General features: G+C 39.4%; 2 protein-coding genes across 2 annotated transcripts; both read left to right on the plus strand.

Moving 5' to 3' along the window:
• Positions 1 to 6119: 6119 nt before the first annotated feature.
• On the plus strand, positions 6120 to 43606 carry LOC309417138 (macrophage mannose receptor 1-like; the record flags this gene model as incomplete). Its single annotated transcript, XM_082014584.1, has 30 exons — positions 6120 to 6177; positions 8074 to 8475; positions 9664 to 9837; positions 11320 to 11486; positions 12389 to 12506; positions 12965 to 13093; positions 13935 to 14117; positions 15732 to 15889; positions 16551 to 16664; positions 16981 to 17096; positions 17405 to 17557; positions 19863 to 20058; positions 21467 to 21594; positions 22205 to 22292; positions 23505 to 23649; positions 24643 to 24678; positions 24798 to 24973; positions 25663 to 25730; positions 27345 to 27445; positions 29497 to 29633; positions 30686 to 30800; positions 31370 to 31566; positions 32830 to 32920; positions 34241 to 34473; positions 35303 to 35468; positions 37552 to 37704; positions 38152 to 38268; positions 40612 to 40773; positions 42753 to 42785; positions 43437 to 43606. 30 exons carry the CDS (start codon positions 6120 to 6122, stop codon positions 43604 to 43606), a joined length of 4284 nt encoding a protein of 1427 aa, XP_081870710.1.
• A 3711-nt stretch (positions 43607 to 47317) lies between these two features.
• On the plus strand, positions 47318 to 117871 carry LOC309402656 (uncharacterized protein; the record flags this gene model as incomplete). The annotated part of the gene is given in 62 exon segments (XM_081996517.1): positions 47318 to 47378; positions 48551 to 48724; positions 49779 to 49940; positions 50880 to 50993; positions 52100 to 52246; positions 53494 to 53676; positions 54574 to 54728; positions 55878 to 55928; positions 55930 to 55992; positions 57114 to 57229; positions 57923 to 58071; positions 58939 to 59138; positions 60434 to 60561; positions 61870 to 61957; positions 62544 to 62688; positions 65025 to 65060; positions 65161 to 65324; positions 65814 to 65881; positions 66786 to 66886; positions 67217 to 67356; positions 68536 to 68650; positions 69293 to 69474; positions 70134 to 70236; positions 71753 to 71982; positions 73956 to 74121; positions 75514 to 75660; positions 76815 to 76931; positions 78256 to 78368; positions 78372 to 78423; positions 80253 to 80282; positions 80871 to 81004; positions 81396 to 81530; positions 83687 to 83798; positions 86136 to 86534; positions 87452 to 87625; positions 88565 to 88723; positions 89430 to 89543; positions 91083 to 91229; positions 92124 to 92306; positions 92857 to 93014; positions 93404 to 93514; positions 94601 to 94716; positions 95129 to 95277; positions 96357 to 96556; positions 96861 to 96988; positions 97616 to 97703; positions 98278 to 98413; positions 100508 to 100546; positions 100653 to 100816; positions 101986 to 102053; positions 102489 to 102589; positions 103223 to 103365; positions 104527 to 104632; positions 105451 to 105647; positions 107791 to 107893; positions 108552 to 108784; positions 109963 to 110128; positions 113876 to 114028; positions 115523 to 115639; positions 115900 to 116067; positions 117241 to 117276; positions 117644 to 117871. Coding segments are annotated over 62 exon segments (8337 nt in total). The 3' UTR covers positions 117844 to 117871.
• Positions 117872 to 144179: the final 26308 nt, after the last annotated feature.

Genomic DNA, 144179 nt, shown 5'->3' on the forward strand with positions numbered 1-144179 from the left:
TAGGCAAGGCCTGAAGATATTTTAACCTCAGCTGCCCCTCCAAAATGTTTGTGAAATGAGGCTGGGCTGATGCTGAACACTTCAAGAAGTGAGGGTCTGATAATGATCCAGGGTCTTCCTGTGTCAAATGTATAAACGTACATTTCAGTCAACAGAATATGTTACTCAAAGCATATTTTGGGGTCTTTCACCTTACAGGGCTCAAAAGGGAATATATAAATTAGATGGTTCCATCAGATAAAGAAAATTTTTTAGTCTGAAACATGTTTCCTCAGCTCCTGCTCAAGATGAGATCACTGATGTTTGTTGATTGCACCTGCCAAATCTCAGAGTTATTTGAAAGATAAGAAGATCGTCAGGACTTTTCCTTTAGTAAAATGCTTTCTTGAATTGAGCAATAGTGTTACATTTACATCTGGTTCTTGCTGTGCAATCATACAATGTATAATGAGACTAATAATTTTCTGGTAACTGCTACAAAATAAGACCATCAGCAAAGCAGGTATTAAAGAAACATCTCTTCATATCAATCAAAATTCAATGCTATTTCTCATGATATTTTTATTGAATTATGTGATCCACAGTTTTCCCCTCTTAAACCAAATTAAATTTATTGCTAAATCTGATTCAAGTGTGTGTAACTCTCCTCTCCAATATTCTCAGTTATGTCTTGCATAATTTATAGATCACCATTAATGATTTAGCGTTGTTACATGAAATTTTTCTGTCCCTCAGCCTGAATATAAGCACATAAGACAAAGTTGATTTAATTTCAGTACACATCCTTTCCTTTCTCTATTTTCTGTTTTTTCTCAGTGCAGTTAACAGTGTTGACCGTTCTACCACAATTAAGTTATTTTGTGAAGATTAAAATAACAAAACTTGATGTATTTTTGTCTTTATGTTATCCTAGTACTTCATGGAGCTATACTTTCTTTGCATTTTGTTTTCCTTTTTGTTCTAGTATTTTTATAGAGTACATGACTTTTTCTTAATCATAGAATCATAGAACCAGAACCATAGAATCTTTGGGTTTAAAGGGACCTTTAAAGGTCACCTAGTCCAACCCCCCTGCAATGAGCAGGGACATCTTCAACTAGAGCAGGTTGTTCAGACCCCCGTCCAACCTGACCTGGAATGTTGCCAGGGATGGGGCATCTACCACCTCTCTGGGCAACCTGTGCCAGTGTTTCACCACCCTCATTGTCAAAAATTCCTTCCTTAGCTCTAGTCTCAATCCACTCTCTTTTAGTTTAAAACCATTACCCCTTGTCCTATCGCTGCAGGGTCTGCTAAAAGGTCTGTCCCCATCTTTCTTAGAAGGCCCCTGTAACTACTGGAAGGCTGCAATAAGGTCTCCCCGGAGCCTCCTCTTCTCCAGGATGAACACCACCAATTGTCTCAGACTGTCTTCATAGGAGAGGTAATATGTAATAAATTCTACACATGAAAACAATATTGCCATTTTTTATTACTAATTGCATTGTATTGCTGCTAGCATGATATAGGCTAGATCATATGGACCAAATCATTCATCCCACCACAAATATTCACACCATTTCTTGTAGAAAATGTAAGCCAATCTGATGACAATTGGCTTTTCATTACCCGCGATAAAGTTGCTGATATTTTAAAATTTTACTGTAGTTAATTTAACACTTCCTACTTTGGATAAACATGAGGTGCAGACTTTTCGTGCATTCCCTTGCTACCTAGTGAAGATTAATTTCATAGTTCCATATTAGAGAGATGTTTTTGCATTTAAAGTTTAATTTTACACTTGTTTGTCACTAAATGTGCTTTTAAAAAGCCTATTGTCTGTGTAGTTGTTATGGGTTGACCCTGAATAGAGGCCAGGTGCCCACCAGAGCCACTCTATCACTTCCCCTACTAAGCTGGACAGGGGAGAGAAAAATATAATAAGAAGCTTGTGGGTCAAGATAAGGACAGGGAGAGATCACTCACCCGTTACCATCATGGGCAAACCAGGCTCAACTCAGGGAAACTGTTTTAATTTACTGCCAATAAAATCAGAATAGGGTAATGAGAAATAAAAAACTGAATGTTAAAACACCTTCCCCCCACCCCTCCCTCCTTCATGGGCTCAACTTCACTCCTGATTTTTGTTACCTCCTCCCCCCAAGCGGTGCAGGGGGACGGGGAATGGGGGTTGTGGTCAGTTCATCACACGTTGTCTCTGCTGCTCCTTCCTCCTCAGGGGGAGGACTCCTCACACTCTGCCCCTGCTCCAGTTTGGGGTCGTCCCACAGGAAACTGTCCTCCATGAACTTCTCCAGCGTGAGTCCTTCCCCTGGGCTGCAGCTCTTCACAAACTGCTCCAGCCTGGGTCCCTTCCGTGGGTGCCGTCCTTCAGGAAGAGGCTGCTCCAGCCTGGGTCCCCCATGGGGTCACAAGTCCTGCCAGCAAACCTGCTCCCGCCGGGGCTCCTCTCTCCATGGATCCACAGGTCTTGCCAGGAGCCTGCTCCAGTGCGGGCTTCCCACAGGGTCACAGCCTCCTTCAGATGTATCTACCTGGTCCAGTGGAGCTCCATGGGCTGCAGGGGGACAGCCAGCCTCACCAGGGTCTTCATGGGCTGCAGGGAAATCTCTGTTCTGATTCTTGGAGCACCTCCTGCCTCTCCTTCTTCACTGACCTGGGTGTCTGCAGAGTTGTTGCACTCACATATTCTCACTCCTCTCTCTGGCTGCCATTGCTGCGTACCATTTTTTTTTCCCCTTCTTAGCTCTGTTCTCCCAGAGGTGCTACCACCACCCCTGATGTGCTTGGCCTTGGGAGCCAGCTGGCGTTGGCTCTATTGGACATGGGGGAAGCTTCTAGCACCTTCTCACAGAAGCCACCCCAGTAGCTCCCCCACTACCAAAACTTTGCCTTGCAAACCCAATGCAGGAGTACCCATACAGGTAGTCTCTGGCAGTGCGTAATGGACTTAAGATGTGAGGACCTCATAATTGTGCTCTTTGGTAACTATTATTTATGCAATACCATTTATTCACAAGGAATGCATATAAATCTTCGTTCTTTAGAAAATGTTAATAAAGAAGCAATATCCTTCCTCAAACTATGTTCCAAGTTGGTTTTCCTCAGGGAAATGTTTCTGTTCTCCCTTTCATGATGAAGTTGTCTTTCTGCTTAAGTACTCCATGCTTTGTGGTTGCTTTCACTAGGTATGTACAAAAGTCAAGCAAATCAATGCAATAGCCACGTTATTTTCAGTCCAAGGGTATGTTTCCTTAAGTTAGTTCTTATTTTGACCTGTGTGGATTTTATTGTCTGAACTTTTGATAAACAGATCAGCTTTAAACTTTATCAGCCTGAATGAGAAGTGTTACGAAGGATGGCAAAGAGTAACCTGTCCCCTTGCTAGAATCTGACCAGAAAAACAGCAGGCTCATCTCACCTCCGTATCAAAATATTCAACTAAATTTGTCACAGCAAGACCAATTAATGCTATAACCCATGAGAGCGATCCCCTTGCAATCAGCCCCCAACGGCTGGGGGCTGGCCTACAAGTGCAGGAGCGCATCAGTTGCTCTCAGCCACCGCAGCTGAGTGCGTGGGGAGACTTGCCCTGATGCCAACAGGTCTTCTAGCAGAGTAGATCCTGAAAGATCTTTGCTCTTGAAGGATCCCAAAGCACTTTACGGGTCTTTTTATGTTACTGGAGCTGTCTGTGAATAGCCGGCATCAGTAATTGGCGAATTATCACCTGCAAAACAACCGTCACATGTTACCTCCTACTTGTTATTCATCAGATAGGCTGAAGTATAGGGTGCTGTTGATAGTGTGCTGCTCTTTTTCCCTTAATCTTTGTGTAAGTAGGAGTTTAATGAACTTTATACGATTTCCAGGGAATCCCTAGGAAGTCAAGTTTTACGCTATCGGCAATCTCTTTATGGGATTAGTGTTTAGGATGTAGGTCTAAGCAATTGAATGTGAAGTAACAGACAGCTGACTAAATTCATGCCAGGGAGTACAACTTTGCTTTTAGCCCAGCTTCTGACCTTCCAGCCAACTGGAAGGGACTGGCCAACCTGCACTTCATGGCTGGATGCAGTTTGCACTGGAGCTACACCCATGAGCAGTGGTGAGAAGAAGGTGCCTGACGTTGCCAGGTTTCTGAAGCACAAAGGAGCAGGAAGGCAGGGCCACCTCCTGCCTGGAGCTCCCTGAGGTATGTGTCTGCTGCCTCACGGTGATCGGGAGGTGACATAGTGAGGTTTGCTCTTCCTTAGAGGCTGGCCTCAGGGCTTTCACCAGCAGCCACCCCTCTCCAGGAGCCAGCACAGCACCCCGTAATTCACTGCGCTGGCCATGAGGGAGGGAGCAAGCGCACAAGGTGTGTCTGGAGTACCAAGAACGCAGTACAAAATTTTCAGTTGTCTAGCCCTAAAGCTGGCTGAAGGCATTCCTGTCGAGTGTTTGTTTTTTCTCAACAAGCCAATGTTTGTTTTACTGCCAGGCTGCCGTTGGCTCTGGTGCGGCTTGAGGAGCAGAGGAGGGTCAAGAAAAGGGACCGTTCCCTTTTTGCTTCTGTGTTATTGCGCGATGTCTGACCAAGAAAAAAGTGAAATTCCTCTTGGCCTTGTGCCATACAAGCTCCAGAATAAAACAAGGCTGTTAAAACTCCTGACAAAATAAATGACAATGTATCTTTTATATAAATAGGCTACATGCTGTATGGAAATCCTGTTAGTCTAAGACAAATCAGTTCAGGCTAAAGAAAACTCGCTTTTTCTAGGCACGATCTTTGGCAGCTCATTGAGAGACTTATGTTTAAAATAAAAATGTTCTAGAAATGTCTTTTCCAGAAAAAGCTGCTGACTTTACCATTGTTGTTAGTATATTTTGTCATTGTTGGAAAAAGAAAATTCAGTTAACTTTGCCTGTAACTTGCTAACATCTGTACCTAGCATTTCCTTGTAATTTCTTATTTCACAATTCAGTTTCTCCTTTTTATTTTAATCCTGTAGACATTCTCAGGGAACTAACTCTCTTTCTTGCATCGTCTTTCTGCTGAGCAGCCAAGTAGGAACAAATTCTGTACTTAGGAAATGCACTCATCTTGGCAACAAACAGGAGATGATGCCAAATTTCCTTGCTATCACATTTTTGCTACAGGTGCTGAACAAATATGTTACTACACTTCAAACAGCATTTTCACACCACAGATTGTTTTTTTCCATTTAGCATTTTTTCAAAACAAACCAAAATATTTCCATGGTAAAAATCTGCTGTGATAAAGTCAGGCCTCTATGCAGTTATAGGGACAGTCTATAGCGATCGGGAGAGGAGTGGTGTTTCTTTCAGGTTTCCACTTATACCTTTGGAAACCAAACTCCTGAGTGCTTGCTCTGTGACTGGGTAAGAAGAGATACGTGGCATTTCCTGAAATTGTGGGTGCCTGTTGGTATGACTGTCTGACAAGACTGACCTAATTCACAAGAAAAACAGGGATTGCTTTTAAAATGAGCCATTTTTCAGGTAGCTTTGGGTGCTGGTCTCCTAGTTGCATTTATGCAGAAATGAAGGTCAGTGGGACAATAGCAATCTCATTTAGAAGGGAAGAAACTTTTATAATGTCCTGCAGAGGGAATTTCACTTAGATCCTCTAAAATTCAATCCTGTCTCGTCTCACACATGAAAATATGAGACTGACATGTTTTCCTGGTGGTATTTTTTCACCGTGTAATTAAGGTGTAAGACTTAAAAGCTGAGGCTGAATTTATGTCTTTGGTATTTCACTGTTGATTTGATCCCATGAGCTCCACAGGTATCTCTTCAGGAGATACAGCAGGAAAGTGTTGAGACAAAACCTTCTGTGTACAACCTGCTTTCCCAAGACAGCACGGTTTGCCCTCAGTGAGAAGTCATTCTTTTTTGAAGGCAAAATTTGTGCTGTGTGGTCTTGGTTTTTTTTGAAATGTGGCATGTGACAGAATATTTCCTTTTTTAGCACTCAGATTTCTACCCAACTATCCAGCCTTTGAAACTGAGGAGGACCGGTCACTGTCCTCTCTTCGGCAGGACTTTATTGCCAGCAACTCTCATCATCCAGCTTTTGGTGAAGGGAAGAAAAGAAAACTGCATTTACAGTTATGTTCTCCAGGTTCTTGCTTGTTCTTTCCCTTGTTCACAGTGCTTTGCAGCTGGCGGGTAAGTGCCTCCGGCTTGCCTCCTGTAAAGGTGTCTGTGAAAGCGCTTCCATGTCCTCTGGCATTTCTGGGTGACTTACGGTTCTGTGGCAGTACCTATATGTACATTATTAGTTTGGGACATATATATATATATGGGGACCCTTTTAATGGGAAGAGAGGGCAGGATCTAACAGAAAAGAAGAAATGGATGGAGAAGGAAGCAAAGACTGAATTCTTATTCTTAATGACTTTATTCATATATAGTTGCACTACCGTTTCAATAACCCCAGAAGATCAGACCTAAGAAAATCATGAGATATGTTTAAATGTCTTTTTTTTTTTTTTTTCCTTTTAAATAATCTTTACATCTGTGTTCTGATTTTTGAGCTGTTGGTGTCTGGGTAATGGTTAGCAAAAACAGGCAGGAAAAATGTCAGGAGTGGTGAAATGTGGAATTATTTGTAAGACATTAAGATGTTCACAGATGATGACTGTGCAATCCAGAGGGACTTAGTGTTTATAAAAAGGATCATTTTCACTCACTGTTTTGAGCAGACTCACTGAATTCACTGGCACTGATAAAGTGGATGAAGTAAAATTTTTGTGAAATAAAGTTGGATTAAATTTAAGAAAGTTATTGTAGAATTGCAGTGACAATATTACAGCCACCCCTTTAGCTGCACTTCTATTGTAGGTGTTAAATGGATGGCTTCTGGAGGCCTGAATGTTTAAGGTTAAATCATTTTAGCTCTGTAACTCCTGAGTAAAACTCTTACAGATTGCCTCAGAGTATGTGGCATTTTTTTAGTTGCCCAAGGTATCACTGCAGGCCAGAATAACTATTTTCAGTGTACTGTATATTACAATCTAAATATATTTCAATTTTTTGCAAGCTTTTTAATGAAACTTCTTTATCTTTTAAAGTATATTTTAATTAAATATGACACACAGTGATCAAAAGATATATCAGGGACCAACATTGGTTACGAATCAGACAAGCTTCGGAGGGAAATAGAACCAGGTGGGTCACAAAGTACACTGCAAAGCAGCAGAGCAAATTGATAGGCATGATTCACTACTGCTACTGATAAACTCACTGCAGGACTGAAATTAGCTCGGCTACTTCTACTTTATGTTGGAGTCAACACTGCAGACATGATCAGAGAACTACCTGGAGAGCTAGGGACCCAATTTCTGGTGCAGGTGGACCTTCTAACTTCCACCAGCCTTTCCACATTGCCAAATGGTGGTCAGTTGCCACTACTACCCAGTTCTTGCTACTTTCTCAGACTGTGATTGGTTTCCAGATGTCATTCCTGGTTTTACATTGCAAAGGCTCATAGTAGATACTGCAGGTGGTGTAGATCAGCAAGGCCAATGAGCCCAGAGTACGCCCTGTGAGGCCCAGAGCTGTTCACCTATGTTTATACAGTGAAAAGGAAAGGAAATGTGGATTCAGGAGTGGGGAGACGAAGGGCTCAGCAAAGACTGCTGTGACCTCACCAAGAGGCCTGTAAGATCTGGCAGGGTGAGGAAAGTTTGTAGAGGTCACAGGTCTACAAGGCCATGCATCTGAGGATAGACGGAAACAGGGTAATGGCAGTAGCAGCGTGGTTGAGGGAATTCACGTGCTTGATGTAAAATCAATCTAAGAAGCTGTGCTCTGCTCTGCTGCTGCTGACTGCCACTAAACCACGGTATGGCGACATATAATAGCGAAACACATATTCTGTTGTCTACCTTATTGCTTTTTAATCAGTAGAATTGATGTTGCACTGGACTCTGTTCAAAAACATCATGTCTTAATCTGATATGAATGCAATGACTCTTTGTTCATGTGAAAGGGAAGCAGAGCCATGTCACATATCCACTATCTATATATTAACCATTTACTATCTAATGCTTTGTTTTACAGACATTGAAACTTTTTTAATATATAATAAAGTCGACAAGCTCTGCCTTCAGGCGTCTATCGCGCCGTCGGTTAGAACTGCCACTTGCCATCAAGACCACGAGTTACAAAAATTCAGGTGGATCACTGATCATCAGCTTATGAGTGTGAGACTGAACCTATGCCTGGGGGTGCCATCGAGGGAGGATCAGGCTGTGATCACCCTCTATCCATGTAATCAAACGAGTGAGCTCCAGTGGTGGGAATGCAGAAATGAAAGCCTCCTCGCAATCCAGGGAGAAGATTTATTTTTCAGCCCTGGCAATGAAGAACATGATAATGTTTTGTTAAAAAAGGGGCTGAGTGCAAAAACTAAGTGGAAGATCTATGAGCCCATGGATGTTTTATGTTCCTGGGGATATGAAGGTACAGAAAATTGATTCTTTGATCCTTTGCACTAATTTCTTTGTATTAGAGTATTCTGGATCTTTGGCTCTGACTATTCTGATTCATTCAGTGACCACCAGAGTTTTAGAAAATCAGTGTACCGAGGCAGTTACACTTGAATTCAATGTCATATTTATGGCCAAGTATTATGGTATGTATTGTTTACATATAATATATATTTATATATTCCATAATGTACACATTTTAGTATATGTATTATAGCATGTTAGTACTTCAAGTATTATAAATACTACATATGCTCTCTCTCTAATCTCTAAATACATATTATATATTAGTATATACACACTTACTTATACTATATATAAATATTCTCTGAAGTCACTATTTTTCACCATACTGTGTCACTACATTGTTCATAGAGACTATAAACACTGATAAGTTTCTTATACAGGAGCATGGAAATGAAATTACATCCTCAAGAAAGATGCACAAGGTGGGTGAGCTGAGAAAGGGCTGGAAGTACCAGTGCAGGCAGAGGAAGTGTGGTTTTTGTGACTCAGCAGATGAGGATGCTTATGGAATAATTATAATTACCAGTGCAATTATGCCTTGGATTAGCTGAAGTCTGATTGTTCTGAATGGCTTTCCCACATCCACAACGAATGTTCTGAAAACCACCTCACAGGATATTTGAAGTACTAAACTCTGAGCTTTGCATGTGGGAGCTGCTCCGCTGTATGTGAAATACTTAAATGGTCACTGGAATAAAAACAGAGATGGATTGTCTAACCTGATGTTTACTTTTTCCAGGAAGTGGGACTTCTAAATATTAGTTCCTCCTCTTGCACATTTTATATAAATCTTAACATTGTTTAAAATAATAGTATCTTAGGGTAGAGCTCTGCAGTCTTATTAAGTTTGTAAAAGCATCTTGGTCAGAACAAAAATCTAGTTGTAGACTAGACTACTGTATTTCATAGACCTCATCTATGAAATATAACTTTATATCAGAATAGCACTGCTCTAAAACATATGCCAGCAGCTTAAGTGTGAAAAGGGTTGAAATGGATTTTGTCATGGTTACGGGAAAGGTAACATGGAAAGCACTTTGAGATGCAATTCAGCCATTAGCATAGGCTTCACATTTTTCACAGTTTACATTAGTTTATTATTTTCTATGCTATCTTTATCATTTTGTCTTCTCAGAGACCTTTACACTGCTAGGAAATGCTTTTGGGGCACCCTGTGTATTCCCTTTCATGTACAATAAGCAATGGTACGCCGAGTGCACCGACGCTGGCCGGCCAGACGGCTGGCTCTGGTGTGCAACTACTGCAGACTATGACACGGACCAGCGATATGGATTTTGCCCATCAAAAGGTAAGATACCTGTTCCTACACAGTTCCCCTGAGTGTGGTGGTGCTGGCAAACCAGCACTAGCAGAATACGAGTCTCTTAATAATAACTCATAGTTTACAATGATGTGTTTTAGTATATGATGTATCGCCACCTCCTGCAGCTCTCTATGCAAGGAAATAGCGTGTTGCATAAAGATGTGGAGAAAAGTGTGATTGAAGAGTAGAACAGCATGCAGTTCCCACTAATTGTGGGGTTGTTGCTGAACGGCACGATAATTTTGAGCTCCTCACCGTTTCCCAGCCAGGATGTGTGCTGTCACCGTTGTACAACCCTTCTCTGAGGACCCCCATTGCGATGGATGTGGGCACAAAAATGAGTGCTGTAGGAAGATTAGTGATGAAGTTAATGTGTCCTTTTATCCATGCTATTAAGCCCTATTCATATTGCCTGGGAAGCAGACTTCCCATCCCTTCTGACAACTATCTCCCATCCCTGGCATTTCTCTACAGCTTCAGTCTCTTTCTGAAAACTGTCTCCATTTCTGCGGTGGCTTCCCCCTCCCTCTCCCTTTATGGTCTTGTTCTTGACAGGGGAGCTTTGCGTTCAAGGCGTTGAAGACTCCTCCTGACACTTCTCAGGTTTCCCCTATATTCCTTCCCAGTTTTCCTGTTCAACATTATGTCTTTTATTATTAAAACACCCCTTTACTCCTGTTGAGTCAAAATGTGCTTTTGGTGTGGTTCAAATCCATAGTCAAATATGCTTTCCGGGTCCCTACAAAAATATCTAGGACACCAAGCCCAAAAGGCATGTGACATAGGGGCAATGAATAATTTGCAAAGCTTTTGAAAGCCAGTCCCAGCTCTCATTTCTTTTCTTTTTTTTTTTTTTTTAATTCAACTTCATACTGACTTCTGGGGATGATAAAATATCAGATTCAACGTTATATTGCGCTTGATTGAGCAGGTATAGGTCTTCAACAGACCAAAGACGCAAAGGAAATCGAAGAGGAGCACAATGCAGCTCCGCACCCTTGCAGTGCCCGGGCTTGGAAGCTGTGTGACAGGCTCATCCAGAAGTGCTTTGCAAGGGTGGGGACTTTGATAAGAGCTGTTTTAATGTTAAATCCAGGTCTAGAGTTGGTTCTCACAGCTGGAACTGCTGTCCAGAAAGAGAAGGAGATGCTGCATATCTTTTTATAGATTTCACCTAGGATTTCTGCCACCGCACTCCATGCAATAGGTTTTTCTGTGCAATCACTTCCCTTGTAGTAATTCCTGAATTATATATCTTCATGGAACAGGAAGTAATATTTGCCAGCTCTACCTGTCAGTTTAGAGGTCTTAACTTCATCCTTCCCCATCACGCTTGTAATATTTTCAGTGCTCTTGAAAGAAGAGCACAGGTGACATTTAATGAGAACGCCATGCATAACAAGAACCTGCAACTCATTTTTCTGGGGGTGAGGTGCTATCACCCCAAAATAACTATTTTCTCCGCAGATAAAGACACCACCTGGACTACAGATCTGTTAACAAATGTCCACTACCAAATAAACTCTGAATCGGCTCTCACGTGGCACCAAGCCAGGAAGAGCTGTCAGCAGCAAAATGCAGAATTACTGAGTATCACAGACATTCATGAACAAACATACCTTAAAGGTAAGGAAGTAAAGCAAACCCAGACTCACATTCAGGATCTGTTCAGTCCATCATCACAGTTAAGGACTATCTAGTATGGTTTTGGCTAACGTCCATGGATGTAAATATGCATGAGTAAGTAAACAATATCTTTCAGAATTTGCAAATTCATATCAAAATCACTGCCAAGCTTAAACAGAATTCAAAGTGTTCCAGCACCCTGCAAGTGTAACAGTTTGACTTTCTATTTTAAAACGTTATACTAAGACTTTGTTGATTTTTTTTTTTTTTGAGAGCAAAAAAAATTCTGCGAAGTAAATGAATGTTTCATGTTTGGTCAAAAGAAGCTTTCAAAACAAATTGAAAATAAGACAAAAGAGATATCTTTGTGCCAAAATAAAGACATGTTATATGTCAAATGCAATTTGACATCTGTTTTTTTAATTCATTTGACAAACTGAAAAAATATCAGTTATTCATAGACGCCAAATCGTGGATCTACCAGCCCAGATATTGCTGGAGGAAAGGTATGGAAGAAACTCTCTCTTGTTATTTTTAATGATGAATTTAACTACTAAGAGCTTTATTATTATTGTTTATACTTACACTGTACCAATATTTCTACTTAAATAAATCCAATGTTGTACAGAATTTAGCCTATTCTACAGAAATGCTTTCATTTTGGATATACTCTGTGTCATGTCATCTGTGCTTATTTTGCATCAGGTGGTAGAATGAGAGAGGGTTTACTTTGTTTGCTTTTTACAGTAAGCAAAGCTTTGGCATATTTCACTTTATCAAGTATCTCAATATCTAAAGATATTTGTAGTTAGATATTTAAGAATTCTAAGTTTTCATAGAGACACTCAGTGACTATTGCTAATAAAAAAGTGATTTATAAAATAATTTATGTTCTTTTGGTTACTTACAGTTAACAGAAGGTACAGATTCTGCACTGTGGATTGGACTCAACAGACTGGACTTGAGGAGTGGATGGGAGTGGATTGGAGGCAGCCCTTTCCAGTACTTAAACTGGGCTCCAGGTAGCTGTGACTTTCTTTGATTCTGTATTTCCAAAGAAAAAATATACATACCTCAAATACTGCTTTGAATTCTATTATCAGATAGATATGCCATGAGATATGTATTTTCTTGCTTTAGCTTTAGAAAAGTTTTTTCTATAGGAATGTAAGCCACAAGTGTCTATGTATTGCAAAAATATTTTAGCTCCAAAAGCAATACTGTTTTTCCCCAAAATATATGGTGTTCCGTTTCTTGTCTCTAGCAACAAAACTATGAGAGGGTTACACGTTCATATCTGCTTAAATGATACTACATTTCATACAGATGTTCCCAAAGACCTACTTCAAGACCTACCCTTGCCAAAGCTGGGAAAGACATGATCTTTGGGGCCTTCACTTCAGCCAGGAGTCATTGCTCATGTGCGTTTTAAAGCTTAGAGCTCTATTTGCCTTTCAGAAAAGTTCACATTTTTTCTCTGTACCTTTCTCAAAGGAACCTGGAAAACTCTGTGCGGTTTTGAATCCTGAAACAAAAGCTAAATGGCAAAATTGGGAATGTGATCGGAAACTTGGTTACGTTTGTAAGAAAAGGAACTTTACCTTGGTTCCCTCAGGTATGATGATATATGTTGATACTTAAAAGTAGAAGCTGTTATCTGATTTGCTTGGCATTCACATTGACAAAGATGAGCAAAAGTTTATTAGAAATAGAAACTATTTCTTGTTTATCTGGCTTGCTTTTTACAAACGTTGCACCCTTTCTAGACTGATACTCAGTCCCACAACATGCAGAATGAAACAGTTAAAAGTAAAGAACACCCAACTTGTCCTGTCTTGTCTGTGTTTGGGTAGTCAGGTCTTCCCTTTGAATACACACACTACTGAGCATGAAAAGGGAGAACAAACCAAAAATTATTTTTTCAGAAGAGGAACGTTAGTAAAAATAAGCAAAAGGAAGAAAGATGGACACATTGCAAAGATAAAAGATTTTAAGTGTATAAATATTTCCCTGTTGGTGTTTCCCTATCTATACATCTAGTTGTAAACCTGTCTAGATGACTTTTACTCTATCAATATACTTAATCTTCTAAAAATTCATAAGCATTCTATGTTAGGTGCAGATGATTTCTCTTATCTGAGAAATAAGTAATATAGAAACTGTTAAAATAATATATTGCTGGATTTGTTGCATTCATTTAACTATAGAAGAACCCTAGAATTTGTATTAAATCTTATTAGTACAAATATTATTTCCTTTTCCAAGCTAAAAAATGCCAGATTTAGAAACATATTTATGTTTACTATGTTTTGTGTCCATCATTTCCTTATAATGAGAATTTCCAAAGAAAGTTCTTTGTTTAGAGCATTTACATGCAATAAGTGAAAATATTTTTTTAGTGTCATGACCCTTGCATGGCATTTGAACTCCCCTAAAACACTGATATTTTTTCCTAGGTGACATTGGGCCTGTTATTTGCCCAGATGGATGGATACCGTATATGGATCACTGCTACAAGATCTTTAGGGAGACCAAAAGATGGGAAGAAGCTTTGACGTCTTGTCAGAAGGAAGGGAGTCACCTGGCTAGCATCCAAAGCCTCGAGGAGCACAGCTTTATGGTGTCTCGCCTTGGGTACAGTGAGTGTTTCCAGGGGGGCGTTTGCCTTCGCCTGCACGTAAGAAGCATCGTCTCGCTGAATTGAGATGTAGCAATTGTATTGACATGACACGTTGCAGACAAAGACATACAAGGAGCCAGAGGTCCAGTGGGGTTAGGCTAGCGCAGTGCTTTCCTTTCTCCTTCAAAATGGATGCTGCCTTCTGTGCTTACCCAACTCTCTTGACTTGTGCTTTGCATGAAGGTAAGGAGGACATTGGCCATCCTGGTGCAAAGCTTTCTTAGTGAAAGGGTTATGAAATATAACTTCCACTTTGAAAGAGTGCTTTTTATGGAAAAACAGCATGTTTGTACTGCTTTCTGTGTGTTTGGGGAACTTACAGTGTGGCTCTAAGTCATTCTCTGCAACTTGTGGTCAACCAGCACCCATATCAGCAAGTTCACAGGTCTCTCCAGAAGTGATGGAAGAAACTTACTAAAGGAAAGTTTAGCTTGCTACACTGCCAGATGGAAAAGATCAGCAGAGCTAACCAAGGTGGTTTCCAGGCAGCAAGCTGTGGAATTGCCTGGGCTGCCTAAAAAACGTCATTGGTTCAGTCAGGTCATAACATGTCAGCACAGTCTTGCCGTGGCCTTTTTAACATCCCTGGCAGAAATGTGAGGAGTCTGTAGAAGTGTTACTACTTTTTGACCCTGTTAACTATTTGTTGTGGTTTTTTTCATGCTTAGAAGTAGTAAAAGCCTTAATTAGATATTGAAAAAGTAAAAGGTGTTCAAGACAGAAAAAATCCTTTCTTCAGAAAGAGTAATTTGTCTGCTTAGTGTCCAGCCATGCAAGGAGACATTTTTGGTTTCTTATACTTTGATTCTGGTCTCATACTCCAGTTTAGTGAGTACCAAAGAAATTGTGAATATCCTTCAGTACCTCTTTCTTTCTCATTTTTGTTAATGCTGCCTACATTTACCTTTAATTTTCCTTGCTTTCCTTTCATTAATGCCTAAGACCATAGGATCATACACTGGTTTAGGCCAGAAGGAACCCCAGAGGTCATATGGTCCAGCCTTGGCTTAGAGCAGTGTCAGCCTCAAAATTTGATCTGGCTGCTGACAGCCTTCCCCTGCTGAGTTTTGGGTGTTGTCAAAACTCTGATTTTACTTATTGCCTAAACAATTCACCTAGGGCTGGGGGAGTGGTCTTAGGGGGTTTCTCTGCTTTTTTCGTTTTGTTGGAAGAAACTTAAAGCACTCACACTTCCAGTTACATAGAAACAGTATTTTAAAATCTGACCAATGCAGCAGAACCTAAAAAGTAACTATTCACACAGTTCTATCATACCACCGTAATGTATTAACATTAGGCTGGTAATTTATTCTCCCAATGCTATGAGGAAGAGAAGCAAAATTTTTTGATCCAGTGCAAGGATTTCATTACAGCCTAATTTTCCAAAGCGTACCGTCTTTATTCTAATATCCATCCAAAAATACTAACTTATAAAATGATCATGCAACACACTAAATAATTTTGAGGTCCATACATTTATGAAAGGGATTATATGTTCTAGAGCTTGAGGGTGCTGTGAAAAGGATGCAGTAGCATAAGAGGTCTTTTCTAGTTCTGTGTTTCCATGTTTCAGAGCCAACAGACGAGCTGTGGATTGGGCTGAATGATCATAAGGTTCAAATGTATTTTGAATGGAGTGATGGTACGCCCGTGACATACACAAAATGGCACCTGGGAGAGCCATCCACCACAAACAACAGGCCAGAAGATTGTGTACTGATCAAGGGCCAGGTAACATTATTCAACACATATTTTACTTTTATACTGAATCGAACTTCTTGGTAAGAGTAATGTGCCCTGTTATTTCAGCAACTGGTTAGGGCCAGAAAAAGGGATGTGGTGACAAAGGATGAGATTAAATATGACCTTTCATTAAAAAAAGAGGAAAAAATAAAATGAAAGCACTACTGCATCACTGATGAAATTTTCTCTTTAAGTTCATCTGAAAGTCACCAATGAAACTACATTAGGGCTGTAAAATAGGTCTCTGAATGTAGTTTGAGTACATTCTCCTGCTCCTTTTCCTCTGGTGGTAATGGTGGCGTGGGGGGGTCCCTGCTGCCTCCCTTGTGCCGGCTCATTTGCCCACCCCTGCGTGGCACAGCTGCCTGTGCAGAGCCCCAGGGACCAGGTCAGGGACCAGCTCCCGGCACCCTCATCCCTTCTTATCGCTACCAGCCGCAGCTGTACTACTATAGCCCAGTCTACTATTTCACTGAATGTGAGCAGATTTATTTTTGTTATCAACTAGTGGAATTGGATAAGGGAAAAAAAAAAAGTTTCAAAATGAGAAAGAAAATGAATAGTTTTCATTACAAAGACAGACATTATTCATTTTCTTTAGATTATTCATCTTAATCTCATTGTTATTTCATTCTTTTCCCTGCCACAGTATGGCTATTGGGCAGACTATGTCTGTGAGAAGAAAGCTGGCTATATTTGTAAAAGAAAACCTATATCACAAATAACCGGAGAAAAGGAAATTACTGATGCAGGTTGCAAAAAAGTAAGTACATAAGAATGGAACATCAGTCTCCCAGATCAAATAAGTACCTTGTCTGAGAATCATATCGAATTATTTATATTATTTATGTATAGATTTTTTTTCTTTATTATGAAGTTTCTCTCTCTCTCAGTTACTTCAAACTTTAGAAAGCCATTTACAGAAACCGCTTAGAAGGAATCTGTAATTTCACTGCAAAAGGTTTCTAATTCATAATATTAATGATTAATGTGTTTAATTTTGAAATGGTATAGCTCACTTAATACATGATATCACAATTATTTAAAAGTTATACAGAAATCCTAAAATCATGTTATAGGGCTGGAAAAGATATGGGATGTACTGCTATTTCATTGGACATGTTCCAGCGACATTTTCAGAAGCAAACAACACTTGTGAAGAAGAAGAAGGTTACTTAGCCACAGTTGAAAGTAGGTATGATCATGACTTTTTCTTGGCTTTTAAATAGGTAAAGGTTGTATGATCTAAAATATTTCTGGAACTACAATTCTAACACAACATCAAACAGCAAAGTATCTAACTTATAGATGAGGTTTCTAGTTGAACGACCAAAAGGTCTTGCTCTTTTTTGTTGATTTATAGAGAGTCTGAATCCAATCGTAAGGTCCTCTCCCTTAGCCTGAAGCAAGGAAAAGGAGAATAGGATTCGTCATCAGATTAGCGAAGTAGGAGTTGGATAAATGACTTTGTTTTCACTTGTGTCTTTATGATCCCCTTTACAGGTATGAACAAGCCTATCTGACTAGCCTTGTCGGGCTGAGGCCTGAGAAGTTTCTCTGGCTTGGTCTCTCTGACCTGGAGGACAAAGGCACTTTCAGGTGGGCCAATGGTGAAGCCATCTCCTTCACACACTGGAATGCAGCAATGCCTGGTAGGTGCTCTCTGAGGTCATGGTCCCTGTTTGGGTTTGCATTGGCAACATCCTCTGAATTTCATGTTTTAAGCTTTCAGTGTATTTTAAATGAACTGGCAGTTCTCAAACCCCACCTTTTAATTTTAAAGGGAACAATTTGAACTGCAGTTTTATAGTAGGACATCTGGTCTATTTACCCATAAGACTAACTTTTTAGTTCATCTTCACAAAGAGATAAACAGGAGTTACAGGCAGCTCCAGAGACAATTCCACATTCATCCTTTTAGTGGTAAAGTTAGCCTGGGAGAAAAACTTGAAACAGAGCAAGTGTAACAAGGATTTTAAGTTAGAATTATGAAATCACAGTATAAAAAATGATTATACCATTACTTTTTTTTTACTTGTGATGCTAAGAAAACTGCATCCATGGGATCATACTGTGCAGAAGCACAGAAAACAAGATTTCAAAATACCACGAGGGAATCGGCCCTCCCCAAGATCTACTACATCCCTTTTAGTGATCATTTGTCTGAAAAATTTTTTCAAAAACCATCAGTGAGGTTATAAAATGTAAAATAAAATAAAAACAATTAAAAAGTGCAAAAGACTAGATTAATAAAACTTCTGTAAATGCCACGAGAAGAAAGCTTGCCAGAGAGTCTATGGTGCCAGTAGATGATCAGAGTATAAAGGGAGCACTTGGACATCAGTCTAGAACAGTGAAGAAAAATTAGTTTCCTTGTATCTGTGTTCACTAAGGAAGAAAACAGGCTTTCTGTGGTGGAAAGTTTTTTTTATGAGGGTATGATTGAAGAGTCTATCTCTGAAGAGAAATACCAAGAGAATAGATTATGGAACAAATAGATAACCTGAAGAATAGCAAGTCAGGACTAAGCAAAGCTGCAAAAACATCCAAGAGCTGTAAAGGTGAACTCTTCGTTTTTATGTGTAACTACCTGCTCAAATTGCCTTGACAGCTAAGGGGTGAAAAAAGGCAAATTTGTTGCCAACATTTTGGCACATTCCAGGGAGATGTGGGGAAATACAGACCAATGAGTCACTGGTAAATTAGATGAGTCTGTAATAAAGAATAGAATAAAGAAGATATAGTGGGCAAGATATATGAAATCGCTTGTGTAAAGGGACGTCATGCTCACAGATATCCTGGAGTGCCCCAGAGGAGCCAAAAGCATACAAATAAGGGAAATCTAGTTAGTGTGGTCTATCTCAATTACCAAAAGCCTTTCTGCTAATCTGACCTGACACAGGAAAAGCTCTTACATGAATAAAAATTTTGTTCTGGGGGTTATTTTTTATTGTGGAAGAGTGTTCACCAACAGAGTCCCATAATGATCTGTGCCAAAGCCCATGATGTTCAACATATTTACAGACAATCTTGAAAAGGTGAATTGGTAAGGTGACGAGATTTGATGATGGTAGTGAATTATTTCTGATAGCGAAGATGTGCCTGTGAGAAAACGTGAGATGATCTCAGGAGAATAAGTGACTGAGCATGATCAGTAAGATGGCAGGTGAACTCTGATGCAGGCAAAGTGATGCTCATACGAACAAACATGGGTCTTGAATTGACATAAAATGATGGATTTATAGCTGACCATTTCATTTCTTGGCACCACAGCAGACAAGTCCATTAAAACATCAGGTGTCTGCTCAACAGGAATCAAAAAGCAAATAAAATATTAAGAATATTTAGGAAATGAAATAAGAACACATAGAAGCCATTGTATAAGCCCACTGTGTGCATTTGACTGCATCTTGCACAATGTATGCACCTCTGGCCCCTTCTGAGAGAATATATTAAAATTACAGCAAACGGGATAAGCTTTATCACGTCTCTGTTGAGGTTTGCAATGCCTGCCCTATGTATGCACTGAGGGTTTTGTTTCCATCTATTTGAAAATCACTAGTGACTGAGGTTATGCTACCTGGTATAAAACAGGCTTAATGTAAGTAGGAATGAGGTCCTCACTTGAAAACACAGTTTTTCACTGTAAAAAAAAAAAAAAAAAAACAAAAAACAAAAAACAAAAACCCCCTTACTTTCTACCTGTAACATTAATTATGCAGGACATTCAAAATAAAAAAAAGCAGGATACCAAACTGATCATAACCTCCTTGAACAGAAAGTACTACTCTTTGCCTGTGTGAAAAACACCTAAAATGTAAGTCTGTTGTTCAAGTGTTATTGTGTGGCAAGAAGTGAATGACTGCTGCTCAAAGATTTTAAGTATTAAACAATAAGTAAGAATTAAACAGTTTAGACCTTATAAAATATCCAATGCATTTTTTTTTTCTCGTAAAGGAAGTAATGCTGGATGTGTAGCCATGAGAACTGGGACTGCAGCTGGATTATGGGATGTTCTTGACTGTGAGACAAAGCAAAAATATATCTGTAAGCAGTGGGCAAGGACTGCAACAGCTTCACCTATTCCAACTACTGCTCTGGTTCCCACATGCCCTGAAGGTTGGGTATCAAACCACCATAGTAGTTCCTGTTTTAAAGTAAGTGCCTAAATAGTTAAAAGTCTTTGAACTGTTCAGTTGGGGCAGGGGGTGGGGGAGTGGGTAGAAAGAAAAAGGAAGTGACATCTTCATTTTGCAATATCCGAGATTGTAATATAGCAAAAAATCCCAACCCAAACATCTCAGAGAATTATCCATAAGAGGGGAGCAACTAAGGAAGAAAGACGAAGTTGAAGGGACTGGACACAAGGGGAGGGAGAAGGACACAGGAAAGAAAATGAGGACGTTTGTGCCCCAGAGGTTGAATGAATTGGAGCAGAAAATGGAATATAAATATCAACTCCCTAGAAATACATTAAAAAAAAAAAAGAGGAAAAAAGAAGAAAGTAGAAACAACAATATTTGCAAAATTATTGAGAGAATAATGTCCAAATGTTGTATTAAACAGCAGAAGCAGCAAAGCCTGGCTGTTAGTGTGGCCCTTATATCAGCTGTGGTCACTAGGTTGTGCAAAGATCCCACATTTATCTGAGGTGTGTGAGAGTTCAGGGAACAGAGTAGAGAAACAGTGAAGCGTACCCACAAGCAGCATAATGCCTAAGGCTGGACCTTGCTGAGATAAGCGCGTTAGCCCCCAAAATAAAGCATAAGAAGTCACATGAAAGGTTAATTAAACCAGTGTTTATGAAGGACACTTATTAGAGAGTTTCTGATGCAAAGCTACAGATAACTCGTAGTTGAAGGACACTCGGCTATGCCTGAGCAGGCACACAAAAGGACTTTGAACAAGAAATGAGGGTAATGTGCAAACACCGATTTGGGATCATGCAGAATAAAAATGTGCTGAATAAGTGTGAAATGTTAATATTTCTTACCACTTTATTGAATTAATAAGTCTTTCTCTTTTTATTATGTGGTGGTTTGGTTTTTTTTTCCCCCCATTACTTTCAAACTCAGATGGAATGCTATTTACTTGGGCTCCTTTATGCCTAAATTATCATTTTTAGCTTTGGTCCAACTTGTGCTTGTTCTCTGTTAAACTGCCACAATGTTAGACATCATATTGCAAACATACAGTGAGAGTTGTAAACCAGCATGAGGCCATTCTTTTGCCTGCATCTTCAGACTCCTCCCAGGCCACCTTGCCTCTCCACCCCAACCACTCCCCCTTCCCTTCATCTGGAAGGTGGCCTGGGCCCTCCTCCAGGTAAAACAAGTTAAAGGGAACTGTATTCCCTTCTAGCAATTCCTTCCCTTTGTTTGTCACCACTACGTTAACTACCTACACAACTCTAGTGCAAAAATTTTATGAACAGCGGTGATTAACGCTATTTCTCTTATGGACTTTTACTCAGCTTACATGAAACCTCATTTATCGGTGAGCAAGACTATGATATTTTATTTTATTACAAGATATATAATATGTTTTAAAGTAATTTCTCCATAGTGTTTCTACAGATCAAATATTAAAAAGAAATCATGGCTTGAAGCTCGAGAATTTTGTAGACAAATTGGAGGGGATCTGGTCACCATTAACAGTAAAGAAGAGATGCCATTACTAATAAGAGCAATGTAGTGAGTATCTGCTGTATGTTTATCTTCGCAGATTTAAGAGACCTATTACAAATGCTCTTAGATAATTTCTGACACACATGGATTCCTCAAAAGCCAAAAAACCTGTGATACTTTGAAATTTTTTAACTGTTTCATGAAACAAACTGTTGTTTATATCCAGGAAATGAAAAAAACAAAACAAAACAAAAAAACCCAACAGTATAATGATTACTAGATATAATTTAGAAATACATGAAATTGTGTGCTGGGGGGTATTTTTAGTAAGGTAGAAAACCTGAACAATATATTTACTTTTGACTCTTTAAGTAGACAATGCTGAGACAATTTTCTGAATCTGTGAAGGCCTTTCCTAAGAAAACAGAACATAGAGGAAATACAGGATCAATAGTACTAATAAGTCTGATAAATAAGCCATTGCCACTGAGACATAGAAATGTTAGATATTTCGATGAAGAACATAGGCATCTGTATGCCCTTCACCAAATGTAATAAGGTAATTATTACAACTTCACTGCACTTTGCAATGTGCTCTAGAAAGTTTAATGATGTGTTTCTGGATGTTTTTTGTGTTGATGTTTTACACACTGCTCTGCCTTGTGATTTCTGGCAGTGCCACTCGCTGTAGTTTTCAAAGAGTTTGGCTTGGTATATTCTCCTTGAATCCAGATGAAGGATTTGCCTGGAGCGATGGCTCTCCAGTGAGTATTTTAATTTTTCATCAAATTTGTTTAAGATTTTTGGGGGTTTGTACATGTAGTTTTTGGGTTTTTACTGTTATCCTTATCAAAGAAAACACTAATCCTGCAAACATTTACGTGGTTGTTAACCTTTATTATCATGAGTAAAATCATGGCCACACATTTGAATACATAGTAATCATTTGTATCTCATCGTTATCTGTAGCTTTCTGCACAGCATTCCAACATATTTTCTTTTCCAATAATATAATATGAACACATAATATCATGACATCCCAAATGCGTCATTCTGGATCTTGTATCCTGTCTCTGGCAGTGGCCAGGAGGTTCTGAAGAGCTAATCAAACAGCAAGCATATTTCCCAGTATACTCCTGCATCCCCCAGCAAGTGATGTCTCAGAGCTGAGATCTGTAGCCTTTTTTATTTCCGTGAATTTATCTAATCATCTCTTGAGCCCACATAAATATCCACAGATGTGTGAAATGTTCCTGCAGGCTTCCACAGCTTATTACTCTCCCTTTACTCCTACTCTCTATTGCCTGTTTTTAACCCAAGCAAGGACCTTTCCTCTTATTCAGTTACACATTAGTTTCCGTAAAAGTTTTGGGAAGTGATCTTATAAAGAACTTTTTGAAAATCCCAAGTGCGTTACATCAAATGGTTCTTCCTTCCCATCTGGATGTTAGTTTCTTCAGCAGTAACTCCCCTAGGTTTGCAGGACATGACTTCCCTCCCAAAAGCCACACTCCCATCCTCATTAACCACAGGGAAGGGAATGCTGAATGGATGCACGATGTGGTCACTGCCACTGGACAGCTGTTGCACGATGTAATTTTGAACCAGGTCACAGCTGATGAAGTGAAAACTACCTTGTCTGCACATGATTAGCATGAGTGGAATGGGGGTGAAGTTCATAGCTGGGTGAAGTTCATTGGAAACAGTCCATTTGCCTGTTTGTATTCTGGCTGTGTCTAGAGCTTGAGGCACAAAGAGGAAAAGCCCTCCATGGCAAGACAGCCTGATCTCGTCATCACTGACATCATTGCACCACTGTAAAAGTTCTTGTACCTATTGCTTTCCCTATATTTGCACCTCTTTTTAGTGAGAGACAGAATCTTTCAGATGAAACCAGTTTGTTTCTGTTTGCTAATGGAGAGTACAACATCTCTTTCAATAGATGGAACGAGTAACAGAGATGATTTCTTCTACAGGTTAGGTACACAAACTGGGATGATAGTCCAAGAAATTCAGGAGGACGCAAGTTCTGTGGTGTACTCAACGGTGGGACTTACTCTAATCGATGGTTTCTTTCGGTCTGTGAAGTACAGCTTGACTGGGTTTGTCAAATAGAAAAAGGTAGATTTATTCTTCTCTTTAAGCAAGCAGCTTAAATAACTTTATAAGTAGTTGCTTTCTAATATAAGTTGCTGGAGAAAGACACAAAATTTTGAAGAACTACTTTTCACAAATGGAGGTCAAGAACAGTAAGTAACATAATATAGGCCAGGATTTTTCAGTGATGGATGATGAGAATACATAAATTGATTTCTTCATGTCAATTAGGATGTATAAATAATCCATGTGTTTGCAATTCATAGATTGCAAACCTTTGGAATACTAAGAAGTTTTTGCTTGTATTTTTGTAATGTAGGAAGTAAGGAGTTACGTATTTCTTACATTGCTGTTTTTTACACTGACACAGATAACTTAAAAACCAAATACAGTGTGTTTGTACATTAAAGATTTAGTGGTGCTCCAAGTTCTCCCTTAACAATATTCAGGATTCAACTGCTTTTGGAAAAGCAATAGTTCAAAGCAGTGGCATTTCTTTTTCTATCAGAACCAGAAATAACTCACAATCGGTATATATAGTCATATTTCCTTTTGCTTATGAATATTTTGGACTATGAATTTTTGGATAGAGCTAAAGTAAATCTAGTGGAAATTTTTTTCCTCTTGATAAGAAGACCCCTCTGGAGGATTATGGAATGTATACTGATGGATCAGTAAAGGGGCTGTAGAACCAAAGTTTAAAGTGTTTCATATAAATCTACTGTGACTTACAGACTGGAAGAGTAACTTTCCCTTACGTCGCACAGAAATGTGATCTGGCCGAAGGTCTGACTTTGCTGATGTGAAGCACAGCTTATGATACAAAATTTTAGGTAGATGACCATGCGTATTGCATAATGTGTAGCTGAAATGTGTGGTTAAGCTGCTTTCTAGTCAATGGCAAAGGAATGCAGAATCCTCCTCTGTTCCTCACTCTGCTCCTTGCAGTCAGTCACAAGCTACAACATGAAACATGCTATGGAGATGTGTCATGCCTTCTATTCTCTCGTTTTGCAGGAGTACCATTAAAATCTGAACCAACCAACACGTATGGTAGGGTTTTGCATACATTTATTCATATTGTGCATTATTTGTTATCAAAATCTTTATTCTAAACTGAGCTTTTGTGTTCTACAGATACAGAATTTAAGGCTACCTTATTTATCTTCCAGCATATAAAACCACTGTGGATGGATGGGTTATATATGAAGACAAGCTATACTACATCAGCAAAGAACATTCCTCCATGGAAAAAGCCCAAGAGTTTTGCAGGATGAATTCTGCAGACCTTGCTGTTGTTAATAGTAATAGTGAGAGAAGGTTCCTACAGAGAGTGCTGAAAGAAAACGTAAGAATCGTTATAGACAGCTTAAAGTAGAAATGCTTTTGACAATCTGCTTGCAAAATTTTAATTGTCTCAGAAGTAGAGTCATCAGCATTTTCACTAATGAAATCCTCCTGAGATGAGATCTATGAAATTGCCCTCAGACATGCCCTTTGGTCCCATGGGATTTGGTCTCTCCTGCTCTGCACCAGCTGTGCTGAGGTGGTGAATCAGGCCAGTGGGAAGAGTGATGTGGGATGCTGCCAGCTGTGCCAGCTTGGGAAGTTGCTGGTGTGAGAGGGAGACTTGTCTGCATTAAGGTGTCCCTGCTCGCTGCGGGGCGGTTGGACTAGATGACCTTTAAAGGTCCCTTCCAATCCAAAGTATTCTGTGAGTCTATGGTTAGACAGTGCTACAGTCCTGAAGGGAGAATGAAAGTCATGTACCAGTTTCTGACTCAAGACCTGCTTCTCTCCTACCCCATCTTAAGGGTCCCCAGTGTTGCAGGACTCACCTCTGATGCTCCAGATACAAACCTGGCTTTTACACCTGAGTGTGTAAACGCATCACTGTGCTGAACTGTAAGCCCATGCTTTACTGCTGTCGACTCCAGTGATTGCTCTGTGAACCTAATCAATGGCACATCCATTTCTGCTTGTTTTACTTCAATTATATGTATTTTTTTAAATTAAAATAATATGTTTCTGTTTCAGGAGGAATCCTGGAGTCAGTCAAGAGGATACTTCATTGGTCTAAAAGTGAGCCTTGATAAAAAGTTTAGGTAAGACAAGATTATCAGTGCAACTCAACATGTAGAAATACAGTATTTTATGCAGCTGGAAGTACTCAATGTGTTGTTTTCAAGGACCGAAGGCAGTTCCATATAATGAGTACAAAGCAGAATGGAGTCGTCCTAGAATATTTTAAAATCCAATAGTTTTGCCCCCCAAAAAACAGGAAAAGAACATTTTTTCTGGAGTAAACACTTATCCAAAGAAAGGCTTGGCAGCTGTGCTCTCCATACACACTTTCTGAAGTTTCTTTCAAGATGTGCTCCATAAATTGGAGTGATACTTTCCTATGCTGGATTTTATACCTATAAACACACACACACTTAAAATATGCTTCATACCATAAAGATTAGCTTTCTTATGCTCTTTATCTATATATCATATCTTCAGAGATGTCCTTCAGAATTAGGAAGATGTGGACAATGAATACAAATGCTGTTTCTGACAGAGATTTTTAAGGTAGCCTCTGCAAACTCTGTTCCAATAGAAAAGTCAGCAGAAATTTACAGTGCAGTAAAATTAACAAGTATGGTAAAAAGACCACCACACAAACTCGGAAACTGAAGTAAAAGATACTGAAGAGCATGGTACTGACACTGCCTACCTTCCCATCTGCTAGTTAGTTCACATCTGGGAGGTGAAAGACCATGCTTCTAACCTTGACCTGCAACAGATTTAGAGGAGATTTGAATTTAATCTTTCTATTTTAATGCCACTGTTGAGTGTCTGTAAATCACTATCCTTGGAAAAGGCAGAAGAGGAGTGGGGAGAGATAAGTTAGTAGTGACTGAGTCAACGCATGATTCTAACTTCCTGATTTTAGGACACAAATTAGGGAGATAGGGCATTGCTTGGGTCCAGTGAGCACCTCCTTTGATTAGATCAAGTGTATCACATAAGCAAGAGAGAGATGAGGGAGTTGAACTTGTTTCCCACTTTAGGCTGAGTGACCTAAATTCTGAAATATTGATTAAAATGTTAAGGTGACAACCTCTTCTTCCTCCAATAATAATGTATTAAAGTAAAAAGCATGTAAGCATAAAGAAAAAAAGCCCATTCTGATACTTCAGAAAGGGTGGTTTTAAAGCTGACAGGATGTCCATTAGTTTCCAGAGACAAGACTTAATAAAAATAACCTATGGAGATATTTCTCTTCAGGGTAAAAATCCACAGAAAAGTATTTTTGTCCTTGTTTGCATCTATGAAAACATCAGGAATGCTCAGATTGAGAAGCATAGTATTAAATAGGTGACAAAATGAAATCAGTTAAGATAAATAAAACTTTTAATATTCTTCTCTGTATTACATGTTGTGGCTAACTGAAAATAGTTTTTGTTATTAAATAATGTCTGATCACTCCTGCCTGTCAATGGAAAATACACCTGGTGTTTCCTTTTTCTATTTTGCAACCAGTAATATATTACATAAATTTCTTCAAATTAGAATAATCAGGTAAGGAGAGGAAAATCTGTAGCAGTCCTTCCAGTTTTAGCCATTTCCCATTAATGCTCATGGAAGTTCTTAATTGTGAGATGTTGATTAGGATTCTGATCTCACAGCTGAAGTGTATTAATCAATAATTCTTTGTATATTTTTTCTTTAAGATGGGTAGATGGGACTCCAGTAACCTATGTGGCCTGGGCTCCTAATGAACCCAACTCTGCAAATAATGAGGAAAATTGTGTGGTAATGTTGTCAGAGCAAGGTATGTAACAAGGCTAAACTATTAGATTTTACTTGCCTCTGCTTGGATTATAACTGATGCTGTCAAACTTCTGCTGTCAGCTGTCACACAGTCCTTTTATGGCTGTTTTCTGCAGTTCCTTTCCAGTGACAAGCCAACAAGATGCAATAACTGGTGTAACCACCAGTCATGGAAGAGACTATGTCCTTAGAATGGGAAGATTTCAGTACCATGTGTAATTTAATGCACATCTCTCTGTCTGGATTTGTAATATTGATATAGCACGTTTTTACAGGGCTTTTCACTACTTCTCTGAGTTAAAAGTTGAGTGGGATCTGTCTTTGCTCCTGTGAACTCAAGAAAACATTTATGACAGCCACAGGAAATAGCAAGGTTGAAGGTACAAGCCAATGAGGAGAGGAGAGAGGCAAATACATCTAATGACCTAAGACTGTCTACATGCTTATAAGTAATCTTAAATGTAAATATCTCGCAAATCCTAGAGTTATTTTTTCCTCTTGGTTGTATTTCAGTCAGTTAGCTGAGGCTAATAGGAATTCAGTAATATATGTATAAGGAAATCAATCTCTCAATTTATGTTTTATAAAGAATTCACTCAGCAAACCCATCTGAAATTCTGCCTTTATATGAAGACACCAAGAACAAGATTCACTTTTCTAAACATAGGCATCTGGTCTGACTGAGATGCATCCCTCCTTCTTTATCTGTTGATCCAGAAAGGGGCAGCTATCCCACTGGTCCTTGCTGTATCTACTGGCTCTGCATAGATGGCTCAGCATTTCTGAGCTTATCTCAGATGATGCTAGAGGTTTACATGTGGGCAACTGAACTGGGACCATAAGGGAAGCATTACCCTTGAGTTGACAACAAAATGTAGTTAATGTGAGCTAGACCTCTGAAGTCTCATTGCGGTCAAACGGAGATCTCACCCACACAGCCAGTGCTGCCTGAAGAGCATCTCAGTTTACCCTAGCGCAGTATTCAGTTGCCTGCATTGTAGGCGACTGTAGCCACCTGAGATGTCCTGGAGTTAGCCCACCTGACTGCAAGTTTCCCACAGAAACAGTGCCATATCTGTCAGCTCCCTGCAGGTACCTTGCATAGCCTCTCAAACGGTGCCAAGCACCTCTGCTTCGACAAATGAATCCTGCCCTAGCTCTCTATTGACTATAACAGTAGCTTAGAAACCTAATATATATCTTGACAACTGAAATGAGGTATTTTAATCTGCAAACTGAATCTCTAGATAACATTATAGTAACTTGAGATGTCGGTGCCCAGGAGATGGTACGTATTTCTTAATGTATATTTGGCCACTATATCGTGCCCTTAGATTGATCCAGTATTTGCCATCTATCTCATCCATTTCTGATCCATTTTCTTTTCAAATTTGCATGCTGGTATATTTCCCCTGCTGCTTGCAGTGTGATGATGCCACAGCTTAAATAAATCATAAACAGGTATGCAGACTGTGGGGAGCCCTGGATGAAGAGCAGAATGGTCAGACAGTTCAAATTAAGCACAAGGGACTGGAGTTGTGCTACTATTAGAGCTTCAACTGGCTCATTCAAAACTGCCATGGTTACTTTGCCTTCAGATCAAGCTGCAGCCTGAAATATAAAATAGAGAACATTGTGTTCTGCTAAAAAAGAGAAAAAGTTAATTTTTTTTCTAGTGCTCTTTCTCCCGTAATTCTTCTACTAAGACTCTTTGCTGGAGAGGGGTGGGGAGGGCAGAGAAAATAGAATGAAATTAATTGATGACTAGAGCATTTCTTCCGAGTCACTGGACCTTTCTTCCCAGTCTTCCATTCTTTTTTTCAGTTGCTACACGGTAGCCCAGTAACTAACAGTGCTGAGTAGCTGAAGTCCATAAACATCTTCTATTTGTAAAAAATAATGGAGTGTATAAATATAGTGCATGGCTCTTCTATTCACTTTTAGTCTGAACAGTAGAGATTAGCCTCTTACTAACTCAAAATAAGAAGTGATAAATTGTTGTTACAAATATTATAACATCTTGACTTCCTTATTAAATCTAATTATTTTTAGGCTTGTGGAATGATGTAAACTGTGGCTCCTCCAATAAAATTGTATGTGAAAAACATAACAGTTCTATTAATTCAACGTTTGCTTCTCCATTGCATCCTGGAGGATGTCCAGAAAGTTGGCTTTTCTTTAACAACAAGGTATGTCAACAAGCGTCTTCAGTAAATTGTGTAGAGCAGTGGAATTGGAAAAAAAGAACTTAAAAAAATACATTTTTTATGATTATAAAGTAAATCTGGAGAGTAATTACCCAGTCAGAACACACTGGCTGGATGACGGTGCTTTTTTGGAGGTGACTGTAGACATTTATCTTTGCAGAGAAATACAGTAAACATAGATGTATGATGAATAAATTTCAGAGAACATAGTTTGCGTAGGCTTAAAATACACTGATTCTGTTTAAGAAAACCCCTCCTCTTCCTCCTCCTTTTCCTGACCTGTTTCACATATATATGTTAGAAACTGAAATTTGTAACGTTGAATCTTGAAAAAAAACAGCCTTCAGGTGGAATGATTTAGAGAGAATGTACCTGAGCAATCCCTTTGGCTTCTACATGGTCCCCAAAATGTGAGTTCAGAAATATGATGCCAAACCACAATTGTTTTGAGTATAGTTTTACGCTCAGACATGGTCTGAATGTCCTCATGGCTGTAACAGAAAAATTTGTACCAATCTGAGCTGAAGCTCCATTTGCCAAAGGTTGTTTTGTCTACTTTATATGCACTGCACTTGTATTGCATCCTCAGAATGTTAGGTCAATGTGTCAAAGGATACTTCATACACTTTGGTGGGATGAACAGTTGTAACCACAGTCCTTGGAAGCAGAGCAAGGCACAGTAGAGGTCATTCCCTGCAGCTGTGTCACCCAAAGCCACATTTTCTTGGCTTTAAATGATCCCTCTGTTATTGCAGGAAGCAGGCAGATGAAAATGTGAAGAGGGGTTATGTATTTGATATTATTACAATCAGTTCAGATGATACTAGACGCCTGTATTACACTTTGTGCAATGAGAGGGGCTAAGTATTTACATGGGTAGACATACATACTTGCCACTCTTGAGCTCTCTCACTTATTCTAGCCCCGATTTCTTTTTCTGGAAAAATGTACATCCTATATCTAATTGATATTAGTCATATACAACAGTACCCACCTTTGCTAGTTTCAATGAATTGCTTGCTTTTTTTTCCCAGTGTTTCAAAATACTTGCTTCCAACATAACAAGGAAGCTCACGTGGCACGCTGCACGAGATGCTTGTATTGGTTTGGGAGGAAACCTCGCTACCGTACCAAATGAACAAGTCCAAGGTACATATATAAGCTCTGTTGAAAGAAAAAACTATTATCTCTCACTAGAGAAACTGCTGTACTCTCCAAAGTAGATTATGGGATTATCTGATGAAAACTGCTTGTTAACCAGGTCAGTTTATGCTTCATTTTAACTCCAAAATGTGAAAAAAGTAGCTAAATTATTGCATATAAGAAATAAAGTATGTGTTTCTAGTTCTTTCAGTTTTCATGAAACTTCCAGCCTGTGTTGAGTGTGGTTGCACAGATCTCTCAAACTGACAGATATATGTATTTTCTGTCTCACTGGCAAAATTATTTGCTGGAACACTACATGTGCATAAACAGTGGGGAAGGGGATATTTCCTAATTTGCTCCAGAGCTTTCTTTCTGACTATTTTTTCAACCTTAATGCTTGTGTAACATATGTTTCTACAGGTGCTTATCTAAACAGCCAAAGGCAGATGTTCTCTCTGGGGGGAAATGTTATCCTTTTAATACGGCCCCAGTTCTGGGCTTTTGCACATTTTTCCTGTTTTGGGTAAGCCATGTTGATCTTTCCTTAACAAGAAACATTTTTTTCCCTCCAGCTTTCCTCTTCTATCAATTAAAGGATGCCACAACTCCTGTTTGGATTGGGATGAATGATATCAATGAAGAGTCCACATTTCTTTGGACAGATGGAAGCACTGTTTCCTACACCAACTGGGTTAATGGTGCGCCAGAACAGAAACAAAGCTACTTTGACTATTATGACTTTGAAAGGTTGACAGACATCACGGTGGAGGTACAGGAGATTTAAGTAACCTGTATATCTTAGGCAGCTAGATGATTTTCCTAAAAGGGAAGTTACAGCAGCAATAACAAGACGCTAAAACAAGCCCTTTTGTAAGCAGAATGGGGTTTAGCAAATCACCTGATAACGATTCCAAAATCACCAGAAATGTTTGGCAGAGGTTCTGAAGAAGAGGGACCTTGTGCTTTCCATCTGACCTGCTACAAAAAAACAGTTCTGTAAAACAAGCCCAGAGAGGCACATATTATATCAGCCCCTGCCCCCAACTGCATTACCATAAATATTAAAGTTGCAACACCAAACATAAAAAAGTTATGATAAACCAAAATTAAGGTTGTTGGTGCAACATTAATTTGTCCATCTGTATGTCCCATTCCTGGCTACTGTGTTCCCATACTGCTTTACTTGTTTCTAATGGAACAAAATGATATCTTCAATAAAAGGGCTATTTCTCTGCTGAAAACCTCCTTTCAAAAGCAGGTAAACATGTAGTTTTTGAGGACACGACAAGCAGCTAGGCACCAGAGATTTTTCACATCTACCATCAATCAACTTGCTTTTGACTAAAATGTGTTTGAATCAGCGTAAGAGAGAAACTCAGATGAAATGCTGAAAAGATGGTCATGACCAGTCTTGAAATCAGGGGAGCCATGAAGAAAATCTTGAAGCAATTAAACATAAGGAAGTAAAGGGAAAATTTGGTTGTTACTAAAGATATCTGATAGTGATAACATGAAAATGACCACAAACAACTGGTAAAGAGTACCTGCTTTCTGCAAGATAGTCTGCTTCAGTTAAGATAAATTCAGAGTAGTGCTTTTAATAATAGTTCTTGTGTTGTTTTTCTCATTGATGGAAATGTTTTGAAGCAGTTCTACATATTGTAAATCAGAACTGAGAAGACATATTATAGGTACCCTAGTCATTTCTGTAGTCACTAAAGGATTCTTAATTAAACTGGAAAGATTATTTTTTATAGACCTTTCTTTCAGACCTTGCCTGCCACCACTGGAAGCCCAGTTCAAATTTAGGGGGTCACTAATAAACAGTGCAGAAACCTAGGAAATTTGAACTAATTACACAGGTGCTCAATGAGCCCCTCTCCTCTCCCTCTCCTCTCCCTCTCCTCTCCCTCTCCTCTCCCTCTCCTCTCCCTCTCCTCTCCCTCAGACTTGCACTAGGAGTGTAGGAGCTTCAGCCCACCACCTCCTGATTGCCTTTTGTAATGGCTGCATATCTGCCCCTCTCCTACAGACAGATTGTGTCTTCATTGTGAAGTCAGATGGGAAATGGAGAGATGATAGCTGTGACAACGAGAGAGGCTATATATGCCAGATGAATTCACGTGAGTTCTGTTTAACACAGTGTCCTAAACAGAAGTATCTCAGATAAGCTGAATATATAAACTGATGTGATTTCTTTCAGCTTCGAGTCCCATTCAGAGTCCCTCAGGCTTTCAGAGCTCCACCAGTCTTAAGGCTGTACTATTTTTAAAGTACAATTTGTTCCACAGAAATTGCTGGAGAGGAACCACTACCTTAACTGGGGTTTTGTACCTAAATCATGAATAGTACTAGAGAATAAGAAGTGGAAATGGATTTCTTCTCAGTGAAATATAAGACTTTTAGGCATCCTCTTTAAGTGCAGTGTAAAACCACGCTCTTGCAGTGATCTCCCCATACTCCTGGCTGTCTCTGAGCAGAGCATTTAGTCCTCTCTTAACATTTCTACTGAATGCCATATAATGTCTATTAAAATGTACAGCCTCTTGGCTGTGTCCTTTTTGTAGAAGAATATTGATTTGTTTTACACCAAAATGAGTAATGAATGTCGACTCTTCTGCTGTAGAACTTGTAATTATGCAAATCCTTGCTGCCCAGCCATATAATGGGAGTAGAGAAGGCAAAGCACAGCTAACAAAACAGTTTTGCCTCACCTTTATTACAGCTTTAGTCAAAATTATTCCCCCTCCTTCAGTCAGCTCCTGCAGCCTGTTCACTCTCAGAAAGCCCTCTCCCTGCACAGCAAACAAACTGCTTAATCCCAGTTACAGCTTTTCTGGATATGTTTACAATCTCAAGGGTGGAAATATATGCTGCCTGACTCAAATGTGCAGGCAAGGTTCAGGCAGCCCTTACAGACAGGCTAATGACTTTGAGTCAACAGCAAGTGGTGATCAATTAACATCAAATATCAAAGTCTCAGGTTGTGACAACAGGGTACAACAGTAAATTCCTTAAATGTCTAGCCCTAAGTCCTCTCAATCAGTAATCTGAAATAGGTGTATACTCAGACATCCAGGTTTAGTCAGAATATCTTAAAGCACAGGAACTCAAATACCCAATTTATGAGTCTTAGTCTGCACTAGTCAGGCCTCTAGCAACAATACTCTCCAATTCAAGGCATCCAGGATTTCACTCTGCTTTGTGCATTAGCAGATTGGTTCATGTTTTACAAGAAGTTTGGGGTCTTTTTTTGGTTTTTTTTTTTGTTTGGGGTTTTGTTTTGTTGGGGTGTTTTTTCCATTAACAAATTGTTCATGAGCTTAAATAAAGACTTTGACTTACTGTTAATACTGGATTTTTTTGACCTATTTTTTAAATAACTTTCACGCTAGAGATGAGTGGTGTGTTGTAAATTCATGTGTTCAGTTTTTCCTCCATAGTTACCACACAGTCTGAAGTACCAACAACAAATCCATCCTCTGGCTTTGTCCGTTATGGTGACAGTAGCTATTCAATCATCTCATCTGAAATGCAATGGGAAGAGGCCAGAAAAAACTGTCAAGACAAATCTGCAGAACTTGCCAGCATTTCAGATGCCTACATTCATTCATTCCTGTGGATCCAGATGTTGAAATATGAAAAACCTGTGTGGGTTGGTCTTAACAGCAATATGGTAAGTGCTGGACAGATGGGAGCTGCAGGTGCTTGGGGAGCTTTCCTCCTCTTTATGGACCCGCTGGATGCCCAATTTATAACAGTGCCGAAACAACTGTACTCTGAATGGCTCTACTGTGTATATGCATAGATTTCTAGTGGTCCTGTTAGAGGTAGTCAAAGACTTTCGTGTACCAAATGGAGTTAAGAGTCACAGAAAAGTTTAAGTGGGAAGCAGTAGATGAGAGTAGGAAGCTCTAGAAATGGTAAAAGAAATAAAGGCGCGGACTGAGAGTCACAAGACAGGATGTGCAGCTATCATGAAGCAACCGATAGCTGTTCTGAAAGTCTGACTCCCGGCTACATAGACAGCTACCTATAACTATTATTATATTAATAAAAGTTATTATGAGTATTAGAGAGATGTTTTAAGATCACTTTGACTGTTTCATGTCAAGAAATCTGTACTTACCAAATAGCTCCCACTTTTAATTTAAATAAACCAGAGCAGGGGGAAATGAATTCTCTGTAATTGCTTCTCTTCACATGGGATTTACTAAATGACCCAAGATGAGCTCACCTGAGTTTCTTGCTGTGTTGTAGAAGTTTGTGTTACTTCAGAAAAACCCTTCTAAAAAAAATGCACTGTTGAACACTGTTCACATATAGTTCTTGTGTAACTCAGAGCACCCAGTGACATTGCTTAGAACAGTGAAGAGTGTTTAAAAAAACAGAGAAGCACGGGGATTTTTTTTTTTTTTTAAACCCAAATAGACACAGGACACTATATTTATGTGTCAGAGCTTTTTATGTAAAAATCTCTGTTACCAGAACTTCTATGTTTTCAGACTGGCAGCTATTACAAATGGACTGATAACTGGAAAACCAGGTTCACGAAATGGGCAGCAGGAGAACCAAAGGAGAAAAATGCTTGTGTCTACTTAGATCTTGACGGTACTTGGAAAACAGCATCCTGCAATGAAAGCTACTTTTCAGTTTGTAAGACATCAGATGGTAAGCAAATGAATGGAATAATTTTATAATAATAATTTTAAGACACACTGCTAATTCCATTAGTCTGCCTAATCCTAGAGACTTTGCTCTGGCTTGGGCTAACACCCTCAGAGGGGGAGGCTTCCGGATTCCATCTACCTCCCTGCAGAATTTGGAGGTTTGCTGTTGGAAGATATATGAATGTCCATGAAAGCCTCTCGTGCAAACAGATATGGCTGCTCTGCTTTCACGGTAGTCATAACTGTTTGCATAAGATGAAACTTTGTCTTCAAGGTGTTTCGCTCTTTCTGAGATGTGAGCATAAATCACACTTGAGATTGTGTGTAGCATAAGTAAGTGCTGGGAACGTGCACTGACAGCGTGGACTGCAGCAACTGGGTAAGTTCACACACAGGTGTCACTGAGACAAAATACAGGCAAGAGTTTCATTCCCATTTGCTATTGCCAGAGCTAAAGCAGTTCTGATGTAGATGTAAAAGCCTTGGGAATGTGAAGGACACTTTAACTCTTTGTAGAGGTATGCAGAAGCATGTCTGCTTGTGTATTTTGTAGAATTGCGTTGTTTTCCCTCCTTGAGCTTTTAATGCTACAATCACAGAATCGCAAAGGTTGGAAAGGACCTTCAAGATCATCAAGTCCAACCATTAACCCAACACCACCATGCCCCCTAAACCATGTCCTGAAGCACGACATTCACACGTTTTTTGAACACTTCCAGAGATGGTGACTCCACCACCTTCCTGGGCAGCCTGTTCCAATGCCTGACCACCCTCTTGGTGAAGAAATTTTTCCTAATATCCAATCTAAACCTCCCCTGGTGCAACTTGAGGCCATTTCCTCTCGTCCTATCACTAGTTACTTGGGAGGAGAGGCCAACACCCACCTCATCACAACCCCCTTTCAGGTAGTTGTAGAGAGCGATAAGGTCTCCCCTCAACATCCTCTTCTCCAGACTGAACAACCCCAGTTCCCTCAGCTGCTCCTCATAAGACTTGTGCTCCAGACCCCTCACCAGCTTTGCTTCCCTTCTCTGGACACACTCGAGCACCTCAAGGTCCTTCTTGTAGTGAGGGGCCCGAAACTGAACACAGTATTCAAGCTGCGGCCTCACCAGTGCCGAGTACAGGGGCACGATCACTTCCCTACTCCTGCTGGCCACACTATTCCTGATACAGGCCAGGACACTGTTGGCCTTCTTGGTCACCTGGGCACACTGCCAGCTCATGTTCAGCTGGCTGTCAACCAGCACCCCGAGGTCCTTTTCCACTGGGCAGCTCTCCAGCCACTCCCCGCCAAGCCTGTAGCGTTGCATGGGGTTGTTGTGGCCCAAGTGCAGGACCTGGAACTTGGCCTTACTAAACCTCGTACACTTGACCTCTGCCCATCGATCCAGCCTGTCCAGATCCCTCTGCAGAGCCCTCCTGCCCTCCAGCAGATCAACACTCCCACCCAGCTTGGTGTCATCTGCAAACTTATTGAGGGAGCACTTGATCACTATACAAAATATAGTCTGTTCTCGATGTGAGGTTCAAGATATATCTTGCCACTTGAAGGTGGCTCCGAGTTAAACCTTCCAGCTGAACATTTGGTCTGCATATGCAGTGCAAGAACCACAGGCCAATAGAAGTGAATTGAAGTTGCACATGCAACTAGTTTGGCAGAGCCATGTTGCATTGATGGCTCCTTTGTATAAGGTGACAGCATACAGCGGCCAAGCAGCCATACAATATGGGACCGTGGTATCAATGATTCATTAGCCTACAACAGCCTTCTGTGTTCTGAGAATGCAGATTGAAGATCTGTATCAACCCTCAGGGTTTGCTTTCCTCACAGTACTGCCAAGGCAGTTAGTTAGATGCTGCGGGATGTGATTTGTTTCCTTGTCCTAACAAATGTGATTGGAGAAATAAGATGTTTCACAGTCTTTACTGCCTGGCTCTCCCCCTTGTCTGGGCTGGGGGCCAGAATAGAAGTCCAGATAGTTAAAGCTGGGTGAGAGAAATGCCACACTATTTACACACATATCCTACCTCATAGGTTATTCATAATGCAATACCAATTTCATACCATATGGCTTCTTTAGGTATAGCTCCTACTGACCCAGCTCAGCTGCCTGGAGACTGCCCTGAAACAGCCGAACTCCGAGCTTGGATCCCTTACCACGGCCACTGCTACTACCTGGAAGCATCAGCTGGGACAAGCTGGGCACTGGCCTCCCTTGAGTGTGCTCAGTTAGGTGAGAGCCTTCACTATCAACTGATGAGATTTGTACAAAAGTTTATACAAAACTCACATAAAAATGTAAAAACGTTGATTTAAAAAAAAAAATCATTAGAAATTATTTACCCACAAAGCTATTTGAAATCTGGCACAATGAAAATAAACTGATGCAAGCGATTTTGGGCAGCCCCCTCTCCTCCCGGGGGCTGCAGCTGCCCAGGTGCAGAGCTCCCCAGCAGCTCCTGGCTTCTGGGGCACCATCCTGGGGGCAGGGGTGGGGGGTATGGCCACTAAACACCTCCAGGGCTCTGTCCTCCAGCAGGAGGGAGGGAAGCAATAGGGAAGCCAACAGAGTAGCGTGCATAATACTTCCAAAAGTTACTTTTGCACAGACTTGAAAGAGGAGGTCATTCCAGTAGCTGCTCACATAGGCTAGGGTTATTTTCTTGCTAATGCTTTTCAGGTGCTACCTTGGTTTCGGTAGAAAACATGGATGAATCTGACTTTCTGATCCATACAATACAACCACTTGGAAAGAAAGTAGGAGGCTTCTGGATAGGACTTTACCAAAATGTGGATGGTAATGTCTTACTTTCAATATTTAATTTTAAAATGCTTTGCTAATATGAGAAAATTGAGAATAACTGCATTTAAAAAAAAATTACAGCATCTATTTTTACCTTTTTAATGTATAACAGCAATATATATAAAGTTAATGGCAATAGGATGGCCTTTGTTATTCACTATGTCATCTAGGAAGTCACCTGAGCTGGCAGATAATTTACACTAATGAAATGAAGTGAACACTGTGGAGAAGCTGGCTCCAGCTGCACTGCATAGAATGCTTCAAGACAAAGTAACAACCTTATAATTCAGGTATGATCCAGGAGGAAAAGAAATTTTCTGCCTTTCTGATACAATCTTCAAATTTTAGTCAGCAGATTTGTTCTGAATTGTGCCTTGCCCAGGACGTCTCAGCCAGGTTGTTGACTTAAGTCCTCCCATTGTGATAAATGGGCTGAATTCTTTGGCTGACTTTCAGATCAAGTTGCTCACTACCACCCTGGAAATGCTAGAAAAATCTCAGACCCAGAATGTGAGTTAAAATCAACCCAATAGTGAAAAAGTGTAAAATTATCACAATAATTGTTGGAAGCTATCTATGTCTCCACAAAGCAAGCTGAGATGCTATTAGCATCATAACTGTTTCAGTATACTTTCCTGTAAAAACAATGTTGCTTGACATGGTGACTTGACCTGTCATTGACAAGGACCAACCTTTTTCCTAAATGAGATAACTGTAAAAATGAAATAGCTATCAAAATATGGATGATACAGGTGTGCTTTTGTAAATTTGGTTAATAACTGTATAATTATCTATCTAGATCTCCCTTCCTCCATCTCCCTCTTTCCGTGTCTCTCATTCCCTGCTGGCTCGCTCTATGTAACGTATGTTGTGTTGATCTATGATCTACTTCATGGTGGCCAGTGGCCAAGTGTCCATGGATGCATCCTGGATCCAGCAACAAACAGCACGACTGTGGATCCTCCCAAAGCACCAAACAGTGACTGCCTGTGTGTTCATAACTACCTATCGGAGGGTGCTACTGGAAAATTGCTCATTTTGTCCAGTATCACTCTAATACACAAAAGCTGGTGAAAAGCAGGAAGCAATGTCCTATGAGGAGCGACTAAGGATTTTGGGCTTGTCTAGTTTGGAGAAAAGGAGGCTGAGGGGCAACCTCATGGCTCTCTACAGCTTCCTGAGGTGGGGAAGTGGAGAGGGAGGTGCTGAGCTCTTCTCCCTGGTATCCAGTGATAGGACACATGGGAATGGTTCAAAGCTGCACCAGGGGAGGTTTAGACTGGACGTTAGGCAGCATTTCTTTACCGAGAGAGTGGTCAAACACTGGAACAGGCTTCCTAGAGAGGTGGTCGATGCCCCAAGCCTGGCAGTGTTTGAGGCATTTGGACAATGCCCTTAATATCATGCTTCAACTTTTGGTCAGCCCTGAATTGGTCAGGCAGTTGGACTAGATGATCATTGTAGGTCCTTTCCAACTGAAATATTCCATTCCATTCCAATCCATTCCAATCCAATCCAAGGTGCTCCATATACTTATGTCACAGGTCTTCCTCTATGTGTATGACCCCTTCATGGCATGTAGTAAAGACTTAAGGTATTCCTAAAGATCTAGTGATAGCCAGATGAACACTTTGAGTGGGGGAATTCCTGAAGTTAATTAATTTGGAAGTGATATTACCAACATGGATAACCTGACCAGTAGCAAACAAATATCCTTCAGCTAATTTTATCTGGAATACAATTGCCTAATAAATTTAAACCATTTTTAGAAGCATACAGAAACAAATGAATACTACTTTTGCTATTAGGCAGTTTTTTACTTAATAATTTAGCTGGGAAAATAATTACTGATTTTATTTCTCCTCCAACAATCCATAGTATTTTTATGAAGTCTTCACAAATGTGAACTCACAATGAATGCTGCTTGAATTCTAGCAGTCTCATTTCCGATATCCCATGCTGTGGCATTAGTTTTGCAATATGTGCAACTTCAGCAATTTCCAAAACTCAGACGCTTAAAAAAAACTTTTTCAGTTGTAACTTTAATGAAGGCTCTTGTACTCTGGTGTTTCTCATTCTGCCTACAGCTATTTTGGATGCTAGTTAATGAAATATAATTATCCCTAGTAACTGTCCAGCATTTCTAACTCTGTAGCATTTCCTGAGCCACCTTCCTATCACAAATCTTCTATCAAGAAAAACGACACGGTCTTCTACCAAAAAAATTGATTACTTTTACATTTTTAAAGCCATGTGCTGAGGTAAAAAGTTAAAATGTTAATGAGCTGGGGTTTTTTTTGTTTTGTTTTGTTTTTAACTTCTTTTGTTGCTCTTTAGGCCAGTGGTTGTGGCTAAACAATGTTGCACTGGACTTTGTCAACTGGGAGGAGAAAGAGTCCAGTGTGGACCATCACTGTGTTGAAATGACTGCACCATCTGGTTATTGGGACACCACTGACTGCTATGCTGAAAAAGGATTTATCTGCAAAAAACCCAAAGGTAAGTCCTTAGTGACTCTGTCTGTAGTGGCAGAGCAGATCTGCTGGTATTACTAGTAAGTGTTACAGCCCTCCACCACATGTCTGGAAGTAATTTCTGACAGTTTCATTTGGCACATCCCACTTTTCTAAATATTTGTAGGTGTCTGTTTTTGCAGGCTGTGAGCTCTTCCAGCACTGTCTGCGCTCACTTGGGAATATGGTAACGTGCTGTATGTACCCTAAGCTGGGTATGAGACTTTCAGAAAACTTTTAAAAACCTAACACAGGCATTGGTATGACATCTCTCAAACACTTGTGCAAACTTACGGCTTTTCCAGGAACTAAGTATTGTCACGGTTCTTATACCCTTGCAAGGAGGAATTCATGTGAATAATCAAGCTTCCTCTTCAAGCATGTTGTACTCAAAAAATATATTACTGCCCAACATCAAAAATTGGCTTCATATTGGGCCTGATTCAACAACATTTAAGTCAGTAATGCCTCAGGGATATTAAAAGGTCAGCTGTTTGTGTTGCAATAGTAATAAAAGGAGTACTTCCCTATTACATAAAAACTTCAAGAAAGTCACTACAGAAGCTGTCCTATCAGCACTTCTGGAAAGTTTTGTGCAATACTGTATATGCCAGACTAATGTTTCAGAGGTAAAAAATCACATGTAATGCCATATTTTTTTTCCTTGTATTCTCAAGTGGAGATACAAAAAACATAATTGCCTGAAAGAAAGCACTATCGTTACATTCTCCTAAGTTAGGTGCTAAAAATCAATCTCACCTAAAAAATGGTAGGTTATCGTCTTTAAACCTGTGTATTTTCTTTTGTAGTAGCTGTGAGATCAGGTTTAATTTTCCAGTTTTGCATTGTGCCTTGTCCCCATTAAATCATGGGGAACATCTCTGTTATATTCTTCCTCAGAAAGAAAGTGTAGTCTTTCATTAAAAGCCAAATTGAAATGTAACCAAGAACAGTCATCTCCCATGCACTGTTTCCATGCTTAAATCAGCACATGCCCATGGCAGTAAATCAGTTAATCCCCATTAAAGATTTACTAAGAACATTCCAACTATATTCAGTCCTATATAGTACTAAACCAATAAGGAAACACTAAAATCTGTCTATTGAATCTTAAGATGCTCAGATGTGAAACTGTTTCCTGCCTCAGTAGGGGCTACTGTTACTCAGTTCTCATCAATTTTAAATTCTGCTCTGCTTTAATTTCATTTTACATTTCTCCTTTATAACTTCTCCTCTGGGTAGAGAGTTTGTTTCCAAACTGTAATGTAAAAGAATGAAGAGGATAAATATTTTCTTGACAATTTAGGGAGTCTTGGTTCAGAATAATTTTTCTTACTTTATAAGAACATTTGGTATGTTTAATTCTTCCTCTTTTCTGAGTGTCAAATGTTTTTTGAACCTCTTCAACAGAAAAAGAGTTTATTAAGGTCTTTTCTTTTTCTCTGTCTCTCACGTATGCATAACCATATGGGAAGATTACAGCCTTGAGTCACAGGACATTTTCTAGGGAAGACATTTAAGAATCTTAAACTTAACTGTAGCAGCAGAATCCTCCTCCACAGGCAGAGCTTCCTAAAATGTGCTATGTGAAATTAATCTCCAGACTTGTACGTCACGTAAATTAAATTTAATTAGTAAATTAAAATTAATAGTTCAGGAAAAATGTGAAAAAGTATTTTTAAGTGAACATAGAAAATAGTTGGTATTTGAATGTTGGTAAATATAAAAACAATATAAAGTTTAAACTAATATTATAATTTGGTAATGTTAAGAAGGAAGGTAAAACCTTAGCAATGTACTTTTTACATTATATTTTACTTATATTGTCTTTCATAACAGACATATATGATATTAATTCAATGGTAATGCTTTAGGGTTTTTTTTTTTTTGCCCCTGTATAATTGTAGTAAAATAGTCAAACTTATGAATTCTAATGAAGTGTCGTATTATTACTTCTCATTGAAGTTCAGCCAAGTGGGAGTCCTTTACAGCAAAAAGGTAAGGCTTTCCTAAGAAAATTATCAAAACTAACAACTAAATACAAGAACTTAAAATTACTTTTCACAAATCACCCCCTTTCAGAGAAAAAGTGCTACTGACAGTTACTAGGATGCATGGTTATAATTGACTCAGGGTAATCCCACGCTGCCTTTTACATGTACATTAGCACTCACGTGTTCTTGGTCAACTGGACTGATGCAGGGTTAACCCTGAGGTGACAAGCTCAGCAGTGACCCAGCTTGTGACTAGCTTAGAGAACAAGCACAGAGCACTTTAACTTGTCTGTTAAAACCTATGTAGATGTATATGAAGATGCAAATTTCTTCCATAAGTATTATTGTAAATAATATGATATTACAATATTGCAAAACTAATTTCCAATAATTAGCATCCCATATCCATATCTAAAACATACATTATTCATTGAATTCTTATAAGCTGCATGCATTGGATTACAGTGACATACGGATCCACTAAAACCATGTTAGTTATAGCAAAAGGGACCTGATCAGCAACCATTCAGGGCTCAGATTTACACTGAACAGTCTTCAAGTTCAGGCAGGAGAGAACATCTCCTCCTTGTTTTGCATGTTGTACATGGAATACAAAATTACTAAGGTTTCTCACAGTTATATGCATTCATTTTAGCCAAGGACAAAAATGAAGAGACTCATCCACCGGTTCACGTCTCCATTTGGCCACTCATTTTCTTGGCTATCCTTGCTCTTCTTGGAGCTGTCATGTCAGTCTACTTCTACAGGAGAAAAAGAAAAAATCAACTACCAACAGATTCTGGCAATGAAACACTTCTAAAATGATGTGTCGGTGACTGAAGAATTGGTGAGAATGGGTCTTGTGGCACGTACCAATTCAGAGAAGGAAGTTACTTGCTGAAATTAAAGGATATATCTGTTAGAAGTGTCTAGTGAGGTCATCTGTAATCTTAAATTAAATCCCTTTTCTCTTTTTGCAATAGCAGCCTATTTTGTATCACACATATTTTACAAAATCAGAATTACAGGCTTATGTTATAGTTTTTTAACAATCAAGATCGAGAAGCAGGCCCATTCAACAAGGCCAGGTGCAGGGTCCTGGGTCAGGGCAACCCCCGGTATCAATACAGGCTGGGGGATGAAGGGGTTGAGAGCAGACCTGCTGAGAAGGGCTTGTGGGGACTGGTGGATGAAAAGCTGGACATGAGCCGGCCATGTGCGCTCGCAGCCCAGAAGCCCAACTGTATCCTGGGCTGCATCCAAAGAAGGGGTGGCCAGCAGGTCGAGGGAGGGGATTCTGCCTTTCTACTCTGCTCTGGTGAGACCCACCTGCAGTACTGCACCCAGCTCCGGAGCCCTCAGCACAGGAAAGACATGGACCTGTTGGAGCAGGTCCAGAGGAGGCCTCAGAAATAATCAGAGGGATGGAACACCTCTCCTATGAGGACAAGCTGAGGGAGTTGGGGTTGTTCAGCCTGGAGAAGAGAAGGCTCCAGGGAGACCTTCTTGCAGCCTTCCAGTACTTAAAGGGGACTTATAAGAAAGATGGGGACAGACTTTTTAGCAGGGCCTGTAGTGATAGGACAAGGGGTAACAGTTTTAAACTGAAAGAGGGTAGATTGAGACTAGATCTAAGGAATAAATTTTTTGACAATGAGGGTGGTGAACCACTGGCACAGGTTGCCCAGAGAGGTGGTAGATGCCCCATACCTGGAAGTATTCAAGGTCAGGTTGGATGTGGCTCTGAGCAACCTGCTCTAGTTGAAGATGCCCCTGCTCATTGCAGGGGGGTTGTACTAGATGACCTTTAAAGGACCCTTCCAACCCAAACTATTCTATGGTTCTGTGAAGACGTTCTCAAGTAGCTTTGCAAAAGATTAGTGTAAATAACTTGTCATGAACAAATAAACATACTGAAAAAGAATTATAAAAGTGAACTAGTGAGAATGAATGTTCAGTAAAGTGTGATTACTATTTAGAACTGTATTCCGATGTCTTTGTGGACACCACAAAGAACTCAAAAAATAAAATCTGCCCGATTTTTGCAATCTTGAACTTGTTTTGCCCCACAAACTTCACTCCATCAGACCAGCACTTCTATTGTTCCTTATAGGTATATCCTGTTATGCTTACTTATAAAATAGTGCTTCTTACACTTATCTGAGATAACTTTGGGATAGAAAACGTTGCCATTTTCATTTTCTGCTATGGAAAATACAGTTCACACTAGCAAAGGATATGGAAGCTGAGGTATAGGTTTTGGACTTTTATTAATCTGATAATTTGATTGTTAACTGTAGTATGTTCACTAACATGAAGTAAAATATTCTTACCCTTCCATTCTTCCTCCTTTTTGCAAATGCTTTGAACTAAATAAAGTTTTTATTAGTATAATTATCAGCTTCAGACTGTGAATCAAGTGAGAGAAAAGGGGAAGGGAGCTGCTCCTGTCTGTGCACCAACTCTTCTGTCAATAACATAGAGCGCTTCTCTCCCCACCACTTTGAATTCAGCTTGAACAAGCACCAACTTGCCATAAATAAATGCAAGAAAAAGGAACTGAAAACTAAGGAATGCAGCAGATGATACTGTACTAGGAATCTGCAAGAAAACTAAGTTCAAGATGTTAGAAAAACAGTGGAAAGCAGTACAAAATAGAATTTAAGTGAGCTGCAAATACAATTTAGACATGAGCCACTTTGTGGGGAATTGTACTTAGCAGATAGCCCCGGTAAGCAACCTGCCTTCCCCGGGCTGCACAGGGTCTACTGAGCAAGCTGAAAAGTTAAAAGAAATAATAATAAAAAGGAATTAAGTTTCTTTTCTTGGCACTGGGCTCCTGTTTTCTTGGTGGAAATAAATACAATCAAGAATTTGGTTGACAACAGGCTATTGCACAAGTGAAATGCAGGACGCTGACTCCAGAATGTTTGTAAGCGGCATCACACCGGTCAGTCATACGAAAGGGCGGTTCTGAAGTGCCCAGTTCTCTTTCAGCCTACCTCAGAGTCTGCACTAATCTTCCCCCATTGCCCTCCTGCCGTGGGAAGCTGAATCCTCACAAGCATCCAGCTACACAAGGTGGGGCTAAAGCCCAGTTGGGACTGGTGAGGCAGGGGAGGGAAATGGGCAGGAATTGTGACCTCCAGCTATTTTCCTGGAGGATCCCCTCTGTGATTTTGGATATATCTGAGAAACGGTTTCACTCAGTAAACTCAGTTTCTATTTCTCTCTCACCCCATCACTGTCTGTGGCACCACTCAGCTTTATGATTTTGAGTTGCTCTTGCAAGTCTTGCTCACACTAAGCTCTCCCTGAATGTGACCTGCAAATAGAATAGATATTACTCAATTCCTACTTTTACTGAAATCCAGCCATTTTTTCCAGAAAATCTTTTTCTCTCTTAGTATTTCCTAACAGTCAAGTCAACAAGTTTAGTCAGTTCTTGCAGTATTTTTTCCTAACACCTTATAAATAAAAGCAAAGATAGTTGTTCCTCATACAACATCTTCTGTTCAGCTTCTATATATATCTCAGTTCTGATTATTTCACTTCTCACTTTATTCAATTTCATTATCACAATTTCTTTTATTGTCACTGATGTAAATAAACAGAAGGAACAGTAGGACTTGTCTGCATGTGAATATTTGCCAGCGCAGCTTTGCAGCATAGTTGTACAAGTACTGCCGTGCTAATGTAAGTCTTCAGATGAGCACTCTGGTCACAGATTAAGAGGAGCTTTTACAATTTACCTTACTTTTGGCTTTGTCTTGGAACACCCTTTTTAGGAATTTCTCAAATAGATGAACACATGATTTTGCTTGACAAATCTATTCCAGGCAAAAGTTTCCCTCCTGTTACACGGAAGCTTATCACTAGCCTATGGCATTGAACATCTTCACTTCTTTCAGCTCTTCAACCAGTAGTTATAAACAGCCCAGCCCCAAAATGTGATCAAAGCAAGCAGTGTAATTGCACAAAAAAAAGCAATTTCAGCTCTCAAAGTGAGCAATAATGCTTAATGCACCAAATACTGCAGATCCTGTGAAATTTGCTCTCTCTCTTCTAGATATGTAGAGCTGTGACATTATAGCAATGTACTGAACCACTGGGATTTTGTCTTCTTTTGTAAGTGTTAAAGCAGAGATTGAGTTTTTAATTTATGCTATTTCACTGCAGGTTTCTTGTCACCAACGCTCAAGTTGTTTTTTCAGAGGTTTGCCCTGCATAGCACCCCAACAGCTGGCCCATATATAGAATACCAAAAAAGTGCCGGGAAAAGACAAATGTCATACCTAGACTTCAGTTTTGGAAGCGACTCGTTCTTCAAAGAGAACACTCTTTGCAACGCGCGCTCTATAGTTATTTCAAAATACCATGTGACAGGATATTTCCCTATTTAGAGTACAGTGCTTTATCCATCAACCCTTTGACACGCAGAAGGACCTGCCACTCTCCTCACTCAGAGGATTTTATACGCTGCAGATCTTATAGTCCAGCTTCTTGTAGAGGAATGAAAAGAAAGTTACATTCGCAATGAGTTGCTTCAGGTTCCTAGTTTTTCTTTCCTTCATGCATGATTCATTACAGTCACAGGGTAAGTTTTTTGTTGGTTTTGTGTTAAACTAGATATGAAAATGCTTTGCCTTGGGCAGCTTTACAGGTTTAATGCATAGACTGATTATTTTGTATTTTTATCAGATTTGATATATGATCTAAAGAGTATGTTGGGTATTATGCTGGCAGCTCTAGATTCACAGAATAGAAGAGGGGAGATGTAGGGATGTTGTGGGAAAAGGAGGTAATAAGAGAAGGATATTTAAACTGAAATTCTGTCTGTGGAAATAGTAAATCAGATGGCAATGAGAGATGAGAAAGAATGGACCCCTTTCTATTTACCCTCCCCGCACACCCATGGTGCAGTGATCTGTCACAGGGTTTGAGAGCCATGTTTTCATGATAACTGTGCAACTTTCTCTTTCTGCTCCAAGACATGAGGTATGAGAAGGAAGAACTGGCTCCTCCCCTCCACTATGACCAAATTAGAAGAATAGTTCCAGTCTGAAGATGTATATCACTTACTTGGTATAGCTATAGAGAGAAGTGGTAAAGCAATAACATATGTAGAACTGAGAAGATGAATGTGGTTGCATGAATGTGAAATCGAGAGCATATATCAGAAATTTCAGGATTAAAGAATGCTCCTGTAATATCGTGATAGTTTAAAAAGAAGCATTGCTAACCTTAAAGAGTCTGAGTAGAGGACGAATCTACAAGACCTCTCCAGGTGCAGAAATGCGCATCTGAAATCTAAAAGATTTACTGCGTAAGGATGCTTGTCACAACTTGATCTGTATTCTCTGTGGTCAGCCATCCTTTTTCTTTTAACAATTAATGAAAAGATGGAAAGACAAAGTCAACCTATTGCGAATACAACAATGCAATGAACTCATTTTCGTATGAGATCTGCTTGTGCTTTTCTGTCTTCAGGAACCACAACTTATCAGCAACAGCATCACAGAATTTGGCTTTCCTACAAGGTACATATATAGCAAACTAAATACAGCATTGAAACCCCAAATTTTGCTATTACAACATTTTATTTAAAACCTCTAGCTACACAAGGGGGAAAAATGATTAAAATGAATTAAAAAAGATGGTGTGACCTCTCAATTTAGATAGGTACACTGATAGATCCATTACTAGGAAGTCAGGTTTATGATTTTATGATTATTTTCTTATGTTCTCTTACCACTTTCTTCCCCCTAGATACCTTTACATTACAAGGAAATGCCAGTGGACAGCCATGTGTATTCCCTTTCAAATACGAAGGCAAACAGTACAACGAGTGCACAGATGCTGGCAGATCAGATGGCTGGCTCTGGTGTGCAACAACTGCAGACTTTGATGCTGATAAACTGTATGGATTTTGCCCACTAGTAAGTAAGTCCTGCGCTTTATTTATTAACTTGTCCTGAAACATTGTTGAGAAAACCATGTATTGAGCTACCAGGCTTGTTATCAGCTACCAGCTGCACACCTGCATGACAAATCTTGTCGGAGCGGCCCAGATGAAAATCATTGGATTGAGAATTAGCCCCAGTAGCCAGGTGCTCCCTCTATAGCAAGTGGAGAGGCCGAGGTGCCTCCAGAGCGTGGTTCAGCCCAGCCAGGTTCTGACTGACCTGCTGGAGGTGGCTGTTTCTCTTTGTGGACCAGAGAGGTGAGGAGGCTGCTCCACATCTAATTTATGGAATTTAATGGCATGGCATGGCCAGCATGAATTTAAACCGGTATCTTCCTTTCCAAAAATTCCCATTGCTCTTTATTCCTCAGACATCCCTTGTAGGTCAATTGTTACTTAAATTACTAGATACTGTTTTTTTCCCTTAACATCCATTTCCTATCTTCTTGTCATCTCCTATTGCCAGGCTACACAAAAATGTTGCTTCTAAAATTATCCTCCTCCCCCATCTTTGTACTATCTTCTGCACTGAACCTATGTTTGGATTCTGCCACCTCAGGACACAAACAGCTTTGCTTTCCTCACCAACTGTCTTCCCAATAACACAAGTTTCATAAGGTTTTGTGAGTTGCTCTTCAAAGATTGCAGCTGATCTGCACATTGGTGCTACACCATCTGTTTTTATAGCTCCTCAGGCTGTCAAAGACCAAGTTCTGCCACTTTTGAAAAAGCTACTTCTCTTGATTATGAGCTAAGAGGGAGTTCCTGCCCCTCAAGCAGGCATAGCCTCCAGGGTCACAGTTCACCTACATGCTTGCTTTCCTCCTCTGACTTCACCCCGAAATCTCTTTTTTCAATCAACAGACATGTCTGGTTTACCTAGCACTACATTTTCTGGTGCTTTAAAATTGATGATAGCATACAGTTAATACTGCGCATTTTTAGAGATTTTGCATCATTACATACTTTATTTGCTTTTAGTTGGTGCAATGTCAATCTTCTAACAGCAGCAGTCTATGTCACTTCTTCCAGATGACACAGAAAGATTTTGGACAGAAGATGTTTCAACTGGCTTTCACTATCAGATAAACTCAGAATCAGCTCTAACATGGCACCAAGCAAGGAAAAGCTGTCAGCAGCAAAATGCAGAACTATTAAGTATCACAGAGATTCATGAGCAAGCACATGTGGGAGGTAAAATGGTAGAGGACAAGACCTTAAAACATGCTGCCCCAGAGCTTTAGAGAATGAAGTTGACTGCCTTGTCTTCTGTCTCACTGAAGAAGACATAGTGTCAGGGGTGGTTCAGCAGCTGCCAAAAGGGACATGGTCTGAACTGCCTTTCCACTAGCTGGTGTTTTATATGAAGGATTAGTCCCAACCCCCTAAAAGGGGGGAAATGGCCCCACCCTCCCTTTGTGCTCCAGGTGGGAGCTACCGTATCTTTTGCAGCCTGTCCCAGGAGGAGGGTTTCCTCCGCTTGCCTTCATGCTGGTGCACTCATTCCTGAGCAGCACTATGATCTGGACCCCAAATTTACCTTTTTCCTCTGTGTTTCAAGGATTATTAATCTTTTTCCTAGAACATATGATGATGGTTAGGTCGGTCCCAATATGGGTACATTTACAGACATAAACTCTAAATAACTCCAGTGGATTTCAGATACAGGTATAATGGTATCAGTTGGGTTATAAACGGTGTGAAGGAGGCTTTGAAACCACTCACAGACATAGAAAAAAAATCTGGAAACAACTGACTGGCATACTGTCTTTGTAAACTTTTGGATGTGTTTACACCATGAAATCTGCTACAGGAACATTTTAGCACAACTGCCTAGTGAAAATAGGATATTTTTTATATATCTTATGTTGTAATGAAACAAAGTGAGAGAAGCAAACTCTTATTTAAGGAGTGAAATAAGATGTTCATTTGCCCTTTTATATACTGAGATTTTTGCTAAATCGATATTTGTTCAGTTACTATTTTACTTTTTTAATCTGTGCACCTCCGTAATGCTGAAAGTACTGCTTTTGGGCTGGTATTTATATTTCTTACTTTTGGTGTTATACGTTTTAGATTAACTTGCTAAGAATGAAGATAGGGAGATACAACTGACTTCTTTTTCTAATTTAGAGCTAACTAAAAAATTCAGTTTTGCATTCTGGATTGGATTGAACACTTTGAGTTTCAACAGTGGATGGCAATGGGCTGGGGGCAGCCCTTTCAGGTATTTAAACTGGGCTCCAGGTAAGAACTGTATTTATCTTGTAATCTCTTAATGGATTCTGATAAGACACCAACTAATAAAAACTGCTCTAGCTACTTTTATGTCAGGAAAGCCCATTCTGATTTAAAACAGCTGAAGATCTAGATCATTATTTTAAGAAGTACACTTCCAAATCACAAAGTTCACTGTGGATATCAGCTATAGCAAGTTCTTTTATTTTCTTATATAAGCAAAGATCTTGTTTATGAAAGCAGAATATCATCTGGAGTGATCTATTATCCTAGAGACTCGAGACCAGAATTTTTCCATAACATGTTGCCCAAGAGTATAAATATAAATCCGATCTTCAAAAAGTAACAAAATATTTAGAAAATAATGTCACCATGTTGTCTGGAGAAGTTCTAAATGTTATTGAGAGGCTTACAGGGCCAGCTCGTAATTCCTCAGCAGTTTATGCAAAATTGCACTTGGCCACCTCAAGGAAGCGAGAAAGGGTTGGGTTTGTGGTGCTCCTCGCACGTGGGGAGCTCTTCTGTTTGCTTGTTGGATTTTTAGTCCCATGTTTTCTTTGTGCCATGAGTATTTCCAGCTGTCTCCTGTTTTGGAAAAGTTACAGGGGGGTAAAGGAATAATTAAACTCTCTAAGTTTTCAGAAATTCTGTATCAGGCAATTTCTTTTGCTGCTTACATAGATTTTTACACACTACAACAGAGAAGAGAAAAGCAATTTTATAGGAAAGTAGAATTGTGAAATTCTTGAGATATACTGGAGGGATGGTATAATTTAAAGCTGAGTATTTTTACAGTTTGGAAGTATTTGACACAGGACAACAGTCTAGTTTCAGCTGAATTGTCTGTGAGCACCAGGCTATCAAGAAAAGAACCAGAAATTTCCCAGTACTATCCCGACACAAAGTCAATGGAGGGTCATTTCTTCATTCTCAAAGCATAGACTAAAAGCAGCATCCTATAAACTACAACACCAGTTATCCTATGGGAGAGGGCTTCTTCATATTAAGCATTGAAGAAACCAGAATAAGTTGATGTTTCTACTGATAATGTGATGGATTTATTGATATTTTTATTTATCTTTGCTGTGAGATTCTATTTTCTCTCTTACTCAAAGGAAATCCTTTCCTGTTCCCTGGGAAAATCTGTGGAGTGATGAACCCCAGAAAGAATTCCAAATGGGAAAACCAAGCATGTAACCAGAGGCTTGGCTACATTTGTAAAAAAAGAAACTTCAGTTCAAAGTCTGACATTATACCCAAAGGTAGGTTAGTCAAATAAGGTGAAAGATTTTTTTTTTTTACTTCTAGAAAGAGCAATCTGTAAAGACCTGCAAATGATAGAAGGTTATTTTTCAACCAGAAATTTAGAAATTTCTAATTAGAAACCTTTGAAAAACACAGCTATACATGCACACACAGACTTTTAGATGCTGCTTTTGTCCTCCCATTGTGTATTAACCATTCATATAAGAATATTATTATTCTGTTCTATCACTCTGTCATACATTCTTGCAAGACAGATAGAAGCACTCTGTCATGGTAACCAGTACCAGCATCAAATTTGCATAAATACACTAGGAATGCTAGGCTTCTCATTTGCTTCTCATTTGCTCCAAATGAGCAATTGCAGTTACTCTAACATTAATGCAAAAAATCTTCCTCTGATGACAACAGTACGTAACGCATCGGGTTCATTCGAGCAGAGCAGGAGGAGCAGCAGTGTTCACACGGGCTACATTTCATCCGTGGGCCACCCCAACCTGAGGCTTCAATGACACAACGTGGCTATGAACGTGCCACACGCAGGAGGGGTCTGCTGGAGGCTGTCATCTGGGAATGTTCTAAAAGATACTTTTAAAGAAGTAGTTATATTAAAGAAAGCAGAGAAATAATTTCAGAGAATCTTTATTCCCCTATTAACCTTAAAAAGAAATGCAGGAGTCTATTTTTAAAGCAAGCTTAAGGTAAGTTTTTAAAGATATTTAGGAATCTAAGTAATAAAAAAGCCACTGAGTTAATATGAAAAGTACCAACTCTGCACCAGTTTGCACTGTTTACTGACCTGCAGTTACAGAAGAATGACTTCACGCTTTTCCATATCCGAAAATTTTGTGTTTGCAAGAAGACATGGAACAGGAGGCAGGGCTTAATGTCAGCCCCTGCATGCAGCCCGGGGGACAGAACCGCTCTGGAGGGCAAAGCGGGGAGAGGCAGATGTCTACTTTGGTCTCCCTTTCTTACCAGACCATTATTTAAAATTGCATCTCTGACACAATGCAGGCATTTTGCAATGATTCTCTGCTTAAGGAGACATCATTCTATTTGCATATTTAGCATATTGTGCCTTAATGATGTTTGTTTTTCATTTGAATGTATTTGCATTTCTGTCTACAGCTTTATGTTTATTCATGTAGTCCCACTTTTGTAAAGAGTGCTCAAGAGACCTCATTCTAGTGTCCTTTATTTTCCTCTTACAAAATTGTTCTGAAAAATTGTGCTTTAATTTTAGAGGAATTGAGACCTATTAAGTGCATGGATGGTTGGTGGCCATACGCAGGCCACTGCTACAGCATTCAACGAGAACCCAAAACGTGGAAAGATGCTCTGGCTTCATGTAAGAAGCAAGATGGAGATTTGGCAAGTGTCCACAACATTGCTGAATACAGCTTTCTAGTGTCACAGCTTGGTTACAGTGAGTATGTATGTAGGCCTGCATTTCGTTTGCCACATCTGTAACATCAAAGCTGGGCTTCGTGTTAAATAATAAGGCTTTTTTCCTCAAAATGTCACGAGTGGAAGGCTGAATCCAACTTACGGTATTCTTTTCTACTGTTGCCGTTGCATAAACATAGAAGTATATTTATATTTATCAAGAAATAATCTACATTGTAAAACATTATAAAGCAGGAAAAGAAAAAAATAGAGACACAATAAAGGTCTCTAAAAATTGCACTTTTGGCAGCTTTGTTCTATGTTCAGTATGTTCAGAACTGAGCTCCAATCCTAGAGGAAATTTAACTTCTCGCTAAGTTTAAAACTCTTGCTGAGGCTAACCTCTTGCTATATATCCCTTTAAGAAAATATCTTGTAACTTCAGATTTTCCTTGGATCTGTAGTAACCAGTCCTGACACTTGCTGTACATGCTGTACTTGGTGAACACCCCCGATGGGCCATCACAAGCTCTCTAATGCTTCCTCATTAAGGAGATGTATTGGCAGCTGTCTTCATGGCTTGGGTCAGCATGGTCTCCTGACAGGTGGGACAGTCACTGTCCTACCCTCCATGCTAGGAGCCATCTTGTTCTGAATCACAGATACTCAGAAAGTTTGTAAAAATCTTCTGCCAGCCATAAAGAGCCTTGTGTTTATTAAACTCAGTGTTTCTGGATGGAATCTGAGGCCTTTTCAGTACAGGCCAACACATCTCTTACTGCAGATCTGAAAGGAAACCAGCGTTTTTGTTAAAGCACGAGACCACCTCTCACGTAACACATCCCAAACTTATCAGTCCTTGTTTGTTCCAGGTATGAAAATGTTCACTTTATTGCATAGCTAGCCATAAGGGACCCTATTTGTTTTCATACTTCAGAGCCAACAGAAGAGTTATGGCTTGGCCTGAACGACCTGAAGGTTCACTTCTATTTCGAGTGGAGTGATGGGACTCCTGTGACGTTCACCAAATGGCAGCGCAGGCATCCCACCTACACAAACGGTCTGGAGGACTGCGTTGTTATGAAGGGGCAGGTACAATCATGCAGTCATTTTACAGTAAAGCAAACTAATAACTACATCAGCCTGAAATCACTTGCCTTTATATATTTTTTTCAGGACTCAGCTTAAAATAGTTATCCCCATAAATTTGGTCTCAACTGGAAGAGAGGTTCAGAGGACAGGAGAGATCAGAAATAGAGAAGTAGCATTTTCCTAGTGCTACCTTTTAAAATTTCTTACGAAATTTTGATCCAGGAAATTTACAGTACATTCACTCTCTTGGCTGCAGCAATTAAAAAAGCTATAGCTCTTGGAGAGGACTGGGGATGAACTAATTAATACATTATGCGATTACCATAAATGCTATTTGCATACCTCATTTTCCAGTCCAACAGACCATTATGTCACTCAATGTCACTTCATTGAGACATGGCATTGAGGCTTGGAGACCTGGCACTAGGGCACGTTTCTTCAGCTGTGATGTAAAGAGAGCTCTAACACCTACCTGCCAAACACATAACCTAAAATCTTACGGTATTTCTGACTGCTTGACTCACACACTTTATTTTCTTCCAACACATGGTTGGTTGGGGTTTTAGGCACATTTACATGCATGTGCATGCACATACATACACGCACAAAAAAATGTCATGAATTTTAAAAGAAACAAGTTGAAAATGCTATTATGAAAGAAATGCTGTTATTGAAAGTAAATGTTATATCGTAGAACAATATTGATGTATTAGGCGTCAACAGAATTGATCCTAAACCAGATTTTATGGGTGGGAAAAGCTCCTATTTAAATTTTATTTTTTACATAATTCTGTTTTTAAAAAGAAATCAGTCATTTTCAGAGTCTTCTCCTTGATGGATAGAACAGTTAGATTTACCGCAACACGCTCAGATGTGCATTATTATCAGTTTCATTGATCTTTTTTACAGAAGTGTAGTGAAATTATGCTGCTCTAAATGCAGATCCAGTAGCCCCAGATGAGATGTATCTTTACAAATACTCTCATGAATTTTTTTTTTTTTTTTAAATAAATCTCCAGCAATGATCCTATAGCCTTCTTAGGTAACATATTTCAGTGGGCCTTGTAGTGAAGAAATAGGAAAACACCAGTTTTCTTCTGTTTCTGAATGCCCCTTTTTTACATTTGTTTCTTCTCCCTGCTATCCTAGGATGGATACTGGGCAACTGCTGTTTGTGATAAGCGGCTTGGTTACATGTGTAAAAAAGAAGCCTTCGTCACAATCCTCTGAAAAAGAGACAATCGAGGACCCAGGCTGCCAGAAAGTAAATGCTCTCTCATAAATTAATTTTGTTGGGAAAAATGAACAGCAGTTAATTTACTGGTTCTTGATTCTTTTGGAGTCTTTGTATTTGTATCTTCTAGGAAATCTACTCTTGAGGAAACCTAGTCTTTTCCTACTAACAATTTACTAATATTTGTGCATTTTTCATTTTTGCTCTGAAAATACTCAAGAAAGTCAAGATTCATTTACATGTACATGAACGCTGCCTTTCCCTCCATTCCCAGATGAGTCACCCTGTGACAAAATTACATATATTTGTAAAATCATAATTTCACTACTATTCTGTTTATGCTCTTAGCCTAACAATACATGTAAAATTACCAAAAGGCACTTTGTCTCTTCTCTTAGATCTGCTGTCTCTCTAAAGACTTCATAAAGTCCTTACAATATACGAGTGATAAAAGAAAGAAAATAACTTCAAAACAGAAAAGGATCAGCTTTTCTGTACCACGTTCCTACTGATGGGCTATTGACTTGGCCTTTGAGTGATATCAGCAGGTTATTTTTTTCCAAACAATAATTTTTCCAGAACTGAATCAGTAAATCATTACGTCTATATTGGTCAGCACAGACCTCTCTGAGAGCAGGAAGAAGCCGGGGTGTTTTACTGATATTCCTCCTTCTACCTTTCCCACAAACAAGCACCGACTGGACTCCCCTTGGCTCAGTCTCCTCACCCATTGCACTGAAGGATGGCAGAGGCAGCTCCGGGGAGCTCTGCTTGTATGTGAATTCATCTCCATATTGCAATATTTTTGTATTTCATTATGTCAGATCCCACAGCTCTTAAAAACCCCAGTTTTACAGAGCCCTAAAAGAGATAGCAAATAGCACGGTCACAATTTTCTTTGAAAAGTCATGTACATGTAAAAGAGATTAAAACTAAGATCTTAATGTCATCCTTTAAATAAAGAAAACCTTCTGTAGGAGCAATCAGCAACAAAAAAACAGCTGTTGTTTATCAGCATATTGGACCAGTCTCATCTTGGTTTGAAGCTTAACTGCAACAAATTTAACATCGACTATTTATACACAAAAGAGCAGAGCTAATTTCTATATTGAACACTCAATTTCACATTAAGAACCTTATGTTTGTCACAGGGTTGGAAAAGATATGGTCTTCACTGTTATTTGGTGGGCTCTGCACCGGTGACATTCTCAGAAGCAAATAAGACATGTGAACGGAGCAAAGCTTATCTAGCTACAGTGGAAAGCAGGTAGGAAAACGTCTTTTTTTTTATACCTCAAAATCAGTGCTTCTGATGGGGAAACTTTCAAAAATTATCAATTTTTTAACTCTTCCAAGTTTTATCAGTGCTTTTCATAAATGTGCTGTAGTATGCCAAATAAAATTATCCATGCAGGAAAAAAAAAAGACTTGATGTTTTAGGGCTTTCCACTTAACCTCTTACTACAGTTTTCAAACTGTGTCTGTTCTTGAGTTAAGCAGTTTTCTCTAATCTTTCAATTCCTAATTAAAGCAGCTGCTGTGTTATTTTGGGGCCTCTGAGGATGTTATTTCATGGCTTCTGAGGAACATGACTGCCTTCAGAGGTCATAGGTAGCAAAGCTGACAGTTTGGTCCTGACTTGGTTGTGTGAGGCACCACAAAGACTTGGAAAGATGAGGAAAATAGTTGAATACAACTAGAAGCCCATGTGAGCAATGATTTGTGACATTTCACAGAACGGGGTAGAAAGGAGAGAAGATGTCTTCAGCTAAAAGAGAAAGTTGTCCCTGACCAAATTCTTTTGACCACACTTAAAAGCTTATCTGAGGTTTTGCCCAGACTTCACTGAGGAGCTGTTTCCTTGTGGTCATGCTAGCATGATAGTGATACCTCTATTTGTACCACTTAGATTAGTATTGCAAGGTAATGGGTTGTGTTTGAACACTTTTTTCTACTTCAGATATGAGCAAGGCTTTCTGATTAGTCTTGCGGGGCCGAGGTCTGAAAAATATTTCTGGATTGGTCTCTCTAACACAGAAGAACGAGAGAGTTTCAGGTGGACCAGTGGTGAAACTCCTCTCTTCACACACTGGAACACAGCAATGCCAGGTAAGCTCTGCACGGGCCCAATCCTTGTGATCAGAGTGCAGCTGAAATTCATGCGGGTTTCTGCTGTCCACCCCCTGGTGTTTGAAATTACAGCAGGCACTTTCTTTTGTGCTTGTAGCCGTAGGTGGCCAACACCATCAGACCTGGTGTTTGGTGCCAGTGTAACACACACAGTCGAAGCTGAGCGCCAGGTCTTGTGTAAATCAACCTCCCGCAAAGTTTTATAGGAATAGATTTTTAATGGGCTAGACCAAAGGCAGTACTGTGCAGGAGTTAACAAAGTCCCCGGTCTCATTTTTTCAACTTTTTAACACCAGTTAACAACAACTCATCAGACTGAGAAAAATTATTATGGACAGTTTTTGACCCCCAAGGCGCACGTGTGAGAAGTGAGCAGTGAATGTCCAGCTGTTCTGCATTTCAGCAAGACAGATTAGCATCTTCGTGGGAACTCACACTAGCTAGCTATGCCTTAAAGCACGCCTCTTTTACTTGATGTCAGTCTTCTTGACATTGAATTACCTGGATATTGAGAACCCCAAAGTAGCTGTCAGGCCATCTGCTACATAGGTAAATAAAACCAAGTGCTATTTGCCCTGTGATTTCCCTGGAGTGGCAAGATAAGGAAGTTTTGTATTTCAAAGCTGCAAATCTCTGTTTTTGGCAAAGGTGTGTCTGTGAGACTCACTGGCCCATATCTGGGCTCTGTCAGGAGGTATTAACAATAATTTTATATCCAGGATGGTTTTAAATCTGCGTAATCTGCATCTTCCTTTTCATAATTTTCTATGAATAAAAGCAAATGTCTCATTTCTTAAGAGAGTAATTAGACTTTTATTTTATTACTTTCTTTTACATATCACAAAGGAAAAGAGCAAGGCTGTGTTGCCATGGGAACTGGAATTACAGCTGGGTTATGGGATGTTGTTAGCTGTGAGAAGACAGCAAATTATCTTTGCAAACAGCGGGCAGCAGGACTGCCACCCCCTGCTCCTTCTGTACAGGTCCCTGTGGCCGCCTGTGCTGAGGGCTGGGATGGAGCCTCCTGGGCAAACTCGTGCTTCAAAGTAAGTGTGTGTCTACCTTCCCTGTGAGCCTGAGCCTGGGTAGCCCAGGGGCCGGTGCCCCGGTCACTGTAGTCCTCAGGGACCCAGGAGCTGGTTCATTTTTGGGGAATGGTCTTCTCCACGGTATTCGAGTGCAAAAAACCACGAGACAAATCCATCGAACATAATGAAAGTCAACAATGGACAAGCTGAAACAAGGAAAACAGAGCACTAGAAACATGCTTTCTTTTATTTAAATGCCAGGTGAGAACCTAACCCAATTTACGTACTTCCAGGAATTTGGGACGTCAGAAAAACATAGTGTTGCATCTTAAGAGGGAGCAGTGTCACTTGCATAAGACAAGGTTTCTAAGAGAAAACTTATGGCAACCTGGCCCTCTGCCAACCTTTTCTCACACAGCGTGTGATGCTTTCAGATCTAGGTTTAGTTTGACATTGGTGACACTTCAGCAAGTAAAAGTTTTGGGCATTCTCTTGGTTTTGCTAAAAATGCTTTAAAAAGTCTCCTTTTTTGAAAAGAAAAGAAGTGAAGAAAAAGCAAAATAGATCAAGGAAAAGTAAATATGCAACACTGCTCTTCCAAGTCTTTACATAAGTATCCTCTCACTTTCTCCCTTGGGACACTCTGCCTGTTGGGAGGCCAGAGATGATTTTAGCCCTGTATTTGTAAGGGTCTCAACTTCTATGTCACACTTAATTATTGTTACTAACACTGTTGGTTCTGCCAGTTACCAAACTGTTGATTATCCTTTCCCCAAAATGTCAAGCATCCGATTCCTTACTTCAAGAGCTATTTGTACGCTTGCACCACCATACAAAATTCTCTTCCTCGGCCAGGGTCAGCACCTTGCCAAATGGCTTTCACCATCCATATTATCTTTTCTGTTCCATCCTGTTGATTTTTCTTCCACCTTCCATTTTTCAAAAATCTGCTGCTTTCTACTGCGAAATACCAAAACTGAACTATTCCATCTTTCATTGAGCCTTTCAGTGGTCAAAGTTCCAATTAAGTTATAAACTTTTTTTTCTCTCTGTACATTGTGATATTTTTTGTTGTCTTCAGATGCCTGTGCTACTCATAGCTTATTTTAAAATAGAAGATGCTGAGAAAAAAATACTTACACTTTACATTATTGATGTTTAATATTGTATGTCTTGACAGATGTTATGTTGTCTCACTCAAGAATAAAGGGATGCTAAAGTAATACTAATTTTAATTACATAGGCAATTATATATTTTCACATGCCAAAATTTGCTCATTTGGTAATTTATTTTTACTTTTTTTTCTCAATAGTTTTTTGTGAGAGAGGGAAACCAGAAAAAGTCATGGTTCGAGGCTGAAGAATTCTGTAGAGAAATAGGAGGAAATCTGGTCACAATCAATACAAGAGAAGATCAAATTTTATTGTGGCAATTAGCATCGTGAGTACTTGCACAAAGATTCTTTCTCATGTTCATGCTATGTTATATAAGGATTCCTTCAAAATATATCTGGAGCTGGGCAAGTGAGTGAATAAACAAAATAAAATTTTAGATTAGAATGGAAATTTTTCATTTGGAAATATCACCCTGAAACATTGCTTTTAAAAAAAAACTCAAACAAACTTGAATATTTCACAAACGTGTTGATATTTTTTAAATTTTCATTGCAGGTTTTTATCAAAGCTGTTCTCCAGATCTGATCAACTTTGTACATGTTAGTCGCTCTCCCAAAAGGGAGATAATAAAATGTTCAGCTCTAACTGTGCCTTCTTTTAACTGCATTCACATTTTAATCCATATATTCAAAAAAACCCTTGAGGTACTGCATAATGTAAACAAAAATGCAAGGACTTAATACGGAAATTTTCTGACTATAAACTGAAGACTGCTGAAATCAAACAGGAATTCTTTTTAATTAATTTTTGCTAGCACTATCGATGACATCTTGCCTGCAATGTAGAAATTATGCCATTATTTTCCCCACAAATTAGACCACTACATTCTGATTGTATTCTGTAATGTCAGTATGTCAGTTATGTGTCAATGGCATGGAGTATAGAGATATTTAATAAAAACTGTTTCACAGAGTGGTGAATCTATGTTTAATTTCTCAAATGGATTTTAAACAGTCATATAGAAAGTCTTCATTATCTCACCCTTCTTCATTTTATTATTTTATTATTTTTATTATTTTTCAGTATTGTGAGAAATTGTCTGTCTCTTTGCTTTAGACTATGAAATCTTTGTGAAGGGAAATCTTTGTGCTGTGTAGTGAATGAAATAGGACTCTCTTTTATCTGGACCATAGATACGATAAGATAAATAGCATGAACTATTAAATAAACTACATTGGAACTGCCAAGAAGCAAATCAAAGCAGTTGAAAAACCAGTATTTTCACTATGTTTCATTAGTTAAATTGTATTATAGCTCTCTGCTGACTTTTTACTTTAGCTAAAGCCTCTGTCCGTGAACTCTTGCTGCAGCCGCAAGGACGGGAGCCTGAGCGAGCTCTGTGCCTCATCACTCATCCCTTGACTTACACTCAAATGTGGCAAGTCTTGCTCCAGCACAGAGCACCAAGAAGCCCCTTGACAGAGCGCAGGCGCTGAGCCTGGCTGGGGGCTCCGTGCAGGAACAGCTCCCCATTCAGATGTGACAGAAAGCAGCACGTTTCCGTGCTTTCCAGCACTTATATCGTGGCCCCTCTTTCTACGCCCATGTATCTATATTGTATGATTTATTTTAGGGATAAAGGACTGCACACTCAGGCTTTCTGGATCGGTTTGTTTCTCTTAAATCCTGATGAAGGATTTGCCTGGATTGATGGTTCCCCTGTGAGTACTTATTTGCTGGATATAAATTGACTTTCGGGCCTTCGAAATATATAGATTTTCATCTTTTTATGCCTTTTTTCCAATCTCTTTAAACCTTTGGCACATGCATGGCAGCCCTTTATCCATCAGCTGAGTGTCTGCAATGCTCAGTGATGGCACTGTCTTAACACACTAATGGAAGTACCATGTCATATCCCATCTTCCACGGTCTGTGCTCTTAGGTCTTCACAGCAGCCCAGACCGGGCACTGCTGTGTGCCAGTACAAAGAGGTCAGGTTGCCATCTTTCACAAAGGGAGATAAACACAACTCTCTCTGCCCATCGGTTTTCCCTCGATCAGACACATGCTTTTCTGTACCATGTAAACTTTACACCTTCTCCAGAGAGCGATGGGGAAAGCGAGCTGATCAGCACGACTTCCACAGCCCTCTCAGACCTATCTGAACTCCTACTGATCCCTGTAGGGGATTTGATTTCCAAATTTCCTACTGAGATGACAAGACCCTGAACTGGTGTTACGATGGCAATCTCAATTACTTCCACTCAGCTCGAATCACATAGTAATTGAGATGTATTTCCAACACAGGTAATTTATGACAACTGGGATGAAGATGAACCGAACAACTATGAAGAACTTGAACACTGTGTTATGTTTAATAGATCACCCCAAATGCGCTGGAATGACCTGCGCTGTGAACGTTTACTTAATTGGATTTGTGAAACAAAGAAAGGTATGATTACTTCCCCATTTAACTGGAGCGATAAACTCAAGTTTAAAAACAAATTGTATGGATTTAAGCAAATTGAAAAGAAGAAAGATACTGGGAATTGTTAATTTTAAAACCGGTTGCAGTTAACACAACACAAAGCAAGAGGAATGAATCAAGACATTTCAGTTGTACTCAGATGCAGGAAGCTGAAGATGTCCCTATTATTTTATCTCTGGCTTTACCTCTTTCTGCCACGGGTTGAATAAATTTGCAAGGCAAAGGTACTTATCCCCTCTCCTTTTACGTCCTCCCTGTCTTTCTCTCTTCTTCAGGCATACCCAGGAGAGCCAAAGATGCAGGACACTAGGGTTCCCTGTGCAAAAGAGAAAAAAACCTTTGCTTCCCACTGTGAAATGAAAAATAGGAACCAGAGAGAGGGATCCATTGCTATAGGACCAGAGCTAGTGGTTCTGGCAAGAGGAGTTCCTGCTGTAGAACCAGGAACTCTGAAACAAAGAGATCAAAAGCCTTGAAGGACTCCTGCATCCACCAGCTTTGCCTGGGAAGCACGGCCCTAACGCAGCCGGTGCCAGGGCATGAAACGGGCCTGACGGCCATGCGTTGGGGTGCCTGCCAGTGGGAAACTGGGGCTTCGCGGGCTGAGGACCGCAAGTGACAGCCGATAATGCAAGAACTTGCTTTGCTTACTTGGTCTTACTTTTACACCCCTGCTTCCTGGTTGTAAACTGACATCTCCATGGAGCCGGAGCTTCTTAAACACTTCTTGAAATGAAAAGAAAGTTGGATGCACACAGGGAATTAGGAGGAGGCACAATAGGGAGGGGAAGGGAGAAGCAGTTATATCAAAAGCACTGAGTATGTCTAACATTTGATGACTCTGCCAACAAAACTGTTACCCTTAAACAGAGGCTAAGGCATCATGCTACCATTGAAAAATTGCTTAACCAAAAAGGAAGAATCACTGTTCCCTGGTGGGTAGATTAGTCATACGAAGGCACCGACAGAACACTGACTGCCGTATGCCAGCTCGAAGCCGTACAGCCTGTGCAACCCTTCCTGGCACGCTGAGCACACTGCTTGGTACAGACTTGGCTCTCTGCTCTTGAGATTACTCAGGAGGACTTCAGAAACCATGACATAAATCTGACCAGATTATCTTGATCCTAGATGATCTTTTCAAAGTAAAAAAAAAAAAAAATTAAAATAATTAGATCTTGTTACTGTGACTCTAGATTAGGTTATGATCACTGTGAGAGGAGAGATGGTCAGCTGTTAATTCCCTCATATTCACTTAAGACACTCCATTTTTCTGAAGTGCAAGGAATGTTATAGTTATGTTAGGATTTAAAAAAAAAATCAAAATGAGGTGAAGTATGCAAATTAATCATGAAGATATTTGAATATTTTTAGTTCTGTTCTGCATTAAGTGCTTAAGAAGAAAATATTTAAAAGCTCCCAACAGAAAAATTTAAATTGCTTTTTCACTTCCTTGCTTATCTCTCATCTAAACCGTTTCTGTAATTTCTTTAATAATGTGTTCCCCTCCATCAAACCACACAAGAAATGGCGAAAGCTAATAACAGCATTAGTAGTCCTTGTGAAGAACAAAATAACAGGCATCCAAATGAAAGCAGAGCTACCTTTGAGGAGCTATAGCTGGCTCAGGGAATAATGACAAGTTAATCGCTTCCTCCTGGTCCATCCTGTAATCAGAAACTGGGCTTTCGTATCTACCGGGTCTCCAGGTACTTCTTGGCTCTCTCGAGGGCTCTCTTAAAGACAGACTCTCCTAGCGGAAGCCCAGACATCAAGATAGGAGGAATGCATCTAGATACTGGAAACGATGTGTGGTGTTAACAAAACACCAGCATTAAGTTTTCAGTACTTGTGAATAGTTTACTATTATGCAGGTAAGCTTGAGAGCTGGATATATTGGCTGGATTATGTTGCTTGGCTCTAGTCCCATGAATGTAAAAAATAATTAATAATAGCATGCCAGGTAAAAATACTAAACAAATTTTTAAACTAATGTACGTTACATCTACAAAGTGTTTGCTGCACATTCTGGATTGTTTAATACAGTGCTTTTGGAGATATGTATTTTTACCAGATAAATGTTTCTAAATTATACCTATTTTTTAATTTAATCCAGTGGTATGTGCTCTAAAATCTTGAAAATGCATTAGATAGTACTTCCACTTTTTTTCTCTATTATACAAAGCATTTGCAACTACATAAAGCAAATATCTCTTGGTTTTTTTGGGTGGTGGGTTTTTTTTGGTTTTTTTGTTTTTTTGTATTTTGAATGTTGCTCATGATGATCTTTTATTCTACAGGTACATTGCTGAAACCTGAACCACACTACAAGCTTGGTAGGATTTTTTCCTCTTTCAAACAAATATTTACTGTAGAGCTTTCAGACTTTGTAGAGACCAGATATGAATATAATATATATGCTTCTTTATCTTTCAGAATATCAATCAACTGATGATGGATGGATTATATATGAAGATAAGCAGTACTATTTCAGCAAAGAACGTGTCCATATGGAAGAAGCACGGAGAATTTGTCAGAAGAACTTTGCAGATCTTGTTGTCATTGAGAATGAAAGCAAAAGACAATTTCTATGGAAATACGTAAGCACTGATTCTATTAATTATAACTGAATTCTGAAGCAGAGGGGTGATAAAGAAAACAGTCTAGATATTTAGCAAGGCTAGAGTTCTGAGCTATTGTCCTACATTACTTATATGACAATATATTTGTTCAGAACTTGTAAATAAATTACTATTGCTTTTATTAGGCAGAGGAAAAAAGTATGCAAATGTTAAAGGCTCAGCAAAGGATACTTCAGGCCCAGGTTGCTTATCTCTTCTAAGATAGGTAGTGTTCAACACAGTGATTATTGCTTTCCTGCCCAGTGGGTTCCTCACTCCAGTATGTTCCCCATATCCCTGTTGACTGCTTGAAACCCTGGTCTGAACCTACAAGGTTCTTGCCTGAGGCTCAAAAAAAAAAAAATAGCAAAAAAAAAAAAAAAATCACAGGCATGGTTAATGGGCTTCTAGATTTTTGCTTGGTGTTGAGGAACTGCAGTCCTCAAGTCTTAATCACTTTTGTTTTAGATTTACACAAAACTCAGAGTGGAATCATATTTCATTGCCTTAGTTGTCAGCTTTGATCAGAAACTCAGGTAAGTAAAGGAAAACTGGTAAAAAACAACAAATGATGGTAATTTCATCTCGCTCTGTGGGAGTATTTGTGTGTGCTTTCGTTTTACCAGTTTGTAACTGTTGTGCAGCTGACCTCTGAATATCTTTCAGGAGAAGTCTCAGGTCAGATCAGAAGTTCTGTATTTAAACAGAGCAATGTGTTTTCCTTCCAAATCCAGGAGAGCAAAACCAATGGAAGCTCATGGTGGCTAAGGTTCATTTCACTTAATGTCTTACACTGAGAGAACAGAGTTAAACACCCAAGCACCCCTTCATAGGTAGTGAAGAGAAGCAGCTGATTTTAGGATGTTATTCACCTGATCCATTTTAGACATCAGTCTTAGGATGAGATTAAGTCTGACCCAATCTCCAATGGCTACAGAGAAAGCCCAGGAGGTTTTGCTAAAATGTGGATGTAAATGTTTACTCAGACGAATCCCAGTGGTTCATTATGTGAGCTGGAAGCAAGAAACGTGAGCAACATCTGACCGAACAGCTTTCTGAAATTCGTGGTAGGGAACCTATTTTAGAAAGCTGTTTGTAGAAGGCTTCCAGGAGGACACCTTTCTTGGATGACAGGCAAGTCCATCCATTGGTAAGATTCTGGGGTTTCAGTCTTGTCCAGCTCCTAAGAAGCCTTCCCTTTGAGTGTGACGTTTATCCAATCTCTGGCAAAATGGGGCACTGATGGGACTTGAATGTCAGAGTACTAAAGAAATGAGAAGCAGCAGTAATGCTGCTGATATATCCTCTCCAGTATATATAGAGCCTTTGTCCTCTGGTCACTGTTAATATTTTGCTTAGCCCTTTATCTAAACAGACCTCATAACGAAACGACTGTTGGAGATGTCTGCTCAGCAGCCACTGTCCCCTTGCTTCCTTCAGCTGGCTGGATGAGACCCCAGTGAACTACGTTGCCTGGGCTCCAAATGAACCCAACTTTGCGAATAACGATGAAAACTGTGTGATAATGTCAAAAGATTTTGGTGAGTACAGTAGCAACAAGAAATATTTGGTTGAAAATTTAGCATCAAAAGCTAAAATGCTTGCTGCTACCCTATAAATAGGCAGTTGCACAATAATGACAGTTCTTCATAACAAGTATGCTGAGGTTTAAAACCACCCCATCACTTTTAGGAGACAAATATACCGCAGCAGAAGGAGGGGTGTATTAGGGCAAACAGTGTACGTGTCAACTGTTTCATCTGCCTCTGGAAGGTTTCACTGGTGCTTTATGAATACTGTCTGGAGATGCCTGCTGTAATGGTGGTACGAGAGTTTCAGACAGTGATTGTCTGTATTTCATTTATTTACAGGCTTTTGGAAAGATATAAACTGTGCTGTGAAAAATGGCTTCATCTGTGAAAGGCACAATTCAAATTACTCAGGATTTGCTCCTACTTTACTTCCACCTCTGGGAGGATGTCCTGAAACTTGGCTTTTGTTTAACAATAAGGTGCAGTAATAAATCTCAGCCATATTTAGCAGATATGCTATAGGTAGAGAAAACAACTATCCCTTTCGTCTCACTATATAAATTATCTCACTTTATACACCAGTTTATTAAGTGCTATTCTAATCAGCAGTGTAGTCAATGTTCACGTTGTCAAGTCGTATCTGAATCTTAAAATAAGATGAGTTTGAATGTTTTAAGTTATAATTTTTGTAAATCCCCACATGCCTCTAGTGATAGCTACTTTTTCAGTTTCCAGAATCTTCTGTTTATATTAGACATATTTAATGTATGGAAGTACTGTTCCATTACCCTTGTCTGTAAGTGTAAGCCCCTTTTTCTGAGTAACGCTGAGATGAAAAAATGAAAGGTTACACTTCTCTGTAATCAACTATCACAACAACTCATCTTAACACAAACAGCAATAAATGTCAAATCAAATGTAGAAAACAAGCAAGCATCGTTTTTTGTTAAATTAAGCAAAAATAAATCTGGCCATATGAATTTAAAAAAAAATGAACCAAATTAAAACCACAAATCAATCCCACAGTGCAATCAACAGGAAAATGTTTTATCCATTCAAAGGGCATAAAAAGGGAGAATCAGCATATGCCAGTTATAAACCACGTCTTCTGTCTCTCAGAACATACACAACCACAAAAGCAATTTTTTACATTGGTATTCAGGAAATATCCCCATGGGATACTAATACGCGGTACAAAAAGCACTTCTTCCTGTCGATGATCTGCTCATGCTGACTGCTCACACAGGTTCAGACTTCAGCACTAAGTTTGTGGTATATAATTGGAAGAACTTGACCTGAGAGTTGCCTGCCCCAAATTATGTTCCCAATCAGGAAATAGGAAAACAAAACAAAACAGTGACCCAAAATCTCTACCCGTGCACCTTGGATATCTACTTAATTCCACAACAGCTTTTGGAGGTTGCCTGCTATTGCCTATTGCCCAACACTAGCCTTCGATAGCCCTCAGTTTTGTAAGTGCTGCACATGCATCGCTGTGATTAGTTGGGTCTCCTTGCTGGCTGCAAGTATTTGCATTTCAGCAGATCCCCCATCTGCTGCTCTTTACATGCAGGGACTAGAATGGAGTTAATCAAAACCAACAGTTTTAATACTCTTTGACACCTGAAATTTTGTCTAATCCTTTACTCTCCCCACAGTGTTATAAAATACTTGGATCCAGAGGAGAAGAGAGACTGACTTGGCACTCTGCAAGAAGTGCTTGTATAGAATTAGGGGGAAATTTGGCCTCTATACACAATGAGCAAGTGCAAGGTATGACATCTGAACCTCTTGGCGCTAAGTACGCAGCCAGCACATCCAACTGTAGAGGCCGAACTAGCCTCCAGATCTAAACAGGATAACCTATGAAGGAAGACTTGGAGTTGCTTGATCCAGAGAGAAGACTGGAGTGAGATGCTATGATACTTCCCATCTCTTGGCCAAAGTTTCATGTGGAGGGAACAGAATAATCTGTTCTTCATGGCCTTGGAAGATGGGATAAATAGTAATAGTTCATAGTAATGAAATGCCCACAGATATTCAAGTCAGAAAGTAAACAAACATCCATCAGAAATGACATAAGTGTAGTTGATCTTGCCTTGGGGAAGACTGATTAACCCTTTTGAAGTCTATTCTAGCTCTAAAGTCTATAATGTTTCCATGAAGTCACTATCATTTTTATTTAAAAAAAGTTTTCTTTTTGTTTTTTTTCTTAATGAAATCAAACTGCTTCAGTTAAATAACATGTTGTATTTTTTCTCTTTTATCATTAACTCATAGTCTAACAATACTGTACATGACATTTGTAATATTTTTAAAAGCTGATTGGTTGTTTTATTTGGAAGTTGGTTTACACTGAATTTGAGGAAAACTCCTCAGCTACTCTCTTTCTCTGATCTTTTTTTTTTTTAATAGCCTTCTTCACCTTTCACCTAAAGGATGTTGCCAGTGAAACATGGATTGGACTGAATGACATTAACAGTGAGGGTACATATCTTTGGACAGATGGAAGCTTTTTTGACTATGCAAAGTGGGCAAGACAATTCCCAATTAGAGATAAATTCGTAAAAGTTGACTGGAAGTATATTACAATACAGGTAAATGGAAAAAAAAATCAGAAAATGCATAACTTAGATAACATACTCAAGGTTAGCCTAACCAGTTTGAGTTGTCTCTCAGCTAGGATCCTACATTTCAATGGTTTAAAGCAGAAGGCAACTGAATAATATTTCAGAGATCAAGTTTTTAAAGCTGTACCCAGAGATTAATAGGCCTGCTTAGAGTCTATACTTATTATCATTCCTTTGCAGAAGTACAGAGCTTCAGAAAAGTAGTGCTGTATTATAATTACTGCTAGAATTAATGAGAATTATCAGATTTTACTGAAAATATTCAGCATTACCAGATGGGATTTTTACTTTGTTTTATTGTTTCTCCTTGTACAGCATGAATCCAAATGAAAGCTCAACAAATTTGGTACAAATTTCCATAAACTACATAGTAAAAATAGCTTTGGTGCACTCCAAGAAATTTTAATAAACTGACAAAAGTTCTTACAGTAATCTGCCAAGGGAAATACTTTTGCTTAAGATATATAAAAGAATAAATATATTTTCCAAGAAACAATAAATGAAAATAAGAGCCAAAAAATCAGAAAAGAAAGCTATTAACTTTGTCTCCTCAAACCTATTTCTATTATTTTGCCAGACATTTTGCACTTCATCAGCTATAATTTTCTTTTTTAATTTTTCCCTAGACCGACTGTATTGCAATGACGACAAGATCTGCAGATGAAGCAGGGTACTGGGAAAACACTGACTGCCAGCATAACAAAAGCTATATTTGCCAGATGGACAGCACTAAGTTTTAATTTTCACCTTCTTTGTTGGAAGACATTTACTGAACAGTCCAACCATACGAGTGCTCCGTCGTAACTGCCCAGCTGTGCCTCGAGGCAGCCGGAGCGAGGGAAGCAGGGCTACTTTCCAGCTCGGGAATTCCAGGCACAAAACCCACTCTGGGATAAGGATTATTAAAAAGTTTTTGCTCTACAGCCTCTCCCCTGCCAGCATACCCACCCGCACTCACAGGGGCTGACTTCACCTACCCTGCGGACGTAAATCACTTAAATCAGTTCCCTGAACATGGCGAGGAGACACTTTGAAGGCAGAGTTCACCTGCCTCATCCTCAGGCAAATGCCCAAAACACGTTAGAAGAGCTGTGCCTTCAAAATGCTTTTTTTCCTCCATTGACAGAAAAGTTTAGCCATCTGTGCTTTATCCAGCTCGCACAGACATAGGTGTCTGAATCAGGTTATTTTGCAAATGCAGATACAAAGCATAAAGACAAATCCATCAGTAACCTCCACCATAGGTATCTTGGCTAGTTAGACAATGCACTAAAAGCTTCTTCCCCACACTCACCCCCAGATCTACCCCCCTCACCAAAAAATCCTCACACAGCCTCCACCGGGGGGTTAACTAAGGCCAGTTAAGTTGGTTATTTATTGTTTTATATCTCTAGCAATGCTTTTATATCACAAGACCAGCAATAATCAGAAGGGCAAAAGTTCTAGTTTTCTTCGTGTACCCTCAGGGTGGGAGACACATCCGGAGCACAGCTACCCCGCAGAGGCCGCGGGAACAGGAACAGGGAACTGCTGAGCAGCAAGTAAAAATACAGGAAGAAGCCACAGCTGGGCCAGATGTTTCAGGGCTCTGTCCCGTGCAAGTGCAGAAAGCTGCATGAAGGCGTCACTAGCAAAAACACTTGCCAGGGCGTTCTCAACACTGACCGAACATGAAGGCGGCTTTTGTCATTTTTTCCTGTCCCCGTCACTAGCTCTAGGTCTTTGTCTTCTACTTTTCATGTATCATTTAAGGTACAACTACAGTTTCCTTTTTCCCTTCATCCTACATGGGAAAGAAGTAGCAGCACAACCACAGACTTTGCTTAGAATGAAATTCACCCCTATTTTGAGACCGAAGGGATGCAGAGATCCTGCACCGTGCTTGTGCTTGGGAGGAATCTCACCTGTGCTATGGGAGGGGAACCTGGAGATCACTGAGGGGAGGATCATGGTGTGACCGGTATTCACATCATTTCATCTGGTGTAGTGGGTTCTACAGATACGCACAGCTCGTCCTCCGTCTCTCCCTACTCCCTGAACACACTATTTACGGTATAGTTACAAATAATTCCAAGTTACCATTAAAATATGTCTCCTGTGTTTTAAATAAGAAATGCTTTTGCTTGCTGCTTGTGCGGCCGCACTATATCAATCTGGTACTCAAAAGTAATGCTGCTATTCAGGTAGCTAGTAATTTTCACTGTTTTTCTCCCCTTCCTTTCCAATTTGTACCTTATTCCTACAGAGCCTGAACTGTTTCATTCCACAACTGCTCCAGATTCTGATTTCATCCATTACGGTAACAGCAGCTATTTAATAATTCCTTCTAAAATGAACTGGGAAGAAGCCAGAAAAGCCTGCAAGGAGAAATCTTCGGAGCTTGCCAGTATTTTTGATTATTACAGTAATATATTCCTGCTGCTGCAGGCAGCGCAATACGGAGAGCCCTTACGGATTGGGATCAACAGCAATGTGGTAAGATTAATAAATTGGTAGGTGGTGCAGTTAAATGCTATGACTGGATCACTATCCTGATTACTATCAGCAGGGAGAATTGTAGCATGAACAGATTTAGAAACCTAGGACTGGTGGTTCTGACTGAAGCACTCACTTCATTTAACTTCATCCTTCTTAAAATCATTAAACTCCATCTTCAGCAGTGGAGAAGCATGGGAACCTCTAACAGCTGGCCTCTCTTTACTAACTCTGTGGGATTCTTAGACACTTAGGTCAAGCTACCTGAGTAACTTTTAGATGGCCATTTTTAGGACAGGTGAACTCTACTGAAAGGGACCAACAGGGTCATTAAGGCTAGTGCCTCATGATTACTGGCAGCTGTAGCTTTTTCATTACTTTTTAATTCAGAAGGGTTCACAGGACATACCATGTGCCTCTGAACACCCCTCCTTGTTGCGCCTGCTAATTTCTAAAGATTAAAAGCAGTAAAAACTATACTGTACCAGAAGAAGTGAATACAGACGCAGGTCCACCACTGTGTAAGGGCACACTCGAGTGAGCATCAGTCTTATTAGCTCTGTGACTGAGTGCCAAAATGAACTTCAGCTTCTCTAGCAAATATGCAGTTGCTCAATGCACTTAACTATCATGTTTCTATTGCATTGTTCTTTGAGCTGACTAAACTACCTTGATAATAAAAAAGAGCTTTTTCATCAGTAATAATTTTCTTAACTCATGATTGTTTTTACTAATTGTGATTCCACACCCATATAAAACATAGCAAAACATGTCTGAATTTTAGTATCCCTAGGGAGCATTTACAATAAATGTTGTGTAAAAATAGCGGTTTTGATTATATGATGCATCAGCACTCTGATAAAGCTTCTTAGAAGGTTACATTGTCTGAGACAATTAACTTGTTGCACAATACGTATTTCCATGATTCTAACAGTGCTTCTCCCTACCAGACAAAATGCTTGGTCTGAGAATATATAAAAGATTGGTAGTCACCAACCTTGACATGAATCCTCCCACTTGCACAAGTCCATAGGACATCTCTATCCAAAACAAAATAATAGTGTTTAAACCCACTTGATATCAAAGTTGGTTGTTTTTGCAGTCATAGAAACACGGTTTAGAACTCAGTTAAAATTCCACTACAGCCAAGTTTGGATCACCAGACTTGTTCTCCTGGTCCTCATAAATGATCCAGCCCTGCTGTTGCAAAGCGAAGCTTTGTGGTTCCTCCTGTTCCCCAGGCAGCGATCTTGCCTGATGGTGCCAAGGTCAGGAGGAGCTTGCGTACCTGGCCTCTTGACACATGTAAACACTAGAGTGGGATCACATTTTACCCCTCAGTTCTTAATGTCAGCAATATACTGTCTGGGTCTGTTCCCTTTTCCTTGTCATTCTTCTGATTCTTCCTGGAAAAAAACAGAAAGGCGGGGAGGAAGACTAAACAAAGACTCAAGACTCCTGAGTATTTCTCTTCTGCTCCTAACAAACTCAAAATTTTCTCTGATTTTTCATAGTCATAGCTGCAGTTTACTTCTGAATGTTTCTCCTCAAAACTATACTTGAGCTTACAGTCCTTGTTTGACAGCCACCCCCTGAGACCTGCTTCCACCTGAGCTTTCCACGGGTTTCATGTTCCTGTGGTCACATTGCTCTTCATGGTGACCTGACTCCCCTGGGGCAGTGATTCCACCTCACAACATTGCCCGAGAAGGGACTGAGCACCAGCAGTGCCCGGGAAGAACCATTTAGCCTTTAAAACACCTTCAGGGGCTGTTACAGCATGGGAGGCATACCGTCGTGTCTTACTTTTACATTGCTGAGTCCTGATTCAATTAATGTTTTAACAGTACTAGCACAGATAGAGAAACTGAGCTCTATGTATCACTGAAAATGCGCATTTGTATAAATCCTCTTACCCGAAACAGTAGATGATAGTGTAGACAAATTATGTGAAATGTCTGATTCAATTTTAGAGTTATGGCTACTACAGATGTACCGATAAAAGGAAAATAAACTTTTCTAAGTGGTACTATGGAGAACCAAAACATAAAATAGCCTGTGTCTATCTAGAGCTCCGTGGGACCTGGAAAACAGCATCTTGTAATGAAGAACATTTTGCTGTCTGCAAAAAGTTTGAGGGTAAGCTATGATGATCACTTCTGCTTTTATGGCATAAACCTTGTTGGTTCTGCTTTGGCTGAATTACAAATTTCTAAGTATATATTAAGGCATAATGAGCCTGAGTATGTAATGTCAATACCTTTATTTTGCATGAACAATGTTTTAATTTGATGGAGTTGTCGTTCATCAGCCAGGATACTGCCGTTTTACCGGACTGGGGTGAGAAGTGCCGTAGGAGTTCTCCTACGTCCCAGGCAGACAGAACGCAGAGATTGCGGGATTACTAAACATTTCACTTTGAGTCTAGAATGTGAAACTTTTTGCTGACAGGGATTTTGTAGGAAGGCTTGTAATCAATAAAGTCCACTGAGTATAAAATAAATTTTGTTCCTTCACCGTAAGCAGCGCTCATCCAGCGGCTATAGCTTCACTGGTACTAGATTCTAACAAGCGGGGAAAGGAGGAAGGGTTGTATCTCGTTATTCATGCAGCATGGTGGCTGCCACTAATGTGTTATTGGGGAAAGAAAGAGTCTGTTATCGGCCCAAACAAAAGTTCATACTTCATAGAGATTCTATGGGTGTCACTACAAACTAAAAGCTGCAGGGAAACCTTAGGATGGAACTGAACTTTTTTGCGTTCTCATTTGTATTAGAGCAATCGCTGTTAGCTTTAGTGACACAGCGTTAATGGAAATTCTGAGTTTCTTTTTAGCTGTTTTTGTGTAGTTTTTCTTTAATTTCTTTTCCAGGCCATGCTGTGAACTTCAACTCCATTCATTTGCAACTTCCGTTTTAAAAATGTGTGTACAACTGACAATGTTACTGTTTCTTTGCATAATGTCATTGCTTACAGGAAAAGGGGCTACTACACAAATATTCAATGAGCTTCAGATTATTCCATGCACTGTCAGTTAAAACTGTTCAGAAATTTTATATAAGGATTGTTATCTTCAGCACAATATTAAACTGGAATTTTCCACAGTAAACTATGATTTAGATGATATTTCATTTAAAATCAAATTGTTACTTGAAATACATGAGGGTTTGGGAGTTTTCTGGCTTTTCATTTTCTGCTTTTTATGGTATCTCTTATTTATATAAATCTGTTGGTTATAACAAAATGAACTAGAATCAAAACACCCTGAACACTCAAATATCCTTGAGACAGTCCAAGTTTGATTTAGTTCATATCACAGAAGAGTTCAGGCTCACATTGAATCACTCAGCTGTGACTGAGCAGTTCTGCTCCTCTTTGTCACTCTTGACATTGTCACTGATACTTCTAGCACTGTGTGCCAAAGAATATTTTAAGTACTTCCGAGAAAGGTGATTTTTTAAAAACTTTATTTCATATCTGAAGAACTGCAATCCCTACTGAATGAACCCACTCATATCTCATTTCTTCTAGACGTACTTCCTTCTGATCCCCCACAGGATATTGGAAAATGTCCTGAATCTGATTACGTATCTTGGATTCCTTTTCGAAGCCACTGCTGTAACTTCAATGCCAATGAAATGAGCTGGGCTCGGTCTGTGACTCAGTGCGTTCAATCGGGTAATTATTATTTTTACCCAAAGACAGGATTTCAATCTTGACATTAAAAAAAGCCATTTTAAAAAAGTCTTGAAAAGTAATGCTGCAATTCTACACATATAAAAACAGGAAATGAATGTCTTGTTTATTTTTCACCATTGATGCTCTTTGCTTTTCAGTTATGTTGAAATTAAGGTGATCAATTTTCCTTGTTTTTTTTCCAGCTGTGCTTGTTTCTTGTTGTACTTCTTCATTCATAAAATTTCTCTTTTTAGTAAGATTTTAAAATGGGTTAACTTCTTTCTGGCTTTGTTCCTTCTTTTCCATACCTCTCCCTACACAAGAGCAGAAGTATATATCACTAAAAAAATCATTAATTTTTAACATCCGAAAGGGGTTGCATTTTCTGCCTGAAAGTCCTCGCTCCACTGGCAGAGCTCCCTGCAGCCTGCAGAGCAGGGGAGGGCAAACGCTCCCCTCCCTCATCTTGGAGGCGTCTGGTCCTGGCCAAGACCATGAGCTGCTCCTTGGCTCTCTTCCACTTATGCTGCTGAATTATCACCTACCTCATCCATGCTTCAGGAGGCTGTGAAAGTGAAGCACTATACTACACAAAAGAAATGAGTCCTTTTGCTTCATGTCTTTTTAGGTCCTCTTAGCCCTCTTCCTCCACCACCATTACCAGAAAAATTAATGCTTCGGTTTGAATTGCAAATTTGTTTGCTGCACAATATTACATGCTACATAATATCTTGTCAAACCATGAAGAATAAAAGAAACAAATGATCATTCGTAATACCTATGAAAAATATTATCCAATCCCTTGAAAATAATGTGGACCTTGCCTGATGATTAAAAATCATCTTCATGCTTTCATGTCTTTCAGTTCTGATGACATGACTCACAGTCTGTGCTGTTCTCCTACAGCTGAACACTACTTTCTGGTCTCTATTTAAATCCTCACTTACTCCATACCAGCAGGAGAGGTTTTAAAATCATAGAGTAGCTTGGGTTGTAAGGGACCTTTTAAGGCCATCTAGTCCAAACCCCTGCAATGAGCAGGGACATCTTCAACCAGATCAGGTTGTTTTATTATTAATCTCATCCTATACCAAAGGCTGTAACTACCACTGACTTCTATGGCATCTAATCATCTCCTGTTGGTTTTCTAATAGGTGGTATGTTGACTTCTGTAGAAGATCTGGCTGAATCAAACTTTTTAGTAGAGCATGCAGACTTATACACAAGCAAGACAAGTGGCTTTTGGATAGGAATGTACAGAAATGTAAATGGTAACTATTTTAACTTCTACAAATACTAATAATAGACTCAAATGGACAGAAATATGAATAAGCTACATTGTTGTTTTTAAGAAACTAATTGAAGTATGAGAGAAGCTAGTTAAAATAAAAAAAATAAATTGATAGCATATTATCTAAAAATTCTTGGAAGTTGATGGTTTTATCCAATAGGTGTGAAAGGCTGTAGAAAAGAAATTTGATTGGCTTTAATTATGGGTCTTGGATATTGCATGGGTCCACCAAAGGGATGCCAGCATGGGGACTGCCTCAATTCAAATATCTCGTCTATATCTGGTTCAGTAGCAAAGGTGTGGAGAGGTGACAGGACTATCTCCAGAAGCACAACACAGAAGATACCGTTCTTTCTTTATGAAAGTGAGATATAACATGTAATTTCAGCTGCCTTTACCTGAGGCAATGATGGCTCCTCATTTCTAAATTTGAATGATCCAGGAATTGCTGTAATCGATGATAATTTTGCACAGCTGCTTACAGTTGCAGTGTCAGCAAGGACCTTTACAGAGGACCACAGCCAATGACATGTATCTGTCCCCCTGACCTCAGCCCTCCCTGAGGACAGGTCTCCTGCTCCTGGTCTGTGGGGAAGCCTTTCCCACCCTGTTTGCTCTGTAGCCTGGTGGGGAACATGTCCCAGCTGGCTCTCAACTTCTCACGGCCGGGGAGCACCTGCGTGGGAGTTGTGGCTGTCTGGCTGGAGCCCACAGCGTCGAGCTCCTCTGTATGGAGGAAACTAGGCTGCTGGCTACCAGAAGAAGAGTGCAGTGGAAAACATGCACCTCAAAGAAAATAACACTAGTGTCAGTGCACAATCAGTCAGAAAGGATTTTTGGATTCATTTTAACTCATTGACACTTCAAATTTTTTGTTTCAGCGTTTATGCAGAAAAGAAATATTTTAACGAAACATACGATTAAGCTTTAGAGTAAAATTTGCTTGGTTTTTAATGAGTGCTGCTGATATAATAATTTAGAAATTAAAAAAAAGCCTAGCTTTACTTTTTTTTTTTTCAGTTTGAAACTTTATTATGCCAGATAAAAATACAGGGATATGTAAATTAAAACTAAATTACGATTGGCAAATCTGCAAATCATAATTTGGAAAAGCAATTACATTGTTTTTAAGAAGAGAATCAAAACAAATAAAATGCATTAGAAAATAACCACAGATGGAATTTTTGGAGAAAGTAGTATTGCTTTATTAGGCTGAATAAAATCATAATATTAGTATACACTATTACTAGTGAAGCCGTTCGATGTGGAACTATTAGTATTGCTACCAACTTTTGCAACATTAGGGCAGCTGCTTTGGCAAGACAACAGTGCCCTAGACTTTGTCAACTGGGGGGAAGGACAGCCCGCAGAGGACCAGCTTGATCACTGCGTGGAGTTGTCTGCGTTCTCCGGCTACTAGAGTATCCTTTCTTGCTCTTCCCAAAAGGGTTTTATTTGCAAGAAACCAAAGAGTAAGTGACTTCTTTAATATTTGCTCTTCATGCTTGTGGTTTTATTTCAGTAGTAATAGCACAATATGGTCATTACAAAAGACTGACATAAAACGCTGTATTTACAGTCTTCCTCCACCTGTTTCAGCATTCAGACAAAAATAATATGAATATATAGTTATCCTTTTTTTTGTCTGCCTTATTAATGTTTTATTGCTTCATAACTTCAGATTTTCTTGTTAATTAATATTCAATTAATAACTAAAGATGATCAATATTTTCTGAAAGATTTTTAAACTCCTTTGTCATTTTGCTCTCCTCCAACATATATACATATTTTCCTGCTAACATTTATATTCACTTTGTATGGAACAAGGGTTGCATCAATAATTTGCTTTTCTTCCTGTTCCTGTACATGATACATGCTGTTCCAGTAAGAGGTGGATGAAGCAATTCCATATAAATAATAACAGAATGGAAGCATGATCCAGAGCGCGTATAGTGACCTTTGAAAATAGTAGAAGTGTTTTGGTTAGCTTTTTGTTTTTTTTAATATTGTGTTTCTGTGTAACTGAGCACCATCTGCTTTGGTCAGGAAGTAGAAATATCAGAATATTGCGAGCCAAGCAGCCGTGTGCTATTTTGGAGTTTAACTGTTAATTCTGCAAAAAAAGTACAATTTCCTGCACTGTTTCGCAACCCCGAGGTTTGGGATGTTTCTGAGGTTCTGTCCTTTCCCTTCCCAGAGCAAAGCCACAGCTGGTGGGGAAAGCAGCCATACACATTCGTAGTGGTGTCAGAGCATTTTCTGAAAAGGAAAATTCTCCTTTTAGGGCAACTCCCAGTTTTCTTTGAGTAGTCAGAGCAATAGACACTACAGAAAGCTCATTCTTTGTTACCAGATATATCGGAAAGCAGAGACTCAGTGTCAACACATACTTCATTTGTTGGGTTTGACTGCGAGTGGCAGTATTATTGTGTCAACACATACTTCATTTGTTGGGTTTGACTGCGAGTGGCCCCTACGTACAACGCCAAAATACAGAGAATATTCCCAGACACCAGGTTCTCCAGCAGAATGGCGTTTCAGCATAAACAAGGGCAATTGTCCCCTTACAAGGAACAATTTAATAGTTGCATTTCTCTGGTGCTCACAAACACTCCGGAGCTTAACGCATTGCTGTGCTTCAGCCTGGCTCCTAGTGCTTCCCACGCTGGAACACACACTCCAACTCTCCCTGCGGCTCCTGCTGCCCATGGGGAAGATCTGCTCTTGCGTTGGCCATCGTCCAACTTGCACCCAGCGCACAGCGGAAAATCTGGCGGACGGCGCCCTCTTTGCACAGCCGGGAAAAACTGCATAAGCCTGAGTTTATAAATGTAATTCTAGATGAAGATGAACCACGGTAAATTAAAATCTGCTGAGTCTCAAAGGAACTGTGTGCAGTACAGGAGAACTGTCAAATACCTTCAGCTTTTGATCAAGTTGTTCCCAGTCTCCGCTGGCATGCAGACCCAGTGAAGAAGGCAAGATTTATTAACCAGGGGAGAAGGAAGAGTCCATCTAAAACAGTCAGAAACTACCTGTGCTTGGAGATTCTTTGGTTATGAAAAAATAAGCAAGAAGGAGGCTTGAATGTGCAAAATGCTGCAGTTTTATTACAGTGAATATCAGGTTAAAAATCAAACACATCTTTTCATCTCTGTTAATTTAGCAAATGTGCTTCCAGGAGAAGTGACAAGGTAACCATGATGCGCAGGTTACCAGACCTTTTGCTAACATTGAACTGTCAGGCTGAAAATGTGACCTTTTCAGATTTTGACTAAACATTTGTCTTCGTCTTTGACAGATATTCTTAAAGCAGCTGCAAACGTGGAAGGTAGGATTTATTTTTCATTCCCAGTAGTTTCGAAGAGACAGGAAAAGAAACATTTGGGTTTTTTTACAAATTTATATTTATTGTTTATTTGTTTTTGATGTATTTATTTACACGAGCTTAATTTACTTAGTTGACATTGAATTCATTCCCAGCATAATTTAGCAGTACCTATGAGACACTTAGGGCATCCCAGGATAAGTAAATCTTTGGTAAACTGATACTCCCTCTTTGCTCCTTCTTTTGCATGCTAAAATCTGTGAGGGGGACTGACACAGAGACATTATGATAGATTTTTAATAAATCTCTTAGACATTAAAGCCATACAATTATATCTACATCTTAATTATCATAGCTTCTTTTCCCACCCTCCTTTCCTTGCCCCAAGAGAACAGCAGAAGAAGGCCAGGAGATCTTAAGGTTATAATCTATTTCCTTCATAAACGTAGGTTGCTGATTAACAACCTGGTAATTAAAGGGAAAATTATACCAATAGTTTTCAGTATTATTATTTATTCATATTTAGTATGTATTCATACTTATTCATGGCTACAGTTCACCCACTTCTATTTGCTTTGTGTTTATTTACAGATGCCAAAAAGGACAAAGCATATGGTCACAATATGTGGATACTACTTACTCTGGTTCTCATCATTTTATTAGGGATGGGCTTCATGATTTATTTCTTATTCAAGATCAAAATTCAAAGTAAGACTGAGAGAGAGGTAAGGCAGCACAGCACACTGCTAGAACACAGCCATGTCCTAACTGGAAGGGATGATGAAAATGATTCTACCAATGACAAAGAAAAACATGAACACAGTGTCGTCTAATGGGATAACACAGTCTAACTATATGGTTAAGCTTAAAAAAAAATCTAGTTGGAACAAAGGAAATCTTAGTAAAAGTTACATGCACCTAATAGACACTATGAACTAAATTTGCCAGTTATTTCTTTGGTAATTCCATTGCTCTATGTTCTTCAAGAAATACTCTCGGGACTAAGACTCAGTACTGTATAAAATCACTAACTAAACAAGCAGGAAAAATAACAGAACTAGTGGGAATTGAGATTTAAAAGTTATGGATTAATACCCTAGTGTTCTCTCTTTTTAGAGGTTTGTGGCAGCATCACAGAGCCAAGTGCAGACGTATCGTGAGCACTCTCTCTGCAGAGCACGCAGCCCACAAGCCCGCACTTTGAGAATGTATCTCACCATAACACACGGAAGCGCGCATACTGTTACTCAAGTAATATGGTGTTTGGAATAAATAGAGATATACATTAATTGTTTTTCCCCGTTATTGCCCCTGTCTTAACACTCTTTACACAAGTATCTTTCTTGCTATGGTATTATAAGTGAAATGCAAATACTTGTCCTTCATTCATGGCTTTAACTTGGATTTTGCAAAGAAGTAAATACTTAAAACCAGTCATATTCTATGATTTTGAATGTTTTGTATCATTTATGACTATGAGACTATATCGATAAAGGATCTATACATTTAATAATATAATATATATAACATATATAGCATATATATAATATAATAACATAATAATACTTCAGTGTTTTTTAATTAACATGCAGAGATGTTACGCAGTTTGATGATGTAATGAGTCATTCACCTTAAGACAGTCTAACAGGAAGAAACACAGAAACATGAACGAGGCATATGACTAAAAAGAAACATAAATAAACAATAAAATAAAGTGGATGCCAACTAAAGCTGGAAAAGTCCATTCCTGGTTTTCTTTCACTTGATTGCTCATTTTAGGATGTCTCTTCTTGCTAACCCCCAACCCTGTGATAAATGGGCTGAGGACTGGGCACTGTATCCATGCTACAAGCCGTTAAGGCAGTAGGGCACACCACAGTGTCTTGGTAGTGAAATGCTTTAGAGGTTCACTGGCTGTTTAAGTATTCTATTAATTCTATGTTGTCTATGACAGACTGAAGGAAAAAAAAAAAAAGATCTCAAGGATCTCTGGGGAAAACAGACCCTTAGAAAGTGCATAAGAACTGTACAGAAGAGATTGTTGAGAAGGAGAGATTCACATGACATTGGATTGCTGGTCCGTAGACATTGCAGTCAAATAAAACATATTGGAAAGGATAAGGAATGAAGGGCATTCTGTACTCAAACTACTTTTACTGACAGTCTCCTTGATCTTATGCCTGTTTTGTTTTTTTCCTTCTTGTAATTTAGAACACATACCCGTATCTATCTTTTTTGTAAATACTGACACTGAATTGGATTCAGTGCTGTTTGATGGCTAATGACAAAGGCAAGGAAAATGAAAAGAGTAAACAGATGGAAAAAACCCCCCTCAATAAAACATTATTTATAATTTTGTTATTTTGATGGTTGATATTGGTAACACAGCTCTGAAGACCCTACACTCTGTAAATGGGTTTCTTCTCTCACATTAAGTGATCTTTTTCCCTTGCAGAATATATTGTGAGATTTGTCTTCATAATAGAGACATAAAAAATGAGAGAAAAAGTTCTAAGGGCAATCTCTGCTGAATATCTTTCTTCCTTTTCCTTCAAAATAAATAAGGAATTCCGCATCATAGATGAAGTTGATTTCCACTGAATAAAGGGCTGCAGCTCACTTGTAATGCTTGAGAATATTCCTCTCTGCTTGTCTCATTTATACAAATTAGGTACAAAGAAAGAATTATTAAATATTGAAAATCATTTGTACTTTATGGATTAAATAATTTTGAAGGGCAGTTTTGGTGTCAAAATCACTGGTTAACAGAAAATTTTGTAAAGATTTGGCTAATTTGTATCGGTTCTCCTGAGATAAATTCACATGAAATAACAGCACAGTAGTTTTACCAGCTGACAAATTCTAGAAGATAAAAGCCAGGTGCATACATATTGCCCAGTTTGTCAAGTTACTGAACAAAATTAAATTGTCCCATCTGGGTTAATTTTTCACACTGAAATAGTCAACATTGCTCAGTGCATCAAATTAAATTAATATATCTTTTGTAGCAGTGAAGACCTATCTGTCCAAGAAATTTGCATATATATTTTTCTGAGTTTCCCAGGTATGTATGTATGAGATTTAAAGTACATCCATTTAAAGTGCACTCGCTACTTCTTTGTCTTTGAGGGTCAGGACTTTTGAATCCCAAGGCAGAACCAAGAAAGTTAAAAATAATTCAGCAGAATGATGTTGAACTGTTCAAACCTTGCCACTTGCATTCAAATGGAAGGAAACTTCACTTTCAGATGCAAAGTTTGAGTTTTGTAATTATGTGTAGATTTCAAAATACCACATGTGACAGGATATTTCCTTATTTAGAGCCCAGAGTTTTCTCTTTCAACTAAAACTCTCCAAAAGTGAGAAGAGGCCAGTGCCAACTGGTTCCTTAAAGACTTCTACTGCAGCAATTAATTTCACCTCATCTCTTTGTGAATGAGAAGAAAGAAATGAAACACTTGACTTTTTCTACGGCCTTAGTTTTCCTCTCTGTCATTCATACTGCTTTTCAGACACTCGGTGAGTCCTTGTTTTTTATCCCCTGCAAAAGTGGCTGTGAAAGTGGGCATTTTTGTTGTCTTGTTTCTCAGGCTCTTTAAAATTTTCATGCAGCTTGACTATCCTGCATTTCATATTCATCCTAACTGGAGCGGTCTACAGAAGTTTAAAAAAGATGCAGATACAGAGATGTTGGTTCACTTTTAAAAAGAGGGGAAGAGTCAAGAAGGGGAAAAGATGGGAATCAGAAGTCAGGACAGTCATGTATGCAGATAAAGATTTCCTTTTGGATACAACTTAATTATTATGTCTGCTCTCTGAAGTAGATGGACTTCACAGTGTGCTCCATAGTCCTTGTCTGTATATGTTACTGAGTTACGAAAAATGAAAAAGAGAAAGGAATTAAATAGGATGCTGTATATGTATCTGCTAGCCTTAGGATGAGGTTGTGTGGGATGAGATGGAGCTTGTGGATTGATGTGAGATGTAATGCTGTGGCTGAGCAGATGCCAGTGAAAAAAATATTAAAAAGAACAGAGTCAAGAACAGCCCTGGAATAACCACTAAGGCTTTCAGGGTACGGACGAGAGGCATAGCTAAGGCTTTGAAGTTGACCAAGGACAGATCGCAGCTCCCTTTTGATGTAAGGATGGTGATACGGTTCAAGGACATTTTTCCTTTATCCTTCAATTCATTAGATTTGTGGAAGAGTAGGGTACAAATCACAGCTTCCAAAAGCAGACACTGTGCCATGTGAGCTGTGCCAGCAGCCAGTGTAAAAAGGGGGTCTCCCCTCTGCTCTGCAAGCTGGGACCCAAACCCACGTGATAACCCAAGCATAAACTTCACAGTTTCCAGTAAGAACTCCTATTATTAGACCCCAAAATACTACGAGGGGCAATAGCTGAAACTTAGGGCACTACACTAAGCACTTATTTCGTTAGCAGTAAGAAATAAAAGATTTAAGAACATTTAAAACTTTCTGTCTAAATGGACAAGGAAAGAAGAAACTAGATCTTGGCTCCAAATTTAGGTTTGAGGAAGTGAAACTTCCATAGATTACTAAGCTGGTCAAAGTAATACAGGGCCTCCTTGGGAGAGCTCAAGCATGAAATACAGACATCCTAACAAGAACTATTCTTCCTGTCATAACTTCCCAGAATTTCCCAGACACTTTCTGCTCTGTTCACTACTCCACATCGTCTGTGCCTACCCTCGTCCTACAAATTTACTTTAGTGTTTGGAGGGGTCCCTTACGTGGTTATTCCCTCAATGACCACGGGGGTGACGCCACATCTCTGTCTCCAGGTGGCGGTTTGAGGCACAGAGCACTGAAGGGCAAAGCCTTGCCCTCCCGTCTCATAGGCCCTAGAACATTCCCTGTAGTCCAAATTCACTCCCTCACGACCAGTGGGAGCTGTACACTACCTGACATCTTGAAAAGTAGGCAGCTGTGTTCACAAACCAATGCCTAGCACCGAACAACCTGCTTTCCATGTCGGCAGTACGACCGCAGCACTGGGCAGCCCTTCCCAGCAGGGCCCACTTGTCTTGATGGGTCACTAACTAAATTAGGCTGCCTATAATCCTTCGGGAGTGTTAGCTAGCTTGTTCAGCATCCACGTACTGTCTTCCCATAGCAATGTGCAGGCACACAGGTACACACACGTAGTATCTTTACCTCTATATACTGCCCAGTGTTGGTTTTTGTGAGAATGTTTGTGATCTGATTGTATGAATTATGTTGACTTCTTATGATAGATGTACTAATGAGAGGATACCGGTACAAGGCAAGACAGCAAGTCACTGTTCCACAGTTTTTCCTCCTAAAAAACGCCACAAAACCCAGACCATAACAGAACATGCGAATTAAAGAAGGAGCAAGAGTCACAGAAGCCTCACTCCCTAATTGCATTAAGCACAAATGCAACCCTGTGGACAAGTATGTAACATGAGCTAAATCTATAGTGCGTGAAATGATGGCAAACTTTCAAATCTTCACTAAGGTGCCTTTTGGAAATCTTGAGAGAAATGTGTATTTCAGGAGGGATTTAGAAAAATAAAATTCACTATGCTCATGAAAATTCCACTATATTGATGACATTTTTGAAGGTGTCATAATGTATTTTATGTTCTCTTATTCCTCTGTATTATATTTAAATGAGCTGCACCTATTTTTCCTTCCCAGAAGGAAATAACAGTCTTGAAAATGCTGTTTGACCTTTGCAAAGATGACTCAGATTTAGTCTCGACATGAGTCAGATCAGCACAGAATCACTAGCACATCTCTTTCCTCACAAGCTCCCCTCACCATGTGCTCACCATAAATACATTAATTGTGACAATTTTCTTTTACAGACAATGAAATATTTTTAATATACAATGAGGATACCAAGCTCTGTTTAATTGCCCAGAGTTCTCATGCAGTCACAACAGCTGCTTGCAAGAAAAACACCGAGTTACAAAAATTCAGGTGGGTGTCTGATCACCAGGTGATGAGCGTGGCATTTGCACAGTGTTTGGGAGTGCCCTACAAGCAAAACCAAGCCAAAATTTCTTTGTACCCCTGTAATAAGAAAAGTGAATTCCAGAAATGGGAGTGCAGAAATGCGACCTTGGCAACCCAAGGGGAAGATTTATTTCTCAGTGCTGGCAAAAGAAAAGAAGACGATATCGTGCTGAACACAGGATCAGCAGTGATGAATAAATGGAAGATCTACGAAACCATGGGTGACTTGTGTTCTCAAGGCCATGAAGGTAAAGTTTAAAGGCTAATCTTGATGGTGTATTGAACCCACTTGTTTGCAATCACGGATAAGGTCCTTCGATTTCTGTTTCCCTTAGTCTAACGTCAGGTGTTCCCCCTGAGGCAACGGTGGACTGGAGGATGATTAGTTCACGTATTCAGGCCTGTATTCCTCCATCCTGGAGATGCACAGCGCCTTAGCTTCAGACTGAATGCAGTATGTGCAAAAATAGTGCATTTTTTAATTTACTTTTAAAGCAATGGTGGATCTAGGCTATTTTTAATTGTTAGCTTTAATCAAAGCACTTTATTTAACTGTATGCTACTAGTAGTGAAATTGTATTAGTATTGTTGGATGTACAGCAAAAATCTTTAAGATGCCAATATTAAATGGAAGCAAATTCCATGCATGCTACCATTCAGTTGCTCTATGAGATTTCCGATGCCAAAAATCTCACAACATGTAACAATTAAATAAATGATTTATTTTCAATGAATGATGGATTTTAGTGGGCATGACGGTGTTCAGTTGATGGTTGGACTTGATGATCTTTACGGTCTTTTCCAACCTTAATGATTCTGTGATTCTGAAAGTTAAGCTACATGATAAACAAATAATGCTATTTATAGAAAATTATATTTAAATAGATGAGACAAAAAACACTACAGTTCTTTCATAGTTGGCTGCAGTATGAGTCTGCTCTATTTTCAGCTTTTACAGCAGGTGATATCATAAGTAAACGGTAAATTGCAAGACCTAGACAGAACTTCCTTGTAAGACACTGCTGGTGACAGTAGGTCCCCAGTTACACCAGTATAACACTTGTAACATTTTCTCCACACCGTCTCATGGAAAGTACAGATACGTCAAGAACTGGGTCCCCCAGATTCCCATATCTGTATTATCATTTCTCTTTTTCCCCCTCAGATCTGTTTACACTGTTAGGAAATGCCAACGGAGCTCCGTGCGCCTTCCCCTTCCAGCTGAGCGGTAACTGGTACGCAGGGTGCACGACTGCTGGCAGGTCAGATGGCTTGCTCTGGTGTGCAACCACTCCTGACTTCGACGCCGACCATCTGTATGGGTTCTGTCCAACAGGCAGTAAGTCCCAACTGCTGACATAGATGCTATAACACAACACTGTTAGGTAAATATATTAATACTGAGATGCTGTTAACAATATGGATGGGAAAAACCTTGTAATGACTTCATTGTACTCAAAAATGTCTCTGTCATACCATAGCATTCTTCTGTCATGCGATAACATTCCTTACAGAAGAAACAAAAACGTTTCCTATGAGTCCACAGTCAGGCTGCAAGTTGTCTGGGTGTGCCCACCAGTAGCTAACACCCAGGAAAAGACCAGTATGCTTTAAATATGACTGCATTCAGCTTGAAATCATTTGAATATTGAGATGCTACTCACAGCCTAATTTTCCTTCCCTCACTGCTATCTGTAGTAACAATAGTACAATCTTCTCTACCTGTGCAAATCCCTGTTTCATATAACAAGATCGGTCTACAGTCCACGGGAGGATGTAATTTGTTTTCTGAATGACACAGAATAAGAAGAATGGCTCAAAGGTCTTACTGAAACAGCAGCACCATCAGCCTTTCCCTTGCGATGGTTCAGATTACGTTACTAGATAATGTTACCTGAACAGATAGATGTATGTGTGTCTGAGCGCAGAATGAAGGACACCAAAATATGGTGTTAATGAAGATATTAAAAATTCTGCCTCAGACCTCATTTTTCAGTGCTATACCACAGACTCACTATTTGTCATTTTGATAGGAGTATTGCACTGGGAAACCAGGTTCAACTCATTATCAACCACGAACTACCAACACCATTTTCACTGATATTACTGAAAATTGTTTCCTGGTGCAATACTGCATGCAGTAGCTTGAAAAATCCCAGCACATCCTTACTATATAAACTGGCAAACACAAGTAAGGCTGCAGTTAAATCTTCTCATAACATTTTGTCTAAGGTGTTTATAACAACCTGCGATACTAAATCTCCTTTCTCTCACACAGACGATGACAGATTTTGGAATACAGATCCTTTGACAGGAACCTACTACCAGATAAACTACCAGTCAGCTCTCACGTGGCACGAAGCAAGAAAAAGCTGCCGGCAGCAGAATGCGGAATTATTAAGTGTCACAGAGATACATGAACAAATGTATCTAAGAGGTGAACTAATAAGGAAGACTCAGTAAAAAGAGTGTCAAAGAGTTTTTTTGACTGATTACAAATGTTTCAGCGCTTTAAGCACATTACAATGAATAGCTGATGGAAAAACGGTATAGGTACTGCTAGAGAAATAGCACAATTACTGTAAATGAAGCTTTTTATAGGTGGAACTTTTGTAAGTTGTGGTTGTAAGTTGACTTTACAAGAAGGAACATCATTATAGGAGGCAGTCATTGTACGACTTTTGTGTTAGGAAATCGGTATTCTTCACGTATATCTGATGAAATAGGTTTTTGGAAATACTATACAAATTATACACAAAACACTATTAAAAATCTAAAGACTTTCTGGATTTATGCATAGAGTCTGTATAATGAAGTCCCTGTATCAACTGCATCACAATCAAGAAAATTTGCAACAAAAATATTCACAATAGCAATTCAGTGTCTCAGTTTTCAAATCTTATTGCTTCCATATAACTGTAGAATAGCATTAAATTTAGATAAACTAATACGCAAAATAGTCTTTTGCCATTCTCTATCCTTTATCTACAGAATAAACTCTCTGAGTTTATTACTGATAAACATGGATTCTGTACTGAACTTAGAAATCACTAAGCTGACATTTATTATCTTCCTCTAGACTTTGAAAATGCAGAGTATTTCCTAACAAATCTCATTAGAATTCAACCCTTTTGGTTACCTAGATTTGATTGACAGCAAGAGATCCTCTCTCTGGATTGGTCTTAACAGCCTAAATCTCAACAGCGGCTGGCAGTGGAGCGGTGGCATTCCCTTCAGATACTTTAACTGGGCACCAGGTAGTAATCTTTTTTTAACAGTTTTTGGAATTAATTTTTCCCGCCAGTATGATGAATGCACATTAATTACAGTCCTGTTGTATTCACCATGAACACGAGGAAATTGAGCTGAAAAGCTTATGAGACACATGAGATTAAAAAGCTGAGAATGATGCCTCTCTTCACTGGATATATTACACGGAGTTTCAAGCAGAAGAGCTAAATAAACTCATCTTCTACCAGAAGTAGACACAGTGAAAAGCACTAGTTGAGCTGTAGCATACTAGGAATGCCTTCAAGTCAGTTAAAACCTCCGTGTCTCTGCAACTCCCACAAGGGTTATGAGACCCCACATCCTGCAAGGACTCAGCTGCCAGCGAGCATCAGTCTTGCAAAGCCTTCCCCTTCACTTTTTATGCTTTTCCTCTTTTCTTCTCTCCTTTTTAACATTCAAGAGAGCCTGTAAATAGAGTTCACAGCACTGGCAGTTTATCTTTGAAAGTTGCTTAATTACTGTCATGGCAACAGCTGGTTGCAGCAAACGCTGGACGTTTGCTGGCGGAATAAATGCACGCGTACTCCATCTCTTGTCCTTCCCCAAGGCTCAGAGGTGCCACCTGATTTTACCTGGCACGGAGGATGAAGGGAAAGCCCAGAGTTGCTGAGTCTGGTGGAGAGTTTTCTATCTTTTGCTGAGCTGGTCAAATTCCTTTAGCCTTGCAGAGAAGAGGAGCAGTTGGCTCTCGGGTCAAGCAGCCCACACCCTTGGAGTTCCTCTAACCCCACGTGATGGTTATTATCAGGAGTTAATCTGTACATTTGCAGTTCATTGCAAGATTATGATAAGTTGTATCTTCTGGGGAGAGGAAAATAAAAGTAAGTCATCACACTATGGACTTCTCTAAGAAGAGGAAAGCCCATTCCCCATGGACAGTGGTCCTGGAGAACCTCCTGGAGGGCTGGTTGCAGAGGCAGGCTGAGACACACAGCAAGTGTGAGGGCATGTGAGGCGGCTTTTCCTGCAGCAAGGAGCAAATTTGCAGCCAAGCTGTTGAAGGAACATGCAGAAAGGACCTTTCCAAAGGGCCTGAGTGGAACTTTGTTGTTCCAGCAAACCACTGAAAGCTGCTGGACCAGAACCTCACATAGAAGGGAAAGACTCCCCTGGGTGGCTGACCCCTGTGCACAGGCTGATTAAACAGGTGGGAGGGCATGGAAAGGACTTACTGCAGCCTTTCCATCAAGGCAAGCTCAAAGTTTAGTCTCTCTTCTGTGCAAGCCAACAATTTTCACAAAACTTATAGGAATGTCTTATTTTTGAGACCACTATTCTGCAATCAAATGTGGCAGAAAGTGTGAACTATGCAACAAGCTTCTAAAGAAATGTTTTTATGGGTACTTTAAAATTACATATCCTTATCTCTGGTAGAAAAATAACTGTAGCAATGAAGTCATGAGTCCATAATTGACACATGAAAAGGCTGGCAGTAAATTGTTCTTTCAGCTGCTGACATAAAACCTGTGTTACATAAAAATATTTTTTTTTTTAATTCTATAAAGGAAGTCCTGAGCCTGAGCCTGAGAAACTCTGTGCAGTACTAAATCCCAGAAGAGATGCTAAATGGGAAAACCAGCCATGTGAGCTGCAAGTTGGCTATATCTGTAAAAAGGAAAACTCTGCACTGGGTCCCTTCATTCTTCCATCAGGTATGTCACACAAATAAAAACCCTTTGATAAAGACAGAATTTGTGTCACTCAAATGAAATTTCATGGCTACTTAAAATAGAATAAAAGCAATGCTATTTGTTGTCCTGCTTTTATGGGTGGCACAGAACAAAGCATACTGCTGTTTCTTTAACCAAATATATTTAAATACTGGAATTGTTCCTGGAACCCAGTAAACACACAAGCAGTTTTTATTTCATGTTATTATTCACAAGTCCAGAGGCACTGGTCTAAGCCATATACTATCACAAAAGTATCATGGACTGAAGGGATGTGAAAATAAAGTTAGGGATGCCTCAGCCTTCCTGCAGTGCATTCTAATGAAAACACCAAGGCTTATGACTGAAGGCACTGACAGGCACCAGTAGGTTCAAACCACCTTCTCAGTGGGATTGCCTGTAACCTAGAAAGATGGCAAAGAAGAGCAAGTTCCTTCAGACCACTTTTCTACTACGCTTTTCTCTGATTTATTTAATGAGACAGTATGGAAAGCCATGTGTGCAGAGAATTACTTGTGCTGCAGTAATAATGCCTTTATGAAGTATGCAAAACATAGTTGGGTGGGGTATATTGTGGGAAAACACTATACGTGGAATTCCAAAATACTCCTCTGGCCAAAAGTGATTATTTCACACTAGTGAGCCCCAGTAAACACCAGCTCCGTTAATTTTCCTCTTTTGTTTTCTGTAAAAGTACAGTGTGCAACAGCAGACTAAGATGTTTTATATGTATGAGGAATGAACAGAAGCACTGCTTACTTATAATCACTCCATTTTCATTCTAATTAGTTAATTAACTGATTTCAAATGTAATTGCAGTTATTCTAGACTTCAGTTTGCACTGTTTAAAAACTTGAAACTTCTATTGATTTTGAGGGGATGCAGAGCCTGTTACATGCCCAGGAGGATGGTTGCCCTATGGAGCTCACTGTTTCACGGTTCACAGAGACCCCAGAGTATGGAGAGAAGCCCGAATTTCCTGCAATGAGAGCAGTGGCAATCTGGCCAGTATCCACAACTCCGAGGAGCATGGCTTCATACTGTCTCAGCTTGGCTACAGTGAGTATTTCTACAGGGTGGTGTTTGGTACAAATGGAGGATTATATTATTGGAAATCTTACAGGATTAAAAGAAAATAACTCTTATTTGTCTGGTATGAATATTTATAGAGAAGCCCACAGACATACAGGTTAAAAAAACCCAAACACCAAAAAAGCCACAAGAGGAATCATTAATGCTATCTTATTTTTCTTTTTCATTCTTTTCATTTTGATTTTCATTTGTTTCTCACTGCATGAAATCACTTGAAGGAAATAACAGCTCTAGTTACCGCAGTAGCTGGGCTGATTATCTGCCTCAGACACCTCGTAGCTGTAGATACAGTAATGGAATTTTACTGATAAAGCTGAGGAATCTCATTTCCTGCTGGCATCTCATTTTTTAACTTCTTGAAAGAAGAATGTGAATTAGATCTTAAAATAAAATCCACTGTCATTTAATCTAGATGAAATTGTATTGTAACATGGCAATTTCAGCACATCTCCAAAAAATCTTCCTCCCATGGCCTGTTTCAACTTGGGTACTAACACAAGTGAATTTCTGTTCTTAGAAGCTGTGGATGAGTTGTGGATTGGTCTGAATGACCTCAACACTCAAATGTACTTTGAGTGGAGTGATGGGACTCCTGTGACTTATACCAAATGGTTGCCTGGAGAACCAACCCATGCAATCAATGGGCAAGAAGATTGTGTCATTATGGCAGGAGAGGTAGAATCATTCCACATTTATGTAGCACCATACCATTTGATTTTTGTTTCTATTTCTAGTTTGTTTTTTTTTTAATGCAACTTAGAAAGAAATCTGAGAACGGTATCTTTATTCACTCAGAAGGATGGTTGCTCTAAATTAAATTTAAAATTAAATTAGATAAATGTTCATCTCTGTGAGTGTACATCACATACCAAGCAAACACCAGTCTGCCCATGACGCTTAGTTAGCTTAACATAACCTCTGAATTAAACACAAATACCTGGAACTCATTAGAAAGTACAGACCTTTATTCTCTCATTGAAACAATTAAAAAAAAAATCAGTAAAGTTTCTGAAGGAAACAGGTTCTGCCTCACTATTTTTTACCTCTTCCCAAACTGCATCTAGGATGGATACTGGGCAGACAGTGCCTGTGATAGAAGGTTAGGTTACATCTGCAGAAGAGACCCGCTACAAGGAGTTTCTGCGACAGCAAAGGCTGATCCTGCCTGCCTGAAGGTAACAACAAAGTGTAACCAAGAATCTGGTCAGCAAAAATCCATTGTTTTCACAAGCTCCACCTGACATTGAAATGATCTTTTGTTTTTTCCCTGACAAGTATGATTGTACATCAAATTCAGGGTGATAATTTTCACTACATTCCCTTATTTAAAATAAGGTTACTCTGAAATATTTTTAGTCAATATGAGTCAGGCCCATTATCTCTCAGAACTGTCTGTGAAAGAGGCTAAAGCCATTACTGCGGTTCTGTGCATATTTGTTATATTGTTCTACAACCATCTGTGGTTATCTAAGATGTAGTAGAGACTGGGAAATATTTCTGCACTATGTGACATGATGCAAGATGATGACAAATCTCACTATTGAAACCAAATCAAAACAATCAAATTGCTTCTATGAGTGAATTAGTTTTGAACAAGCTATTGTATCCCACTGCTTTTTTTTCTTCTCTTTTTCCCTCTTTTTACTTTACTATTTACTACTGTTCTCTATTCAGTAACATCTCTGAGATGGAAGTAGGCAGCAGCGAAATACTGAACACAGATTTTATTTACCTTTCTCGGATGCAGCACACAAATCTTGAGCTGGCATAGCAAAGTGACTTGGAATTCAGCTGTAACTTTGAGCATTTGCTTTTCAATAGTTTTTATGCTACCTCTTCAGTCAGACTTTTTAGGTGAGCTGATCAGCTAAATCAATTAATTAGTCTAGTTACTGTTCTTTTAGCTTAGAAACATCAGGAAACTTCAGTCAGCATCTCACTATAACACAGGCTACTCTCTTCGGTTCTGAGCAAGGAAGTATTTTATTCACCCGCTTCTGAATACACTCTCCATTCTGTGTGCCTCTGACATTTTATCAGTTAAAACTTACGAGTTACTAATTGTCAAAAAAGGGGGACTCATATGCATTAAATCACTTCTTTCTGTATGTTTACTAAGCTTGATTTCCATTTAGTCCACTGGAATTCAAATGAATACATTATGACATTAGGTTACATTAAAAATACGTTGATTTAAGAGTATAGACTGAAGTTCAACATATGCTCTTTTTCTGCAAGTACGTTTCACATGTTCTTGACAGGGCTGGGAAACACATGGTTTTTACTGCTACCTGGTTGGACATTCCTCTGTCACGTTTTCCGAAGCAAAGAAAACCTGTGAAAGGAGCAGTGCTTACTTAACAAGTATAGGGGACAGGTATGAAAAGAGTTTAAAAAATGTATATCTGATGCAATAATATTGGCATTTTATAAAATTGTTGAGAACATTTTGGAAAAATATGTGACACCAGAAACAGAATACCCTTCTTCTGGAGGAAAAAAAAAATCAACAAATAGATTATGTACTTTCTAACTAAATATGTTTTACACATTCATGTTTTCCAGTACTTTACTCTGAAAGAATAGACCACAGCAGTTTTTCAGTACAGCACAGCTTCACCTGCCGTTGAAGCTAGTCAGTCTGGTACCCAGTAAAGCAACACATTTCCACGTAAAAGGAAACCTAGTGCAGACTCCATTCGTCATAGTCTTCTGCAGTTTAGGATGCTGAGAAATGGCAGACTAAGGGAAAGGTAGGCTTAATCCCCATCCGACTCCTGTCATTTCAGATATGAGCAAGCCTACCTGACCAGCCTTGTTGGTCTGAGGTCTGAGAAGTATTTTTGGATTGGTCTCTCAGACATGGAAGAGCAAGGGATCTTCAAGTGGGTGACTGGTGAAGGTGTTCTGTACACAAACTGGAACGCAGCAATGCCTGGTACTCTTGCCATTAGAGTAAATTTATGCTACTAAGGAACTTTGTGTTGTAATTCTAAACCATTTCCCAACTTTGATAACACACATCCATGATGACACATACAAACACTCCGCCCTTGAAACAGGAATGTCTTTGATACATGCACTTGGCACTGATGAGGCTGCACCTTGATTACTGTGTTCAGTTTTGGGGCCTTCACTACAAGAAAGACATTGAGGTGCTGGAGCGTGCCCAAAGCAGAGTAATGAAGCTCTTGAAGGGTGTAAAGAACAAGTCTTAAGAGGAGCGGCTGAGGGAACCTGGGTTGTTTAGCCTGGACAAAAGGAGGTTCAGGGGAGACCTTATCGCTCTCTACAACTACCTGAAAGGGGGTTGTGGCGAGGTGGGTGTCGGTCTCTTCTCCCAACTAACAAGTGATAGGATGAGAGGAAACAGCCTCAAGTTGTGCCAGGGGAGGTTTGGATTGGGTATTAGGAGAAATTTCTTCACGGAAAGGGTTGCCAAGCACTGGAACAGGCTGCCTGGGGAAGTGGTGGAGTCACCATTCCTGGAAGTATTTAAAAGATATGTAGATGTGTCACTTAAGAACTTGGTTTACTGGTGGACTTGGCAGTGTTCAGTTAATGGTTTGATGCAATGATCTTTTCCAATCTAAATGATTCTATGATTCTATGATCCTCTACAATGCCATGAAAATATTTCTTTTCTGACGTCTCATTTCTTACAGCAGCAAAATAAAACTGAGCAGAAAGGGTGAAATACCTGGGCGACAGGCTGCCAGATCCTTGCAGTGAGTGACACAGGAAAGAGGCAGCCAAGGGGTTGTTCATGCACTTGTAAAGCTTTTCAAAGGGAAGGGAAGATGAAAGACTCCGCTTGCTGGTTTTCTCTTTTTACAAAGTTCCTTCTTTGAGCAGACACTACTAGATGATCTTTAAAGGTCCGTTCCAAGATTCTATGATTCTATGATATTTCAAACAATATTTCAAAAGTCTTTTGTAAATGAATCAGATCAGCTGTAAAAATGTCGAGGGAACCAATTTAAAACGCATTTCAGTTTTCTTTTATGTCTTACAAAGGGAATGAAGCCGGTTGTGTTGCCCTAAGGACTGGAAATGCAGCTGGACTATGGGATGTTCAGAACTGTGAAGTGAAGGCAAAATTTCTCTGCAAAAAACTAGCTGAAAAAATCACCCTTCCTCTTGCTCCTGAAACCATTTCTGATTCCAAATGTCCCTTAGGTTGGGACACAAGCAATAGCACTAATTCATGCTTCAGAGTAAGTAGTATTTTTTCCAGTAATCCTACTCAGGCGACAGAAGAGCACCAAATAGACAGGGCATCTAAACTTCAAAGAATGGCATGTTATTGCACAAATGTAGTAAGCTTTTACACAACTTTCATGAAAATCACTGCAGTTATCACTCTATCAGTGATACATGAGGTTATCCAATTAGCATACTCTTTAATCCATATTATATATGATAATTGCAACAGAATGTTTTCCTGTTTTGCCTATACAAGGCAGTCAGCAGATTTATTTTTAACATGCTGTAAACATAGTGTTCTACCTATATCTATAGATTTTCGTGAGAGAAGAAAAAAAAAAGAAGACATGGTTTGAAGCCCGAGATTTCTGCAGAGAAATAGGAGGAGACCTGGCTGCCATTAGAAGTGAAGAAGAGCAAACAATAATAGAAAACTTAATAATGTAAGTAAACAAAACAGCTAATAACTGATATTTTGGTGTAACAATATATTATATAGGAATAAATTATAAAATCCTTGATAATTATCCTGAGATAATTAATTGAAAATCTGTATCTGTTTACCATCATAGTCATAAGAAAAAAAAACTGAGAAAATGTTTCATATGGGTACCATTTTCAAAGACATTTTTTGAGTTCCTAAAATTGGTGATCATCTGCAAATCTTTTAAATTAAAAAAAACCAAACAAACCCACAACCAAATTGATTGAATGGTCTCCTTTGGACCCATTTCTATGTTTGTTCACTGAACTATTTTGAAACTAAATTGTGACTTCCAGTAAACCTGAACATTTTATTCTCAAAAACACTATAATCACATCAGTGAAGAAAAACGATGATGCGCTGTGTTTTCAACACAACCATTTGCAAAGTAGAAAATTTTAAGGTGTGAACTTCACTTGCTTGCAAATGGGAGCTGCTGACCAACAGCATTCTGTTATTTTTAAAATTTCTACTCTATTAAAGTTTTCAATATGTGTGAGAGTTACTGTCCCACATAACCTGGAAAATTTAGCAGAACTAACCACATATGTCCTCTTCTTCTATGATACAATTTTTCACACTCTAGAAAAAAAGTCCCACCTTCTCAGCCTTTCTGGATAGGTTTGCAGTGTTTGGATCCTGACGGTGGGCTTTCCTGGAGTGATGGATCCCCGGTGAGTGTTTGACCGTGCCAGTTTCTTTCTGTTCTGACTTTTTCACTGTTGGAGCTGTTTCCATGACTGGTGTGGGTGAAAGCTGTATAAGAATTCCCAAAAGTATCTACCTTTCCAAATCCAAGACCAATCCAAAGTGGGTAATTCTAAATCATTATTCTTCATACCAGTTCGGAAAAGAAAAAGGCCAATAAATCGTGAAGTTATACCATCACAACAGTGGTAACATAGAGTAGTAGTTGCTGCTACAGAGACAATGTGGCAAATACATGAGAAATGTCCCTTGATTTTTATTAGTCTCTGGTGATATATTGCCACGTTCCTTTCTCCTGATACTGACTTATAACCTCATTTGGTTTGAGTTTTCATGGGACAGCTGGAGTCTGTTAAATGCTGGACAAACCCAGAGCCTTTCTTTTTTCTTGTGGAGTGACTATATTGCTTTAATAGCCCACACAGGATGCACAGCCGTAGGAGGAAAGTAAGAAGTGGTTTAAAACTTAAAAATAAAACACTGCTACTTCTCTTTCCCTGTCTGTTAAGGATAAAAACCAAAGTCGTGTTTCTTCTGTAGGTGAATTATAAGAAAAATCATTATTTTTACAATACTGCATTTGAATACTGTGGAGCAATCAATGAAGACCGTTCCATGTCATGGATTAAGGTGCACTGCGAATACAGTCATAACTGGATTTGTGAAATAAAGAAAGGTTGGTTACTTTTTACTCTAAACTCACATTAGGAAGAAATTTAAGCTGAATCTATCAAAACAGGAAGTTCTGCAAGTTACATGCTTGTAGAAATTTGGTTGATTTCACAGGAATTTTGCATAAGGAAAAATAGGTCAAGACATAAAAATACTTTCAGAATACAATTTTTCAACTGTTAAACTTTTTTTTGTTTTATTTTAAAAAATATATATTATATGATAAGCTTTTTCTGAAAATATACTTCTCTAAGTAATTATATAATTGTAGAAAATAAGGTGAAAGCAATCAGAAGGGCTTATCTGGTATAACCCACCACTTTGTCTGAAGGCAGATTTTTGTTAAAACAGAGGCTTTGACTGACATGAAACTGTATGTTTCTTGGAATTTTTACTTGCAGGGAATTTCCAAGTTGGGGGCTAAAGGGGCAGCGAGGTAGAAAAAGAGGATTGCAGTTTGCAAAAAAAAAGATTACTTTAAATCTCTGTATTCTTGTGAAGTGAAACTTCACTCCTGCACTTGGGTGTAACCTGAACATTTGCCACCTACTCTCATTTAAACAAGACTACCAGCATACCAGAATTATTCTCTTTGTAAGATCACATGTAAAGAAACTCCTGCAACAACAGGCTTGCTGTAATGAAAAGATGGTAATCCAAGCTTCAAAACTGATATACTTCAAGACAATAGGCAGGTTTGCATCTTCCTCTCATACCAGCAACAAAATCTTCTATGTTTATGCTTCTATAGGTTTTTTTTTCCAAAATATAACCACTGTTAAGAAAGATACCCAGCAAAATAAGAGAGGAATCAATTATAGCTTTGTATTGAGTTGCACATTTTTCTTCCAAGACTAACAGGCATGCCGCTTTGGTGGCTCTCTAGGCTCATTCTCACAAGAAGTAAGGGTTAATGTTTTAAGTGAAACTTTTCTAAATAAGATGATTTCTGCACTGGTGAATTATTAAAAATAATTTTAGTCTAACCAAGGCACACTGTCGCAGCTTCTCATGCTGAAAAAGTAATAGTTATCTATCTCAAAGACATGTGAAGATACCTTTCTTGGTAACTTCCTTTGTAAGTCCTCACCTGCATGATCAGAACAATTAAAAATCATTAGCAAAAGTGTCAACAGCAGTTGTATCCTGTTATTTATTATTAGTGTCTGAATGGCAGAAATTATAGCCTGAGAAAATTAGCATCATTAGTCAGCAGTGCATAATGTCATGCTGAAGGATGCTGAAATAGTCATAATACTTTGTACTTCACAGACATTTTTTTTAATTTTAAATCCTTTAACAAACCATAAAAGGGATTATTTTTAAAAGGTGACATGACTTTTTTTACCCAAGCGTGTGTGTCACGCACTTCATGTAATCTAATTACACATACAGCAAGACAAACATTACAATTAATTCCTGTGGGAAAAAAAAAAATAAAGGTGGCATTTGTGTTACATTTTTATAGCTCTTGGCCTTGCATGTTTCAAAATACATTGCTCCAATATCCAAGTCCATGTGATGTGGAAATTTTTCATCTAAATTATTTCTCAAAAGCTAGTGAATTTTCAGTCAAATGTGATTCTTCACAAAGTAGTTTCACGGAAATAAAAGTTTCACAAACAAACAAAACCAAATAAAATTTAAAATATTTTCAAACAAAAATTTGTTTAGTATTTGAATTTCATGTTCAGATGCAAGACAATTTCCATGAAAAATCTCTTATTGTTGTGCAAGGCACATCAACATTGAAGTAAAGTATTTCCACACTTCAGTTTTCTTTCAGAAACAAGTACTCACTCAGACTAACTTCAGTCACCTAATTTAGGCAACATTCAGGATGTACAAGATGCACTTACCAAAAATCTACCAAGACAGAGATGTAGGGCTGTAATACATACATCTGTTATTCCCTGAATACCCATTTTTGCTCTGCACCAAAGTTAATATATAAATATATATATTATATATATATAAAAATATATTCTGCATGGAAAATTTATAGATACTAAGATCATTTCCACTAACTGAACACTTATACTGACTCAACATTTGGGAAATATTTTACATCTTCATTTTTTTTCCCTTTTTATTACAGGGACACCCTTGAAACCAGAACCTCTGGGCCCTTCTGATGGTAAGCTTCTGTTTATTTTGTCTTATCTAAAGGATGGTATCATGTAACACCACAAGTGTTGTGTAAGAACCGTGAATAATACCGAGGTTCCTCTTCTGTGTTGCAGCACATGAAGTCACAGAAGACGGATGGATTTTAAAAGGAGACAAACAGTATTTTTTCAGCACAGAAAAGACCTCTATGGAGAAAGCCAGAACATTCTGCAAAAACAATCATGGAGATCTTGCTACTATTGGAAATAATAGTGAAAGAAAATTTTTGTGGAAATGTGTAAGAGGAAATTTGACTATGTTATACCACAGATGGCTTATACACCCTGCTACATATGCTTGTGAAGTACAGGAGAACATTCTTGTTGTATAATATTACTACATTTTATTAGCATTAGGTTTAAACGTTTGATGAAAAAATAGTTTACAGAATATTTTAGGGTAATAAATACAATAAATTTACAATTTAATGCAATATACAATTTAATAGAATTTACAATTTAATACAATACAAAAGAATTTACCATTTGTACTAGGGTGGGCATATTCTTGTATATTCTGATCTAAATAGAGTTCTGCTCATGACCAAACGTATATAAGGAGCAATGAACAAGCAGATTAGGTGTATACTGAAAAATCTGTCATTTTGCCAGAGTGGTTACCTCTCATGTGAATATCATACTCTAGAATAAAATGTTATGTGTAGATCTAAGGCTACTTCTGGTGTAGCTCTGACAGTCACATACCACATCACGCTGCTGAATGAAACAACTTTTCAAAGGAAGGTTTAGCCTGGTCCAGGTCAGGGACTGATGAACTAGGACCTTTATGAATTAATTTTCCTGCAACACGTATCGAAACTGTTCATGTATTTCAAGGGCAAGGGCCTACACATTGTCTGAGAGGGTGCTGATGGGCACATGCCAAAGCCGTGGCAGGGGCATGCTAAGAATTTAACAGCATGGATGTTGCCTCAAACCTCTGCCATAATCCTATTTGGTTTACTAATACCAAAGTAGCCACACGACCTCCTTTCTCTTTCACACTATTAAGTCCTTGCTTTTATTATGTGGGAAAGGAGGAAGACAGACAGCTTGAGACACAGGAATCACATGGCACCTTAAGAACAAAAAAGTACCAAAAAATTTCATACCATATTTTTTCCTCAAGTCTTCCTTGTTTCTTTCTAAATTGAGAACACAATTTTGAAAGCTTTGATCACATCAGTAATGCAGCCAAAACTGAGAAAGCAGCAATAAAGATAATAAAGCAAAAGTATGTGTTGTAGGGTACTTACTTCAACAGGGGTCCTCTCTGGTGAATACACATGATCATTTACACAATGTGTATTCATTTATTTGCTTACATAGTGAAAAAAATGCACTTTTTCATATTAGATAACTACTAAATACTAGAAATCACTAACTAAAAGTACATTTTTGTGTTTAGATCTTAAAAAATGGCCAGTTGGAATCATATCTCATAGGATTAATTCAGAATGCTGATCAACAGTTTAGGTAGGTAAACAACCTACACCAAGATTCAAAAAAAGCAGTTGTAGAAGTTTTTTACTGCCAGAGTTCCTTCTGCAGGGACCACTGCAAGGGAGTTAAACATATATTCAGAGAGTCATATCACCTGTCGAAATGTGTGCTCTCCCTTGGTTTAAGTACATTGTAAGAACACTGTTTTAAATGGCATTTTTATAGGCAATACACATTATGAATACATAGATAATGTCTCCTAAAAATAGAGATATTTCTGTTCTTTGACTTGACATGCAGGGATTTAATTGTCTAAGGACTTTCAATCCTAATGGAAACTCAATTTACAGAGAGATTTAGCTGTAATTTAAAAAAAAAAAATTTTAGCATGTTAAGGTAGATTTTTCTGAACTGTTCCATGAACATTGTCTGAGCAATCGCTACTGTTTTATTGTTGCTTTTTTTCAGTTGGATGGATGGAAGCCCGGTGCACTATGCAGCTTGGGCACAGAGTGAGCCCAACTTTGCAGATGCTCAAGAAAATTGTGTGGTGTTAAATAAAAAGGATGGTGAGTTACACAACATTTTTAAAACATATTTTTATGGGTATTGCTCTTCCCCTATTTGTCAAAAATATCTTGCCAACTTTAATTCATTATTTCCCAGCAATTTGAGAAAATATGCATAATAAAGTATAGTCATTATATTTGAGGTTTCTTCAGGGGCAATATTAGCCATAAAAGTGGAATATAAGAAATTTATTTTAATGGGGAATGCAGGGACAATTTAATCACAATATGTTCTATTCAAATCAACCAGCAAATTGGTCTTTCAAAAAATAATTAGAGAATAGTTAGCAAAGGAATAGAACATACATGGAGTTTCGCATTTTATAGCATTTCCACTGGTAAAGTGTTACTTTACACTTGCATGTTTCGGTGCAACAACGCTGTTTGGGTGGGTTCTACTCAGGAGTCATGGAGTTGCCGTATCAGCCATCTCATATGGCCAATACTTCTACAGTCACAGCAGGACCAAAGTCCTCCTGTAAGCAGTGATGATGGGTAGAATTGAGCTGAAGCATGTTATCTCACATTCCAAGGCAGATGGCTTTCAAACCTACAAGCACAGAAGCCAGTTCACTTTCCCACAAATTTCAATCTTATTCAGTGTCTTATTATCCGTATTTAAATCGATTTCAGGCTTGTGGAATGATGTCAGCTGTGGTTTTTCAAATGGCTATATCTGTGAGAGGCACAGAAGTTTTATAAATGCAACACTTCCTTCAGTGGTACCTTCACCTCCAGGAGGATGTCCTGAAGACTGGCTTTTGTTTAAAAATCAGGTATGATAACATCCATCTAAGTACAACGATATTAGTCCTTGGGAAGGTACTTAAAGATATACAAGAGGCCTTTTTTCTCTCAGATCTCTTTTGACACTGATTATCCAAGGTTGCATTAAAAATTGAAGCAGTTGCCTAATTCTTGCAAAATGGGGGTTTTACAAATTTTTGTTTTCCTGAGAAGTGGTCATCTGAGATACATTGGGAAAACTGCTGTATTCTTTCAAAAAAATTGAACTGAATTCAACTGAAAGCACCAACTACAGCATAAAATGAGTCATGAGCTGAAACGAATCAGAAATAAGGCCAAATTTTTCCAAACAGGCTTCAATGTAATACTTGCCTCTTCCCAAAAGGGTCAAGCTTGATGTGCTTATTATGCGAGGGTTGTATTTTATGATACATACAATATTGTTATGAAAGCACCCATGGATACTCACACCAGTGGAGTTTATGCCAGTATACTTTTTTGCATTTTTATTGCAGTTGTCAGAGTTGTTATATTCCACAAACTATGTAAGATAATTCTCTGACAGTGCTACTGGCATGCCACAGAGCAGAGGGTGAGCTGGGAACATGGAGAGGGCACACTATACACACTCATAGTTACCAAGTGCATTTCAGGGTGAATGTGTATTGGTAATGTGATGACTATGCACTTTTTAAGAAATCACGAGTCCTACACTTCCATTAATACAAGAGTTGTAAAATTAAAAAGGCTGGATACACAGATGAGAGCACACTGACCATAGGCTCTAGGTCAAACACATTTTTCAGAAAGTTCAGATGATTCCACGTAAAATCCTGGGCTGAGCTTTTCTTACAGAGTCAGCACTTCTTTGTCTTTTACTAATGATGGAGTATGACTTCTCAAAATCTCTGTGTTAGTTAACACATTAGATTCTCATCAGACTTCTACTGTGGTTTACAAATGGTTGTTTGAGTTTTGTTGTGACTTTCTCAGTCCCTCACAGAAAGACACAGAGCAAATTTAAAATCTGTGGATGGTTTTGACTTTTGGTTCCAGAGCTGAGCACCTGTTAATTTTGGAAAAATTTTTAGTGGGTCTGAGTTGGGCTATTTTCTGCTTAAAATAGTGTAATTCAAACATGAATTCCTTTTGCTGTCACTCACTAACAGACTATACCCATTTTCCCCTAGTGTTACAAATATTTTGGCTCTTCCTATGAATACTGGCATACTGCAAGAAGAACTTGTATAAGCCTTGGAGGAAACCTGGCAAGCATACCTAATGAACAAGTTCAAGGTATACTGCAGCAGCCCTTTAGGTAATAGATAGCCTTTACTCTGTATACAGTGGCAATTCCCTGCAAAGAAGAACATGGCAAAAAGAGACAGTTTGTAAATATAAGTATTTTATAATATGTATACTTAACATGGGTTATATGGCCATGGTATGAAACGTTTTTGGAAGAACTGTAACCATCTGTCTAGGGCATGCTAGTGATGCTAAGGGTTGCTTCCTCCTGTTCCATGCAAACTGCTTTGTGTTATTTATAGGGTATGAATTACCATAAAATAACAAATCCAGACCTGACATTTGTCATTTTAGACACAGAGAAAGAAAAGGAATCCATGGTCTATTTCTGCCAGAAATAGAAAGGGATATATTACTATACCTCTCTGAAATGACTGCCTGAATTCTGCAACTTAATTCAGAGTTAGAATGTCAGAAGGTTGCACATTTTCATCTTGCCTATGTTCCTAGGCTTCCACTTGCAGCTGTATACAGCTACACATTTCCATCAGTCAATCAACACATCCTGAGTGTATTTCAACACATAAGTGAACTCATTAAATAACACAGTGGTCAGGCTGTTTTTTTGTATCTTTCCTCCTTCCAATCTTGCTTCATAGTTCCAAGTACTTTCACTCTCTGAGACTTTTCACAGGCAAAGTCTTGGTATAATCTTGAAATAATAAACTTCGGTACATTTCTGATCAAATACTAATTAAAATGTATTTACAGGACTTTAACAAACAAAATACTTCAGGATTTGTTTATGAGCTGATGTCTTGACTGATGACATGTTCATCTACTTTTCTGTTGGCTTTTTTTTCCAGCTTTTCTTACTTACCATTTGAAGGATGTTTCAAATGATCCCTGGATTGGCTTGAACGATATACTCAGTGAACTCAACTTTGTTTGGACTGATGGAAGTGCTGTCTCCTATACAAACTGGGCTCCAGATTCCCCAAAACTTGTAGAACCCGTTTTATTTCCCAGTCTACATCCAGAAGATGGCCACAATCTGCAACTGGTAAATACTGTTTAGCGTTTACCATCAAGTTAAATCTGAGGAGCAATATCACTTCAAGTAAACAGCTCACTTTGCTACAGACATTGCCTCAGCCTTCTCTCCAAGTTGTTCATCTATATTTACACTGGGATTAGCAATAAAAAGTTTCAATGTTTGAGTATTCTAGCTATCTCAGAGCACAAAACGGCATTGCTGCAATTTTCCCAAATAATTTGGCAAAATTGCATCAATGGACAGATTGAATAAAGGTTGGATAGATTGAATACAGATTTCTTTTTCATAGTAACTTGCTGTTCATTTTGGAGAAAATGTAAATGCAACATTCAAATTTTGGGATTTAACATGTTGGAAATATTTTCACATTTGACAAGTTAATTCATGTTTGAAAAGGAAGGAAGGAAGGAAGATTTCAATTTTTTTCTACTTCTTCCCTATTTAAAACTGTAATTGAATCGCTAAGGGCCAATAGAGGTCAGCTACTTTCTAAACCAGTCAAACCCTCTCCACCGCTAGCACTGAAATTAAACCTCAGAATGCTGCACCTATTCAGACCTAGATAGACAGATCTGCATAACCACATTGCCATTCTTCCATTTATTTCCATACTTTGCTGTCAGAACTTGCCCTTCACACTATGTCATTCCACTCACCATCGATCCTCCCTTCATTTTGGTATCCACGCCTCTAGAGAACCCAGAAATCATACTTCTAGACAACCAGCTTAATCTGCACCTGAGCAAATTCATTCTGCTCTTGCCCATCTAGCAATTGGCCAAGGCATGCAGGAAGACATATAGGATACAGCACAATATATAGCTCTACTTTACTGCAGCTCTAATAAAGCTCCTGGGGGAAAAGAAAAAAAAAAAAAAAAAAAAGACTGTGCAAAGCTACATTCTACTTTTTTCCTTCACCTTCAAGACACTAACAGATATCTCCTTCAGAGGATCCTTTTCAAAGGAGTGAAATAACATCAGAAAGTTACTCGAGCTTCTGATAAGGCCCCACCTGCAGTACTGTGTCCAGCTCTGGAGCCCTCAGCACAGGAAAGACATGGACCTGTTGGAGGGGGTCCAGAGGAGGCCACAAAAATGATCAGAGGGGTAGAACACCTCTCCTGTGAAGAAAGGCTGAGAGAGTTGTGGTTGTTCAGCCTGGAGAAGAGAAGGTTCCGGGGAGACCTTATTGCAGCCTTCCAGTACTTAAAGGGGGCTTCTAAGAAAGATGGGGGCAGACTTTTTAGCAGGGCCTGTTGCAATAGGACAAGGGGTGATGGTTTTAAACTAAAAGAGGGTAGGTCTAGATTAGATCTAAGGAAGAAATTTTTCATAATGAGGGTGGTGAACCACTGGCACAGGTTTCCCAGAGAGGTGGTAGATGCCCCATCCCTGGAAACATTCCAGGTCAGGTTGGACGGGGGTGTGAACAACCTGATCTAGTTGAAGATGTCCCTGCTCATTGCAGCGGGTTGGACTAGATGACCTTTAAAGGTTCCTTTCGACCCAAACTATTCTATGATTCCATGAAACTAGAGTCAAGAGCCACTAAAACAGGTGTTCCTAAAATTTCTGCATGGCAGCTTAGTAGGCTGTTGCAGGCTGTAATAAACGTGAAGTTCTTAAGCACTCAGCACCTGATCTGGTGTATCTGGAAGCAAAATTCTAAGAACTGGAGCTGATGTTAACTCTGTCAAGATCATCATTTAGATGATTCTGTCAAGAATAACCACTATTTAAAGTTGGCTTTGCAAGCCAAATACAAAGCATGACCTCCATTTATTTTTATTTAATTCTTAATAAAAAATCTTAATGATAGTCGCTCATTAGTCGAGACAGAAGGTGTGACAGAAAATTCTTGAAAATAATAGTGCCTTTCAGGTATGTCTCCTCAAAAATAACCAAATGAACAGGCAGGCTGCGCTGAAGATTACAAAGATTCACAAGACAGTACTAAGGTGGAGCTGGCCACCACAGAGGAGACCAGAAAGGACAGAAAAGGATAACAGTGTTTCCAGAGTTGTAATACAAACCCTATAATATCAGAATTCAAAGAAAAAAGGAGTGAAACAACACAAGGCGTTATAGTACTTTGTTTAATAACTTCTAATATCAACGTACTCATATTCTTTCCCTTACTCCAACAGTTTGATTGTGTTTCTCTGAAGAGAGGTCATGCTGATGACACAGGAAAATGGAACAATGAGGAGTGTTATAAGTCCAAAGGGTATATATGCCAGAAGAAGAGTGGTGAGTTCTGTATAGTTAATCTTGAAATTTATAACACAAGGCTTAAAATTGCTTTTCTTGTTTAACATGCTTTAGATCAGTTATCTTTTTTTTTTTTTTTAGGTAAAGGATCAGTAAAACCTAATGGCTCATCTTGCATCCCAGTGTTACTTAGGAACATTTTCAAGAAGGGAATGATAGATAAAATACCAGAATTTAGGAAAGCAAAATTATTTTATTTATAAAAGTGTAATTAATTAGCTAAAAACCACAAACATTTTAATTACGTAAGTTCATAATGATCTGTAGATTACCATAGCTGGTGAGTTTTATGTTTATCCAAATAAACCTGATAGTCACAAAGCTGCTAAATCGCAAAGAGTATTCTGAAAACACGCAGGGTAGGTGTGTAATTTTTTACTTATGGTGTGAATTTACCTCTGCAATACGATCCTGTGAATTTATTGATTCAAAATTCCCAGAGGCTGAAAACATATTTCTTTCACCCAGAAAGTCATTTTGAAGGTATCTGTTACTTATAAACAACTAATGAGAAGGTGTCCCATTCCATTAGCAATTTTCTACTGGGTTTGTAAATAATGAAGATGTTATTCAAGTCAAATATGTGGCCTCCAGATTTAACTGTTTTTGGGATGGTTTTCTTCTCTTATTCCCACAGATCCTGAACTCTTTAAGTTATCAGCAACAGTGCTGGACTTTGCTTTTGACCATTCTACCGGCATTAGCTATTCTGTCGCCCATTCCAAAATGGATTGGGAGGAAGCACAGAAAAATTGCAATAACAATGCCTCAGAACTTGCCAGCATTTTAGACCCATATAGCCAGGCACTGTTGTTCTTACTTGCACAGGAATATGGACAGCCTCTGTGGATTGGTCTTAACAGCAATGCGGTAAGAACACACACATCACATACAGGTAGTCAAGCTGACACTGGACCTGATCTTATTTTATGCTCCCATCTTGTAACCTGTAGGAATTTCTGCCAGTGTAGTGCTAAAAACAGGATGTTACATCAGTACAGTACCCATTTACACTGGAGTTCTTTAAATAAGACTCATACAGTGGAGATTTTAATGAACTAAGAACTCTTACATGCTTTAGCGCAAGGCAATGCTCCTGCAAACCAGTATATAACAACACTGTGTGCTGTTTGAAGTCATTTAAAGGGTGTCGAATATAAATTGTAAAATCTCCCATATTTTGAGTTTATTTTAACATAAAAGATATTCCAGGAACAACATACAACCTGCTCTCCTGCCATGTGTTTATGTACCTCAGTGATCAGTGACCTGGTATCAAAGGTTGCACATCTGACACCTGCGAAGGAATGTTTTTTACATGTGTATTTATGCTCACATATTCTACTAGAGTGGTTTTATTTATCATAGCAGTAGCAAAATACAGTTGTGGACAGAAATAGCAGTAAAAATTAGTTAAAGGAATCTGGAGGCTATATGATATGGCATGTATTTTTTAACTTGAAAATGCAATTGGTGTAATTGCTCCCATTAAGAAGTTAGAATATTATGAGGAAAAAAAAAATTCTTTCTGTTTGTGAGATATCTACATCAGTTGTATGACAGGGGATGGTGAACATTTGGATGGTAGGTGTGTTTTGACAGGCTACACTCTTCCCCATGAATCACAGTCATGATAACTACAACCAAAGCAATGATGATCAGTGCTGCTTATTAAGAACACTCCCACCCACAGTCCCATTTTCCATGCAGGGTGGTCATACCAACATGATGTCTTAGCTGATTCCCAGTTTTATGCCTTTGCTCATGTCCCCTTTCTTTTCTCCCTTCTATTTCCCAATGCTTGAAAAATGCTCTGAATTAATATTAGATACTTGGGGGGTGGAGGGGCAGAAAAACACATTCTGCATTCATACTTGTGTATAACAGACACAGTACATCTTGTTGCAGTCAGCATTTACAAGCACAAAAAGCTGGCATCAGTAAGCACATGAGTCCATACTGGTTACATGAGAGTCCTCTTGAGGATCCTGTGTAGTACCTATGTCACTCTCAGCAGCCTTGAAATTACTGTATAACTTTGCTTTCAGACAAATGGCAACTATCAATGGATAGACAGATGGAGATTAGCGTACAGCAAGTGGTCCAGAGGGGAACCAAAACAGACATTAGCATGTGTCTACCTAGATACTGATGGAACCTGGAAGACAGCTTCTTGCAAGGAAAAACTGTTTTCTGTCTGTAAAAAATCAGATGGTAAGCAATTGAATATAAGTGTTTTAATTAGAGGGTGTGGAGATTTATCAACTGTGCTAAATATAATAAGCCAATAATAAATACCTGTTTTATATGCTAGCATACAGGAAGACATGAGTAGCTAACTAACTAGCTCTAAATACTGCATGAATTCTTCCCAGAAGTAAATCAATTCATAAAAATAATTACCAAAAGCCTAGGAAACAAAGTATTGAATACTCATTGATTTCTTAGCTATTTATTCTAATGAAGAAAAGTCATTGACTTTCTATAAGTTCTGCTTTGATTAGGCATCAGATGAAATTCTGTATCCAGTTTGGGGCATCAAAGTTTGAAAAGACTGTCAGTCAGCTAGGATTTTCAGGTGACTAGGAAACAAGAATTATAAGGAAAACTTATAATTGGAGTTGGTCAAAAGACTAAGAAACAAAAGACTAAGAGGAACCAGATTAACAGTTTTAAATATTGAAAATGAGCCCGAAAGGAAAGAAATCAAACTCTTCACTATGTCTGACATGAGTTGTAAAGGAGTAACAGACTTAAATACAGCAACAAAAATCTTCTCATTTTATCAGTACAGAAGCCTTTAATAAATACTTTGGTCAGGTCAGGGAATATCCCTCACGACAGGCTGCTAAGAACAGGCAGGACAAACATCTGTTGGAAATGACATAACCATGTATCAACTTCATGTCACCTGTGAGCACAAGAATGAAGTAAATAACCCCTTGAGTACCCTTCCAAGCACAAACTTCTATAATTTCTATGGCAATAAATATAAGTATGATGTCACAATTTAGCTAAATATTCTTGTTTTTGTCAATATTACAGAAGAACTTGAACCATTAGAAAATTTAAAATTACAGGCCAAATTACATTCTAAGGTGTTGTAATTTGACAAAAACCCTCAGATTTGATATATAATGTCTCTTTCCACTTTAATATTCTGGAACTCTAATTTGAGAGATGAACGGTCCTAAACAGGGAAAGAAATAGACTGTAGAAGACTCACAGGAAGAAGATATAACTGGGCAGAATATTTAATTTTTGTTCCATCTGCATTTAACTTCTCATCCAAAATCCTCCTATTATAAAAATCACTATGGAATTTATTCAGGATGCAGTTTAATAAATAATTCTGCAAGCCATGTTTAATTATAGCAACACTCTCATTCACAATCACAGTTTCTGCTATAAGGTTTTGATCCTGTCAAAAAATGAGACTGAAGTGTCAGAAGACATTTTTAAAACAGCAGTTTTAACTAATTAGGCAGATATTTATGCCAGAAAACCAGCAGAATATTTAATTGACTAGTCATTACAAAAAGCATCATTAGACAGAATCTATACTTCTTATAGACTAGTGTACCTAGTCAAGATTGCAGGCAGCCTGCGCTGCAGTGACCATGCACTGGTGGAGTTCGCAGTCCTGAGGGACAGGGGACAGGCAAAGAGTGAAGTCAGGACCCTGAATTTTAGGAAAGCAAAATTCCAGCTCTACAGGGAGTTAGTCAACAGGCCCCCCCGGGAAGCTGCCCTCAAGGACAAGGGAGCAGAACAGAGCTGGCAGGTCTTTAAGGACACTTTCCACAGAGCGCAAGAGCTCTCCATCCCCGGGTGTAAGAAATCACGAAAAGAAAGCAAGAGGCCGGCATGGCTGAGTGGAGACCGATGGGCAAACCAAAGGGCAAGGAGGAAATACACAGGCAGTGGAAGCAGGGACAGGTATCCTGGGAAGAGCACAGGGACACTGTCTGGTTGTGTAGGGATGGGGTCAGGAAGGCCAAGGCGTGGCTGGAGCTGAACTTGGCAAGGGATGCAAAGAATAAGAAGGGCTTCTACAGGTATGCCAGCCAGAAAAGGAAGGTCAGAGAAAGTGTATACCCTTTGATGAGCAAGACTGGCAAAGTGGTAACAACAGATGAGAAGGCTGAGGTACTCAATTACATCTTTGCCTCAGTCTTCACTGGCAGTGTCTCTTCCCACATCTCTCGACGGGATGCACTGCAAGATAGTGACTGGAGGAGCAAAGTCCCTCCCACTGTAAGAGAAGATCAGGTTTGAGACCACCTGAGGAGCCTGAACATACACAGGTCTATAGGACCTTGATGAAATGCATCCTGGAGTCCTGAGGGAATTGGCTGATCTAATTGCCAAGCCACCCTCAACGATGTATGAAAAATCATGGCAGTCAGGTGAAGTCCCTGGTGACTGGAAGGAGGGAAACATTGCACCCATTTTTAAAAAGTGTAGAAAGGAGGACCCTGGGAACTATCTACCCATCAACCTCACCTCTGTGCCTGGGAAGATCACGGAACAGATCCTCCCAGAAGCTATGTTAAGGCACATGGAGGTGATTTGAGACAGCCAGCATGGCTTCACCAAGGGCAAGGCCTGCCTGGACAACCTAGTGGCCTTCTATGATGGAGTGACCACATCAGTGGGCAAGGGAAGAGCTCCTGATGTCGTCTATCTGGACTTCTGTAAGGCCTTTGACACGGTCCCGCACAACATCCTTCTCTCTAAATTGGAAAGATATGAATTCGATGGGTGGACTTTTGAGTGGATGAGGAATTGGTTGGATGGTCGCATTCAGAGTGTAGTGGTCAATGGCTCAGTGTCCAGATGGAGATTGGTGGTGAGTGGTGTCCCTCAGGGGTCCGTACTGGGACCAGTAGTCTTTACTATCTTCATCAATGACATAGTGGGATCGAGTGCACCTTCAGCAAGTTTGCAGATGACACCAAGCTGAGTGGTGTGGTTGACAAGCCTGAGGGATGGGATGCCATCCAGAGGGACCCGTACAAGCTTGTGGAATGCGACCAGGTGAACCTCATGAAGTTCAACTGGGGCAACCCCCAGTATCAGTACAGGCTGGGGGATGAAGGGATTGAGAGCAGCCCTGCTGAGAAGGACTTGAGGGCACTGGTGGACAAAAAGCTGGCCATGCACTGGCCATGTGCACTCATAGCCCAGAAGTCCAACCGTATTCTGGGCTGCATCCAAAGAAGCGTGGCCAGCGGGTCAAGGGAGGTGACTCTGCCCTTCTACTCCTCTCTGGTGAGACCCCACCTGGTGTATTGCATCCAGCTCTGGAGCCCTCAGCACAGGAAAGACATGGACCTGTTGGAGTGGGTCCAGAGGAGGGCCACAAAAATGATTACGTGGAGAAGAGAAGGCTCTGGGGAGACCTTACTGCAGCCTTCCAGTACTTACAGGGGGCTTATAAGAAAGATGGGGACAGGCTTTTTGGCGGAGCCCGTTGCGATAGGACAAGGGGTAATGGTTTTAAACTAAAAGAGGGTAGATTGAGACTAGATTGGAGGAAGAAATTTTTCACAGTGAGGGTGACAAACCACTGGACCAGGTTGCCCAGAGAGGTGGTAGATGCCCCATCCCTGGAAACATTCCAAGTCAGGTTGGACGGGGCTCTGAAGAACCTGATCTACTTGAAGATGTCCCTGCTTCACTGCAGCAGGGGGGGTGGTGTTGGACTAGATGGCCTTTAAAAGTCTCTTCCAACCAAAGATTCTATGATTCTATGATCTTCCTAATCACCTTGATAAATAAATATGAAGTAGAATAGCTCTCAAACACAAAAACAAGGCCATATTCAAGCTCTTTTTAGAACATGCTTCATTCTATGATGACAAACAGAAAACAGTCTGTTTAGTTTTGCCTTACTAGGATAATGGGAAAAGAATTTTCATAAAATAACTGTGTTTCCACTACCTCATCCCTTATCAGTAATGGCCCCTACTGAGCCCCCGCAACTTCCTGGAAAATGCCCTGAATCAAGAGGACACAAATCTTGGATACCTTTCCATGGTTACTGCTATTACTTTGAGGCCTCCAGGAAAAGAAGCTGGTCTCTAGCTCATCAGGAATGTGCCCGACTAGGTAAGTGTTTTCTTTTAAAAAGATTGAAGATGTAATTAAACACATAAAATAATGGGTGATATTGCTAAGCAAATCTTAAATACTTTAAAACTTCAAACTTAATGCTTTTCTGAGAAAATTCTGTTCATGCTTTTTCACAATAAAACTGGATTTTGTCAGAGATAAGAGGCATCCGATATCTCAAATACCAAATGAAATATGAGTATCTCAAAAATATGGAATTCCTACTGGTTTTATGGAAATCAGTAATTGGGCAGGGAGATAAACACTTTTAGAGTCCCACTAAGGCACAGACTGCAGGGTTTAGCTTTCCGAGCCCCAAACAAGAGTGAACCCACACACAGTGTAAACTAGGAGACACAAACACATAGGAAAGTTGTCTGTTAGTTCCAGGGCACAGCTGATTAACTAGCTGGACAACAAACGAGATGGAGGAGTCATTTAGCTTTCATGAACCAGTAAAACACACGCAGCCATGCAGCTCCTGCTCTGGAACAGTCCCCAGTGCTGGATCAGGGGAGAGGAAGACACTTTACTCCACATTTATGATTTCTCCTGACTGTTCACTGAGAATTGCTGTGTTGCAGCACACATTTCAGTGTGAGTAACAATACAAAGCATCCTATACATTAGTACTATGTTTCTGAGTGATAGTCTTTTAATTGTAAGAGAGAATACAAGGAATTCTAGCAGCATTTCCTCATATGTATAAAAACACTGACCTATGACTGAGTAAACAGAAAAAGTAGCTTTCCAAAGGCATTTTACTTTACAGCTGCGTGACAACAGAATTCCTGAAATGGTTCTGTAGAAAAATAAATCACATAATTATTAGATAAAGTAAGCATTACACAAATACCAGAATAAAAGATTGCATTTGGACATTGGTCCATATTCTAAATTCCTACACTCTTGCCTACACGTTACCCTTTGGCCAGGCCAGGAAGGTGGTCATTTCCTGATGACCCTAACACAGCTTTGTGTATTTGTAATGCCAGGGCACATGGTAATTATAAATCAACTTCTGGAGACCTTCTGGACCACAACTTCTAGCTGCCTACACATCCTATCTACCCTTGCAGTACATAGAATTATGCACTGCCAAAAATGCTGCCCAGCCACTGGTGGGTGACAGAGCTATAATGGCAACATGCATGGTGCCGACTTCATCATGCGTACCGCTTTCAGCCTACTTGTAATCACATTCTGGGGTGTGGTTGGACCTGTCCAAAAAGTATTGCAGAAGAACAATTTTTCTTCTCTAAAATACCAAAGGCTAAAAAAAAAATCCATGTCTTTGGGCTGATTTGCATCCATACAGCTCACAGTCATGCTCAAAATACAATATAGCAACATAATAACCATAACGAGACTGAAGAATATCACATGCAAGAATCAGTGTCTTTTATATCTTTTTGCATATCTTATATGTGTTTATTGACTTAAGCTGTAAGAAAATGAGACATCATGATGTGTTCATTAATATTTTTTCAGCTGCTAATTTGGTATCAGTAGGAGACTATACTGAAGCAAACTTTCTGTCAGACACCATTAAGATACTCCATGGAAAATCACCAAACTTTTGGATAGGGCTAAAGGCAAATGACAGAGGTAATATCTTCATTATTTAATCATATGTTATCGTATCATGCAAAATGATGATATATTAAAAAAAAGCATCTTTGTATACTTGAAAGTACACACAAAAAATATACAAAATTTATTTCAAAGCATGCTTACATCTGCTTAGAAATGTAACTGAAACATTTAACTACCTGTTCATGTTATAAACTTTTGTTTTCCCCATCACAAGTTATTCTATCTGTCTAAACCACAGTATTTTATACATATACATTCATTTTAAATATTAGGACAGTGGGTATGGACAGACAAATCTGCAGTGCATTTTGTCAACTGGCAAATGGGAGAACCTTCAAACAAAAGACATAAAGAGTGTGGAGAAATATGTGCATTGTCTGGCTACTGGAACACCAATGTCTGTTCTTTCAAAAAAGGATATATCTGTAAAAAACCAAAAAGTAAGTAATATTTCTAATACATTAAAGTTAGTAATACCTCATAAAGTATTTTCATTGTATAATGTAAAAATGTAAAACATTATGGGTTTGTCTGCAAAACCAATAGACCCTAGTAGCAGGATTCAGCTGCCTAAATACTAAGGAGCCCCACATGGCTTCTGACTGCCTCCTTACAACACTGCATCTCCTGTCAGTCAGTCCTGTAAAATTACCATCAGCCCCATGCAACCACCACGAATATTTCAGACCCCTATGTTCAGGCAAAGGAATGGTCAAAAACTCCTCATTTTTAAGAAAATGCCAGTTTTCAGTAGAATTTTCCCTCAAATATCACACAATCTAAGCTTGTTTAATTCCAGCTGAATATATTCTAAAAAAAAAATCTTGTTCTGATGAAGGCAATGAAAACTCTGTGTTGTAGAAATGCTGGAATTGGTGATTCCTTTCATTAGTGTCCTCTGAACTGATGGATCAGCGGAATACATTCTTGTGGCACTCTTTTTATCTACAGTGTGATAGAATCATGTTTAATAAAATGCTGGTACGCTCATGATAGCAAAACTATCATCTGCAAGAAAATGCGTGAGTTTGACTACCAACTGAGATTAAATGAAAGTGGTCCAGAACACGAACATTTTATTTGGTTAAACTTCGTATTTCTCTTCACCTTTCCCTTACCTGCTAAGTTTAGGAAGTGCAATTACCGTACGAACCACATCCACACAGAATGATTGTCTCTGACAGAAGGGACTAAACTCACAGAAGATCCTTTTCAGCTCAAGGAACGTGGTCATGATACATCTCTAACACTCAAGACCTTCATTCAGGAAACTTTTCCTGCTTCAGAAAACACCTTAAAATGATTAAGGATCCTGTGGGCAGTTTCTCAGAAATGAACGTATTTGAAAACCCTTTTAGAGAAAACAGAAATCTGCCTCTAATTTCATGTCTTCTTGGGTATCTCGACTGAGGAGGTCAGATGCTCTTGGAATGAATGAGCCTATCATCCTACTAGAGGTTTACACGTGCTTAGCTCCATCTCTCTGGGAGAGCAATTGTCACCAGCAAGTGAATGTAGGTGGAATCGTCAGGAGCACCTGGACTTAGGAAGTTTTAAATACTCTTTTTTTTTTTTTACAACTCAGAATAAATATTTTCTTTTCCTTCCAAAAGCTCCTGAAAGCCCAAAGATGTCAACAGGAAATACAGGTAAGCGCACTTCCTTTTAAGTAGAATTATAAGGAGATGTTCAAATACAACAAGAATATAATTATATAGTTTCTAAGTATTAATTTTGCGAGTATTTAAAAATAAAGAGTCCATAAACATCATCTCTATCTAGATATAGGAAATAGAGGTTATTCTGAAGTAAACTGGGGTTTGATCAGATTTAATTGTATTTTGGTTGGTTCTATTAGTAAAAAAAACCAAAAACAAAAACAAAACCCACTTCTTTAACTGAAAATATGCATGCATATTGCATTTGTCTGATTTCTGGTTAAAGAAATCCCATTTATTACTAGACTTTGAAATTTTTTAAGATCAAAGGTGTTGATTCCATCTCCTTCATTTACAGAACCAAAAATGGAGAAAGTACTTTCCGGTGGCATCATTTGGCTCTTCATTCTTCTAGCCCTGTCTATAGTTGGAGCTGGAAGTATAGTTTATTTCTACTTGAGGAAGAAAAGACAAAACCTGCTATGTATTTCAAACAGAATGAGTGGGCCAGAAGCAACTGTGGATATGCAAGAAAAAGATGCACATACCAACATGTAGTCTGACAAAATGCCTGTATGTTCCAACTAAAAAAAACCCGTCTATGAATTGGTGAAATCTTATGCCAGCTTTGCATATTCCTACCCAGATAATGGTCTCCTCTCTTCACAAATATAGAGTTCATTGATTTCTATAAATACACACACATATATACTCCCTCCAAAAATCCCTCCAAAGTGTTACAGTTTCTTTTTTGTTTGTTTTTTTTGGGGGGGGAGTACGCATGTATTTTTATATAAATAAGCATGGCTGAAATGTTGGCTCCAGAGGTGTTAGGGGAAAATGCTGACAGATATTTACTATGTGAAATTCTTTTATTTAACTCAATGTAGAGAGTCTCCTTTTTGCTCATATCTTCACATTATTTTTCCTGCTGTATTTCTTCAGTATTATCTAGACTATGATAGGAAACACTGCTCATTTCAGATTTTCAACTTCACAGTTTATGATACTATCTTTTCATTCATGTAAAACCTATTACAATACTTGCATCTGTGAATTAAGTATTATTTACTTACTAAAAAATAGATGGAAAGATGGAAAAAAATGAAAATACTCCTTTATTCCTACTTCTAGTCTGAACTTTGGGAATAATTAGGCCATTTCCTACAGGCTTGCACTTTTGTATTATTCTGTAAATATCAACATTTTTCTGCCAGGTTCAAATTAATAATAAAAATACAACAGTAAATAATCCTTCCACTGTGTTTTATTTTAGTAATGGTGCTTTTAGTATGCAGAGATGCCTCTTTTTGAATCCAAGCATGTATAATAAATGGCTATCTTATACTGCATTATATAACTCTCCAGTTTAGAGAAATAAAATCACCAATGTACTTTTTGAAAATAAATTCTTCCATTTTTTGTTGTAATTTCATTTGATAATGTACTGTCCAGATCCCCTGTCAGCTTTTCTCCAATTGCACACAATAGCAGTGTTTGCCTCAAGGGGCAGTACTTATCTTTCTGTGTATTTTAAGGCATGCATCATCCCCCCTGAGTTATGGAAACACTTTTCTCCAAGCCACGGGAGGGCACCTGGCACTAATAGCTGAAGAAGCATATGGAGGATCAGGACTAGAGCACAGGAGCTGCTACCAAATACCTGTAACAGGAAACAGATTCTCTCTTCGGTCCTTCTGTGAGAACTGTAGTCAGACTTTCTTATCCTGTCCCTGTGCTTAAGGTCTCTGACTGACAAAAATACGATGCCGTACTACAGCTCTCTTTTAAAGAGAAGAGAATATCTGGAGTACGTTGTGCATATGGAATAGGTTTCTGCATCAAGACATCTGTGCCTATGCCTGAGCAGCTTGAGAATACACTTGTATTATCTCTAATACTTACTTTTTCTCCAGACACGCAGTAAACAATAAAGGTTCCTAAGTAAAAATGTTATTGATAGCTACTTAGAATGCAAGATTCCTTTAGGAATACTTAGTTCAGTTGTTTTGTCAGAGGCAGCCTTAAAACATGGGGCACCCCTGCCTAACATGTTTCCTCTTGAGCTTACAATAATTTCCCCCTGCACTTCTTTGCTGGATGGACACACATTATTCTACACCTTTGGCAAAGCTTGTAAAGAAGTTTCACCAATCACACATATAGGAGGATATCTAAAGATTGTATGGCTTTTCCCTTTCTGGTACATCTGTATGGCATTACTTAAAAAAAACCCCTATAGGTTATTTAAAATAGAGTTAAAAATTAAGTAAACTGAAAGTAAATTTTACAATTAATGTCCTTTGAACACTGTAAAGCCCAGAGATAAAAGCCCTCAGATAAAAAGAAATACCTTAAATTACTATAATAAATCCCGTAATACCAACTCCTGTGACAAAGAAAGACTCACTGCTATTTTCAGGAGGAAACAGGAAATAGCTGAGGGAACTTTGCACAAAACTGTGCAAATGAGAAAACACCACCTGCTTCCCATGGAGATGACCAGAGATAAAATTGTTTCCTGGTACGTGCTACAGAAATCTGGGAATACAGAGTTACATTTGCCTTTTGGATGAGCAAATAGTGAAAATGCTTTTCCTGTTCTATACTTACAAAGAGTACAGGCTGATGGATCCTACTGTATATATTCCCAGATTAGTGTATCATCTAATGAATTACAATTACCTTTCCCAAAAGAAAAAAAGGAAACATACAATGGAAGAGACTAAATCTTTTAAAGTTATTTCTAAGTTAACTGTAAAAATTAGGAGGTCATAACAGAGGTATTCTGGTGATCAAACTCAGCACAGCCTAGAACCTCCAGAGGAGGACCCTGGCTGGTACCACCACCACCGTGTGGGAAGCACAGAGAGCTCAATAGTCAGGCTGCTCTGCATGCCCAGCCATCTGTGTTATCATATGAAAATCTTTTGATATACATACATTTTTATGTATAGCTATTTTGTAGTTAGACTGAACATCATGCCAGAACAAGAAATGGACAGGATCACTGGCTAGGCATAAGGTATGCTGCTGAAACTCCTGCAAGATACTGAGACACCGCAAAGGCTGATCCAAAGTGCCTCTTACAGAAACAGAAAAGACAAGAGACCACCGTGGTGAGAGCAGCAGTGGAAATAGGTGAGTGCAGAGTGAGCCAGTGCAGTGGTGCTCGTACCTGGGCAAAGGACTGCAAGGAGGGACACAGCCCTGACCAGACTTGCTCGCATCAGACAGGCCCTGTCATCGTTACCCGCTGCCTGCTGGTATGCATGTGTGTATTTGTGTAGGAGTTTTCCTCTCATTTTCATAAATAAATAAATAATGCCTGATTTTCCTCAACAGTTTCTGAAGGACACACCACCTCCTCTGTAGCTAGACTGTGATCATTTTGTGAAGGGAAAATGTAATTCAGTAATGGAAATACAGAATCCTTAGTCTTCTTACAGCCAAAGGAAAAGTTTTATTCAGCTTTGGCCACAGAAGATTTGGTATGATACGGTGTTCAAAATACCACAGTGAAAACACAGGGATGTATGGAATTGCAACTCATCTGTTGTCTCAAATGTATGAAGTCAGCCCTTTGAGAATTAATCTTTTCAGTTTTCTGTGCTCATTTGGTTTTGCATCTGTTAGAACATTTTGTATCTGATACTACTGCTGCATAATGGACTAAACTGTTGACAGAATGGAAAATTATAGTACAGACAACAGGACTGGCACTGCCGGCCGTGGTTGGTTTTATCTGTAAACTTTAGCTGAGGCAAATGCAGACAGTCATGGTCACATTAGAATGCCTTGCAACAGCAAGACCCACAGTAGCGTCACAGTGAGTCATGAGCCGCTGGAGACAGCAAATACAGTACCCAGGATGATAAAACTTAGTCTTTTCTCTCTCCATCCTTCAGGTATCTGTCAAACAATGGATCCTAAGAGGAGTCATGAAACAATTAAACTTCTTGTTATTGTCTATCAATTATGCATGTACTAATTTTTATTATTATTCTGCTGTTTGTTTATTAAAGCCTTTAAAAGGTATCAGTGAGCCTAATTTTCTTTTTGCTGACCTTTATAAACTGCTTTGTATTAACAGACCAGCCCAGATCTAGGTCATGTGATTTCCACATACCCTTTATGAATTATAACAAATTTGTAACATGCAAATTTATTCATTACAATTGTAAAAATAATTTTCAGTCTTTTGAGTATTTAAGCATTTTAAACATTTAGAAAAACAAAAGTAAAGTGTACCCTGTTATACTTCAAGGTTTTTTTCATAACTTACATATTTTAGAGCTTCACACCTGGACAAAGCATAAAGACTAAATCCAGGTGTTAAATTGCTTATTACAATAAACTCGTAATCATTACATTTCTACAAATAACCCTACTGTGTCTCAAGAAGAAGACGACAAGTTTTGTGGAAACCGTTTCAGACTAGTTTCAACAGTAACACAAATAAAAAGCCTGGACACATTTTCACATAGTATTTTTCATCATAATCGTTTGCAATGACAACATAACCTCTTTCATGCATAGGCTCAGCTACCTAAGACACCTGAAGGGTATGGAATTCATCTCACGTAATGTAGATACGTAAAATGTAGACATATCTAGCTAAACAACTCACCCAAGGTCCCCACTGTGGTCAACACAGAAATGTGTACATTAGGGTGCAATTAATTGATCTACTCTAGAGACTGATGAGAACCTCTAGACTCTCACTGACACAGAGAAAGCCTAAACCAATTATCTCCCAGTAACTGAGTTCTGCAGAATCAAATTCTTAATTGATATCTTATGCAATCTGGCACAACACACACTGATTGTTTTTTGTTGATTACCTTTGATGTCAATAGCTCCAGGCTGTTTCAGAAAACAACCACCAAAACCAGTCCCAGTAGATTTCCTCCAACATACACACACTTGAAAAGCATTACTTTTGGAAAGAAAACTTACAAAACTTCTGTTAAATTCCAAAATTTCCATCGATTTTATTTTTCATACTAATTCAGAATGGAAACTGAGCAGGTAGCATTTCTTAAGATGTTAAGAACATTGACAGAAGTTCCTATAAAAGCACAAATCATTGATCCTACCTACAAAGAAACTACATCTGAAATAAAGTCTCAAGGCAATCTGCCTTTGCCCTCTCCAGTCCAGTGCGAGGATGGATGAGAAATCAGCAAAGTGTGTCTTCTTATAGTCCTGATACAATCTCTGTATTTGAAGTATGCTCAATTCTGTTTCCCTGAGCTGATGTGTACAGTACACCAGTGCAACACTTGAAACGGTTAAGTTGTACTAGGCATCAGAAATGAGGGCTCTGCCACTTCTATCTCCACCATTGATGCATAGATCTGAGGAATTAAAACTGAGTCTAAAAGTCCTGTTCAGTCTCATACCAAGTGCTGCTGCTAAAAGTTCCTTTTCCTCTGCTGGGTAAACTGCCACAAAACCACCGCACCCACTTCGGCTACATTCTCTTTAAACTTCTCCCATCCATTTCCTACTATCTTCATGATCTTAATGCTAAGCTAGAATAGAAAACTGATATTTTTGGTCATCAGTCTTGTAATCTCTGTTTACTAAGAATTTTTCAATTTTTAGTTCAGCTAAATCTGGCCAGAATTTATTTTTAATTTCTGTAAGCCCCATTTCTGTTTACAGTATCATAGCTTTAGTCATAGCTAAATCTTAAATATCACTTAATCTTCATTACACATTAAGATCCTGTACATCTCAGCCACTACACCCAACACTGTCCTCATACAGTGTATGAAACATTCCTGAATTATGTGGCATCATTTTCCTAATTGTTTCAAATGATGCCATGTTCCACTGGTAAAAAGTTATTAGATATGGCTCATTATTTGAATTGGATTAATAAATAATTTTCAAATGAACTTATTTTGCATCTTGTTAAATTCTCCTCCTTCCTCTGCTCTATGACTTTATTCCTTTGAATCCTTGGTTTTCGTTTTGCCTTTTATGCATGGTCTATATAGGAGACTGTTGCAAGAGTTTGGCGGAGACTTTTGAGGCAGTGTGCTTCACAAACGTGCCTCCTAACATAACAAGGTGCCCTGTGACTGCTCATTAAGTTCAATTCTTGCTGCGCACCTCACACTGGCTATTCAGAGACGCCCAAACCTCTGATAACCTGGCTTGCCAACACTTGTGTGGTATCATTTTCCCCTGGCACTGATCCCAAGAAAGTAAATTATCTTTCTCTACTCTTCTTCCAGATACCTATAAAAAGCCTTTTGTGGAAGCCACTCAGTTACAGTCTGAGGGAGATACTATCTATGTCAATCCAGCTGAACAAGGAAAGTGAGAAAAGAGACCAAAATGGTAAGTCTCCAGTACAATTCAGTAAAATGGAGAATCAATTTATTTTCCCTAACTAAGGAAAATCAGTGTCATTTTTATAAACTTTGTCTCAACAATTACTGTTTTTAAATATTGTCAGAGGAACATTGGCCACTTACTTCTCACCCTCCAAAATATGTCCAAATTAACTTCTAGCAGCTAACTGCTTCCAGTTACTGGCAGTGGTAAGAACCACCAATATCTAGGTTATTTCCTATCAATATGTAGGTTCTCTCCTTAAGAAAAAATGGACTAGACTATTTCAGTTGGAAGGGACCTACAATGATCACCTAGTCCAAGTGTCTGACCAACTCTGGGCTGATCAAAAGTTAAAGCATGGTATTAAGGGCATTGTCCAAATGCCTCTTAAATGCTGCATCAACCGCCTCTCTAGGAAGTCTGTTCCAGTGTTTGACGACCCTCTCAGTAAAGAAATGCTTACTAATGTTCAGTCTAAACCTCTTCACAAGGAATTTACTTTTTTTTTTGACCCTAAAAAATTACTGAAATTATATTCTCAAAATTTTGAGTGTTTTCTTAATTACACTAAGTTACACTGCTTGCTTTTGAAAATGTCAAAACTCTAAGCTACTTCATGTGTTACATACCTGTAGCAGAGCATTGTAGAAGATACATTGTTTAAAATTCTTAGCCTTGTGAGGTTGATAAATGCCAGCTGAGACTGTTCTTTTTACCTTGTCTCCTGATGTAAACAAGCCGGTGTCAGAAGCTGAAGGCCTTGGGGAAGAGTCCTCCCCATCCTGGGCCACTTTTTAGCTGTCCCCCATGTCTCTGGCCAGTGGGCTAAGGAATGACCATCAGAGAGCATATTTTCTGCACAGTAAAAGAGCCCAGATTTGGTTTGTGCCTTGAAGACTGACACAGGCTGCCCAGAGAAGTTGTGGAGTCTCCAAGCTTGGAGATATTCACAGCTCTGCTCAGTACCAGGATTAGACTGGATTTCCCTTCCAGACACGGGCAGCCACGCTGGCACTCGCTATGATGAGCCAAACCTCACCAAGTAACAGTGCCCCAAACTGAAGGGAGACGTCCCAAATCCCTGTTCTGCCCTGCACTGCTCTCCACCGTGCACAGCCGCCTGTCACCCTACACCCTGTTAACGTGCGGCCCTGGGCTCGAAGTCACACAGCCTTCCCCAATGCCGGGGGGCACGGTGCCCTGTCCCAGCCTGGCGGCTGCACGGCCCACACCCCTCCCACCCATCCCGCGATTTCGCTTCCCCCCACACTCGCACCGCCAGCACAGGCCGGGCTCCTGTCCCTGCCGCCCTAGACGCACTAGCAGGTAGCTGGGAAGCCTCCCCTGCTGCCTCCATGGGAGCTGCCAGAGCCAGTCAGTCTCAGTGGGGCTGCAAATCTCTCTTCTTTCACGGGTCGGGGGTGGGAGGCAGATGAAGGCGATGAGAGCAGAGCAGCGGTACGACCGACTAAGCGGAGCGGCCGCAGTGCAGCTGGGCTCGCTGAGGGAGGCCGCCGGCGGCTTCACGCCCGAGATGGCGGCCGGGCAGACGAGCGCCATCTTCCGCGGAAGCCGGCGGCGCCATCTAGCGAGCGCGCGGCAGTCTACGGCCGGCAGCGAGCGCGGGGCGGGTTCTCCTGCTCTGGTTCGGTTTTGTTTTGGCTGGAGTAAACGCTGGCAGAAGCTCTGCAGTCAAAGACAGTACCTGTGGCATGGCAGGAGAGTTTTTTTCTCTGCAGGGCAACGAGGCGCCATGTGAATTACCTCAGCCGGAGTTGTCCGGGGCGTGCCTCCAGAGAAGGGCAGGCTGTGCCCTCCTGTGAGGGGCTGCCAACCTGCGTTGGGAGTTTGGACTGCCAACCCGGGCCCAGGGTTTGCCCGAAGCAAAATGGGTGAGACCCTGAGAGGCAGAACCTGGAGGCAAACAAATGAACTACAGTGGAGATGAGAGGGAAGTGATTCAGATTTCATAATTAATTTTTTAGAATGGTGAATGAGATAATGGCCTGGTCTTTTCTCTCCAGCTAGAATTGTCTCTTTTTCTAGTCTAATGTGGTATGTACAGTTTTTTTCTTATAGTTCTTACATTTGACCTGTAAGTGAAGCACTAGCGGTAAAATGCTGATAATTTTTTTCTGTTTCTCATTGGTTTCTTTTTTTTTTTTCTTTTCGCAAGTCTTGTGGGACCATCACTTTAATGTTCCAGGTAGGCATTTGTCATAATACATGCTATTAGGGTCAGTTTGTACAATATTAGCAATAGAGGACATGTGGGTGATTCACTTGTTGGTTCTGGTAATCAGCCCATTATATGGCAAATCAAAAACTCTGTGCTTCAGTGGCTCCCTCACTAATAAAGGGATAATAATGTGTGTTTATCTCGCAGAAGCATTCTCAAGATCAGTTAATTGCTTTTAAATCTTAAAACTGAAAAGTCTACAAAAATGCAAAGAACATTAGCTTATTACCATTAGTGACACAGAACTAACAGGAAGTCTCCTGGCTCAATTTCAGAAACTTGTTTACACATCAGACTTGTCCCTCTTGGGGATTTAAATACAACCACTTTTCTTTCCAACTTTTTTGTCTTACTGTCAGGATGAAAACATCTCGCTGCATTACTAGTCTTTCTGTAAATGTCCATTTACTGTCTTTCAGTAAATGTCCATTTTGTTGTTTTTATGTTTTTCCAGACTTTAATGAGGTACAATTGTTTGTTTACAGATTTTTCAAGCAGTGAAATGGAATTGCACTTTGAAGCAGTATGACTTTGACACGTCAGAGACCATCAGTGTAATTGCTAACAGTACTCCTGTTCTCCTGTTTTTGTTGTCTTTTTAACTGTTCACAAAGATGCTGTTGACTACAACAGATTGAGAGACTTCAAATAAAGCAGTAATAATGGAAGACTTCAGTTAGTTGCACAGAGACGTGTACTTATCATATGTGCTATCATGCAGACAGCACCTGTACATATACACAGACATCACTGCTTTTTGGAGTGAAAACCCACAACAGGTTAATCCATCCCAAAAACACAAGGGCTTGTTCATGAAATGCTGGGTGAATGAAGGTCACTGTAATACTGATCACATTCTCCTCAAATCTGACATACTTTAAGAACAAAATGGAAAAAATATCCTAGAGGCTGTTCTAAAAGAACTCAAAGTTGTTGTTTGCTCTAGTATCATAGAATCATCTTCATAGGATATATAGGTTGGAAGGGGCCTCTAAAGGCCATCTAGTCCAACCCCTCTGCAATGAGCAGGGACATCTTCAACTAGATCAGGTTGCTCAAAGCCCTGTCCAACCTGACCTGGAATATTTCCAGCAATGGGGCATCTACCACCTTTCTGGGCAACCTGTGGTTCACCACCCTCATTGTCAAAAAATTTCTTCCTTAGATCTAGTCTCAATCTACCCTCTTTTAGTTTAAAACCATTACCCCTTGTCCTATTGCTACAGGCCCTGCTAAAAAGTCTGTCCCCATCTTTCTTAGAAGCCCCCTTTAAGTACTGGAAGGCTGCAATAAGGTCTCCCTGGAGGATTCTCTTCTCCAGGCTCAAGCAACCCCAACTCCCTCAGCCTGTCCTCATAGGAGAGGTGTTCCACCCCTTCGATCATTTTTGTGGCCCTCCTCTGGACCTTCTCGAACAGGTCTATGTCTTTCCTGTGCTGAGGGCTCCAGAGCTGGACACAATAAACAGGTGGGGTCTCACCACAGCAGAGTAGAGGGGCAGAATCCTCTCCCTTGACCTGCTGGCCACGCTTCTTTTGATGCAGGCCAGGATACGGTTGGCCTTCTGGGCTGCGAGCACATATTGCCGGCTCATGTCCAGCTTTTCATCCACCAGTCCCCCCAAGTCCTTCTCAGCAGGGCTGCTCTTAATCCCTTCATCCCCCAGCCTGTATTGATACCGGGGGTTGTCCTGACCCAGGTGCAGGACCCTGCACTTGGCCTTGCTGAACTTCATGAGGTTTACATGGGCCCATTCCTCGAGCTTGTCCAGGTCCTTCTCAATGGCATGCCTCTCTTTAGGCATGTCAACCGCAGCACTCAGCTTGGTGTTGTCTGCAAATCTGCTGAGGGTGCACTCACTCAATCCCACTATCTATGTCATTGATGAAGGTATTAAACAGTACTGGTCCCAGCAGGGACCCCTGAGGGACATCACTTGTCACCGATCTCCATCTGGACATCGAGCCATTGACCACTACCGTCTGCATGTGACCATCCAACCAACTCCTCATCCACTGAACAGTCCACCCATCAAATCCATATCTCTCCAATCTAGAGAGAGGGTCATTGTAGGGGACCCTGTCAAAGGCCTTACAGAAGTCCAGATAGATGACATCAGTAGCTCGTTCCTTGTCCACTGATGTGGTCACTCCATCACAGAAGGCCACTAGGTTGGTCACGAAAACAGCTCCAGTTCCAAAGGAATAGCAAGTCACAAATACAACAATAGTCTGTAAAACAATCTGTGTTTCCTGAGCACTGTAAGACAGCTAATCTAATTTTCTCCAAGGTAGACTGGTAAAAGCAGTAACAAGGAAAGAATTAGGAAATACCTATGATAGTTTATAGAAGAGCAAATGTGGGTTTTTTATTGGAAAATCAGGCCTAAGAACTCTGCTGGAAGGACTCAATAAACATGTGGAGCATATATGTCATGTAGTATTCAAAAACTCCTGAGTCATTGCAAGAAAGAACTAATGATGGTTTCTACTGTTTACCCACAATTATTCATGGTTATCAAAATTAGAGCTTGACTGTGGACACCTGCAGAAGATTTCTCCACTGCTGAGATATGAGATAACAAAATGGAAACTAGATTCAGTGTCATGAAAGGCAAAGTAATGTATTTGGGAAAAGTAACCCTAAAAATACAAGTGCAATGACAGATAATTAACAAAATGGTCAATGGGGTATGCAACAAGGTTAAATGCTCTAGGAGCTTCCAGTTATAAGACAAGGTGATTAAGGCTAAATATTATGGAAGCCTATAAAATCATGATCTTTTAATTCCTGTAGGATGGCATATTGTCAAAAATGGATTTGCCATGTTTCTGGAGGATAGGTCCACAGGGGCTGTTGAATACCGTCATCCAAATGTGACCTTTGGCTCAGGAGGTTCCTAAACCTTTAATTCAAGGAAAAATGATGTAGCAAGGAAGAATTATTCAGTATATGCTTATTTGTACACAACTGTAAGTGTCCGTTATTAGACTCTGTAAGAGAAAAGACAATTTTTTAAATGGACTACTGGTCTGAGCCACTGTTGTACTACTTGTTCTACTAATTCTTGTTATTAGTCGCAAAGTTGAAAAGAAGTGAGCTTCACTCAGCTAAGGAATAAGCTTCAAGTTCTTGTGTGTGGCTTTATGACATAACTTATAAATAAACGTCAGATGCCTAAAATATTTCTGAAAGGTACATGATTCTCAGCTATTGCATATGTACCCTGTTGTTTTTGGAAACAGTGATGTTTGAGCAACACACTGTTGTCTTCATCACTGCTTTCACAAAAGCAGGTGTAGTGTCCTTTCAGAGACATGAAGAGATTGGCTGGATGGCCAAGCCCAGAGAGTTGTGGTGAACGGTGTTAAATCCGGCTGGCGGCCGGTCACAAGCGATGTTCCCCAGGGCTTGGTTCTGGGGCCGGTCTTGTTCAGTATCTTTATAGATGATCTGGATGAGGGAATCGAGTGTTCCCTCAGTAAGTTTGCAGATGACACCAAGTTGGGTGGGAGTGTTGATCTGCTGGAGGGTAGGAGGGCTCTGCAGAGGGATCTGGATAGGCTGGATCGATGGGCAGAGGCCAACTGTATGAGGTTTAATAAGGCCAAGTGCAGGGTCCTGCACTTCGGCCACAACAACCCCATGCAACGCTACAGGCTTGGGGAGGAGTGGCTAGAGAGCAGCCCAGCAGAAAGGGACCTGGGGGTGCTGGTTGACAGCCGGCTGAACATGAGCCGGCAGTGTGCCCAGGTGGCCAAGAAGGTCGACAGCATCCTGGCCTGTATCAGGAATAGTGTGGAGTAGGGAAGTGATCGTGCCCCTGTACTCGGCACTGGTGAGGCCGCACCTTGAATACTGTGTTCAGTTTTGGGCCCCTCACTACAAGAAGGATGTTGAGGTGCTGGAGCGTGTCCAGAGAAGGGCAACGAAGCTGGTGAGAGGTCTGGAGCACAAGTCTTAAGAGGAGCGGCTGAGGAAACTGGGGTTGTTTAGCCTGAAGAAGAGGAGGCTGAGGGGAGACCTTATCGCTCTCGACAACTACCTGAAAGGGGGTTGTGGCGAGGTGGGTGTTGGCCTCTTCTCCCAAGTAACTAGTGATAGGACAAGAGGAAATGGCCTCAAGTTGCGCCAGGGGAGGTTTAGATTGGATATTAGAAAAAATTTCTTCACCGAGAAAGTGGTCAGGCATTGGAACAGGCTGCCCAGGGAGGTGGTGGAGTCGCCATCTCTGGAAGTGTTCAAAAAACGTGTGGATGTGGCACTTCAGGACATGGTGGCGCTGGATTAATGGTTGGACTTGATGATCTTGAAGGTCCTTTCCAACCTAGTGATTCTGTGATTCTGTGATTCATTTCTGGTTGTAGATTAAATACCTTATACTGAGTATCTCAGAATTCTGTAAAATGTACTTCTCTCTCTTGCATGTGTCCACTGGTGTGATTCCTTGAAAGTGATTCTTTTACTGTCTAAAATACTCAGCTAACTTTCCTTTGTCTACCACTCAGGAATTCTGACAGTTTATAGCAGTGATTAATTTTGTCTTGGAAAAGAAAATGTACCTTTTCATAAGACATTGCCTTGTGTATTCTACTGAAGAAAATATGCACAGAACATGAGTAGAAATCCATATGTTCAGTGTTCTGAAAAATGTTGAGTGTTTAACTTTATTATACCTTAAAATATTTCTTTTCCTTTGATTTAGGTGCTTAGCAAGTATGTAGGGCTATGCCAAATTGCTTGCATTCAAATAAATATTTGTACAAGACCAGAAAACAGCATGGTAATTACCTGCTTTAATCAGACACCAGAGATTGTAAGACTTACTGAATTCTTCAAGCTATTCTTCTACCATATCTCTTGATCATTTTATAAAGAGATTGTGTATTTTCCCACTACCATCAACAACAGAAACACACATTAAACAGTCTCTCAGCTGTGTTTTTGTAGCATCAGCTTTGTTTCAGAAATGCGCTGTCTTATTTCCTGCAAGATTTCCTTTCTGGGCCTTTTATTGCTTCTCACTTACCTTAAAAGCATCCTTTAATCTTTGCCTTTGGGACTAAACAGTGAACTTTCAGCACTGTCTTTACCTTTTAACCATGCTGGAAATACAAAACAGGCTAATCTGTCCTTCAAGTCTAAGGATACTTAGAATGCCAATTGGTATAACATATAAAGACCTAGGATAGGGCAACTAATAATGCTTTTCAGCGTAGCAGCCTTTTAACCACTGTCAACTCTTCTGGTGTCTTCTGATGAAGTAATGTGCTGATTTTTTTTTCCCCCTCAGTTTTCTGCTGTTCTGTCATCTCTGTCATTTCTCAGGCTTTGCAGGAGGAAGCCAGCTGTCCTACTAAATTAACAGTCTTTTCAGAAAGAAATCAACCTCAGCTTTCTTTTCACCAATATACTGCCTCATGAAATAAACAACATTATATCTAGCTATGTGAATACAAATGCTGTCCTTCAACTATTGTGGAAGCGAAAGATATCTGAAAGCTGTCTGTATCATCAGAAACATGTCGGCACTTCTCCATAACTGCAGTTACAGGGCAGCGAGCAGCTGAAGAAATAATTTTCTACTCTTTCTGAATAATATAAAGTGGAAGATATAATATTGCACTATAGGTTCTAGTGGAATTGCAACAAACCTATTATTTCATAGTATCTTTTCTTCTCATTCCTCCCAAAAATGTTTGTGGGTTTTATGCTCTAAAGCTTATGTTAGGAAACATATTTCATAGTTACTAACATGACTGTACGGTTATTTCACTGGGTACATAATGGACTATCAGAAAGGCTTTCCAGGCAATTGGGGTCCACCTTGCCAGTGACCACCAATGAAAAATGTTCCTGGAGTTCAGTGTGATTTTCACTATCCTAAGAAAGCCTTGGTTTGAAAAATGCTAGTCTGAGAAATACTCATCTACTCAACCTTTATCTATATGATCACAACTTTACATTCAAAAATTCTCACATGATGAATTGTGACAAAATAGGAATGAAGAACAGGTGACTGGAAATGATTCCAAGCTGAACTGAAGGCTGAGGAATCTCCCATGAGGTTCAACAAGTCCAAGTGCAAGGTCCTGCACCTGGGTCAGGACAACCCCCGGTATCAATACAGGCTGGGGGATGAAGGGATTAAGAGCAGCCCTGCTGAGAAGGACTTGGGGGGACTGGTGGATGAAAAGCTGGACATGAGCCGGCAATATGTGCTCGCAGCCCAGAAGGCCAACCGTATCCTGGCCTGCATCAAAAGAAGCGTGGCCAGCAGGTCAAGGGAGAGGATTCTGCCCCTCTACTCTGCTGTGGTGAGACCCCACCTGTTTATTGTGTCCAGCTCTGGAGCCCTCAGCACAGGAAAGACATAGACCTGTTCGAGAAGGTCCAGAGGAGGGCCACAAAAATGATCGAAGGGGTGGAACACCTCTCCTATGAGGACAGGCTGAGGGAGTTGGGGTTGCTTGAGCCTGGAGAAGAGAATCCTCCAGGGAGACCTTATTGCAGCCTTCCAGTACTTAAAGGGGGCTTCTAAGAAAGATGGGGACAGACTTTTTAGCAGGGCCTGTAGCAATAGGACAAGGGGTAATGGTTTTAAACTAAAAGAGGGTAGATTGAGACTAGATCTAAGGAAGAAATTTTTTGACAATGAGGGTGGTGAACCACAGGTTGCCCAGAAAGGTGGTAGATGCCCCATTGCTGGAAATATTCCAGGTCAGGTTGGACAGGGCTTTGAGCAACCTGATCTAGTTGAAGATGTCCCTGCTCATTGCAGAGGGGTTGGACTAGATGACCTTAAAAGGTCCCTTCCAACCCAAAGATTCCATGATTCTATGATTCTGTCTAAAAAAGGTTCACAGCCATACTACCACTTCTATGGAATTGCATGTGCATACATGCATATATGTTCTAAATCAATTCAAACAACTGAGAAGCCTTTTTTGTAAGTGAATCTTTGCCTTTCCAACCAATACTTTATACCTCATGCGTGCTGTAGTAAAGAAAACAAAAGAATGAAATACCTGGATTTGCATAATTTGTACATCTCCTTCCTCCTTCCGAAGCTTGTACTGATCCCTTGAAAATGTTTAGAAGATGTAAGCCTGCCAAGATTGTTGACATCCCAGAACTGATAGGCAAGTAATGCCACTGTTTAATTCAATGCCTCTGAACAGGCATGCTTCAACATGTGTATGCTGTAGGAGCAAATGAAAGGAAAATGAATACAAAAAGGCTGATGCAAGTAGATTAAATAATTACATTGAAGAAATTACTGGGCATTCCTGAGTCATACTGAAATGCTTGGTTTTTTGTGAATAACTAAGATTGTTTAAACAAATTCTGCTTTAGGTGCTTATCCCTTCATTTGGCTGGAAGATGTTTACTGAACAGGTTTGAATAAATATTAATGAAACTGACTTTATCACAGGCAAAACATGTCTGTAGGAATTTTGAGGCAAATCATCTATTAGACATAGACTGTGTTTTTCTCTCATTTATCCCATTAGTACTTTACATGTTACTTTTTACTTTATATACCAGATATTTGTTATTCAATTCAAATAATTTGAAATGAGTGGAAAACACTACAATTCTTACTAAGTCAAAGCCTGTTTTGTTATACTAATAGAAACTTTTAAATTAACATAGTAGTTTACACTCCTAGGTTCATGTTACTTTTTTCCAGACTACAAAGAGGGATTATATCATATGGGTTTCATGTTGAGTAATTGTGGCGGTTTTGGCTGGGATAGAGTTAATTTTCTTCATAGTAGCTAGTATGGGGCTGTGTTTTGGATTTGTGCTGAAAACAGTGTTGATAATTGAGAGATGTTTTTGTCATTGCCGAGCAGTCAGTAGTCAAAGCCTTTTCTGCTTCTCACACCACCCCAGCAGTGAGAAGGTGGGGGATTGCTCAAGAAGCTGGGAGGGGACACAGCTGGGACAGCTGACCCCAACTGAGCACAGGGATATTCCATACCGCATGATGTCACGCTCAGCATGACTCGGGGGAAGAAGGAGGAAGGGAGGGGATGTTCGGAGTGATGGCATCTGTCTTCCCAAGCAACCGTAACGCGTGACGGAGCCCTGCTTTCCTGGAGGTGGCTGAACACCTGCCTGCCCATGGGAAGTGCTGAATTAATTCCTTGTTTTGCTTTGCTTGCGTGCATGTCTTTTCCTTTACCTATTAAACTGTCTTTGTCTCAACCCACGAGTTTTCTCACTTTTATGCTTCCAATTCTCTCCTCCATCCCACTGGGGGGGAAGTGAGCGAGCAGCTGCAAGGTGCTTAGTTGCCAGCTGGGGCTAAATCACAACAGTAATAAAAAGATTATGTAAAGAAATAACCATTTTATTTTCAATTGCATAATACAAAGTCTATCACACTTGCTTTCAGGGAGAATTTGCTATCTTAATCTGCAGCTAAATTCCTTTCTTAGGATCAGAATCAAGCTTTCCTACACATCTGTGGCAAATTCTGCATCAATTAATATTTTGAACTTTCTAAAGAATACTTCTTCTCTTTTGTGTTGAACACTTGGAAATTAAAAAATCTGCTATAAAGGGAAAATATGAGATAGGGACTTTACACAGGAAGAGTTATTTCAAATTCAAAAAAGTAGAGAAGAATTATTTCCAGTGTTGCTTGTACCCTAAGAATATAGGACCTCCTGATCTGAGCCCAGGTTTCCCAATACTATGCAATATGTCTTCAATCAAGACAATCACCCCCAAGAGTGTCCATTCTAACAATAACAGGTACAAATTTTCAGAGAGAAGAAACTGACTTCAAAAGGTAATTTTTTTCCCATTCAAAGGTCTTGTAATCCTTCTATTTCAAAGAAATAGAAATAAATGCATAAATAAATCCACTGTAGATTTAATCTTTTGTCCAATCTTGTCCAAGATTGAGGATCTTTTTTTCTGAAATTCTTAGCTGGGCATTATCCCAAAAGATTGCATTTGTTGAGGCGGGCAGAACTGAAGTTACAGCTTGATGAACAGCTAACAGATATGTTTTAGATACGAAGTAGACAAACTGAAGGAGAAGAAGTTGGCAGCTGGACTTGTGGAGGTAATTACAGTAGCTAGAGAAAGGATTTTGCAGGAACATAGAGAAAGTTAAGAATAACAGGAGTGTTGGAGAGAGCTGTAGAACAATGTCAATAATTGCTGGTTTCCTGATGTGCTATTAACTGTATGGCTGTGAAACCCAAGTCATGACACAGTTTAAAAGGCAGCTGAACCCAGTTGTTAAGTCGCTGAAGAAAATGATGTTTGTACATGAATATACTAGTAACCCCCAGGGCAGGATTTTAGGATTCTGTTTGTTATGAATATATTTTTGTGGGTATATATTTTCTTATATTGTTAAGAGCTTTCTAGCCATTGATTTGGTGGGGGGGGGGTGTTAGGTTTGTTTTGTTTGGGTTTTTTTTGTGCCTGTAAATGCAAAAGAAAAAATATCTTTGGACCAGACAAAAGTCCCTGTAGTAATATGCTTTCTTGCTCTTTGGTTGCTATATTTTTCCTGCCTGGAAACTAAAAAAGTCAAGGAACAATGACTATTTCCAGTCATAATTAGATTCAGGTTTTATCCTTGCTTGTACACAAAATTGAATCAATCATTACTTTGATTCAGTCTACTGCATAGACACCCTCATATTCATTGAAATGTAGCTTGACTTTTAGTCAGTTTAAAATGAAAAATGCAAAGTGTTTTTATGTCACAATAAATGATACTCTAGCCTGGTTTTTTTTCAAGTTTAGCAGAAACAATTTAAATATCACATTCAAAACTGAAATAAGAAACCTACATAGAAGCAAACCTGTAACCATGTACAGCTGCTCCTTGAGAAATTTATTTGAAATTCACTGCTGCTAAAAACAGAGGCTTGCCTGATGTAAGCTGGGTTTACTTGTGCTCTGGGTAGGCTCTGCTCACTCTAGTCAAGTGCTGTGTGCTGCACATCATGCAGGACTGGAGCCTTATATAAATATGACAGATGAGGTGTACTGGTGAATTCAAGTCCAATATTTGTGAGTATCTAGCGATGTACTGATGTATCTGTCTTTCCTTGAGAAAATGTCTCAAGGAATTGAGACATCTGTTGTGATGGATTTTACATGGCAAATGTCAGTCCCAACCATTTTCTATATTTAAATTGGTTTTGGAATGGCATAAATTGCACTTATGCAAACGCTTTTGTCAGTGAAATTCATCATGGTCTTACAACTTCAGCAGAGATTTCAATAATTCTATCTTTTGGGCATGTCCCACAATGTATTATTAAACAAAACAAACATGGTTAAAAAGCTGTGGTAACAAATAACTATAACTTTTAATTTGACAGATGAATAACTTATGGATAAAGATATCTTTTCAAATTACACAGTTTGAAGCACTCATTATTTAATTGCACATTTTTATTTTTATTGGAAGTTTTTTTTTGTATATTAAACATTAATACAATGCCTTATATGAAACCATTAAGAAAGTAATCTAGACTTATTGCCAAACTAAAGCAAAACACAGTTATCATGGCAGTACTTGGTATGTTCAGTAATTTTACTGTTTTATCTTTGGTTTATCTTTGTAGTAGAAAAATAGTGGGCAATTGCAAGTGCCTTTTTTTTTAGCAAAAAATATAAAGCCAGTTCTCTCAACTGTGGTGAATCAGAGAAAGGTACAATTAATACAGAGCTCTAAATGTTAAACAACTTCTGTGGTCAGTTGCTTTCCCTGTTCAAAAGGACATGAATTTAAGTCTGTGCAGGTTCTTCAGTATAGCATTGTATTACTGCATAGGGAGTAAAAAGCGATGTGTGAAGAAGGGAAATTTGCACAGTCTGCTAGTTTTCTTTGACATTTTCTATTCGTCTGGATTTTTATGGCAAAGTTGCAAATCACGTAGCAGACAAATGAACTGTGGAATTGCTACAAGTTTGAGATCATGAATATTCATTGTCTCAATTAGCAAATTAAAAATGAAAGCTTTGTAGGTTTTAGTGATAGTGTTGCAGCTGTCTTCTACATTTGTACAATAGTATGTAATCAAACTCTAAATGAATTCTTTGTCTTGATAATATTTTTTATTATGCTGTTGTCATTCTTAATGTTTCATGTATGGTCCTCTGTGAAACGTGATTTAAGAGCTCCATTCTTACCAAATTAAATGGATTCTTTATTAAACTAACTACTTATGAAGGTGTTTTACACTATCAGTTTAAGGTTCTTAGTCATGGGTAATATCCTCGATGACTTCCCAATTTGAGTTATAGACAAGGCTGGAAATTGAATTTCAAAAATGTTCACTTCCTATGAACATTAAAAGAAAATGTCATGGGACAAGTGTCCAGGTGTACCACTGTTCTCTCCAGTTTCCTGTCTGGGGATGAGGCCATGTTCCTCTTCGAGCTGCTGGGATTTTGTGCTATTACATAGCGGTCTAGGTTATAGCCACCAGAAGAGGACTGTCAGAATTAAAAGCATGAATGGCCATTTTCTTGATGAAAGGGACATTAAAATTACATCAGTGATGACCCCAGTGCATCCCTGTCAAACAACAGAGCATTTTATCTTGCAGATCATAGAATCATTAAGGTTGGAAAAGACCTTTAAGATCATCAAGTCCAACCGTCAACCCAACACCACCATGCCCACAATGGGGATCATGATGGGGAACATAGGTACTGTAAAGGAAACTATTGGCCAATATCTTTATACAGGCAAAGACCATGTTTTAGGCAGGCTAACAGAACAAAGGTTGGCTATGCTGATGTGTAGAGTCGAATTTACCACCCTCAAGAAGCTAGGTGCAACCTAGTGCTGCTAGCTTTTCGTCTATTCTAGCGTGTAGTACTGTGTTTACTGTCACACTTCTGCAAATGCCCACGGCAAGGCATGGTTGTACTCTTGTACACACTCTTGTGTGCGGCACTGCTTCAGGGGCTCACAGCACTCACTGTGGCTGTGAATGTCTCGGTGCCTGTCAGTTCGGCTATCCCATATCTAGTAAACAGCAGTTGAAATCATGCTGACAAATAAGAATATATAACTTGAGTCTACAAAGTTTTCATATTTAGCTAGTCTTTTATCACATTGGCTCACTCCAGAGCAGCTCTTTCATGAACTATGTTAATAGTGGAAGTAATATATTTGATATATTACCCTAGCAGCCAAAGCCACCAGAATCAGCCAGGACTGACAAGGTAGGATGTGTCTATAAGTATGTCCAGTGCTTCCTAGCTTAGGCAGTTCCTGTTTCGGTACAAACTCAGAGATCTTGGAGACCATAAGAGTAGTTGTACCTAAAACAGCTTTAATGTGTTCTTGAGGCAATGAGTAACAGCTCTAAACTCCATTGGGCAGTGACTCCCTTATTTGTGCAGCATTTCTCAACCCTTTGTCAGCATGACGTGCTATGTCACTGTCTTACATATAAACACTCTCACTACATTATTCCTGTATTATTATTGGTGTGTTAGCAACAGCTGGAAGCAGTCACTACAAAAAATAAAGACAATAAGCTCATGTTTCCCATGACTCACTACATATACAGTTTTAATGTCTTTTGCTTTTAGACTAATGGTATTTCCAAGTGACTTGTGTGTTGAAATCCACTATAATACTAAAGAAGCCAGAAGAAAAACAAAGGGAACTGTATCCATTGTTTCTATGGAGCTAGCTGAAACCTGAAAGACAGCAACTTAAAAGGCAAATTACTTCTCTGTAAACAGCTTGAAAGTCAGCAATTTAATTTAAGTGTTCCTGTTTGAGGACATGGTATCTTCTGAAGTGCACCAAGGATTGCATTTAATGGGTTAGATACCTATTAACAAGGAGCATTTGGAAAAATAGGGACTTTAGGAAGGGAGGAGGATTAAATGGTTCAGAGTGAGAGGCAGAAAGAGTAGTCATTCAAACAAGCATCCGTTCCTTAGGAAAACTTAGGAGAGAGTCAAGCAAAACTTATCAGTCATCAACTTGAAGTGTTATCCTTTAGAACTGAAACTGCTCACACTCTGTCTAAGGTCATATTTCAGTCTGTAATATTAATGAAGCTCTGTAGAAAATATCTGGATTATAAATAATTATTAACACAAAAGTTTTCTCATAATTCTCCTAGATATACACAACAGGAAGCAATACCAACTCTGACTTTTCTGAGCTGAGTACTGCCTGAAATGAATAACAACTCATAGACAATCTTCCCCAAGACACCAAGAAAATGTTCAGAAACATGATTTTCTTCAGGAACGCAGGATGCATTGTTCATCTGCAACTGTGGTAAATCCAAGCAGCGTTTATTTGGAGTTTGACTGAATTCCTTTAAAATGTTTAACTAGCCACCAGGCGAATCTGTATTTGGAGCTTACTCTCATGTCAGCAGCAAGAGACATTGCCTTTTAACTTCTGATTATGGTGAACATGCTGCGGAACAGGACTCTTGGAAATAAAAGTATGTTTCCCTTCCCTCAGCTTCACTAGTCCTAAGCCTGGGTCCGTTCCACGGGTGCAGTCCCAGGAACAGGCTGTGCCAGCCTGGGTCCCCCGCGGGGTCACAAGTCCTGCCAGCAAACCTGCTCCAGCCGGGGCTCCTCTCTCCACGGGGCCACAGGCCCTGCCAGGAGCCGGCTCCAGCGTGGGCTGCCCACGGGGTCACGGCCTCCTTCGGGCATCCCCCTGCTCCAGTATGGGGCCCTCCCTGGGTGCAGGTGGAGATCTGCTCCCCCGTGGAGCTCCATGGCCGCAGGGGCACAGCCGGCCTCACCGTGGGCTTCCCCAGGGGCTGCCGGGGAACCTCTGCTCCGGCGCCTGGAGCCCCTCCTCCTTCTTCACTGACCTTGCTGCCTGCAGAGTTGTTTCTTTCACGTATTCTCACTCCTCTCCCTGGTTTAAGTTGCCATTGCACTTCCCCCCCTCCCCTTCTTAAATGCTACCTTCCCATGCTACCTCCATCACTGATTGACTCAGCCTTGGCCAGCGGTGGGTCCGTCTTGGAGCCAGCTGGCATTGGCTCTACCAGGCATAGAGGAAGCTTCTAGCAGCTTCTCACAGAAGCCGTCCCCATAGCCCCCCTGCTACCAAGTCCTTGCCATGCAAACCCAGTACAGGCAGAAGGGTGAAAACTGTTGCAGATTACTGCCTTTTATGCATCGATACCAAAGTTAAAATGACCTACAAAACAACTGAATGATTCCAGGAGCAGTGTTATATTAAGGTAGCCAACTAAATCAAATGTCTGCTACCAGTACTTGCTCAGAAATACATAATGAAAAGAAAGGGTTCTGCTAGTTCTGCTAAAAAAAAACACTTATGTACATTAAGCTTCAGCTACACAAGAGTGTGGTGTACTACCCACATCCTGAGTGGGTATGTGGGAGGAACAGACCACAGACAGTGTCAGGCTTGCATGCCCTGTCTAAATAGCGTTTTCTGTTGTTGCGATAGAACGCTAAGCTAGGTAAAACATTGCTTAGAGCCAGTGGAGCATTTCTTAGCCCTTATGGTCCTCTGCTCTGGGTGTCTTTTGAGTTATTCCTTTCATTTCACTTCCCATCCTTCTCTTCATAAGGTTTGCCTTGCAGCTTGTTGCTTATTCCAGTCAAAAATTAATTAAAAATCCTGAGCTTTATTAAAGAGAAGAAAATTAACAAAAGCAATGTTTTGCAGGGTTTTCAAGAAAAGCATGAATTCTTCAGAAAATGCATGGGAAAATGCCTCATATTTGTGAATCATGGCTAAATTACTGGGGAGCCTCAGCTACGGCTTGTGCTGGAAAATCAAAAAATGTTTTATTTTGGGGGTATTGTTAAGATTCTGTGACAAGTATCACATAGTTGACTATGTCTTTGATCAGCTAATTGCATGCGTAGTTTGATGTGTACCTATTTGAGGGTGCGCTTGCAAAGGTGTATTACCTCATGATAATGTAACTGGGCTACCCTGCAGTGCAAGTTACATTTTCCCAGTTAATAGGTTTATTGTTTTGGGGAATATGACGTATAAGAATAGCACTTTCTCCTGAGATGGACAGATAGACGAGTGGATGGATTAAAAAAGAAAGAGACAAAGAGAGAAATATTGGAGACAAACTGTACTGAGAGAAGGATATGAATTCATAGACAGTTCATGTTGGATTTTCTTCTGTTCTTACTGCCTCCTCATTTATAATGTTCATTGAGAGATGACATTTAACAAGACATTAACATTTGTGCCATGGGTATTGCAGCATGTTTAACTGAGTCAAAATATGTCTTGAAGTAAGTCATTCTACTTTACAAAACAAATTTGAGAATACATTTCTTCTCTGTATCTTGTATCATCTTTGATAATAATTTATTTACTTTGATAGTTTCAAGTCATACTGAAAAATTCACAGTCCTCTGTTGCCAAAGAAACTTCATTGAAAATTAAAGGAATAAACAAAAGCAATGTGGCATATGCGCTGGAATATCTAGCTCTAAAACTAATCTTTCACCAGCTTAGTATGAAACACAAACACTTGGAAAATGTTCCATACAGCAGAGGGCAGCAGTGGTAAAATGGCATATCAAGTAGCTGATTACAGTATGCCTACTTTTATCATCTTTAATATGATGACGCTCAAACAGTAAAAATAAAAACTACTACATGAAGTCAGGTTTAATTCTTTTATTTTTTTTCTTGATGATGTTCATGTCAGCATTTATTGTCATTAATAAGAGAAAATTATTCTCATACATAGTTTCTAAATTCAGGGCTAGAATTACTGTGGTTTTCACTTCATAGAAAGGTCACTGAACCTCCTACCCTATTAACTTTGCTTTTTTCTTTGAACAAATGAAACAAAATCTGGTTCTGAATTAGCAAATGGACATATTTTCTCCTAAGATCGTAAACTGCTAGTTCCACAGATGCATTTTATTAGAGATTGCTTAATTACATTCTAGTGGTCAATATCCTGTTATACTGCCTCTCAATCAGTGAATTCTTTTTCATGAGTGTAAAAATTATTGGAAATACTTTATAAATTAAACAAGTAGCAGATGTAATGAAGACTGATTATGCCCAATGTCTTTGCATCTTTTTTTTGTATTTTTCGTTCTGAATAAGAGTTTATGGCATTCATAATGTTTCTCTTACAGTTTGTTTCACGTCTATAGCTGTCTTATGTCTGCAGCTTTCCTGCATGTAGATAGTAGTAGAATGCTCCTCCCAGCCTTTGTTTTGCACAGAACTTGCAGGAATTAAATAGCTTTGAGATTTTTTCTCCTCTGTCAAATATGTTTGAAAGTGGCAAAATTGTTAAAGACTTACTGGGGTGGAAGGAGTGGAGGAATTCATGCAGAGACAGAGAGAGATTTAACTGGCTAAATGTAGTTGATAGTACAGATGTCTACAACAAAGACAATCTCTCCAGGCTCTCTTAACCGACAATGAAGTTGTTATAAATACAATCACAGAGGCTAGAGCGTAATTCCTCTTATCTAAAAGTTTATTCTAGAATAGGCCAGACAAATCACCTCTTAAGATGCCTTTCTCTCCGATGACTATACAGGGAGCCTAGGGTGACTCGCCCAGACATAGACTTCCACACAGACCAAATTTAGATAAGATCAATCCTGACTACACACACAGATCTTGACTACTGAAGCCTCGCTTCCTCAGATCAAACTGCAAAAAAGCAAAATAAACCATCTTTAAATGAGGGGAAAAGTGAAAATAAAATAAAGAGAAAAGGTAAACAATTGCGACTATACTCAATGATATATAATAAAGGCAGGGAAGTTTTTTTTTTAAAAAAATAAGTAAAAGAAAATTAGCAGGATTCATGCATATGTTAAAAAGCTTCTGTGGAACTATGTATTAGTTTTTATGGAAAACATTCAGATCAAAGAACAAAGAGTTGTAGGCCGGTTAAGTGTGTCAGCTTTACTGTAAAGTTTGTAGTTTTTTAAAGAATTGATTAATCAACACACAGCTACACATTTGCATTCTGAAAGGTTTAATTCAGCTTTATAGAATCACAGAATCACAGAATCACTAGGTTGGAAAGATCTTCAAGATCATCAAGTCCAACCATTAATCCAGCGCCACCATGTCCCCTAAACCGTATCCTGAAGTGCCACATCCACACGTTTTTTGAACACTTCCAGAGATGGCGACTCCACCACCTCCCTGGGCAGCCTGTTTCAGTGCCTGACCACCTTCTCGGTGAAGAAATTTTTCCTAATATCCAATCTAAACCTCCCCTGGCGCAACTTGAGGCCATTTCCTCTCGTCCTATCACTAGTTACTTGGGAGAAGAGACCAACACCCACCTCACCACAACCCCCTTTCAGGTAGTTGTCGAGAGCGATAAGGTCTCCCCTCAGCCTCCTCTTCTCCAGACTGAAAAACCCCAGTTCCCTCAGCCACTCCTCTTAAGACTTGTGCTCTAGACCCCTCACCAGCTTTGTTGCCCTTCTCTGGACACGCTCCAGCACCTCAACATCCTTCTTGTATGAGGGGCCCAAAACTGAACACAGTATTTGAGGTGCGGCCTCACCAGTGCCGAGTACAGGGGCACGATCACTTCCCTACTCCTGCTGGCCACACTATTTCTGATACAGGTCAGGACGCTGTTGGCCTTCTTGGCCGCCTGGGCACACGGTTGGCTTATGTTCAGCCGGCTGTCAACCAGCACCCCCAGGTCCCTTTCTGCTGGGCAGCTCTCCAGCCACTCCTCCCCAAGCCTGGATGTGTTAAAGAAGAGATAATAGAAAGGAACATGCCAAAAGGGAGCAGGGTATATTTTTCCCGCTCTCATGCGCGTATACTTTCCTCTTCCAAAATTTCAGTAAAGATGGATTTTGGCAGGTGTATCTCAGATTTTTTCTGCAGTAAGTGAAAACTGGAGTTAACACATACACAGTTAGCACAGTGTGCAGACAGTCGATATGCCTGTGTCGTTTATTGACTTTAATTGACAAGATTTGCTTGTAGAAGAGTTCCGTGTCACTCAAAAGGAGGCATAGAAACAACGCAATGAGAGTCATCGCACAGACCTGGGGAGGAAATCCAGTACGTTGGATGTATCCGTTCTCCAGACTTTCATTGGAAGTTACATGCAGACTCACCCTTCCCTTTTTCTCACTTTGCCACCAATTATGAAGGATCTTAGTTTTCTTCCTCTTATATAAACTTGCTTCCGCTTCCTCTTTAGTTCTTTTCAGGATTTCTGCAAAGAATATTTGAAATAAAAGTCTTGTTAAAAAACCCACAAACTTCCTGTAGAGAGTTAATTTTGAAAAAATTACCTCAATGCACTAA

This window comes from Phaethon aethereus (assembly GCF_964289735.1).
Source record: "Phaethon aethereus genome assembly, chromosome: 2".
Taxonomy (NCBI): Eukaryota; Metazoa; Chordata; class Aves; order Phaethontiformes; family Phaethontidae; genus Phaethon; species Phaethon aethereus.